Source organism: Opisthocomus hoazin, chromosome Z (assembly GCF_030867145.1).
Source record: "Opisthocomus hoazin isolate bOpiHoa1 chromosome Z, bOpiHoa1.hap1, whole genome shotgun sequence".
Classification (NCBI taxonomy): Eukaryota; Metazoa; Chordata; class Aves; order Opisthocomiformes; family Opisthocomidae; genus Opisthocomus; species Opisthocomus hoazin.
In genome coordinates, this window is record NC_134454.1 from 10,972,283 (window position 1) to 11,116,461 (window position 144,179).

A 144,179-nucleotide genomic window follows, 5' to 3' on the forward strand; every position below is an offset into this window, starting at 1 on the left:
AGGATAAAAAAAAGCAATTTAGTGAAAATCACAAACAACACACATATATTAAACAACTTACAGACAATTTTGATTAAACTGTTGACAGACTTTGCACATTACCAGTACTCTGTCTTGTTTACTGACCTGGCTATTAGGTAGACACTGTTAAATTCTGGAAATCTCTTCTTTGGTTGACTCTTTCGGATATAAACAAGGAAAGTCTCAAAGATTCATTTACATGGCAGAAGTGGTCACAAACAGCTCTTCCTTTGAAAGCTGTGACTGAGTTCTGATCTGGCTGAAAGATGGGTGTCCCATTTTATTCTCCCAGTTACAGGTCTGTAATACCTTTATTACATCTCTGTCAGTCTAATGCATCTTTAATAGTTGACACATCACCTCCTCCTTTAGCCTAGGACTTAGTACTTTGATCCCTTAAAGTACTTCTGTAGAACATGGGACCCAATGCAGTGCTGTAGAAGGTACAATTCATATTGGAAAGCAGGGCTTTGGCCCTTAGGTTACAACAATTCCTTTAGTTTAATGGGGATCAATAGAAGAGTGCATAAAAGACTACATGTAGTTCTTAATCTGTAATACCCTTCTTGCCTTGTATTTCTTGTCACTTTATGATGCAGAAGAGATGAGGAGGAACAAATCAAATATTACAACTTTGTTTTCCATCTTGTTCTCCCTTTCCAGCACACCTTTTAACATCATACTCATTCACTAGTATCTATTCTATCTACTAAAAGAGGTTACTTTGGAGGAGAAATGCCAGCAGATGATCTTGAGCCACAAAGTGGGAGGAAGATAGAAGGAGATTATTCAACAACTTTTGCTGAGGAGCACTATCATTTTTTGTTGGAAAAGTCACAGAGAAAGTAAGTAATGGGAATAGAAATCAGAAAAAGGTAAGTGTATGAGGCAAACTGAAGCAGGAATATTCTGGAATATTCCAGAGTACTCATTTGTGGTTAACAAATCAAGCTTTGTATGCTTGTAAGCTATGTATAAGAAAACCCACAAGTATGTAAACAATTCTTTATTGTGGCTTTATTAATGTAGCCCAAACACCCACATTCTCAACCACTTGATAATGTCTGATTCCTTATGAAGGCTTTTGCCCTGTTTTAAAATCCCTGATTCATATTTTAGGGTAGATCATAACTTTACAGTCCTCTCTAAGGGCAGGACATTGTTTTAGGACTACTGTAGAATGAATGCATGGAACATCAAAAAACTTTCATTGTTGACCTTTTGCCATGGGAAATGCCATCTTTTTGAGTCCATGTGGAGCAGTTTAGGCTCCCTGGACATTTGGCCCACAATGGCCATACAGTAGGGAATAACGCACAGACTTTATCTTCTTTACTATGCCTACATGCTCTTCTTAAAACAGTCAAAGTTATAAAGAAGTTTCCAGGAGTTGAGTAGAGAAGCAATCTTTATTGGGACAATGTAATCCAGTTTAAAAATGGGACACAGATTTTTTTCTGATGGAAAACTGTCCAGAATATAGCTCTAGTTTTCTAAATATAAAGAAATTGTAAGAGGCAGTGGTATGTGCCAGGGGGCAGAGAAGAAAAATGCTTATGCGAATTTTTCTTTACTCATGGAATCATAGAATCATAGAATGATTAGGGTTGGAAGGGACCTTTAAAGGTCATCTAGTCCAACCCCTCATGCAATGAGCAGGGACATCTTCAACTAGACCAGGTTGCTCAGAGCCCTGTCCAACCTGGCCTTGAACACGTCCAGGGATGGGGCATCTACCACCTCTCTGGACAACCTGTGGCAGTGTTTCACCACCTTCCTTCATCCTGTTAAGATTTAAAATCTTTTAAACAATATTTTCAAGGGAGATGAAGTGTTGGGGTTTTTTTAAATTTTTTTTAATATTTTTTATTTTTCTATATTTTATATTTTATATACCCTGACTTTCCAAGCCCTTTTCAAATTAGTGGCCCACACTCATTCAAACAATATTGACCAAAGCAATCTTCATAGCAGCAGTGTTTTGTGACTATTCAGACAGCTCCTCTGGAAAACATGTTCTTCTGTGTGAAAGTCTGGGAGGCTAAAGGAAAAAAAAGTGTATTGAAATTCTGTAGAAGATAAAAATGTTGTGTGTAAGGCCTATGCAAATGTAAATTGTACGTATACTCTGGTTTTGTAATCTGTTAAAAAATAAGCTCAGGTTGTAGTTTGTAGCCTCCACTTCAGTGAGTTGTTTCCACTGAAGATATTACCGTTGTATGTAGATGAAACATTGGTCCAACTGACGTTAAATGAGTTTTTCCGTTTTCAGCAAACATAGAATTCTGTTCTCTGTTTTAACACTTGGTACTCTTCAGCTTTGGATAGACCATGAGATCCTAGAATGACTGTATCACCCAGAATACTTAAAAATATGGTTTTCTTCCTCTTCTGATCTTTCTTTATCTTGATTTTTTAAAATAATGCAATTGCAAATTGCTACACTTACAGTACTATAATTGTTATTACATATTACTAATAGTTGTAAATCATGAAAACAATATTGCAACCCATTGATTTTGTTTTATTTAGTCTTTCTTTTGACATAAATCTTTGACTTTACAGCATCACTACATTCAATAAAAATAGCTTGCTTTTTTTTTTTTTGGAAGTGGATTTCCCAATCTGTGCAGAAGCTGCAGCTTATGCTATCTGATATATTGCTAGACAGGAGCAGTACTAATATGTTTTAAAATGTATTGCGGGGCAAATATGTTCTTTCACTGTTCTCTTTATTTTTCCTGACATTTTGCTCCTCTGCAATGAATGAGACATAGTCCGTATTCCAATAGGAGACAGAGTGTGGGAAAAATTATTTTTCCTCTATTCAGAAACTGAAAATTCATCTGGATAAATGGCACCTGAGGATTACCATAAGGATTTAAAAAGTAAGATGGATTTGTAGAAACCAAAAGTATTTCCAGAAAACCTCAAATGTTCTGTAAGCAAGACAATAGCAAGACTACAGCAATTGTGCAAGAGGACATCAAAGCCCATGTTCAGTAGAATTACATTCAGTAGGAGGAGCTGACATTTATCCAGTAAAATGGATCTGAACTTTCCGGGTAAACTTGAAATGTTGAAATAAACCTGATTTACTGTGGTTCTAGTTTCAATTCTTTTCACCTCCAAAAGATGTATATTCACTGAGACAATGATTTTGTTGCTTTTATTATGTACAGCTTATTGGACTATTGAAAGGTAATCTCTCTTCTTCATTGAAACGTGAAACAATCTTGGTGGCAGACAACTTTTTTCTTAAATTATTTTTAAACAAATCATATTTGCAATGCAATACATCATTTAAATGTAGTTGTAGTAAGGGCCGCTCAGGGTATGTTTTCAACCAAGCATATTGTGCAAGTGCTTCTATTTGCTGCTACTCTCAGGTTTTTAAACTTAATGACATTTCCATTCAGTAGTTTCTTTGACCTTTAGAAGGATACTTTCAGTACTTTCCTTCGCATCTTCAATTTTTCACAGCTTTTCTTTCTCTTTGCTGATGCTGAGAATCTCTAACTTTCAGTCAATTGCTTCTCTTGTAACGGCTTTCTTTCCTATTGTTCCTTCATAGATAATGCTTTCCTAACATAGACATGTTAAACTAACTGAAACCAGTTTTGGTTTTGCCACGGATTCAGTATGTACCATTTTGAATCAACCAATTTTTGTGGCTTTTTTTCCAGAAGTGTTTGGGCCTAATTCTCCCAAACAATTTTTCTCTCTAGCAAGGATGAACCAAGGATTTAGAAGTTATTCTCCAAAGCTTTTTTAATTTGGAGGACATTCAGATGGGTATGCAGACTTTGTTTTTCTATAAGCTTATGTTTATTTATATATAGAACTACCACACTGCTGGAAGTGCAGCTCTTACTGCCGCTTTTCTTTGGCTGCCAAAGTGTTAGTCAGTCAATGTCCCCTCATTATGGAAACTTTATAACTTGCTTGTCATTTTTCAGTTGTTTACCTTAGCTCAAAGCAATTAACTAGACTAGATGATAAGCACATGTCTGTCTCTCTCTTTCTGAATAGGCAGTCATGATGGGTCTCATTTCTGCTCTCCCTTATACAAGATAGTTTCCATCATCAGATATATGTTATAAAGTCTGTACTCCAGATGTATATAACTGAGCAAGATTTAGCCCACTTGTACCTTTTTACACATAGGATGTATACAGCAATTGCAGTGTTCCTTTTTTTCTTTTTCAATACATGACAAAGGTTTTGTTGGTGCTCATTTTTCTACTTGGAGACAAACTGTCCAAATCAAAAACTTTCATAAAGTTATTTCTTATAGTTTTCTTTTAGTCTTTTCTTCAGGTGTTACTATCTTGATTCCATCTTCTCTCAACCATATATTTCACAGCTTTTCATATGGGAGTAAGTAAAATTGTTTGCTTTATTATTTCACTTATGATTGCATCAAATAGTGAAGTTTGTGAAGTCTACTGTGAACTTTGCTGTGAAGTCTACTGATAATAAGTGCACTTGTCTCAGTTGCTTCTCATGGATCCAAGTGTAATGCTTTATATTTGGTGATTATTACCTTCTGACAGCAGTAGACCTAAAAGAAAGTTCAGACATGACTGTGCTATTAAATTATTTGCAGTGTGGCAGTAAATCATGGGGTTTCTACAGCTGAGCATCGGAGAGTTATGCTCAGGGATTTATCCGCTCTGGTCCTAACTACACAATCTCCAACAGAATTGCACAGAATCACAAACCAGTTGAGGTTTGAAGGGACCTCTAGAGATTGCCTAGTCCAACGCCCACCCCAGCTCAAAACAGGGGCAGGTAGAGCAGGTTGCTCAGGGACACATCCAGTAGGGTTTTGAGTATCTCCAGGAAATGAGAGTCCACAGCCTCTCTGTGCAAGTTGATTCAGTACTTGATTGTCCTCATAGTAAAAAACTTTTTACTCGTCTTCAGACAGAATTTCTTGTGTTTCTGTTTGTGCCCATTGCCCCTTCATCTGTCACTGGGCACCACTGAGAAGAGTCTTGCTCCATCTTTAAACCCTGCCATCAGATATTTACAAAGATTGATAAGATTTCCCCAAGCCTTCTACTTTCTAGGCTAAACAACCCCCCCTCTCTTAGGCTATTCTCATATGAGTGATGCTTCAGTTCCTTAATCGTTTTTGTGGCTTTTCAGTGGACTCTGGTAAATCCATGTCTTGTACTGGAGGAAGATCCCCAGTACAAGAAGCGGCAACCAAAAATGGAGACTGCACAGCCTCTCTGGGCAACCTGTTCAATTTCACTGTCCTCATAGTGATTTTTTCACCCTTCTATCCAGTCTGAACCTCTCTCATTTTAGCATTTGCTGTGCCTCATCTTGCCAGCATGCACCACTATAACTGGTCTGGCATCTTGTAGGTGTCGCAAGCATGCTATTAGCTCTTTCTGAAGCCTTCTCTTGTCCATGCTGAACAAGCCCAGTTTCCTCAGCCTCTCCTTAGGGGGCAAGTGACCATCTTGGTGGCTTTCCGCTGAACTTGCTCCAGCTAACTCAAGTCTTTCACGTACTGGGGTGCCCAACAGTGGGCCCTATTTTCTACATGCAGTCCAGCAAGCACTGAGTAGAGGGATATTCACCTCCCTTGATTTACCGGCGGTGCTCTTGGGGATACAACCCAGGATGCTGTTGAGCATCTTTGCTGCCCTTTCTGCAGAGCTACTCCCTAGTCAGTCAGACCCCTGCCTCTACTCTATGATTACAAGAGGTTCCCCCTTCCCAAGTGGAGGAATTTGCATTTGTCCTTGGTGAAATTCATGATTCATGCAGTTCCTCTTGCACATTCCTCCAGTCTGTGTAGGTCTCAAGGACTTTGTTCCTCAGGAACTTGCCCTTCAGCCTATTCACTGGTTTGCCCCAAGACTCATTACTTCCCCTCTGATGTGGGACTAGGCAGAACTGAGACTGCCAATGCTGTCCAGTCTTTTGCCTCCTATTTTATCAGTTCATTTATTGGGGGCTGGATTAATATTTAGATGTAGCTTTTTTAATGGATAGTAGAACAATGGATGTGCAGTTTCTGTTCTGCTTCTTGCTTTCTGACCCTTTTCCACTCTTTCCTATCACAATTATACTATTCCTAGTCACACTGTAGACCTTAGGTTTTAAACACTGCATGAAGAAACTTCTGCTTTTATTTGCCTGCGAGGTGTTTAGCAGATACTGGGTTAGACTGTGAACTCCGTATTCACATTATTGAACTCTTACTCACACAGCATTACTGGCTTCAAAAGCTGGAAGAATTTACATATCAGGGATTTGATCCTGTCAGTCTCTATTCATGCAGACAGTCCCATATTTCAAATCTGAAGTCAAAGGACGTGTCTCAAATAAGACAGGTTGGATACAGTCCTTAACAAAAGCAACCAGAAAAATTCAAGACACACTCCAGAGGGCAGAGGCTTTTTCAGGCACAAAAGGAACTGCTCAAAGTCAATTTCAGTAACAGTGAAAGAAGAAGTGAGGGAGGGTTACTGGCAGCTGGGAAATTTAGACGTCTAAGCAGTGAGACGCACTTTATCCAGCATTAACTGAACAATGAATAACTTGGACCATACGTAATCATTATCATCATTGAGGTCTATCAACATGGACCTTAAACATGGGAATTTCTTCTGGGTTTTGCTAAATAATAACTTGCTGCTTTAAAAAAATCCCTAAACCCTAAACCTTTACTTATGGAGATTCTCCTACATAGCTGTGTTATCAACCATAACCCGGAGAAACTTGCCCTTAGGCCTACTAGCATAGTAATACCTTTTCTAAGCCAACAGCATAAGCCTGAATTTATTACACAATGGAGGTTTTCTGCTCTCTGTTTCAGCTATAATATCCCATAGTGGGAAGACTGCAGTGGCCAGTAAAAGATCTAGCTCTGCTAAGCATATTTTAATCACACATATGTTCTTATTAGAGGCAGTAAAATTAAACTAGCTTTAAAATATTTGGTCCTGGTAACAGTGTAGCCACCACAGCAAGTAAAACAGCCATGAAGCAAGGTAAATAAACATGTGCTGTAACTTCTCTACGGATCTACAGAATGAGACTCCCTACAATGGCATTTAACACAACTCTATCATCTATATTCACTGTGACATGTAATTTTAAGAGAGCTTATGGCGTCAAAGAGTAAGGTACAGCCCTCTAGTAGGTAGACAACAAGATGCAGAATCTAGGAGCACTGAACAGCTGTCAGTGGATAATATGAATTCTTCATTGCTCTGTCAGATTGTGAGACCTAAGTCCATGCAGTAGTCTGTCAAAATGTGCTCTTTTGATAATTTCATTCTGCACAGGATAGACTGGTGGTGTAGTAGAATAAGGAAGAAGAAAGATGGAAAATATTTTCTTCTCATCTCAATAATTAGAAGGAAAATTCCTCATTCTTTTTGGCAGAAGGAAGAGGAAGATCTTTCAGTGGCTTCTCCACAGCTATTCATGGTAGAGTTACCACTAGTGTTGAGTTTCTCCTCATGGGTTCATGATTTCTTTAAACAAATTTTCTATCTTGAGTATTACACAACATAACTTCTAGAGGCTTCTGCCTACTTACGACACCAAAATCTGTCCCTTTTCCAGAATTAACATTAGAGAGATTAAGGGCATAAATTGTCAAAAAACATCAACTAATTTTAAGTACTGGATTTGTGAAGTCTGTCTTATTCCCTTTTAACCCACTTGCTTAGATATAATTTTATGTATTAAAGGCACTGCTGCTTGCCATCAGCTGCAGCTCTGAATGCTCCAGCTCTGCTGATGAAAGCTCAGAGATACTTGCCAACCACCCAGAAAAGCACCACTCATGTAACAACTGGTAAATTACGGAAAGTTGTATCCAAGTGATCTGTGGACCATTGCACTAGCAATCTGTAGCAGGGCACCACCGCTTGGCAGACATGGGAATGCTGTGTTTGCTATGACCTGTCTTGTTTATTGGCGTACTTATTTCTGCTACCAGTGCAGCAAGGTTCCTGCAGATCTTTTCGTCACCATAACACTTTGCACATCGCCAGTGTGAGATGGAGAGCACATGACTGCAGCCAGGAGCCCTGTGGGAAGGTAACCATGTGAACCTATCCTCAGAGCCTGCAGTAATGCCTACCACAATAGGACAAACAAGTAAGGCAGCTCAAGCAACCTGAGTGTACTTTTATTTGCAAATGTGTTCGTCTGTGTACAAGTAGACAGGAGTGAAGAGAACTGACTGGGGATTGTATCTCTCAGGATTAACAGTTCCTGAATCAAACGTTTAAAATCAAGTTACTTTCTGGTTATTTCTCGCTGGAAGAGCCTTCCCTTTCTAATTAAAGCTTTTTGTGTATTGCTTTTCATTCCAAATGTCTACATAGTTTGATTACCAAGAATGAAACAGTAGGCCAGCAGGTCTTCTAATATGTGTGGATGAGTGTAGTATGCATTCCCTGAAGACATTACTAAATCCTGTTTATTTGTGTCAATTTTAGCATTTGAATTTAAAACAGTGTCTCGTCGTGGTGACTTCTAACATGGCATTTCCTTCTGTTGAATTCACAGGTGGGCAGTGTACTCTCAGGCCAACAGACGATGGCAGCTGCTGATGTGCCTTGCTGAGTTTTGACCACTTGGTGAGACTCTAGAGCTCATGTTTTATTTTTAGCTAGTCCAATAAGTTAACTGAAAGCATCCACCACACTCCAATCCCCAAAAATATTCCATTACATATTTTAAAAATATCACGAGGGTTACTATGCAAAGGTTTTCATGCTGGGTCATTAGACTAATGATGTTCTCTGCCATTGATATGGATGTCACACCCAAGCAAATGAGTAAAGGAAACTTATCTGGTTCTCAAAAGTGATGTTTCCAGAAGATTTGTTAACTGTTTGCTGTGAAAAGCAAATCATGACTCATTGGTACCTTCCAGCTGGGAACATTCAGTTCTAGGGAGAAGAAGGAAAAAAAATTAAAACCTCTGTAGCTGGAAAGCAAGAAAACCTTAACACAGAATGGGCAAATACTATACATAAGGAAGTATTCAAACAAGAGACAGAAGGTTTTCATTGCACAGTAAAACAGTCTGAGTGTTTGTACAGACTCTTTTCACTAGCAGATTTTTTTAATGATGCTTTAATCAAACCGTGAGCTGGTAGTTTGCACTACTAGCAAACCCAAAGGATAAACGTTCATAGTTCTGTGCTGGGAGGTATGAGGAAATTTGCACTGTATCTTTCATGCTTCACTCCCTTCTATTCTTCCCCTTCAAACAACTTGCCACGAGGGGGCACAAACTCTATTAGAAAACAAAATTCAGTTATGAAATAGTGTTTTGCTGTTCTCCTATCATAAATGAAATGTATTCCCAGTGAAAAAGAGTACAGAAGGACATTTGCGTATTTATCTAAGTTGGTTAAAATACAAAAATAGGCAGCTCACAACTCTCTGTGGTCACAAGCACACACTGAACAACGCTTCGCTACAACAAGGGTGCGATGGGCTTCTCTGAGCTTCCTCACGCAGTGTGCTGCTTGCAGTCTCTCAGGTTTCCTGGTGGGTTTTTTCAGTTTCCACTGATCGTTTTTCACATCATTAGGTTGAAACCCCTCTATTTTACTTCAATGAACCTCCTGCATGCAGAGAAGCCCCATTTATGTGCACTGAAGAGGCACTAATGCCTGTTTTTTAATACGGTAGATCAAAATTATCAGGAAGCCTGAATAATCAGAATTACGCAGTACGTTAAATGTTTCCTGGTTTTCTCATTCCCCTGGCACTGTAGCATTTTCTTTCCCTCCAATGTAGCAATAACAAGTACACAGGACTTGTGTTGCTTCAGAGCTTCCTCAGGAAACAGCTCTGCTGTACTGTGCGCAAATAAGGAACAGATCAGTTGAAGTAAAAAAAAAAAAAAAAGAGGGACTGGTTTTCTTTTGCACTTAAAGCAGAAAGGAATCTTGCAGAGAGCTCCCTTACTCTCTGATTTTATCCCTGATGCTATTTTTCTTGGTTTTTTTTGCACGTACTCTCTCTATATATACATATACTGCATGCATGCACATACACAACGTATTTAACTATGTAACAAAACATGCATCCTAGCAGAAGATGTCACTTCAGTCAATAATCACAGTAAAGAAACAAAGGTGCATACAGAGGAGGGGTTGGCTTAAAGAGCCTGGGTCTCTGTTAAGGATTAGCATCAGAACAATCTACGCTGCCATGTCATTATCATGACATGAACCTCCAGTGCCCAAGACACACACCACCCAAACAGATCACTGTCTTTAAACTACTATTCCAGGGAAAAAATACTGGATAACAACAGTGCTCATTACTGGAGGAAAAAAATTAAAGCAAAGTAAGGCCACTGTTCACAATTACTGTTACTCACATTTACATGTGGAGTTTTTTCTGCTGCAACTAGTTTGGTGGGATTTCCAAGCATTTTTTTTTTAAACAAGACAAATGTATTTCACTAAGCCTACTTTCCTTCATCCCTTGACTGCACTAGACAGATGACTATAAAGGCTAGCTGTCCTGAAACGACAGCACAGCTTGAGGATTACAGCAGCTACAGAGAGATGGCCTTCTCAGCTCATGTTTGTTTGCCAATGCCAACACCAAGCTTGTTCATCTCCGAGTGCTCCGTGGAGCTGGCGTACAGCAGTCGTCTGTTATGCCAGCAACACAACTGCCTCCCAGTACTCTTTCTAGAACAGTCTCAGTGGAGAAAAAGTGCATATGTAGGACTGGATTTTCAGAAGACACAAAATACTGTAAGTATTTTCTCATTTGCATTTTAAGATATGATGCTGTCATAGTGCTCAGCTCTTTTCATACACAGCTGTGGCCTGTGGCAAAGACATACTGTACATTAGGTACAAATTCCTGTATGCCTCAAGGACCACATCTTGTTACCTAAGATTAATTGAAAACTCTTAATAAACAGTATTCTCCTCCACCCATGTTATAAGTAACATGACATTCAGCAGCAGAGGCAAGTTCAGAGAGCGAGATAAGCAAGCCTTCCACAGTATCAGATAGAAGCTGCTGAATTTCTAAATTCAGTTTTCCGCTAGTTTTCTTCCTCTTCATGTCAGTCCTCTATAGAAAAAACTGACTTGCACTCATCAGTTTTCCCCATGAAGTAATTCCTGTTCCGCTGACTTTGAAATACAGTCTTCTCAGCAGGAAGCCTAGACCTGTAACAACATACTCAACGAATTCACAAAGTAACGCCAGTGCTTCACCTCTCCTAGACCACTGTCAGTGGAAAACTCCAAACTTGTACTGGCTCTGGGAAGATGTAACCACAGAGGAAACCAGACGTTTCTGAAGAAAGCACAAATGAGCGCTGAATGCTCTTAAGATTCAGCATGCCTGAGAAATAAAAATTGCTCACCCTCACAGAGTTTTGGTAAGTGGGGAGTAGCTGAAGGCCTCATCTTCATGTGCAGAACGTTACATGTCCCTGATTTTGGCAGCTTTACTGTTTTGTGAGATCTCAGAGCTCTGGGTTAAACTAGAAATGAAAAGCTGTAAAAGTCAGAGTTTGGAGCTTCTCAGAAATAACAGGACACTGTTTTATAACAGGAAAAGGAGGACATGAGCTTCTCTACAGTGGAGGCAAAATTTACATCAAGTTGCTTAGATTATATTCATACCACAGCATCTCTGCACATCAGGAATGAGTCATTACAGTCAAATGATGCATTGTGTTCTGAAGGGATAACAGTAAGGTATGGCCACACTGCCCTTCCACCAACAAAATCTGAAATTCAAGTGCATGATGTGAGAACATGTGCTTTTATTAGGTTGTGCCTATACTTTTGGTCACTGAGCAAGTGCTTCTCAACATCCACATAAATTAACCACTGGACACCTACAATGTTCTTAAAGTCATACAGTAGTAGAACATGTGCTTTTACTAGGATGTGCCTATGGTTTTGGTAACAAAACAATTGCTTCTTAATGCCATACAAATTAACCAGTGGACATCTGCAGTACTCATATTCTTACAGTAGTAAAGTGGATTTGGTGAAGGAATTTGGAGTTATTAAATTTTTTTCAGTCTGCCACAGAAGTTCCAAACTGCTTGGCAATGAAATGCGACACATGACTATGCTTAAGTATCCTCTATCTTGGTCTGCAGTGTCCAACAAGGTGAAGGCCATCGCTTGGGCTTCGCAGTGTTTGATCCAATGCAACGATCCTCTGTCAGCTCAGACTCATGTTTGCCATCTGTTGATTCTTGGTCTTTGCAGGCTGCAGGTGGCATTTGCACAGCAGACATGGCATCTCTTGTGCAGGCATTTATTTCCTCTTCAGCAACAGAGTCTTGTTGGCTTGGATTATAGGATTTTTCAGATAAGCCAATATAGTCATGGTCAACAACTACAGCACCTTGTAAAAAGTAATGGTTGTCTGTAAAAGAAAAGTAGCCATTAAATCAGATCCTTCTAGTTTACTGAAAGCCATACTTAAAATGTTAGTGAGGTGCTAACTTACTTTTCAAAACGATTTCCATAAGACGACAAGAATGTTTCACAGTAGTCTGATAATGTGAATTTCCTAAATTCCCTGAGTACAAAATGTTTGGCTGCATCTCACTACATCCACAAAATAATGCTTATAATGCTCCACATTAAGAGTCTTTCTTAGGTCAATGACTAGCTTGACATCTGTCATAGTCACTTACTGAACTAATACCTTCAATGAATGGACACACAGATTCTTCCATTTTGTGCACATACACAGAGAAATGTGGCTACTCCAAGCTCTCAAGGGAAACCTTAATGCAACATCACAGGCTTTCTTAAAAAATAAAAATAGAAATATAATAGTTTTATAGAATTTAAAGATGACAATGGTGAGTGCTACTGTATAGTACTACTGAGATTTTCTTCCCTCCAATATATGGTTACAGTGTTTGACTTTTCCGAATGAGTTCAAATAAAATCAAAACAGTCTGACCAGACAAATTAGAAGCGTAACTGTCAACATAACAATAATACTTCTGTTTTGAAAGATGAGGTTAGGGCCTATCTTCATGCTCACATGAGGACCTTAGTGTGAAGTTAAGTATTCTGTTAAATCATAAGAGCTGTTCAACGGGTAAGTATCTCTATACAGGGGGGCTACAAATCCTCTGTCAGATGCAGGTCCAAAGAGGAACCTTTGTGTGAGCATGCTGTGGAGGTGAAACAGCACTTTTCTGGCCATGTTGCTCAACAGATGTGTCCCAAATCTGCCTATTTGCATTCCTGAATCATTTGAGCATTGGACCTAGAGGCATTATCTTGAGTTTAATATTTAAACCGAACTACACTCAAACAAGAAAAACAAAATGTTGCTTCAGACACATAAATGCATGTTTGCATAATGTGTCCCAGAACCTCTGCCTGGCTGTAAAGACACCTAGGCAGCAAACAACCCACGTGCACCCAGACTGCAAATCTGTGATGCCTGTACCAAGGACTATATCAATGCACTGACTCAGGTTTTACCTTTAGACGAAGAGTGTTACAAAAGGTTATGAAGAAATATTTTGCTTCTGTTTGCCCATTCTTACCTGTGAAAGATTTTTTCATCACATGAAAAATGAGCACTCCATCTTCAGACTTTGCCTTTCCTCTTTAAAAACTCCCATTCTCACACATCTAAAGTGTGATACACAACATACACCACAGATTTTTGGAGCAAGGTAAGCAAAACACTTAACACTTACCAAGTTGGTAGCTCAGGCCACAAATATCCTCACCTAAGATGTACTTTTTCCACATTTATTTCACAGAGAACACTACAAATGCTTTGTTCCCATCCAACGTTATGCCACCAGTCTGGTAGGACAGCCACCAGACAGACACCACAGCAGTAGTAACAGTAAATAAGCTGCAGATAAAAAGAGCCCACCCCTGCTAATAAAGTTAAGTCCTTTGTTACAAAGATACACACGTTTCTTTATGGATTAAATAAGATGTCATTCACTATGTAATTCACTGCCCAGTTTCACTGCTCTTATCCAACTGAAATAATACTCTTTCTTGATTGTTGTTGGGCTCTTTGATAAAGGCTGGCAATTATTTTGGCATAACCTGTTTTACCTCTCTACACAATGTAAATATGTATGAATAACGGTCTATATTTCTACCATTTGTAAGTATTCATCATCCATTTAATTTTCTGTTTCTGTCACACAACCAATCTTTAGTCAGTTCCTGGGAAAGGGAAGAAACTCTGTGTTTACCTACTGCTTCTGCAGTATTTTGTGGTAAAGATACTAGGCTCTGATCCTATGAAGACAGCTACATTTAACTTGTACTGTGACACAATTTACCAAAGTCATTGTAATATCTGGAGATTATCTGCATGCTTGACATGCATGTGACTTCTGCCTTATGGATCAGCCATTTAATGAGGAGCTGGAAGCCACAGAGGAATTGTCCATCAGTAAAAGCGGTGTCCTGGAGATGTGACACGAAATTGGTACACTGGTTATGAAAGCTGTAAGAGTCAACTGGCATAAACATCAGCTTCTCACAGGAAATTCCAGAATTAGTTTCAGCTTTGCAAATCCCTCAGTTTTAAGAGGCGATGGAAGAAATTACTATCTCAACGCAGTTTATGCATTTTCAAGAACCAAAGCTTAACCACACATGCCAACAGACATGGTCTTCTAAATGCTGAGTATTCATTTTCCTTAAAGTGCCTGCAGTGACTCAAAGACGGCATCAACAGAAAAGAAACAGCTGCCACTGATTAACATGACAGAACTGTAAAACGACACACTGAACATGTAAGAGCAAGAGTGTTGGTTGATTACCCAAGTCATTGCGAATTTCTAGCAGTCCTATTAAAGGACTACAAAATAACTAACTAATATAAAATATTACAATTTTATTTGCTCTGGTAAGAGACACATATTTACTTCTTCAGTAGCAGAATTTTAAAAAAATATCTCCAAAAATCAGTTCTCTGAGTCAGTTTATTTCAAGGCTTTAGAGGACAGTCTTTTGTTGTTAAAGAAGTCTGAACATGTACCATCCGCACTAATGAGACTAAGCACAAAAAAGAAAAATTCGGTTTCCATTGCACAAGCAAAATAAATGTGAATCCTCTCTACATCAAACCAGAAACACGGTCAGAAAACACTCTTTGAATACAGTTCAGCCTACTTGTAGCACATTTTCACCAGCCAGCACGAACAAGGCCAAACCACAGATTACAAGCAACTTTAATGGAAGCTGTTTTTAAACAGACTTTAAACGTGATTCATTAGCTCTGTTCCATGCTCTGTGTGGGTTTGAAGCCACTCACACTCACTGTTCTTCTCCTTACTGAAAACTGCACTTATTACATTATTACGCAGTGTTAGTTCAATTCATGCTGGTGAGTAAATGATACTTGTTCACTCTGATAACATAACCTAACACCAAGACATAACAGAAAGGTCAAAAAACAAACATCTCCTCCCACCAGTTATACATATACAAAAAATACACACACACGTACATACCTTTTTCACTGGACCCTCTTATGTATGGTTTGAGGTGAGACATCTTAATCGGTCTTTTCAACCTGGATCCTGTGGCATCTCTTAATATTGCACAGCCATTATCTGTGATATAATCTATAATACAAGGACCAACCCATTCCGACTGGAAACGACCATCTTTCCACCAGTTTTTCCTTTGCCTGAGGACTTCATGACCAACTTTAAGTCGAAGGGTATTTAATTGCTTTGGCTTCCTTTTGACAGGGACTTTGTTTCTGATTTTTTGTTCATCTGAAGTGTTTTTCTCCACCTGTAGAAAGATACATATGGATTACATTTTGTTTTTCCAAAAGCAATCATGTATTTTCATAACATTGGTTAATAACGCAGAAGCATAACATTAATTGGTTTTGGATGTGTGTAATCCATAATACATGAGTCTGGAGAGTTCTGAAGAGATCGATTTTATCTTCATAAGTCAGTAGCCCATAGGCAATGGTTTTCAGCTTCTGTAGATAAGCAGCCCCCTAAGACAGATTTGAATCTCTTTTAAGGTTACTCCCTCCAAATACATATGAGAATTGGTACACTGGAATCTAGGGCTCACAGGTGAAAGGGGTGAAAAAACAAACAAAGCACCAAAAAAACCACACTGATTTAAAAGGTTAGTTATACCTTACACTTCAAGCCTTTCCATCTTTATCTTCAGTCTTCTTACTAGTAAAATTTGAATATATAACATTTACCTGGCAATCGGATGTTTTCTCTTCTTCCAGAGCTTGACTGGCTTTTTTAGTTGCTTCAAATATTTTGGCAAACATATTGTATTCTCCTTCCACACGTATATTCATTGTCTCAACAACATGTGGGTTGCGATTAAACATTTGGAAAAATGGGGTGTTTTGATCTGGCTCCTATTTAAATGGGGAGTAAAAAGCAAGAACATTTAGCACAGCTGTGCAGGTATTTTGGGGGACTTCAGTTAATACAGGAAGAACCTTCACATACCAAATTTGTCAAATTGAACGCATAGGCAATAGCAGACAAGTGTTCATCCCAATCATTTGGATGGTCAGTGCAGTATCTGTTAAGGAAAGCTTTGATTGTCTTGCATGTTCTTTCATTTACATCATCTGTCTGAGGATAAGACAATACAATTTGTTTCATTCCAAACAGTGCAAACAGTTCTTCATTTATCTTCAAAAGAAAAAGAACACAATTACTGAAGGTTTCCCTCTTCTGTACCACAGTTCAAATAAACAAATTCAGTTTTTTATCCCTTTTGTTGACATGATGGTGACTGAGCTAGTGTCTTACACACATATTCCCACCAAACAATACAGTGTTGAGAGTGAGAACTAAAGGAATCAGTATGGCTTAGAAGCCAGTAATCGATGGTTTCTGAACACATTTCTGCCACTAATTGAATTTATTATTTGCTCCATATCATAGTCTCATGACTTCATCGTTACTGAGAAGGTCAGTGTGAAAAGTTCTTCATAATCACTATAGGCCAATGCCAAAAATACCCTTCGCTCTGCTATACTGGACAATATGGATGAATGAAATACAGCATGTTGGAGTGTGAAAGCCTGTGCTAGTTCATCAAAGTGACAAAATCTGCACTGTGACCAGCAGGAAATCATTTTCCTATGTTCTTTATCCAAAGAATAAAACCCTGGGAAATGTTGCATAAAGTTACAATTGCAAATAATTGGTTTGTCTTTTTTTTTTTCAATTAGCAAAAAAAATTTTACAGTCTTTCTCAAGAATGGTTTAATATAGGGGGAAAAAAAAAAGAAACCAGCCGTGTAAAAACTTACCTGATAAACAAGCTCATTTCCTTGATCAATAGGCATTTTTTGAGGTGGCCCATATAAGAAAAACACATTTATGATTGCCTTAGCAATTTCAGCAGCTGAAGTGTCCTGCAGCGGCAAGATAACAGCCCATCTTGTAAACAAATCTGTCATAATTATGACATACTTGTGGCTTCTGTTGGTAACATTAAAAGGTCCCAGTAGGTCTATAGCGACTGCTGTCCATGGATCCTCTGCTCTGATCGGGTGTGTTTTGGGTGCTGTGGTGGTTGTATTCTTTGCCACTTGGCAATGCTGGCAAGCATACACCTAGCGCAAAAATCAAGGAAGACGCCATCAGTAAAAAGTGATGGTGAAGGTTTAAGACCATCAGCAAGATCATAAATCTCCATTGTCCCTCTGTAAGTTAGGTCAGACTAGGCAATGCAAAATTATTTACCCTTAGATTTTCAGCCCTAGCATAAAACCAAAACAAAACCAAACAGCGAATGCCGGGAGAAGGACACGTACCGGAATTCACAACTCAACTCTCCTCATTCTGAAAGCACCGTGCTCTTTAGAGTCCACAGTATAAATTTTAATATCCCTTACCATCTTTAAATACTAAAGAATGTATGAAGCAGCTGGGATCCAAAGAAAGTCCCAACCATTCCCTTTTTGGTTCTACTGTGTGTGTGGTGGCTGAAAGATACTGGCAGCATACACAATCTTCCAAGCAAAACATGGATCAGCTTTACCTACAGCACAGAGCCCCTTTGTCCAAGTCTGAACTGAAAGCAAAGACTCATTTGCAGTTCATGTTACAGCTGTGCATGAACCCAGAGTATTCAGGTGATGCAGCAAGCTGATAGCAACAGTAATTCGGCCATGAAGGATATTTACATACAGTTTCCTCAAGGATCACATTCTGCCTAGGGATCATGTCCATGTATCTCTGGGTGAAGGAGGAGCAGGAACTTTCCCAAGCAGTGATTTGTTTAACTGTTTCCTGAACATGCCTAATTGTAGAGCAGAGGCACCATTTTCATATTCTTATCTGCCAGCAGCCACTCTGGCCTCATCTCCTTGGGATGGTACACTGCATCCTAACAAAGGCATATTAAGAGACCTTGCAAGAGAAATCCCTCTCAAAGACCAGATGTGCCCTGCATACTTAAAGGCTCCCCACCACCGGGTAACATATGGCAACAGGCCAGCCACATGGTCAGTAGTAAAAGAAAAAACAAAAAAAGGAAACACCATGCTTTGCCAAGAAGACTATTTGAAGCTTGATTTGATTCTAAGTTTACGTTTCCCCATCATGAAGCAGTATGGGTGCTTGCTGTATCAAAGTCAAAACATTTGTAACAAGACTACATTAAAAAAAATCCTGTAGCTATGAGACCATACCCACTGCTTGACATCATTTGTTACAGAGGTCCAGTAGTAATTAGATTCCACTAAAGTCAGTGTCCTTGATATGCCATGATGAGTGCCAGCAGCATTTTCGTGGCATTTCTCAAGCACCTTTTTCTTTTCTTCATCTGAAACAATTACCAGGCGCATCTGTTTTCTGTCTTTTCCAACATAGAACAATTTATTTTCTGGAAGAAGAAAAGTACCAGCAAATTACATTGAAGTGCTTTGCCTTTTGTTTAGTTTACTAAGCTACCTGGCATGATTCGGTACAGAATTTCTTAAATTGACTTCAATTCACTTCTGTTTAAATATAGCTTTTTGTTTACAAATACTTTATTTCCTCTAAAGAGACAATTATTCACCTGCATTTATTAATCTGTACAGGAGGCAAGTCAGAATGGAAACAATGTTCCCACAGGAAGTCTGACTGAAACACAAGCTAATGTAGGTTGTGGGAAGGGTAGGTCGGACATGTTATGACACTTATTGTCTGCCTGCCAGCAACCTGACGCTGCGATTCGCAGCTTTAACTCCTCCCTGCCTTCTCTTTACATAGGCTTCGTGGGATACAGAGAGCACAGCAGACTACAAAGGCTCATATACCTCCTTGCAGGGATGCAATAAAGCCGGGAAGGGCCAGGAGGCTCCAAGGTGACAAAGGGCAAAGCCATCCTTGCACTTCTGCCCAGCCACGCAGCACAGAGCTTACTCCAGACCTGACTGAGCACTCCTTGTCTACAGCTGCAGATGGGGATTTCCCCTTCTGCAGTTCTTTCTCTGAATTATGGATTGTAATGGTCTATGTATTTCCCTGGTTTCTAGAACAAGGTTTGGCTTTTAGATAGCTACATAAATCCCTCCTGGAAAGGACTAAAGCAGACTGAGTTTCTGCTTCTGTAAACATCCTCTTATATATTAACAAGAGTTAAGCAGAGTGTTTCATAGAGAATGCATATTAAAACCACAGTATGTTGCAAAGCAAGACCCCACTTTCTTTTTTTCCTATCAGCAAATCTTCACCTAAAAATTTATTTCCAGAGTAGTTTGAGAGAATGTTTTTACCTTTGAAAACAAATTTTTTAGCTGCTCTCCTGATTCCACTTCTTTCACTTGATAATGTTGTGGGATGATACTCCCCTGTTCGCTTGTAGTATGCAATCTGCTTCAGGTGGAGCCCACCATTTTTTCCACTACGGACCATCACTAACCTGAACAAAACGCACAGTATTTGTTATATATGGCAACTGTCAGAGGTGCACATCTTCAGTTTTTACTGGTTTCTTTGTAGTTCAGCGGTACAATGTAGCATCTCAGAGGATGCTACACAATCCACTGCACTGGTCTCAACTTAGGCAACAAGGAATACTGCTAGACGCACCACATTTGTTCTGTGCAAAGCTGGTTTTGTCAACCTATGTTTTAAACTTCCAGACAATGGGGACTTTCACTATATTCATTGGGCAGGGTGGGGGAAGTGCGACCAGAGAGAAAGAAATTGCTGTTCTTATTCGTAAACATTTGGATAGCTCTCAAACGCAGGTGTGCTGGAGATTGGGTGTGTCCAAAGAGCCACACCAGTTGGAAAAAAACCAGATACACAAATAGGAAAACACAACTCCCTAGATAATAAACAAAACAATTTTCTGTCAGTTTCTAAGTCATCTGACAATTAGATTTTGAAGTCCCAAACCAGACTCTGCATGTAAGACAACAATTCAATCCCTGACATTATTGGCTGACCTCCGTGATCACATTAATAAACTAAAATGCATCACTGGTACAGGAAAAAATTAGGGTCTAGCAAGAGTAGCATCAATACTATTAGCAATTAATAACAAGCAGCAATATTCACAGGCAGAAATATTCATGCAGGCTCTATGGGATTTCAGTGATTTTTTTTTTCCCCCTCAAATCTGCTCCAGCAGCAATGAAGATGTAGATGGAACCACAGTTCGATCCTGCTCTAATTAATGAAAGCATCCAGTCTTTCTGGAATCCATGTTATCTCATTATACGTTGATACTATTTGAAAGCCAAATGTGTAACTCAGGATATTTATTTTTCAATTTTTAGATTCTCATCTGTTTACTATACCGAGGGTGAGAAGGAGGTAAAGAGCTCTAAAGAGTGATTATGCCCACTTATTTACTCCATTCTTCTCAGAAAATACAATGGTGTGTGTTATTTATAGAATAACATACTCATACAGCTGGGCTAAACATTGCTGTGTTATCAGTGTCACATGCATACCAGGAACTTCACATTCAAACAGTGACAAGACCTTTGTCCCACTGAATACTTCATTTTGCACAACCTAGAGCTGGCTTTCAAAATCAGCCAAGTCTAGAACACTAATGTTGTGTGGCAAAAGTAAAATTCTCATACCTGAAAGAAGTAGTACAGATAAACTTTTCACCACTACAGTTCTGTCTGAGGAAAGAGGGTGTTTCAGAACAGGGAAGGAGTGGAGGCAAAACACGGCAGTGTTGCCAGTGATTTTGGCTGGCACAGCAGTTCCTTGTAAAATTATATCTGATAGCACGAGTCAACGCAACCCACGGAGTTGGTGCACTGGATAACTAACAGCAGAACGGAATAAAATGATAAAATTTGTGTTTCTGTTGTTTTAAAGGAGTCGATTAACTAGCATTTCTGACAGCAAAAAGAGTACTGGTGAGGAACAACTAAAATAACCTATCTGCCAGAGGTATGCCTTCAAGTGTCATTCATGGGTCTCCTGAAGGTTAGTCCTGCAGTTACCCAAGCATGGCTGGAAGTCAAAACCAGCCAGGTATGATTTATCACTTAACCATTGGGATGATGGACCATTTTGGCTTGACACAGACTTTCACACATGGCAAGAAAAGATGCTCCGGAACAATCTTTATTCTTCCGGTACTTTTTGCTTGTGAAACTTTTGCTTGAAACAGTGAATGTTCTCCATGTAGTACATGATTACTGATTCTAACAAAATGAAGTTGCACAGCAGTAAGATACATCTGAGCGGGACCACAGCTTACACTTCAGATAAATAGAAATTCTATCTTCATTCCTACAATGGCAAACTCTAATATAAAACTTTGGAAGAGTGTACATAAGCCAATGAAGAAAGAATGCATTATGTGGTATCCATATTTAATGTATTTAGTAGGATCCTGATCCAGCATAAGTGCGCCGATAGTCTGCTGGATTGCTGCCTAAGAGGACAACATTAAATGAGCTTCCTCCCTGGATATTTAGTTCCCTAAACTCATCTTTCCCCCATACTTAATTTACTTTGTTCGGCCTAATCTTGAAAAAAATTAACTGAAAATAACAAATTATAAAACCTTCTGGTTTTGTTATTTAGAATAAACCATATTACTTCAGATAGTTCATATGCTATCTCTAGCAATACTCTCAGTGTATCTGGTAGTCTGTAAATATCAAAGACATTTACATCAGTAATCAAGTCTTAATACCTTTGAAGCTGGAAGAGAATACACTGCTTTAATTAGAGTCTTTTTGACAAAGAGAATGAAACTTCCACATAACCAGCACTCTCTTTGTGTTAGTGTCACAGCCAACACAATCATACCTGCTAACACTTCACTGTTTTACTTTTTAATGCCCGTCCCCCCCAACCCATAAGCACAATCCTAACTGCAAAGATAGTTATTTTTTAGTCCAGCATTCGAGTGCTTCCCCCGCCTCTACCCGCAATTCCTACCAGGACCAGGAATTCCCCACGGAGCCCTGAACCAACCTTTTCTAACCAAACCGCTCCCAGCAACCCGTGAATAAAGACGGGACACGTTCGCCTACATCCCTCCCTGGCTTCTGCAAGCCCGAGCCGCCCACGCCACGGAGGCCTCCCACCTCACACCCCCCTCACTCCTCAGGCTTCTCCACCCTGAAGCCTGACGCACCACCCCGCAGACCGCCTGCACCGCCAGAGCGCACGCAGGCCCCGGTCAGGACGGAAGCCGCGCTGCAGGAGGTGACAACAGGGGAACAGGAGACGCGAGCAGGCGCGGCCCCCCGACGGCGCGCAGAGGGCCGCGGCGGCGGCTAGCGGAGCCGAGAGGGTGGGTGCGGTCAACTGAAGGCTGGCGGCCCACGGCAGCCCTGCCTCCCAGAGGCATCTCCTCACGGCAAGGGGCCCCGCCCGCCTGCCCGGCGCAGCCCCAAGGCCGCGCCCAAGCCCTCCTCCCGAGCGCCGCCGAGACTACGGCCCCCAGCATGCAACGCGCCGCCCGGGAGCGGCCCACCAGCCGGCAGCGGGAGTCCCTCGCCTCACGCATGCGCAACGCGGCACAAGCGCGATCTTTTTCCTTCCCCGTTTCTCCGCCGCCGGTCGCCACCCCCTCCTCCTCCTCTCGGCTCCGCGGCGAGGTCGCCGGCACGTCGGGCGCCGCGGAGAGCCGCCGGGCCCCCGGCGCGCACCTGCTCCAGCAGAGGTATCGGCACCACCTGTCCGGGGGAGGGCGGGGGGAGCGGCCGCACACTGACCTCGCCTCTTCCCGGCTGGCTGACCGCCACGGCGGCCCTTGCGCCCCGAGACTTATGTGGCGCCCCCGGAAGTGGCGGGAGGGAGGGAGGGGGGCGGGCCGCCGAGGCGAGGGGGGCGGGGCGAGGCATCCCGCGCGGCGGCGCCGGGCGGCGGCGCCTCCTCCTCCTCGTCCTTCTCCACCTCCACCTCCACCTCCTCCTCCTCCTCCTCCTCCTCCTCCTCCTCCTCCTCCTCCTCCTCCTCCTCAATGGGACGCAGGGGCGCCGGCGGCGCCGCGCGCAGGTGAGGTGACGGTTTCTCCCCGGTGCCGCTCGGGGCCCCCCCTCCTTCCCTTCCCTTCTCTTCCGCCACCTCTCAGCCGGCCGGGATCGACCCCGCCGGCCGCGCCCCGCCGTTAGACCGGAGGGCGGTGGCGGGTTGGCGGCGGCGGGCCGGTCGCCCCCTCTGGCTGCGGCCTGGGGACCGGCGGCCGTTGCTGCTGCCCCCCCCCGCGCCCGTTCCCGCCCTGCTGAGGCGGCGGCCCTGGCGGCGGGGTGGCGCCCGGGGCCCGCCGCGACACCGGCCGTGGCCCGGCCTCGGCGGGGCGGGATGGGGAGGTCGGTCCCGTGGGAAGCGGGGTCGCTGGGCCCGGTCCGGCCCCGGTACCTGAGGGCGGGACCCGAAACGCGCCGCCGGGAGCCGAGGAGCGCGTCCGGCCTTTTGGTGGGTGCCGTGGTTTACCGAGGTGGCGGCGGCGGGAGCAGGCGGCGCGGAGGAGTGCGCGGGGTGACAGGTCGCCTTGGCGGGGCCGGGGCCGCGGAACGGGGGCTCCTCAGCCGCCGGGTCCGGGGCGCTCGGCATCCGGACCGCCGGTGGTGGGATCGGTGTGGGATCGGTTGGGGCGGGGGAGACTGCCGTCTGCGTTGTGATCGAGCCAGGGAAGAAAAGCAGCCGCCGTCCCAGAGCTGAGAACCAGTTACGCGTAGTAACCGGAAAATAACCCGTCGGGAGCCGAGAGGGGAGAGACGCTTTGACAGAGCGGCCTGCGTTAACGGTTCTTTGTTCTGGTCGTGTTTTCCTGAACCTGGGGACTTTACTCAGTATTGATAAGCTTTGAGTACACTGGGATTTTTTTGACTTATCGTTGCTGTGTGATAGTTGATTTTGTAGTTAGCCACTCTCCTCGCACAAGCACGAAGACTGTAGCAGATCAGTATCGCAACCACAGTGAAATAAGTGGTTTCCTTTCCCATCCAAACCACTGCTATCTAATGCCCGAAGCTGAAGAGCTGCTCTTTACAGTTGTTACAGTGTTTCTGCGTTATGTTGCGTCTTTCTAAGTGCTGTTTCCCTTCATCTATTTAAGCTGCACCATTCCCACCTTTTCTGCATTCCTTCTGCATCATTTTTGTATTCTAGTAGCAAGCCACCAAACTCTTTTTTTTTTGCTTGAGGTATCAAAATTCCCATAGAGTGTTCCTTTGTTCTGGTGAAAACAGGCATGGTTGTAAATGATGAGAGGCAGCTAAACCTTTCACTTTCAACAAGTTTTTATTCAGCTGTAACAAAACTATTCTTGCTGTGTAGAACTGTGTTTGGCATAAGGGTTTGAGTGATGTAATACACCTCTTTCATGGCTCAGTATGTGAGAAATATGAATTTTTGTACTGGTTGGCTTGTCTTGGCTGGCTGATTCTTTCTGTGGAAAAGAGTTTCATCCTTCTGGCAGCTGTGGTTAAAACAAATCAGGCTTCCAGAGGCTGAGCCTAATGAACTTTGATGCAGAATTTTTTGCAAAAGCTTTCTCACCGCTACAAAGTTGAAGTAACAAGTTGTTTGTGAGAACACAGAGAAGCCGTGTTGCCATCTTTGATTGGGATCTCTAAAAGTTCAGCAGCCAGCCTTTCTTGAGACATTCAAGCTATCCACAAATACAAATGTCTTTATGTGATGTGTTTGACAGGGTTTGATTTAGAAAGCAGCTTGGAGGTTAATGAATGTGAAGGTTATCTGTTCTGCGGCTGTGCAGGAAACACTTGTAACGCATGCCAGATGTCAGTTTGTAGTAGTGTTTGCCAGTTTAAAAAAAAATACTGACTTTCTGTCTTGAAGGGAAGATAGTGATATTTACCAGACAGATTTTTCTAGACTTTTAAGGCTGTTCTGACACTTCTGTTGAAGGATAATAGTGGTTCATTTTGCAGTTCATGACTGCTAAGGAGTTGAAAGGTGCCCTGTGATAGTGCAGTGTTTGGGGCTAAAACTTAGAGTTTTAGCAGATGTCATTACATGTGCTGAAAAGTCACCTTTCTGCTAGTAAGATATTGTGGAAAAACAAATTCTGTGAGCAAATAATTTGGTAAGGGAAAGATTAAGATACTTGCACTGAAAAGTTATTTCACTGTAAATTTGGTAATTCTAAATGACTGGAAGTATTTTGCTTAACTAACTGTATAATTACTAGGAAAGAAAGCAAACATGGGGAAATCAGCCAAGTTATTACTGCTTGAAAACTAACAGTTGTGCTTTAAGACTAGAATTCACATTCATCAACAACCTACAAGGCGTGTCTTTCCTCACTGCAGTGCTGGTTCACATGGCATGGTACAGCTCTAAAGTTTTTACTCCACTGGGCTAAGCTACTGGAATATGGAGGGTCAGGGTGAAATCCTGGTTTAGACACAAACACTTAGGTGGCACAGTTATTGGAAAATAATGCAGGTCTCTGGGAGAAGGTTGAGGCAACTACAGTTAGTTGTCTAGCCTAGCTATACAGCACTTCAACAAATAGATGGAAGTGCCCCTGTAAGTAACACTGATAAGAATTGTTTCCACTAGCAAATGCCAGTAAGGTGGGTATTTCTGGATTCCTGTTGCTTGAGAGTGTAGATGTCTCGCTGGTAAGATTTTGCACATGGTGTACCTGTGTCCAGCTTGGAATCCAGAGCAGTGAGCCCTTTCCTGTAAAAAGAAATCCAGTGGCCACCTTTAAAGAAAACTAGTGTATGGGGAAAGTAAAATGGGATTATGGTAGCCTAATGGTTAGAATAGTTGAATGGAACACGACAAATATTGTTTCTGTTCCCCCCTCTCTCAGTGGTTTCAAGTCCCTATTTTCTATTTATCAGCAAAGCGTCCTAACCACCAAGCTGAAAAAAGCGTGGGTGAAAGGACCTGTACGTATACGTTAATGCTGAAGGTGGGGTGCAGGTAACAGTGCAATGTTTTTTTTTGTCCAGGAAACACATTTGGAGCACTGTGATGGGCAGACCTTGGCTGGCCACCTGGTGCCTACAACATTCCTCTTCCATCAGTGGAGCAGGGGGAGAAAATACGACAGAAAGGTCATAAGTTGACATAAGGAAAATGAGATCACTCACCAGCTACCGTGACAGGCAAAACAGACTCGATTTGAGGAAATTAATTTAATTTGTTGTCAATTGAACAGAGTAGGACAGTGAGAAATAAGAAAAAGTCTACAAAGACCTTTTCCCCAGCCCTCCTTTCTTCCCAGGCTCGACTTCACTCACAACTCTTCTTACCTCATCCCTGCAAGCAGCACAGGGGACTGGGGACTGGGGTCTGTGGTCAGTTCATAATGCTTTGTCTATGCTGCTCCTTCCTCCTCATGCTCTTCCCCTGCTCCAGCATGGGGGCCCTCCAGTGGGAGATGGTCCTTTATGAACTCCTGCAGTGTGAGTCCTTCCCATGGGCTGCAGTCCTTTAGAATAGAAAAGAATAGTTCCACTTGCAAGAGACCTACAACGACCATCTTGTCCAACTGCCTGACCACTGCAGGGCTGACCAGAAGTTAAAGTGTGTTGTTAAGGGCATTGTCCAAATGTCTCTTCAACACTGACAGGTTTGGGGCATCGACCACCTCTCCAGGAAGCCTGTTCCGGGGTTTGACCATCCTCTGGGTAAAGAAATGCTTCCTCATGTCCAGTCTGAACTTGCCCTGGTGCAGCTTTGAGCTGTTCCCAGGCATCCTGTCGCTGGATCCCATGGAGAAGAGCTCAGCACCTCCCTATCTGCTACCTGGGTCACAAGAATGGGAATCTTGCATGATACCAGTAGCAGCAATACTTCACAAACTTTTCCGGCGTGGGTCCTTTCCACAGGGTGCAGCCCTTCAGGAACATACTGCTCCAATGTCGGTCCCCTATGGGGTCGCAAGTCGTGTCAGCAAACCTGCTCCTGCATAGCGTCCTCACTATGGGCTGCCGCTCCTGCCAGAACATCCAGTGCAAGCTCTCTGCGGGCTGCAGCTTCCTTCAGGGCACATCCACCTGCTCCAGCATGGGGTCCTCCCTGGGCTGCAGGTGGATATCTGCTCCACCATGGAACTCTTTGGGCTTCAAGGGGACAGCCTGCCTGACTGTGTCTTCTTCACAGGCTACAGGGGAATCTCTGCTCCGGTGCCTGGAGCACCTCCTTCCCCTCCTTCTTCACTGATCTTGGTGTCTGCAGGGTGGTTTCTCTCACATATTCTCACTCCTCTCCTGGCTGCTATGCAGTGTTTTTAACCCTTTCTTAAATATGTTGTCGCAAAGGCATGACCAGGGTCACTGATGGGCTCAGCTTTGGGCAGTAGCAGGTCCATCCTGGAGCCCACTGGCACTGGCTCTGTCTCACATGGGGGCAGCTTCTGGTGTCTTCTCACAGAAGCCACCCCTGCAGCTGGCCTGGCTACCAAAACCTTGCCACATAAACCCAATACAAACACTTACCTGGCAAGGAAGACTCAGAGCTCCTCTTCATCCTTCAGAACGTTTCTTCAAGTCTCGGTAGAGCGAAACTGAAAAGTGAGTGGTCTGTTTTGGAATGGGAGCTGCTGTAATTTTTCTGGTGGAGTAATGCATAATACACTACATAGTAATGCTTTTGGAACGCCGTACAAAATATCTGCAGTGTTCCTGCAAACAGAAAGACTTAGCATGTTCACAGTTGTCGTTTAGTATAGATTATGGCTCTTCATCTGACAGTCTGAGAGCTGTGCTTGGCTTGTAGGCACAGCCAAGTGGCTGGCTAAAAGCAACAAATAAAGGCTAGTTTTCATCTCCTCTTTTGGGAGGTTCTTCTCATGTCATCACTTCCTGACAGATTTTGGAGACTGCCCTATCACACTGCCTGTAGTGAAGGAGACTGGGACTAGCAGGTAGAGCTAGTAGTGGTGACACACTGGCCTGGGGAGTCTAGATGGGACAAAAAGGTGCAGGGTTCTTGGTGTGGAGAGAGGAAGGTAATGGACATGTGGCTGTCCCTGTGCCCTGGAGCAAGTTGTGGTGGAGTCCTGGGGGAGTCTGGGAGGAACGTGAGAGGGTTGCAGCCTCCTGGTTGGAGCAGATAAAAATCAGCTGCTTTTGGATGGCGTAGAGGGAGAGAGAGAAAGGTTGTTTTTGTTTTGTTGAATCCCTGTGTGGGTGCCTACCACTTTTTGCCTATGCCACACTGCCTGCCAGTGGAGAGGTGAACGTGCAGTGGTCTGCCCTGCCTTCTGATACTTTGCAGATTACCTGTCTTGATGGGGTGGGGGGGAGAGGAGCAGAATAAATCTTGCATCTGGTTTCTGGTGAAAATACCTACAGAATGAGAAAGAAACTTTGGAAAAGCTTGTATTAATGTGTAGGTTACTTATGATGGGGGAAGGTGGCAGCGTATTGTGAAATCTGGAGAGTGGTGTTAGTATAATGCAAGATTGTAGCAGGTGTTCCTGTAATGCTGTGTAGTGTAGCCTTTATAATTGCATCTTTTTCCTTTGCTACCTTTTTTAGCCCACTTCTTATCTGTTCTGTTGTACATCAGCACAATTCATTGCCTCATGTTATTGAGCAGAGCTGAGTTACAGAAGATGGTGATAACCTTCTTAAGGTTGTTGTTGAAGTCTGTATTTGATGAGGAGAGCTAAAGGGTTTTCTCAGTTTGATATTTCTTCATCAGCCTGTTATACCACTGCACCTTATAAATTCCAGTAATGATTTGAAACCTTTATATCCCATTGTGATGGTTGTTTCATTTGGATGTTTTGGGTTATTTTTGTTGTTGTTGTGCACAAAGTATTATCAGACCAAAACTCACTCTAATGTTCTTTGTGGTTGAGGGATATTGGGATAGAGCTGTTCTACATCTTTTTTTTTTAGATTTAGTCCATTTCAGTAATGGTCTGACAGCTGCTACTTACCATGTCACAGGAGGTGTGGTAGAACAGAACAATATGTGTAAATATTAATGTTTTGTGTTACTGACTGCATGGCACAGTAGACATTGAATATTTAAGTAAATGGGAGAGGGTGTGTGTCTTTTGCTGTATAAGGTACAGCAATAAACAAGTCATGTGTGGTTTGCTCACAGTGTTGTTGTCTTCAGCAGCTTCTCTGTCTTGACATACTTTCCTCTTCTTCTGCCTTCTGCCTGTCCTGTCTCCTTTCTCTCCTGGCCATCTGTTAGACCTTGAGGAAATACTGTTCTTCAGCACTGGCCTTGCTAGTAGTTCTAGAGTCTCACATTTAAATCTAAAGTACTACCAGGTTTCTTGGAATCATCTGTAGAAAGGTGTTACACATCCATGCAGAGCACTTGGGATCGCAGTCACTGCTGTCAGCTCTCAGAGTTCAGACTCCGCTGGTTCTTTCTTCTTCCCATCTCCCCTTGCTTCCCCCTTGCCCCCTCCCCATACTTTTTGCTCCAACAGCAACCCAACAGACTGGCTGTCTTTGGTGATTTGTTATACTGTAAATCATGTTGCAGAATTGGAATTTCAAAACAAGTTAAATGGCCCAGTAGGAGTAAGGCAAACATTTTTGCTGTTAAATGTACTGTTAATGAAAATGTTAGGGATAGTAGTTCTAGTGTGAAGATGTTGAAAGTTTTTTGTCATCTCACTGAGACTACCTTAAGAACTACTTAATTCGAATTGGAGGAAACTAATAATGGACACAGTTTGAATATGCCTACAGTGGTAAGAACTGAAACTTTAAAAGGAGCAATATGGGGAGAGGGTGTAGGGGAGTGGGCTGTTTTGTTATTGTTATGTGCAGAATCATGTGACAGATGAGCACCACTTATGCCTCTTGTACAGTTACCTGTTTGTTAAATTCCACAATGTAAATGTCACAAAGTGTTTTGTAATTGTTTTGTTGTAATGGCTTTCCAAAAGCTCTTTTCCTGAGTGGCTTGTGATTTAGAAATGATTTATAGCTCTTTAATGTGTGATGTGTTTTTTTTTTCCTCTTGAGATAACAGATGAGAAGCATTTTTACTCAACTTTTGTTCCATTAGTTTCCATTAGAGTGTAGTAGAGGCAGTGTGTATTTGTTCTTCTGATAGCTGTAGCAACACAAAAGAAAACCTGGTTACATGCTTCTGTTTATACAGGAGTCGTGTATATTTTTATTAGTATGTGGAAAATGGCTGTTAGAACTTTGAGCCCTTTTTAAATGACTATTCACACTACTATGTTGAGCTGATTTGCTGCTGACCGTTACTGAAATGCTAATATTTATGATCTAAGTAAATATGGGAAACACCAGGGCAGGATTCCTGAACTGCTGAAACATGTTCAATGGGGACAGGAAAACTGTTTATGGGAATATCTGTTAATACTTAGTGAGGACTACATTTTGGCATACTCTTTTAGAATACAGTTGTGGAATTTGTTTAGAATATACTTGTGGAAGTGGAAATATGTTCTGTTAGATAAAAAGTGTGTAGTGCATTGCTGGAGTGAACACTGGACTTGGAGTGCTTAGCAGGCCACCAAAATCTGTGATTCGAATACAGGCCTGTTTGTATGTTAATGTTAAGTTTGTCCGTGTGTCCTTTTGTATATTTAGAATGTTATTTTGTATACCTTCCAGTAGTAAGTGATAACAATATCAGTTAAACTTAAGGATTTTTACTTCTTCTTTGCAGTGCACTATTTCAGTGCTGTCTACCTTATTAAGGAAGAACTGAGATGAGTTTATTCTAAGATGAGGATGTAAAATGAGCAGATTTATTGTTTTCTTTAAACATTTTCAATTTTTTTTCCTTTTTTTTTTTTTTTTTTTTGGCCAAGATGTATCGTGGTGGTCATGAGTGGGAACATATAGGATAGGTGGAATGAACAGACCATATATTTGGTTGGAAGTCCTTTTAAGAAGCAACACAGTTAAATAGAGTTTTTCAAAATGAGATATTTTTTTTTATCTGTAAGCTGTAAAACAGAAAGCCTTGTGTAACAGCTGAGGTTTGAAGGGAACATAGTCTAACAAATTTTACCTGGAAAGGTCATTGCACGGTAGGAGATTGTTGCCTGGATATGCTTGATGCTGTCTCTTTGGAAGTGGGTCCGTGTATGTTCCAACGTGAAACTTTGGGTTTTGTCTTGCTTACACTGCAGTCTTCCATGGTTGGGGCATGCATGTAATCCAGTCTTCAGTGTCTGATGAGGCTTATGCTCACGCACCAAGTACGAGAGGATCTAACATAGAGTGTCTCTGCCCCTGTGTTGCTGCTACTGCTTAATTCGTAATAAAGAGGAATGGTACTTGGAAGACTCTTCCCTGCTACAGGGGCAGCAAAAAGGAATTCTGCGTAGGGCACCGTGTGTTAGAAGTTTCTGCCATCAGCATTGACAGTACTTCTGGGGCGGGAAGACAGCTCCATCTTCTTGCTCTGCCATTGATTATTTCTCCTTGATGTACAACTTGATAACTGTGTTTTTATCCAAGCACAGTCTTAGTGCATTTTTGATGTCAGGTAACTGTAGATGTTTTTAGGAGACTTATGTAAGTTATTCACTGTATTTGCAGTCACTTATTCTCATATTTCTCTTTCCATGTCTCTTTTCTGGGATTCTTTTTATTTCACACACCACAAGAAAGAAGGGGATTCCTCAATTTTTATAGTAGTTAAAGAATTTGGAGGGAAAGAATTCTAATTCTCATCTCTGAAAGCATTTATTCTAAAATAACACGCAAAATTTATTCATTATATCCAGCTCAAATTTATGCTAATGACAGTAGCTTACAGCATCTGCTGTCTGGGAGATAAGGTGGTAACCATCAGCAGTCAGAATGCAAATTTGTGTGCAATTCAATGAGTCCATGCAGTAGTTTACAAGCCTGAAAAGTGTCAGTATCTTTTCTTGATCCTGTGTCTTTGGACTTATTTTTACAAACTGTCTGAAAACTCTGGGGCCCAGTGAAAGTAGCATGGAGTGGCAATCTAGTAATTCATCCACCTTCAGATGGGTGAGCAATGTAACAAAGCTTGCAGAAAATAATCTGTTAACTCCAAGTAGACTACCTGACTGTTGAAAGTCTGTTTTCCATGGGTGAAGCTCCACTTGACAGGTCTACTTGCCACCAATAGCACCAACACTCTCCAGATTCTTGAGATAGGAAGGTAGAAACCTACTAATTTTCAGATAGGTTTGTTAGGGAATTAAGCTCGTCAGGTTGTATCTTTGTGTCATTTGTAGACAAATATATTATGCTTTCCCTTCAATCTTTCTTTGTATGGATTCTGCTTGCTTTGAGAATTAGTCACTTCGGGTTAGAGAGACTCAGGTAGTGCGGAGATCCTCATGAAATAATTAGTCGTTAATTGCAAACTTCACAGCTTCTGCTGCTCTCAGAAAATGCACTGCAGGAATAGGTAGGGGAAAGAAAGCTTCAAAAACCTCTTTTCGTGACCTCCTGCTTATCTGCTTCAAGTGATTGCTTTTCCTTCTTTGTGAGAAGACCTTAGGTTTTAAAATGCTGTTAAAAGACGTGTTTCCAATTTACAGAATTTGGATGGTGGGAGGGGAAGCTGATGCAAGAGGAACTGTTAAACTTCATTTTCAGGCTTTATCAGATTTTTGGGGGTGTTTTTTGTTTTTAATACCATTTCAAAATTTTGTATTAGTTGCCAATACGTGTTGGCAATAGCCTCTGCCTTTCTGAAGCTTGCTAGAAAGAAGATTTGGAAAACTTGCTTTCTTCACCCTTTCATAAACAGAATTGATTTATCTCAATACCTAATTTCTAACTGTTGTAGGAGCGAGAGGAAGTAGGTGTTTGAAGTTTCATTTTGTTCTTGTTGCTTGAAGGACAAATGGCTGCAGTTTCACATTATAAGGGAAAGTAATTTTTCATTAGTGGAATTGAAGGAGAGCAGATACATAACAAATACATTTAAGAAAAGAATGTTTTTAGTGCACTGCTGTCATTCTGGGATCCTTATGTGTCTGTTGTTTGGACCTCAGCTTCAGCTTCTTGATCTGAAACAACTGTATTGTTTACCCAGGCTTAACCTATTGCTCTCTGACTTAGGACAGATTCTTTCTGGGCAACTTTTGCTCTGTTTACCACCCTCTTTCACAGGAAGCTGAATGGCTGGTCACCACTGGGAATTTACTATTGCTTCACTTTGTTCAGAGAACAGCCAAAGTTGTTTTGACAGATATTTAAAGACAAATTCAGTTCTGCTGAGACATCACTGCTGAATGGCAATAATGATGTAATGATCTGACTAATAAATAACGTAAGCTAAAGCATTTGATCAGATGAGCTTCTAAACAAGTAACTGCTTATTAGTTTTCTAAGTAGTAATAAATGAATTATAGTTAATGGTATAAAGCCATACACAACTTACAGCAAGAACAGTTACCTAGTTAAAACAACAGGAGACTGAGCTCTGAGTCGCTGTTTCTGTATACAAGTTATTTGGCCAAGATAACAATTTCACATGACTGGTTAAAAGGGTATAGTATGCATTCACTTCTCTGGTACATTGGTCCTTAGAAGTACTTTTGGCAGAAGGCAATTCTGGTGTACATCTCTATAAATACTAATTTTTCGGTGTGAAAAATAAAGCAATGCTTTGTTGGAAATAAATAAGCAAACATCAAGCTGGCACATACATTCTGCTTTCACACTGCAGATTCACCCAGTTTTTGAAAGAATAGGTTTCTATTTAAGAATAGACCTAATGGAGGCTTTGTAGTTTTCATTAGCATTTTCGTCTGTTTGCCATTTCCATTTGATCAGGAAACTTTTGGGGAAAAAACAGCTGACGATGGGATGGTAAATTAAATATCGCAAATATTGGAGAAGATTTTTGTTATTTCATTTTTTTGTATAAGAGATATACTCTGCACTTTACCCTTCTTAACTTAGGAAAAAAATGCATTTAGCAGTTTTTACTTTTGTGAGTGATGTTGTCTATTTGTAAAATGTCTGCATCAGTGGTTTGAAAATTGAAATTTTTGCCCTTGCTCTAAACATACATGTAGAAGTGCAGACTGTGTATAGTGTGCATGGTTTTATTTCTGATGCTTTGTTCAGAGGTACATAAATGTTCAAATGCTTTTTCTAAATGAGAAGGGTTTATTTTAGTGTGCCTTTATCAAGTGTGTCTTTTTGTTGTTTGGGCATTTCTTTTAGGTTAAAAAGTTGTATCATCTCAGGGAAGCAGTAGCCTATGGTGAATTTCCTGGAGCAGCAACTCAAACCAACCATGAGCAGATGATACCAGTTAAACAGTGTCTGGCAGACAACATCATTGCAGTGGCAACACCACACAAGTACCATCAGAGCAGGGAACTTTCGTGTTCCTGAGTCAGTTGGAAACATGCTCAGTATCTCAGCTGCCAAAGTGACTGCAATTTCTACATAGATCTGTAGAGATCTTGTAACCATGTCTGTTAGTGCAACAGAGAATGATCCTCCTAGATTCTTCGTGGGTGGAGAAGACGGAGAAGAATTACTGGATTCAGCCAGATCTACAGATTATGAACACTTCTATGACCATGGGGAAGAAGAGGAGGAAGAGTATGACTCTGTATGTACCGTAGAGGCATGTGTGTACTATTCTGTATGTTCTCTAGCATTATTTTACTTTGAAATGGCATTAGATCACAAAAGTCTAATACTAAAGTGGTGTTCTGAATTGGAAAATGGTTCATATTCAGCTAATGAACTATCAGTTATGTTTGGAAATGCAGCACACTTGAGAAGTAAGTATACCTTGAACTTTGAAGTAGTTGTGCTCGACCTTAATACAAAGTATCAGGGCAGCTGAGGTTGATGGACCAGCCTTGCAGACTTGATTTGCATTCATTTTATTTATTTGGATAATTAGTAGCAGAAGATGATGAAGTTTTTCTTCTATGTGTGTTGCCAGCTGCTGCAGAGTTAACTTTTGATTTTTCAGTTTGAACAGACTCAACATTTCTTTTCTTATCTTACTGTTATTTTCATTAAGATCTCACATGTTTTCATTCTTGTTCTTTTGTTGATGTATAGAAAGTGCATGCTAAATTTTCTTAAATTATATCATAGTTTATTATCCTTGCAGAGTGTTCTGAATTGAGTTTTGGCACCGTGCTTACCAATTTTTAGTTTTTTTTATTACAAACTCTTAGTTTTATTATGCATGAGTTGTCATGTCTTTTTTCTAGCTGTATTTTGCTGTTCTTTTAGTCTGTAACATTTCACTTGAGGGGATAGTAAGATTAAGTTTTCACTGATTACAAGCATGTCTGAAAAAAATTGAATGCAAGGAAGAGTTAATAAAACGCTTCACTATGATTAAAAGTAACGGAAATGTAGAGAAGTAGTGCAAAATTAGCAGCTCAGCTCAATTCAGTCAGTGTATTTTAGCAAGGGAAGGTAATTAGCTGTGTTTTAAAAGAACGGTAAGTTGAAATAAGGATTGTTCTGAGTGGTGGGGTTTTTTTTTGTTTGTTTGTTTCTTTTTAAACAGAAGAGTGGGTTGGCTATTTCACTTAGGAATACCACTGGGGAAAGAAATTTTTAAAGGCTTGTAACATGAAAGAAAATATAGAGTATACAGAAGAAAAGTGAAGCTGTCTATGCACAAAATAGCTCAGAAATCTAGAATAGTGTTTTCTGGTTTACTAGTTTTCATAATTCACGTATAGTATTAGGTAATAAGATGAGAAGCCTTGTGACTACTAAGTAGATTTAGAAAAATCAGATAGTTTAAAAATGAATTGCTAGTTAATTTCAGAGTAAATCATAAGTATGGCTTCATTCAGGTTTGACATTTTGGACCTAGATTTTGATCCTCGGTATTTGTTCCTGATACGGTACTCCCAAAAAGTAGTGTAGAGCTATTGAACAGTTTCACTTTTTGAGGCATTTTTCATAAGGATGAAGTGCAATGTGCTGCCATGCTGCTAGCAATTTACCTGATTAAAAACTGAATTAAAGGTAGCATGTGAATTTTAACAGAAAATATCTGCTCTGGTATTGTACTGCTAAAACCCTGTTAAAAATTGCTTTCTTTCCCACCCCCTCACCTTCAGCCACCAGAAAGACAAATCGCAGTTGGAATCTGTTCAATGGCTAAGAAATCTAAGTCAAAACCAATGAAAGAAATTCTTGAACGCCTCTCCATGTTCAAGTACATAACTGTGGTAATATTTGAAGAGGATGTTATTTTGAATGAGCCGGTAGAAAACTGGCCTTTATGTGACTGTCTCATTTCTTTTCATTCTAAAGGTAAATATTCTGATAATACCATTAATATTTTTGGCATCTAAATACTTTAACCAGTTTGAGAGTCTTTTTATGTTTTTTTGTCTTGTAGTTTTATTGTATTTTCCTAGGAAGCGATTAATTTGTCTTGTTTAATACAGTACAACTGACTTATATAATACAAGCTTTCTAAATGATGCTGTTTTTGTTGCTTGAGAAAGTCCTGTCTGACATGATATTTAAAATAGTTATTCCATTGGTAAATATTTGTACAGCCAGTGGAAATGGTGATCTAATACTTCATCCAGTAACTGAAGACATGCTACTTTCTCAGTGAGAGTGTTATATCTCTGGCCACTTGTTCATGTATTTCTGCTATCATCTAGGTTTTTTTGTGGGGCTGAGCAGTGAACCAAAGATAGTAGACTGAAGTTAAAAATCCCATTTTCAGGCAGAGGGAACAAAAGCCCTAGTTCTCTCCCTATGGAAGTGGAGGTCACGTGGAGTGAGGAGGAGGGAATTGGAGACAGGACCGCTACTTTTGGTAGCCTATACTCAAATTAGACTGTAGCTTCATGATTGTCTTAGGCTGATGTTATGTGTGTCTATAGTTGAAGGAGCATCCTCCCACTTAAAGCATGTCTCTGGTTGTACTCTAAAGCTTGAACATGAAGGTTCCAAATATTTACTGATGTTGTGTCTTGTAGTTTTAATTTATTTGTCTTAATAAATATTTTAGGATTTCCACTGGACAAAGCAGTTGCCTATGCAAAACTCAGGAATCCATTCATAATCAATGACTTGAATATGCAGTATCATATACAAGACAGGTAAGTAGCACTAATTACCTGTAAACAGCAAAATACTTTTAAATCAGAGACTGTGAAAATATGTTGATATTGCATAGCAACAGTTCCAGTGTATTGTAAAATAGTCTAAATAAAATTACAGTGAACGTTATGTTTTATTAATGTATGTATAGTTTTCTGGGATATGTCTTTAGGTGTGTTTTTTTTTTCTACTGCTTTTATATTGATACATCTGAAGATTTACCAAGGTAGAAGTTTGATACATTTGTCTAAAGCTTAGCAAATAAAAAAGTTTAAACTCTGAAAATATGTATAGCATAGGTATGTGTAGCAACTGTACAACCTCCTATAATTGTAGAATTCATGTGACTTACTAAAGGTCTTATTTTCTGTTAAGTGGATACTTTACAGAAGTTTTCGGTATTCAAAGATTGTATGGTTATTCAAAGTGAATTTTCTTTTGGGGGTGCAATCATGCATAGCAAATATTAAGAAAACAATACTGAGCAAAATACATAAACAATGGAGCCTTCTGAAGAGTGAGCAGACTTTTTTGTTTTGAATCCCTTCAGCTGCTGTCGTGTACAAACTTTTTCAACCCTTTGTGTTGATAATCTCCTTTAACAAGAGAATTGTTCTAAGTAAGTTGCTGTTGCACTGCCAGAGTGGAGAGGACAGGACTGACATAGCAAATTACATTTTTATTGATATTGATGAGATCACTGCAAAGGTACAGCTGTGTCAGAGACATTTAAAGCATTATATTAAGAAGCAGAGTATTATATATGTAATCTTATCCTGTGTGATTTAAAAAAAATAATTTGTATGTATTTTTCTTCTCCCTTACTCATGAACTGCAAAATACCAATACTGACAGGATTTGGTGTCTCACTGTGCAACTTTTGTTCTTTTCTTCTAGGAGAGAAGTATACGGTATTCTTAAAGCTGAAGGCATTTTACTTCCTCGCTATGCAGTTCTGAACCGTGATCCAAACAATCCCCAAGGTGAAAACTGGTGACTAAAATATCAACCATTGGCATATCTTTGTTTCCGCTGGCGAACAGTACATACATAGCTAATTAATTCCTTGGTGCAGAGGTTGATTTCTGCTCAAGTAGAAAAGTACTTTAAAAAGTATTGTTGTGGATTAACGCCTACTGACTGTGGGGGCAGTGTGTGAAACAGAAAATGCACTGAGGCTGTGCAAGTACTGTTCAGCAGTAACTAAAATATCAAGACTGTTTTGGTCACAAATTCAAAACACAGCACGATACCAGCTGCTGTGAAGAAAACTAACTCCGTCCAAGCCAAAGGCAGTAAAGGATGCATGATTCTGAAGCCTGGGGTCACAATCCTCTCACAGCCATTGTAGAACAACTACGATATAAGGGTCTCCAAACTCAAACTGAGATTGCAATGTATCACCAGAGAGAGCAGCATTCATGATGTTACATTACCCACAATAATTAGTAATTTTACTTAGGAAAGTAGTACTGACAGAAATAAGTGAGACTATTGAATACTTTCCTTTCTAAGTACAAGCAACCACACAAGGAAATACAGTCCAGACAGATCTGCAGATGATGTACTCTGGATATAAATTGGAATTATTTTTTTCTGTTTCTGAAAACAAACATAACAGCTTTTTCTACTAAAATAAAAACTTACAGCAACAATAGGAGATTGCAATGACAAGACACAAGAGTCAGAAATAAGAAAAAATAAAGAATATTGAAGTATTACTGTAGGGTAGCTCTTAAGCAGTAGGGAATTTTAGTTTAAAATGTCTGTGTAATCTAGGGGGAAGATGACTCATTTATGCTACAAAAGTCAAATAAAAACTGCTGCAGGCAGCCAACCAGTAGTGAAGAGATTCGTGATCCTTGATTCCAGAGGACCTAATCTTCTATGCAAGGTGCATCAGTCATACAGAATGAAACAGTTCTCAGCCTATTCAAAGTACTGTTTCATCTGGCACCACCACATGTTCACTGTCCATCTGCCATCCCCCTGATATTTCAGAGAAAGGCACTGAAGAAAGAGACAAACAGCCCTACCCCCGTCTTCAAAACATTTCCAAAAAAATACCACCCATGCAAGCTTATGCATGTGTAGGAGATTATTTCCTGTCTGACACTGAGGGAATCAATGGAAATCCGGGAATGTAGTATTAAAAGTAACATCATATAGACGTGGTGCAGCGGATGTGTTCAGCATGTGATCAAGTCTTTGTACAGTTAGTAACAAATAAGTGAACCAAAAATACAATATAATCTTTTTATTATAAAATTACCCCAAAATTTCTAATAATTTCATTCCATGAGTATATTATTACATCTCTGTTGTTCGCACTGTTTCTTCAGAATGCAACTTGATTGAAGGAGAAGATCATGTGGAAGTGAATGGAGAAATTTTCCAAAAGCCTTTTGTAGAAAAGCCAGTTAGTGCTGAGGACCACAATGTTTACATTTATTATCCAACATCTGCTGGGGGTGGAAGCCAGAGGCTCTTTCGAAAGGTGAGGTTATTGTACTAAAGCCATTGAAAAGTTGTAGATGTCTAAAAGAATTGCAGAATTGCAGAGTCCTATCTGTATGTTAGCTGGGACCTGTTTTGTCATGTCCTGCTTGTGTAGGAGTAGTGGCAGATCAGATACATTAATTTCAGCAGAACATGTAGATGGAATGAAGACTCTTGTTCCTTGATTGTTAGCTGCTGTAGATTCTTAGAGGTAAAAGAAACATACACTGTCAGTACACTTTTAGAATATTGCTAAAATCTTTCGGGAATCATCAAAACCTACTTGCTTCATTTTGTACAGGAAGTGTCTTCTCAGTAGAGATGTGTTATTTTAAGGAGTTTTAAAGTTTCTTAGGCAGTAGGCTATGAATTTAATAGTAGAAATCTATTCATTTCAGATTGGCAGCAGAAGCAGTGTTTATTCTCCTGAAAGCAGTGTGAGAAAAACAGGCTCCTATATTTATGAGGAATTCATGCCTACAGATGGCACTGATGTGAAGGTATGACAAGTGCGCATTCTTGTTTATCTTTAAAACAATCAAGTGCTCCAAGACCTTTTCAGTTTAAAGATGAAAGTATATCTTTGTGTCAAGGATTAATTTTAATGAAGTTTTGATACAGTTCATAAGTAAAGAATGTAGTTCTTATTCTAGATAAGTGTGGTACTTATAATGTAAAGCAGCTCTGCTTATTTTGTTGGAATCACGTGCTGGAGGGTTACTACCCAACACATTGTCTTTCTTTTTTGTATTATATTAGTGGCAGAACAGCATATACTTTCCTGTGTAAGCAGACAGATGCTGCCTACCTGTTTTTTCTGAAGGTTACAAAGAAATACATAGTTGAACTGAATTTTACGAAGTATTTTAGTATTCTAATTAGTAAACAAAAGATACTAAAATTGTATGAAGTTGCAGAAAATAATGCGTTGACCTTATTTGTAATTATTTTTGCTTTTGTTCATTTATTTTCATAAGAGATGTGAAGATTAGGTATAAAAGAGTGCTAAAATAGGGCAAGAACAGAACAGATGTTAAGCCAGCCATGTATGGAGATTGCTTTCTTTCCCTTTTTGTTAGTTCTGGCTATTTTAAGCTCATCACAAAAAATGTGAAGCAAATGTTTTATGATATTCATGAGAGATCACCGTATTTTGACAAAAAGTGGAGGTTTAGAGTGTGAGATCTAATCCAATCTTAGGCCAAAAAGCCCTTTTATCAATTGCAGTCAACTTCTTCCACTTGGTGATACATGAGGTGAATCCTTGTTTTCTGTTCTCAGACAAATTCCCTGTTCTTTAAGTTGCTATGTTTTCATGAGCTATGCTCTTCAGATGGTATACTGTGCAGCACTTTGCAGAAGGTTAATCTGAGTTTGCAGACATCTGTGTGAGAACTTTACAAACTGTTTCCAAAAAGAAATGTTTCTTGCAACCTGAAGAGATACTAATGACTTGAGATGGGGATTATTTTGATGGCTTCTTGTACTGTAGTCATCAAGCAGCAACTGTGGACTTTAACACCCCAAATAAATAATGGATTTTCTTCAAAGAACAAGACTGTCAGCTTTATATAAGACAGCTTCACCCAACTCACCTTCTTGCCTGAATTGACTAAATTGGTAGTATTTGAAGTCGTCTGGTTGAATTGAATACTTTTTTTATCAAAGCTTAGAGTTTTGTTTTTAACTGAAGTGGCAGTAGCCCATTTTTGAGAGCTGCTGGCAAGTCTCTTCTAGCATATACCCCAGTCCTTTCAGTGAGATCCTTTCAGTGAGCATCGAAACTGCAGCAGAGTAGGTAGCACGATCATTCTTTCAAGACCCTGTCTTGTCATGCTAAAACTGGACAGATCTTTGCTTTGTTTAGTCCTGCCTAAAATATGAAAATACTTTTTAATGAAGAGAATCAGTTAGTCCTGTAGCTGGATTTCCCTAATCAAGTAAACTGAAATAATTCTCAAATTAATCTTCTCTCCAAGTTCTGCAGATGTTTTGGAGAGGAAAATGTTGTTCTTTACCTCTGTGCCACTGTAATTAAGAAATTAATTTTTATTCATGAAGTTTTGTAATTATTATTTTTCTTTACCTGTGCTCCAGCTGTTTTCTCCTATTGCTTTATCCTAGGTTGTAAGTAAATGGTGGATGTTCTCTGAAGGTAGAGAATGCCATTGGTGAGGGTACTTCAGGGTGGCATTTTCAGTGGTGAAAGCAGCTAGTATCTTTTCACATTTCAGATAAATTTATCAAGATGCATTGCATACATGAAATGTCATTTAATTACGCTGTATTAAATGTTCCTGTTTTTTGATAAAGGTGTACACAGTAGGTCCAGACTATGCTCATGCTGAAGCCCGGAAGTCTCCAGCTCTGGATGGCAAGGTAGAACGAGACAGTGAAGGAAAAGAAGTGAGGTATCCAGTCATCCTCAATGCAAGAGAGAAGTTAATTGCTTGGAAAGTATGCCTTGCCTTTAAAGTAAGCTGATTACTTTCCTATCTGATCAAACATTTAGTGTTAATTAATTGTTCGTTACATGAAAGGGTTTTAGTGCACAGAGCCAGTAGTAATAATTGCTGCAGAACTCCTAGGAAGGTGAAAAGCTGAACACCCACATCCACATCTTTTTTTTTTTTTTTAATCTAGAAGATTTCTTCCTTTAATGCATTGAAAAGTTCTGGATGGGTTGCTAATGTTGCGTTAAGTTTCCTGAAGTCAGGTGTTGCTATTTTGCTTTGCTAGTCCACAGTGTATCTGTTCTGTGCATAATATTTTCAGGTATTTGTAAGTGGCTTCTAAGTTAGCGAACACAATTTCAGTAGTCAAGTTTTTGCAACTTTTGTTGCCTAGTGTTTACATGGGCGGAATGAAATGTAAATTTGGTACTGACTTGACTAGGTCCTTATTTGAAGTGTTTGACAGTTTCCATTTTTTGTATAGTTTTAAGATTGTCATGTTCAAAACTTCATTCAATCTCTTACCTTTCTTTCACCTCTCTATTAAAAGTCTGTGTCTCAGTCTGTCTCATTACTTGTGTGTAACTATGATGGTATTCTGGAGCCTGTAGGATGTGAACCTCTATTACCTGGCAAAATGGGCTTTGACATCTAAAACCGTAATCTGTTGAAATAGCATCTAGTATCCTGTATTAATAATGTCAATATTATGTCAAAGTCAAAACTACCTGTCAAATTTAAATTTGGACAAAAATATTTTTATCGATATTTTGTCATTTCTTGCCTGCCACCCTTAAAAACTATGTGTAGGGGGAAACCACTGTCAGGATGGGGAATTCATAGGCCCATTATTGTTTATGCTGTAAATCTTGAAGGTTAAGTTGGTGCACATGTGAACTTGACCTTCAATACTGATACTGCTAGGGATATGTAGGAAGGATAAAATGAAACTGGGGATATAAAGTTAAAAATAGGAAGATGTTTGTGTGACATGAGTGAATCTAACATGGAACTGGCAAAAGGTACTAAGTATAAAAACCGCCTTACTTTTGTTATGTTTTCAGACTATGTTAAAATCTAAAGCTTATTTAGAATAAACAATCCTGAGGAAGGTGATCAATGACTTTAATTTTTGTTCTTAAAAACAGCAAACAGTTTGTGGCTTTGATTTACTGCGTGCTAATGGACAGTCCTATGTCTGTGATGTGAATGGCTTCAGTTTTGTGAAAAACTCTATGAAATACTATGATGATTGTGCTAAGATACTGGGGTAAGAGTTTACTGATTTGTTTCAGGAGTTTTGCCTGTTCGCTCTGTTGCATGTGACTATAGTTTATGCACTACTTATTCCTTATTCCTAAATTAATTATTTAAAATGAAATATCACATAAAATAAGTAACTAAATTGAATAATAAAATAAAATACTAGGAAGCACCCCAAATCAATCAATAAATCCTAAACAAATTCCTTATTCCTAAAATCATCCAAAATGTCTGAGTGATTTGTGAACACTTAAAGCTAACTGAGTAAGTATTTTGAAAGCCAGGCTAAGTTCTTAAACATAGTTGGGATTTTTTTCAAGCAGAGAAGCACCACTGGATGGTTATGCTTGCTGCTGTTTAATATGTGCCCAAATTAATGTACATTGTCCCTGATCTGAAGATGGTGTGTACTTGTATATTTGTGGATTTCATACTGGTAAATCCAAACTGATGTAGTATCGAGATGTCTTCTGTCATACCATCTTATCTCTGCCACTGGGAGCGCAAAAAGGTATAACGAGGGATGATACAGAACTGGGAAGTGATATCTATGCCAATGAAATGTTGCCCTCAAAGTAGGCTGATCCCATTCTGGCCAGTTAAACTGGCTTTACAGTAAGATTGCACTGATGAGAAATAGTATGACTTTCTGCATTATCAAATGGTCTGGGATCTTATTAAATGGAGGAAGAGCTAAGCTGAAATCCTAAATAACAACTGTAGTCCTGTTGTTTTAGGCCACTTTTTGAGTTAGAGTTACAATTCTCAGATGCATTTTGATTTCTGCTTGTTGAGATTGTTGTGGCTGTTGAATTATCTGAAAAAAGGTTATCTCATCATTTTTTCCTTATGCTTTATTCCTTAAGATAATACACTGCAGTGTTAAGTGACAGCAGATTTTTTTTTTTAACTTGTTAGAAATTGTATTATGGGTTATGCTACTTTAAGATGCACTTTTTTTTTCCTCAGTGTTACTGGTTCTTACGTAGATATTAATCTGAAGTTCAGTATATTTAGATGAAGTACTTGGGAAATGGAACTTTGGCAACATTTCATAACTTCCCGCAGGTGGAGGCAGTGTTATCATTTTGTAGTTATGACTAGAGACTTCACCTATTTTTCCAGTTCTGTTGAGGAAACTTTTGAGAAATTACCACTAAAGGTACCAGTTACTCTTTGATGAGAATGGCTTACTGATGATCAGGGACCTTCAGTTAGGCAGCGGAGTCAGGTGTCTGAATATTTAAACGAACGAGACTAAATCATATCCAAGGAACTCTTTTAGGAGCTGGAGTTCAAAAACTGAGGTTTCTTACAAATCCAGGGCTATTAGGCTAATGCTGTCTCTGTAGCAGTTGTAATAGCTTTAAATTGTTGTTTAAGTAGGTTTTTATTATACAATCAAAAGAAGAGTAAGCATCTAGAGACTCATGACTCTAAAAACACATTGATAAAGATGCATGTATGTATTATCTGTTTGCTTTGGAGTTTGTATGTGTTGTATAAGCTGCGCTTTAAACTTAGTGTTTTTTTTTCTTTTTAACCCCTTTTTTTAGAAATATCATAATGAGAGAACTTGCTCCCCAGTTTCAGATACCGTGGTCAATTCCTTTGGAAGCTGAAGACATCCCTATTGTGCCAACCACCTCTGGAACAATGTAAGAAAATAGTAGCTACACTTGAGTTGTGCAAACTCCTCATGTAACTTTTGTGTGAAATTTTTTTTCTCTTCACAAGGTGTGCCCACTTTGGCCTATGAACGCTTGTTTTGTGTGATGAAAACAAGGAAGGAATCACAATTGCTATGCCAGCAATCAGAGTTTCTGACCCTTAGTCAAGCTGAGTATAGAACAGCAGGTTTTCAAGTGTAGCATCTTTTATGCATAGCTTCCTTCACTGCTAAATCATTGTTCCAGCACCAACTTAATATACGCTTCTAATAAACATGCTCTCTCATTTAATGAACCTCAAAATCGTTGTTTTAAAAACTACTTAAAGTAGAAACGCTGTAGTTACCCAAGTCTTAAAATCAATATTTATATTTTATACCTTACATCATTTTCAGTTAACCTTATATTCTTGCATATCCTTCCATCACTTCTGTAGTTATGTCACATAACTACAACTTTGTCAATTGTCCTGATTCATGGTGGTTTTAATATTAAATAAAAGACCCTCATATATAGAAATGTCAAATACAACTCTCTTGAAATTTCAGGATGGAGCTTAGATGTGTTATAGCTGTAATACGCCACGGGGACCGAACACCAAAACAAAAAATGAAAATGGAAGTAAAACATCAGAAGTAAGTAGAATCTTGGTAAGAAGTAGTTTGTATGCTTTAGAGCAGAGCTCACTTCTTGGGGATGTGCAAGTAATGAATTGAACAGGATGTGCAAGTAATGAATTGAACAGGAACTGCATCATACAAGTGTTTCTTGGTTTTTTTTGTTCTCTTTTAAATCTAACTGATGTTGCAGCTAATTAACAAGCATGCACCTCACTTTCTAACAGGACTGTCGAATTACTTGTGCAGACTTCCTTCATCACATGCTGTGCCTTGTGAACAGTCCTGCTTGATGTTCATGAAAATGCATTTGTCTCTATAGATGTCTTTATTCAAAGTAATGCAGCAGATAGTATTTCTGGTTCACCATTTGACCATGACTTCTGCCTTTCTCTTTTTATCATAACTGTTCTTGTGTGAGCTGTCATCTTGCTGCACCACCTTTTTGTCTTTTATTTTTGTCATAGTTTGATGACTGTGAATTTCTGGTAGATACCATCTTTATGTTAGCATTCATAAAGTGCCTTACATAATTGGCCTGGAATTAGGTGCAGTTTCAGTAAAAAGTAGTTATTTGTTTAGAGACTAGATTCTTGCATTCAGAGATGCATGCTGTAAATATGTAGACTGCTAATTTGGTATTTTTGGTCCCTACTTATGTTCAGCATCATTCCCGAAGATTAAGAATTGACAAAGCTGTATATTTGAATATTATGTCATTTGATATATAGAACGTTTTTCCTTTTTTTTTATTTTTTTAAGCACTTAGCAAGTTAGTAAGGGATCATCTTTAGGGCTCTTACTTCTCTGATGTGTTGAAGTCTTTCTTGGGAAGTGGGATTTCAATAAAGATTAGTTTGACCTCTGTAGTGCAGGTCTTAACGTGCTTTTCAAATAGTGTAAAGGTGCTAATTTCAGACCGCTATAAGTTGAAGAGCCACCTACTCAAGTAATATTTTAACTGTGTTTTTTAATCAGTATTCTTTCTCTTACAGGTTTTTTGATCTCTTTGAAAAATGTGATGGATATAAATCTGGAAAACTGAAACTGAAAAAACCAAAACAGTTGCAGGCAAGTTTGTCTTTATTTGTGTGGTATTGTATAACTAGATAATTATTTATTTAAGTAAATCCTATGTTTCCTTTCTTTAGGAAGTGCTTGATATAGCAAGGCAACTCCTTGTAGAGCTTGGGCAAAACAATGATTCTGAAATTGAAGAAAGTAAAGCAAAACTTGAACAGCTAAAGACTGTGTTAGAAATGTAAGTGTCTAGTTTTCACGCTTTATAGCAACAAAGTTGCTATTTTGACCTGTTTGACAAGTTACTGCTTGAATTGCAATGTTTATCAAATATGTAATGATACATTAATTTAAGCGCAAGGGTTCTCAAGGGAAAGGATGTCTTGTTTGATGTTATGAGGGAGAACTGGGCCATATCTATTCTTTCTCATTATCTTTTAAATTGAACTTACTGCTTGATCTAGTGTCTCAGCATACTTTCTACATGAAAAATTTACTTTCTTTGATCTCAAATTTTATCTTCTTGCATGTTTTTAAAAGTATTTGGGTGCAGAGTCTGCTTCTTGCAGTGTGTGACATAATGAAGTCTGATGGAGCCAGTAAGAACTTTCACCATGTGTACTGTCTATTTACAGCAAACTTGGAGGATTCCAAATAAATAAGGCTTTGTATATTAAATATTTAATATACAACTTATTAATTTATGAAATATTTAATAATTAAAAAATCTAAGTCTTCAAGGTTTGTTAAAGATCTGGGGTCTCAGAACTCTAAATGGTAATAGATAACTTAAATATTTAAAAAATCAAGGCAAAGACAGTTATTATTCAAATTTATGGCAATTGTTTGAAATACTGAGTTCTGCTTGACAGCTTAATTGGCTAGCAAAATAGCTGCCAGTTACGCTGCCCGATCAGATTCTGGATACTGATAGCCACTGTAGTTGTGGATCTGAATAGATAAATTACTCATGCAATCTGTAAATGTTTTCCCACTTCCTCTCCCTGCCCCCGGTTTTTAATGTTTCATTATGGAAGGGTTGATATTTCTGTAGTCATTCTGTGCATGTTGAGTTAGGTTTGTTCTAAGCACTGTTTCAGTAAATGGTGGTCAAACGGACAAATCAATGACCAGCAAAGATTTATTATTTACTGTTACAGGAGCATAGCAGGTTTAGAGGAAAATATTTAAAATATTTCTCTCCCTCTTCCCCCTCACTTTCCCCTGTTCCTACTTCAGGTATGGGCATTTTTCAGGCATAAATCGCAAAGTTCAGTTAACATATCTTCCTCATGGTTGTCCAAAGACTTCCAGTGAAGAGGAAGGTAATGTACTACTTTTGCACCTAATCACTTAATATCATGTGTTTTTAAATAGTCATGGACTAGCAGTATAATATGGCTTGATGTTAAGAAGAAGGAATATCTTGTTTTGGATGAATGTTTGTACTGGCAGATATTCAGAATCACGTAATCTGCTGAATTGTACACCTAAAACTGTGTAGTAGATTTGTATTCTAAGACTGCCTTTTTGTAAGAGAAAAGTAGGGTGAAAAGAAGCTTAAGTGATTCACCAAAAACAGTGTTTTGGGGCTGGAATGGGAAAATCCCCCTCAACATTTACTGGTATCTTTAAAACTTTTATAAGTTTTTCTGGTCCTTGACCTATGGCTGTTGACTGAAATAACTGTAGGGTGTTTCGCATCCGATTTGTGTTGATTTTTCTGTCTCCATTTACTTTTTGCTTCAGATTTCATGCTAAATATTTTCACTTAACGTTTTCTCTGTAATTTAACTACTGCTGATTTCTATGTATAAGTTAAAAAAAAAAAGATTTAGAATATACTTCACTTCTAAGCTTCTGTCTCTGTTTACAATTAGATAATAGAAGAAATGAGCCATCCCTGCTTCTGGTTCTAAAATGGGGAGGAGAATTGACCCCTGCAGGCAGGGTTCAAGCAGAGGAGCTTGGAAGGGCTTTCAGGTGTATGTATCCAGGTGGACAAGGTAAAAAAATATAACAATAATAATAAAAAATGTGTTGAATGGCATAAATCCTTTTTGAAGATAATCAAGTGCAAAATGAGAGTTTGAGAAAAATGTTTGTTTGGTAGGAGATTATGCTGGATTTCCTGGATGTGGTTTACTTAGATTACATAGCACTTACCGACATGACCTCAAAATCTACGCTTCTGATGAGGGACGAGTTCAGATGACTGCAGCAGCTTTTGCAAAGGTACAATGTGAAATTGTATTTTCAATGTTAAAGATTCTGATGTTCTCATGTTTGTTTTTTCTTTTGAAGACTGGGGGAGATTTGTGGTTGATTAGAGTCCACAGTGTATAATGAGGCTGTGTTTTAAAAGGAATGTATTTCCAAAGAGTGTTCGGTTCAGTGAGAAAAAGTGTCCAATTAATGTGCCAAGCATCTGAAGTTCTTTGAGCAGATGCAGACAGGTTTTAATTATACAGCCCTAGCCATATACCTTAGTCCTTTCCAGTAATAACCACCAAAATAATAGAATTAGTTTGGTTCGAAGGGACATTATAGATCACCTAGTTCCAGCCCCCCTGCCATGGGCTGGGACACCTTCCACTAAACCAGGGTGCTCAAAGCCCCATCCAGCCTGGCCTTGAACACTTCCAGTCCTGGGGCATCCACAACTTGTCTGGGCAACCTGGGCCAGGGCCTCACTATAGTCGTAGTAAATAATTTCTTCCTTATATCTAATCTATACCCCTCTTTCATTTTAAAGCCATTACCCCTTGTCCTATCACCACATGCCCTTGTAAAAAGCTCCTCTCCAGCTTTCTTGCAGGCCTCTTCAGGTACTGGAAGGACGCAATAAGGTCTCCCTGGAGCCTTCTCTTCTCCAGGCTGAACAGCCCCAACTCTCTCAGCCTTTCCTCACAGGAGAGGTGTTCCAGCCCTCTGATCGTTTTTGTGACCCTCCTTTGGACCTGCTCCAACAGCTCCATGTTTTTCCTGTGCTGAGGGCTCCAGAGCTGGATGCAGGACTCTAGGTGGGGTTTCACCAGAGTGGAGTAGAGGAGCAGGATCACCTCCCTCAACCTGCTGGCCATGATTCATGTGATGCAGCCCAGGATACAATTGCCAGCATTTTTAGTTTGCACCTTGCTTGTTTGTTGAGAGCTTACTTTCTTCAAATTTTGTCAGATTTCTGTGACAGATTGTGTGTATGTGTTGGTTAAAGGACAGACATAAGAACTGATCTGAGATATGTTTTCATTTTACATGGGCAAAAATTGCAATTTTCGGACACTTCAGTGATTTGGACCAGAAGATGTGGAGTTCAAAAGGCAACTGTTTTCATTGAAACCATCTTTCATTTATTGATTTGTAACTTTATAGAGGAAATTAGAGGTTTTGAAGCTATTGGAAATGTGGAATTAATAAACTACTTTGCATATTATTTAGTGGGAAATTGTACAGACTATACATTCTTTTTTTTTTTTAATTAATAGAAGTCGTTTCTTAAAGGTGTGACATGAGACTTTTTACTTTGGGCCTGTCAAAATGGATACCTAAGAAGTAACACATAGTAGCAGTACTACATCTTGGCACTTCATAGAAAAATTTTTTTACATTTATTTTTTGATGCAAAATTATAAAACTTTGTGGTAATGTTGAGAAAGCATGAACTGTTTTATTCTTTCAGTGCAAACATGAATTATAGGAACTATTAATATAAAACACAGAGTTCAGAACTTCCTACATCTATACTGCTTGCCAAAGTATTCTTTTACCCCTGCTCATGCAAGGCAAATTCGCATTTTGCTCCTCCTGCCTCCATGCCCTTTGTGTGCATAATACTTCTACTCGTCAGTAATATATTCACTGATTTCCTCATTATTGTGATACAGATCTTGTAATTGACTGAGAGGACACAGACAGTGCAAGTGTTACATAAATACTTAGGTGAATGAGTTTCAGTAACAATACAGAGTGATAAAGAGGTTTTGGTTTCAAGGGGCCTCTGTAGGTCACCTTGTCCAGCTTCACACAGCACAGAGCCAGTCTGGATGAGGTTGCTCAGAATCATACTTAGAACTTGACTGGATATCTCCAGGGATGGAGATTCCACAGCCTCTCCAGATTTTCAGTTCCACCCCTCATTTTCCGGTTGTGTCTTTATTCCTCCCAAGTAGCCCATCCCTGCTTCCACCTACTTTTTCCTTTTCGTCTTCTTCCTTTTTCGTTCCTCTTTCATCTGTGCTGACCTTCTACATGACTTTCCATGAGTCAGAGTGCTCTGTGCTTTGAGGAGGTTTTCTTTGGAGATCATTTAGCTGCCCCGGGCACCTTTGTCCTTCAGGTCACTCCTCCATAAGATTCCATGAACCAGCTAAAGTCTGCTCATTTGAAGTCCAGGGCTCTAATGCAATTATTTGTCTTTTTCTCTTCTCCAAGGATCTGTCATAATATCAGGTTTCAGTTACCAAGGCTGGCATTGACCTCCACAGTCTTGACACTTCCGAGTAACAGGTCCAGGGGAATGCCTGTGCTTGACAGTTCATCAGTGACCTGTGTCAATGAATTGTCTTGGATGTTTTCCAGAAATCTGGATTGCTTATCCCCTGCAATATTGCCCATGCATGAGGTACCAAGGCCTAAGGGCCCCCACGGAAGACAGGACCTGCAGTCAGGAGGCTTCCTCCAGTTGTGTTAAGAAAGCTTCATCTATTTTCCCTTTTAAATTGGGTGGTCTGTAGCAGAGGCCCACCATAGTGTTGCCCCTTGTTTATTTGTCCTCTGATCCTTACAAACAAGATCTCAACTTGCTTGCCAATGATTTGAAAGCAAAGGTCCCTGTGTTCAAGCTACTCCTTCTTACAGAGCCCTACTCTGCCGCCTTGCCTCCCTGGCTTCCAAAAGGCCCTGTATTTAGCTGTAGCAAAACTCCATTTGTGTGAACTATTCCACCACAACTCTGTAATCTGAATAAACTTAAAGCTCTGCGAATGTTCAGAATTACTGTTTCTCCTGTTTGTTTCCATGCTGCATGTGTTGGTGCAGAAGTATTTCAGCCATCTGTCCTGTTTTCTCCTTGGTCAGCAGGCTTGTGGGGGCACCCCCTCATTTCCCTCCTTATTCCAGAGCCCTTCTGTTGCCAGAAAAGTCACAAAAGTTGCCAGCCTTCACTATTTTGGAACTCTCCATTCACTTGTAGTTCAAATGTAGCCTTTGATTGTCCTTCTGTGCCACACAGGATTTGGGCTTTTGCCTCTGTAGGGTCTATGCAAAGACCCTGTCTATCTCCTGTTTGTCCTCCCAGATGCTATTTGGTTTGTGAGCTCTTCCTGTAGCTACTATCTGGTGACTCAGTGCCTGGAGCAGAGCAGGCACCCCACAGGTCAGGCTGCTGTTGCTCCCAGCTTCAGGGAGAAGGCACTGTGCATGCCCTGCAACCCAAGACCTGAACAGCTGTGGCCTCCCAGGAGCAAGGTTGGCACCACTGAGATGCTAGGTCACTTCAGCTGGTGCTGGTGAGCATGCTCTATGACATGTCACCATCACTGTTGTACCAACTGTAGCAATCTTGCACGCTAAGGCAGTGTTTTGGGGGCGATTTCTGTGCAAACATTTGCATTGTCTGCCAAGTTTCTGTTTATCTAATCCATAGGCAAGTGACATAATCTTTAATTTAAATTAGTGTTTTGAGTGGTTTTTTTTTAAAGATACTCTTATACTCTTATGTTTAGAAGTTTGCCTGATTAATTGTATTGTTTGCTTTAGGGATTACTGGCCTTAGAGGGTGAGCTGACTCCTATTCTTGTCCAGATGGTAAAAAGTGCTAATATGAATGGTCTGTTGGACAGTGACAGTGATTCTTTAAGCAGCTGTCAGCATCGTGTTAAAGCAAGACTCCATGAAATTCTCCAGAGAGACAGAGAATTTACTGCCGATGACTATGATAAGGTTAGCATATGATTAGTTTCCTATGAAATGAAATAAATAGCATTGAAAATTCTTGTGTAAAAGTAATGAGCAATGATTTTATGTATCTATTTTGAAAAATTATTTGTGTGCTTGCAAATAGTTTGAACTACAAAGGAAGCTGTACCAATTGCAATATTAGACACTTTGAGCTGTCTTTCAATTTGTGTAATCAGAATAGCTACAAACTTTGAAATAGGAGTAGACAGGGACCTCATTCGTAAATCTTCACTGCTCCATTAAAATATTTTAATTATTCAAGAAATAAAACTATATTGTTTACACTTTCTATAATCTTTACTTTGACAGTGTGTGGCATTACAAAATGTATTGCCTCCCTACGACAGTTGTTTCAATATTTAATCTGCTACAAGGCTTTTTTGTTTTTTTAACTCTAAGAATACTGAGATATTGAAAACTAGTAGAATATTTTCTAATGCATGAAAGGAAATGTCTCATTAACATGCTAAATTAGTGGATATTAATCTAGTTTATGCTGATTTAGTACAGAAGACACATGATTGCTCTTGGTTTTAAATGTAAGTAATGTTTGTTGTTGTTAAGAAATTTCTTCCTCTCTCAGTTGCCCTTACTCTGTCTGGTGTAACAATTACATAAAAGTCCTCAAATGAGGTTTAAGCTTGAGCTTCTATTTTCTAAAAGGTGTTGAGAGCGAAGTATTGAAAAAATGTTACCATCCTGCATGTATACTCTATGTGGATTCATTGAACACATAGATTAAAAGTATCATCCAAAGCACTGCCAGCAGTGTATTCAGCAGTACTTGGAAAAAGTGAGAGGGTACAAGGTCTCAAAGAGGTATTTATTTTCCCCCTTCTCTTTACTATGTAGATATAATGGGATTTGAAAGGTGGCTGGAACTAATAGAACACACTCTAAGACTGTCACTGAAAGTAGCTAACCTTTGGGATTGTAAAGCAATAATAACTTTTTTTAAACTTGTGATTTGGGAAAACAATATGTGTTTTTTTTCTGTGCCAGAGCACCTTTCCTGTTGATTTACTTGTTTATAACAGGGAGGTAGGAAATACTTACTATTAGGTAGAGGGCAGAAGTTTTCCATATCCAAATTACAGAATCACAGAATCACAGAATAGTAGGGGTTGGAAGGGACCTCTGTGGGTCATCTAGTCCAACCCCCCTGCCAAAGCAGGGTCACCTACAGCAGGCTGCACAGGACCTTGTCCAGGCGGGTCTTGAATATCTCCAGAGAAGGAGACTCCACAACCTCCCTGGGCAGCCTGGGCCAGTGCTCCGTCACCCTCAGAGGGAAGAAGTTCTTCCTCATGTTCAGACGGAACTTCCTGTGCTGCAGTTTGTGCCCATTGCCCCTTGTCCTGTCACTGGGCACCATTGAAAAGAGCTTGGCCCCATCCTCCTGACACCCACCCTTCAGATATTTGTAGGCATTTATAAGGTCCCCTCGCAGCCTTCTCTTCTTCAGGCTGAACAAGCCCAGCTCCCTCAGCCTCTCCTCATAGGGGAGATGTTCCAGTCCCCTCACCATCCTTGTAGCCCTCCGCTGGACTCTCTCCAGTAGCTCTTCATCTTTCTTGAACTGGGGAGCCCAGCACTGGACAGAGTACTCCAGATGAGGCCTCACCAGGGCAGTGTAGAGGGGAAGGAGAACCTCCCTCGTCCTGCTGGCCACACTCTTCTTGATGCACCCCAGGATCCCATTGGCTTTCTTGGCAGCCAGGGCACACTGCTGGCTCATGGTTAACCTGTCGTCCACCAGGACACCCAGGTCCCTCTCCGCAGAGCTGCTCTCCAGCAGGTCCACCCCAAGCCTGTACTGGTGCATGGGGTTGTTCCTCCCCAGGTGCAGGACCCTGCACTTGCCCTTGTTGAACCTCATCAGGTTCCTCTCTGCCCAGCTTTCCAGCCTATCCAGGTCACACTGAATGGCAGCACAGCCTTCTGGTGTATCTACCACACCTCCCAGTTTGGTGTCATCAGCAAACTTGCTGAGGGTACATTCTAACTCTTCATCCAGGTCGTTGATGAAGAAGTTAAACAAGACTGGGCCCAGTACTGACCCCTGAGGGACACCACTTGTCACCAGCCTCCAACTAGACTCAGCGCCGCTGATGACAGCCCTCAGAGTTCTGCCATTCAGCCAGTTCTCTATCCACTTCACCGACCACTCATCCAGCCCACACTTCCTCAGCTTCCCAAGGAGGATATCATGGGAGACTGTGTCGAAAGCCTTGCTGAAGTCAAGGTAGACAACATCCACGGCTCTCCCTTCGTCTACCCAGCCAGTCATGTCATCGTAGAAAGCTATCAGATTGGTCAGGCATGATTTCCCCTTGGTGAATCCATGCTGACTACTCCCGATAACCTTCTTTTCTTCCACTTGCTTCATGATGGCCTCCAGGATAAGCTGCTCCATCACCTTTCCCGGGATGGAGGTGAGGCTGACCGGCCTGTAGTTGCCAGGGTCCTCCTTCTTGCCCTTTTTGAAGACTGGAGTGACATTGGCCTTTCTCCAGTCCTCGGGCACCTCTCCTGTCCTCCAGGACCTCTCAAAGATGATGGAGAGTGGCTCAGCATTTTGTTTTGTCCTGTGCATTTGAGGAAACTGGAGAAAGTGCAAATATGTGTGTTAAGTTTATAATTTATTGTTTAATATATGTGTTTGCTTACTTTGGATTATGTAGACTTTTTTGAAAAAGTGAGTCTAAGCCTCACTCACGTGGATATTGACTGTATTGTTTAGTGACACTCGATGGTAATAATTTGTAGCTTCTACAATTTCTGTAATTGTCATCTCTGAAGGACATCTTGTATGTTCGTGATGTATGTGGAGTTAAAGGCTTTCTTTTTGTTTGTGTGCTACAGTCCTATGGAAACAAAAACCTTAAATACAGCGAAATAAATTTTTTTTCAGATGTCAGTTACTATTGCAAATCTGGTTCTTCCTTCCAGTTATGCTAAGGCGGCTACTTTATAGAACAAAAAGTATTTTGTGAGACAGATAGCCTACCAATAACATTTCTTACAGATTTTTTGTAAGCTTCTAAATACTATAGTTACTTCAAAGGAAGCTATGGAAAGTTGCTAAGTATGTACAAAGTTTCAAACATCTTTCTAATTTTTCTGTCTTGCAACAGAAAAAGAGTTTTAGGAACTCCCCAAACTGTTCACGTTTACTGCATAGAATTAGTTGCCCTGTGAATTTCTTGTCACTTTTGAATCTCTAGTAAATCTTACTACATTTTGATATATTTCCTTTTCTTAAGGCCTCAAAAGGAGCAGATAATTAAGAAATGGTTTCAAAAATTAATAGCAACCTACTTGAATGCTTTTTTCCCAACACTTGGAATCTTTCATATGTTCGATCTTCCCAGTTCTTTTAAATGTAGTCAGTTTTAGATAATTTTGTATTTCTCTCAAATTGCAGCTTACTCCATCTGGAAGCATCTCATTGATAAAATCAATGCAGTTTATTAAAAATCCTGTAAAGACATGTGATAAGGTCTATTCCTTGATCCAGAGCTTGACTTCTCAGATCAGACAAAGAATGGAAGATCCAAAGTCTGCAGGTACTTAAATGTTTTTGTAGTTGTATTTAGTTTCTCTTGTTTACATCTGAGAGAGAATGGTAATATAAATTTTCCTCATTAAATTCACTTTTAGCAGAACTTTAATCAACAATAGGTTAGGGTTTTTCGCATTCTGATTCCTTGTGCATGATTTTAGAGTAAAAAGCAAGAGGAACACGTGGTCATATTGCAGGTAAGGGCTCTTTATGGTGTTCAGAAGTTCAGGCTAGTCCTCAAATGTTTGCAGAAATTCTTGTCTTCATTATTTGAAACTCACCAGTCCACAAAAGTAATGGGAAAAGCAGATGGTACTAAAGCTAAGTTACATAGGTGCATTTTTACATTTAAATATCTTTGCTGAAGATCTATTGCTTGCTGTATGATGTGTAGTAGTATTGCATAGAATGATGCTCAATATTAATGGTGGTGAACAAGCGACAAAGGAAAACCAGAGGTGGAAGTGACCACAGTGGTCACTTTTATGGTATTAGCTAAATATTGGAATATTTGCTATCAGTGTTCTCTGCAGTGTATGGTATGCAAACAGCTTTTGTTCTGAGAGTGAGCAGTACAAGTGTCACCTGTACATAGTATCAGTGTATTTTGTCTATTTGGCCTAATCTCCTGTCCTGGGATGGGGATAATCCATCCTTTCTACCAGTCTCTTGGCTCTTGCTGTTGACACATGCAAGAGAGAGGGACAAATGGGATGTGTGGTTTGTTCTAAAATGGAGATATTGTCTTGCTCCTCTTCCCCCCCTCATAGAATTTTCTTACAGCTTTTTTTTGTTGCCTTTTTTTTGTATATGATCTGTGCTGTAGGACAGTTTATTCTTGGCCCTGTAGCTTTGATTTAAGGACCAGTGATGCGTTTCTGCAGCAAAGCTATCTACTAGCTTGATGTAGCTATATAGCTGTGATGCTTTCAGCGGTAAAATTAACCGTATGCACATCTGTTCCCTCATTACATTCTTAGAAGTAATGCAGTTAACTTATTAGATCTCTTTTATCCCTTTATATTCAACTGTTACTACCGTGTCATTAATATTTCCCTTTTGTTACTCAGATGGTTTTGGTTACTCATATGAGATATTTGTCTATCCAGATATTCAGCTGTATCACAGTGAAACACTAGAACTGATGCTGCGCAGGTGGGCCAAGCTGGAAAAAGACTTTAAAACAAAAAATGGAAGATATGATATTAGCAAAATTCCTGATATTTATGACTGTATAAAATACGACGTGCAGCACAATGGCTCCTTAAAATTAGAAAACACAATGGAATTATATAGGCTTTCAAAGGCTTTAGCTGACATTGTGATCCCTCAGGTGAGCATTTTCAGTTATTAAATAGAATAAACTGTAGGGTAAATGCTTTTTGAAGTTTTGTGAAAATGTCTACTCTGTCTTTTCTATTGAAAGTTCCTGTATTTTGCAGTAATAGAAGCTTTTAACGTTACCTTTTATTTTCCAGTAGCAACCTGATTATTTCTTGTAGAAAATTCTGATTTATAATTCATTAAGCTGTATTCAGAGTTAATTTTTGTAGCAAATTAAGCTGTGGACATGTCTGCTTCCTTTACTGCAGTGTATTAAAATAAAGTGGTTCCTCTCAGCCATTCTTCATAGATTTAAGTGAAGCCCTGTGAACAACTGTGTATTCTGAAGTTGCATTTAATTTCATTCTTCCTGCTTTTAGGCTCTTTGCAAATGACACTGTTAATCCTAATCTATTTAATTTGACTTGTCTTTAGCAATTTTTAAGTTTGAAAAGACCTTTCAGCTGCTTCAAAATGCTAAGACTCCCCAATAAAAATGTACACACTAAGTTTCATAGAATTTCAGGCCAGAAGCAGACTAGTTAAACTTCCATATACTACAGGCTGTTAAACACAGGTTAGCTCTAAAATGCTGTAGACTGCAGGACCTGAAATTGTTCTGTGATAACAGGATAGAAAGACTAGAGCTTTCCTCAAGTATCCCTGCCGTTACAGAGCAGTGTTGTAGTTTTGAGTCTCCTCATCCCTCAAACTCCCTGACAGCAAGGAGGACAAAAGAGCAAGTTTACTAAGTATGTGTTGTGTTATGTGGGCCTGTTCAGCTTAAATTTTGAACAGAGTGTTACAGAAGAGTAGGTAAAAATGAGGATGCATACTGAAGGAAGCAAAACAAAGAAAACTTGATAAGCCTACATAATGCAAAGGAAAAGTGCTTATCTTGCTTTCTGTGGTAACCAAAATATCCGTCCTAATGATGAGAGCACTCTCATATCATGTGCAGCGCAGAACATGAAGCTTCTGGGAGAGGAGACTTTTAAATATTGTGGATACTGTAACAGATACAGTATTTACCAATTTTATTTAAGTACCATTTTCAGTACTATCTCAGGTGAATGGGAGATTGTGGAGTGGTTTACCCTGAACTAAGGTAGACATACTAAGTAGGTAATGTGCCTATGTCTCTTTATTGATTTAAAAAAAAAAAGTTACTTGAAATCAGGTGTGATGAAATGCATCACAGATGTCTAAATCCGGGGCAGGGTGGGGAGGAGGAATAATTCCTAGATGTTTAGATTCAGAATAAGAGCTTCATCGTACCAGAAGGTGAATCCACTTTCATGGTTTAACTAGTGAATGAAAAACGGTTTCTCTGTGTCAAATCAAAACAGTTTGCAGCCAGAGCAAACTAGTAGATGACTAATTGGCTTTAATATGCAAGCTTTGAATTAGAAGGCTTTTTAATCTTTAACTGAATTTTAAAAGTTAGTTTCTTTCTACACAGGAATATGGCATTTCTAAGGCTGAGAAACTAGAGATTGCCAAAGGTTACTGCACTCCTCTAGTTAGAAAAATCCGTTCTGACCTTCAGAGAACTCAAGATGATGATACTGTAAATAAGCTTCACCCTCTGTAAGTCTTTTACTTTTTTACATGGTTACATTAATTTCTGTATGACTTAATGGAGCTATTCCATAGCTTTCATATCTGAAATGTCCTACTACCTCATAGTAATTTAAAAAGTATGATTTATTTATTTGTTGACAGCTATTTCTAAAATAGAGACACATGTCACTATGGACTAATAATTTTTTTTTTCTTTCAAGTTACTCCAGGGGTGTTATGTCCCCTGAACGCCATGTTCGTACACGGCTGTATTTCACCAGCGAGAGTCATGTCCACTCCCTGTTATCCACCCTTCGTTATGGTGCCTTATGTGATGTAAGTTGAACACTTTTTCTGTTAAAGCTCTGATATTTTGAGAGGAACCAAAAGGACTCAAACTTACTCAAATTGTATCAATTGAAAGCTTAATTTTCTTAAGTGGCTTTGAAATTTATTACACTTTTTCAGACTTTTGATTTCTTATTATATGTACACAAACATATTTCAAATTGCTGGTATGCACATTGGTGGAAATCAGCATGCCCTTTAAAGTAATGCTGAGTTCCACCGGTATGTTCAGCTGTATATGTTACAGTCTCAAAGAGATTTGAAAACATCAGATAATCCATTTTTTTGCCTTATGTTGTCACCTATAATTCTTCCAACTCTTTTTTTTTCCTTCAAGTTATCATTCAGGGTTCCCTTGAACTCACTTTTGGACTGGCTTATTATTTTTGACCATTGGCATGTTGTCAAGACCTCCCAAGACTTCAGCAATGCTCATGTAGTGTGGGGTCCTGTTCAGTGGATTGTCTTTCCTATACTGTCATATAATACCTTGGAGGTAGTGCATTATTCTCCATCTGATTGGCTTTGAAACGAAGGACTGCAAAAGACAAGGTGTCCAGATTCAGAAATGACCTAACTGACCTCTTGGAGGGCATAAATGCATTACCACAGAGCCTACATGGCCGCTTCTAAGACAGAGCTTGATTAATATACTAACTGTTGAGATGGTTGTATTGACATACTTGTTTCTGGTAGTGGTTGACTAAACTCACTGATGGCAAAAGCATTTTTCATCCTAGACCCCTGTGACATATGCTACAGCAAATACACTCCTAGTTTTAGGCTGGTAAACTTCAAAGTTTCCTTTTAAGGTGGATTGCTACATCTATTTTTCTAGAGCATGAAAAAAGGTGAATATTCACTTTAAATAGTTTGGGATGTGATGGTTATTTTTACTCTACATAGTAGAAGCCTTCATTGACTCTGTCTGTTTGACTGGTAGAGTGATCTAGAAATGTTTTCCACAATATACTAGTTGAAATGAGTTTATTCCAGAATTAAAAATTCCCATCGGGAGAGTTTAAAACGGTGCCTCCGTCTACAAGACATATCATCATCAGTGAAAGAACATGAAAGATACAATGAATAAAATACAGAAAGTTCTGATCTCTGCTTTTCATTCATTTGAGGAGTAATTTTTAGTCCCTGTTTTTTTCTGATTGTATCTCTGTTTTTTCCTTAGCCGTGAAAAGCTTTGTCCTTCTGCTGTGAAAGTAAAACCGTATAAATGGGGAAAAAGGGAAATCATCAGTCTTTTTTTTAAAGAAAATAGTGTTGATATTTGTTGATATTTTTTTCCCCTCCATAAGGAATCAAAAGATGAACAATGGAAACGAGCTATGGATTATTTAAATGTTGTCAATGAACTCAATTACATGACACAGATTGTTATCATGCTTTATGAGGATCCAAACAAGGTATTTAAAATGGATAAATATCCTATAAATTTCTGATAAATCAGAAGCGAATAGTGCTAAGTTACATATTAAAGTGTTAACCTATTTAATAATTTTTCTTCAGGAACTTTCTTCAGAAGAACGTTTTCATGTAGAGCTGCACTTTAGTCCAGGAGCCAAAGGCTGTGAGGAAGATAAAAATTTACCAGCTGGATATGGATACAGACCTGCCTCCAGAGAGGTAATAATTATGCCTTTCCTTAAGGCAAAAATTAGGGTTTCTGGATGTGGACATACCCGAAAAAAACACCAGGAAATTGTTAGGTAAAAAATACAAAAGTGATTTTTATTTTGGTAGAAAAATAGATAGTAAAATGTAGGCAGTCTCAATGCGTTATTGCATTTTGAATGGACACTGAGGTAACGGACACAGATAATTTGGACCTTCTGCAGCTTTGCCAGAATTTTTGCCAGAAATATGAATTACTTATTGTTAAGAAAAGTGATATCAGCATCAGTGTCACATCAATGATATTCTGGCAGCTGAGAGAAATCTTTAAGAAAGTATGGTATTTCAGCATGTTTATGCATACAGACTGCTGTGGAAGGATTGATATTTTCAAAGAGACGTGTGGGCAGGTCTGTGGAGTTAACCACCTGCTATATGACAGATGAATGAAAGCAAAAGCTTGGCTGGAATTCTGTTGACTTGTGGGGCCAGGATTTTATTGCTATGTCAACAGAAAATTGGAGTAAGGTATGTTGGCTGAACAGTGTAGTTAATTAGGACCATACTATCATATGCAGTGGCTGGTTAGGAGCAAATACACATAGATTATTAAGTCTAGAGCAATTTGTTTGATATATGTGATTTGCATCTTGTATTTTTAAAATCAGCTTGCTTTATGTTTACACAGAATATTTAACAGCCACTTCTGTCTACAAGTTGCAAGGTGTGCAGCTAAATTGAAAATGAGTTATGTATTGTTTATAGAATGAAGGCTCGAAGAAAACCTCTCATAGAAATGATAGTGATGAGGAGGCACATGCTTCTAAAAGAGACGAAACAGATCGGTCAGTAGTGATGTTCAAGCCAATGGTATCAGACCCGATTCACATACACAGAAAGTCACCCCTTCCAAGATCCAGGAAGATCGGTTCTGTTGAAGTAAGTGTTTATGTTCCAGCTAATGTCTTTCACAAAAATTAACCTTTGGTTACTTTTAACAAAAACCAGCAAATGTAATTCTGCCTTTGGTTACACAGAACCAGTATGATGTTAAGTCTCACGAAAGGGTTGCTCCTGTTCCATGGGAAATCCTCCATGGCAGTAGTTTGTCTGAAGGATTTTTTTTTTTAAATTCATTACTATTTTGCAATAAGACTTACTTCCTTTTTTCTTTCTAAGCTACTTTAGAAAAGCCAATATTTGAAAGTGAAGACTTTTTTTCAGTCTAAACCTAAATCTTCAAACTAACATACATTGCTTTTGTATTCGTCCTTACAAGACAGCTGCTATCGGGAATTAAGCAAAACTTCAGGGTGATCATGGTGAGAGGGAGCGGAGGGGTGGGGGTGGTAGGGGAGGTACAGGAGGTGAGAGACATCTTCTGCTGTATTTGCTTTCACATGGGGTGAAAGTGACTCCATTTGTCAAGCAGTTGAAGGTAAGAGAATAAACTGGAAGGTTTTTTTTTTTAAGTAGGTGGGGTTTGTGTTTAATGAATTCTTTAGATAACATCTTGAACAGTCTAGTCTCCTGTCTTGAAGGCCATGACATCTAGGTGTGCTTCACAGCTATGGCTTTAATGTCACAGAGGTGGGGGGATAGATGGCAGTATCACTGATACCATTTGTATGGTTGAGTGACAAAGCTTCAGAGGGTACAGAGTGGCACTTCTGTGATATTAATGCTAGAAGCAGACTAACAGCTTCTTATTGCCTCGTTTTCAGTTGCTTAAAACCATCAGAAATGAAGATTCACACCAAAAGCTTTTCCTTTCATGTCTGTGTTGGGAATGGGCTGTTTGTATGCAATGAAAGTATTACAGATTTGCAAGTAACTTAGTTTTTGGTAGTGTGAAGAAAAAGACATGCATGGTTCCCTTCTACAAGGATATCTGTATAACTTCACAATTTCCATAAATTAACAGAGATAATAAGTGTGAATGTCTTATATTTTCTTTTTCCAAGTTTTATCATAAACAAATGCTCACAACGTAAATATTTTTGATTTTTAAGAGCTGTTTTCACTATGATCATGCAAACTCCCCTCCTGTTCACATACACACAAGTTAATAGTTTATTACTTCAAACTTTTAACCATTTTCATTTTCATAAATTATGTAGAAGTTACTTTCCAAAGATATCAGTAACATAAATTGCTAAATTTTGACTGTGCAGATAATATATTTTCAGATGGAATGTGTTTCAGCATTCAGTGCTTGTTTATTTGCTGGAAGAAAATATCTGATATAAAGAAAACATATACTATGAAACATTTTTTAAAAAGTAAAATTGGAAGTTTCATCTGGCCCACTGAAATCTGCAAAACCAGTATTTGGAATATTTATGGAATAATATGGAAGTTTTAATCTGGACTATAGTCAGCAATATTTACAGAAGGATTGCAACTGTGATTGAGTCATGAAGATAAAATAAGTAGAATTCTAACAGTAAAACGAGAAAGTAAGGCTCATTGGCATTAGAAATCAAATTCTGTATTGCTAAAAATGTTGATTGCTAATGATACATAATGATGTAAGGCATGGGGGACTCTTAGCATGACACTGTTCTCCCTTGAAGTCTTAATAGATGTCCAGCATCAGATTATTTTTAGGGCTTTTTTTAAGATTGGAAAAGTACTCCCAGCCAGGCTGGTGCTACTACCAGTGAGTCAGCTGTAAAGTCTCAAAGGCGATTTTGAAAATGAGAATCTTTTAGATAAGGTTATAGGCTAGAAATGAAAACTATTAAATAATAAATAGGAAAGTTTAATGTTCTTAAAGGAGAAAAACTATTAAACAGTATGTCAAGAATAACAGATGTTTTGTTTCCAACATGTGCAAATTTCTTAAAATTATGAATCAATTATTGATAACAATTATTTTTCTCTCATATCTAATAATTAGTCTACCAGAAATTTGATTAAACTATTCTGTTTAAAGCTATAATTGGATTAAAAGATGTAAGTGGAACTGATACCTTCCTAATACTGTAATATTACTCTTCCGTATCTGCTGTTTAATAGTTTTCAAAGCAGTGTGTAAAAGGGTGCAAGCAGATTAGTTTTTTTTCTTTTCTGTTCATTTGGCTCTGTTGAATCTAACTTTGCATGCTTTGCTGTTTTTTGCCCCCTTTCTCACTTCCAGGAAGAGAGCCCCCTGAGTGTGTCTAGCCCAGAGTGTATTGGTACCTGGCTGCATTACACCAGTGGTGTGGGTACTGGGCGTCGAAGACGCAGATCAGGGGAACAAATCACTTCTTCCCCTGTCTCCCCTAAATCATTGGCTTTCACATCCAGTATTTTTGGCTCATGGCAACAGGTTTTTAAACTTTACTTCATTAAACATTATTATGCATTCCAAGCAACAACCAACTGTCTTTAAGGACATCTAATCCCTTGTTATGGATTATGTTTGAAGCAAATTCTTCCACTTAAAATTACTTCCCGAGAATGTTTGGGGGAAAAAGAGCAAGTGCATGTTTTTCCACTGAATGTGTTACATGTTTTCCTAAGAATTTGGTTTCTTTATAGGAATTGCAAATGTTACCACAGTGAAAAAGACATAGTCTACTGCCTAATGAAACAGATTTCTGCTTTGGTTTAGTTGTCCTTTAAGACTTTAAAAACAGCATTGCTTAATTTGGTGGTAGGTAAATTGGAAGCTTTTTTTTTTTAATAATTGCAACCAATACCACTTAAAATAATTTATTTGGCACTTCATATTGCTATTCAAAACTTGTTTTGCATATATCATATTTTCAGTGGCCTGGTATTAACTATTGCAGGGAACAAACTCTAGCACTAATAATTCTCGCCTTCTGTATCCGGAGGTATCTGAAACTCCCAACACAGTACATCATCCATTGACTTATACAATATTTTGAAGATTTTTCTAAATATTGGGGGGGAAAGGCAGGAAAAAAAGAAACGGTAAATTTTTTGAAGTACCAGGGAAGATCTAAAGATTGTTTACTATGTTGAGATATTATTTACTTATATGACAATGGATGGTGTTCTGGTAACCATATCCTTTTTCTTTGAAAATTTTTGTAATTTCTTTTTATTGTGGAAAATTCTAAAACTATTTACATAGGAAAAGTTTATATCAGTAAAGGCTGTGAGCATCTGAAGATTACACTGATTGAGCCCGTGCATGGATCAGTGATTGTATGGTGTCCTCAATAGCTTGTCTGTCTTTCCTTCCCTCCCCTCCTTTTTTCAATACAGGCGCAGTTTAGGAGAGTGCATTTGGTAAAATGAAATAAAATGTCTCAAATGTTTGTTCTCATATCTGTCTTGGTCTGTGTCCTTTCTCATTCTGAATGCTTGCTTTGCACCACTTCATTGCAAGGAACTCATATGTGAAATTGACTCCCTTCAGAAGGGGATATTGCATGATCTTTCATGTTTCCTTTACACATTTTTACTAACACCATACAGCTTATTAACACTTGTCTGTCTGAAACAGGCTGCTGTATCAAGTTAAATGGACGTTTCATGCTGCTGTTCTATTTTCCCTTATTTTTCTGTATTTTACATCCAGGTCCTATCAGAAAGCAATAGTAACTTACGAACACCAAGGACTATTCTGGAACAAAAGCAGAGTGGTCTAGGTATGTGCCTACAATTGAAACTTTGTTTTATGTTAGCAGCTTTTCATCTGCCCGTTGTTCTGCACAGTTGTACATTCTTTGAGAAGTTTTTATGTTAACAGGACCCAATAATACTTGTTACCAATAATACATGCTGAATGTCTGTCTATGAACTGGACAATTTTTTTGCAGCAAAAGATTTAAATAAAGTATAACTGAAAAAAGCAAATTATTTGAGACTGTTCACGCTACTGACTCTGTACTGCTTGCAACAGGTACACAGGATTATTTTTAACATAAAATAGATTTTTAAGAAAATGTAGTTCTTGACTGAGTTTTGGATTTTGCAAGAATATTTTGGATTGAAATGGCTTGCACTGGAAACGGTTAAAACACTTTTCTTGAAAATCAACGTTTCCTACTGCGAGCAAATGATGGAATTGAAGGTGTTTGACCGAGGGGAGGGGGATGGGGAACAAACCTCAAATTTCTTGATAATATCATGGATTTTGCATACATTCCCTCTCCTAAAATCAATTTCTTCCTTTCAGCATTAGAATGAATCATGCTGTAGTTCAATGATTGTTTCAAATTCTTTTAATTCAAGTGGCGCTTTTCTGTTGCTTCTTTGAAACAGGCATACATACGACTGATGTGCAAAAATATGAAATCTTGCACTACTGTATATCAATATTGCAGTTTTTTCTGTGTGTCTTTTCATGGGAAAAATGAAGTGTAGAAAATGCATAAGCTATATGCATAAACTTAGAAGTAGCTTTTCCTTTCTTTTTAAAGATCTGTATTTTTTGTATGCCTAATCTTTCTGTGATACTTTTCCCTCTATTATATTTTTCCCTTAGTAAAATGCATACATCAGGTGCTCTTGTTTATTGAAGTCATGTTTTTTTTTTATTGTGTGCTTGCTAAAGTTAAACAACTTTTCTTTTGCCGATGTCTGACGCAATATGGCTTGTGGAAGTTAATGTATTTCTGTGCATAGATTAAGGTATTTCATTTGCTGTGAAAGGCTTTTGCCACAGACCAGGCATCAATTTATTTTGGCTGTGATTGGTCACATGTGCTAGTAATGTTTCCCTTCACTGGGTCATTAAACGTAATGAAAGGAAGTATCATTTGATATATAGTTGGTTTTCAAAAAAATCTGCTGCTACTTATCTAAAATGTAAAAGATAAGTTCTGAGTGAGAAACCACTTCTCCTTTCAAATAGTTTTAAAAACTAAAGGAAAAAAATGGTAACATTTTTTTCCATTTTGTTCACTGTTGTATGTAAATTTCGTTTATGGTTGATTATAACAGTTATTTTTATATTTCTGTCTGTGGCTTTCAGTGATTAGTTGAAACACCCATACTAGTGGCAGGAATGTATGAATTGTAACAAAAGTACTCTCACTTGCATGGAGATGTACAAAAGTCTTCTTAGGAAAGGAAGTCAAGCTAAACTTGATGGAACTTTTTCAGTTTATAACATTGTCAATGGGTCAGTGTCAAGCTGAAAATGGAATAGAGTATTTCCAATTTGGTTAACATTTAGTTGGGGTTAGAAATGAAATATTTCCATATTAAGTCTGTGGAAATGCACAAGTACTTCATTGCAGCCTGTCATCTCAAAATTTGATTGGGATGGAAGCAATGAGAAGTATTCTTCCAGTTTATGTTTGTTTCAGAACTGCAGATTTTAAAACACACAACTTTCACATCATCATCGTCTTGGTTTTTTTTTGTTTCGTTGTTTTGGTTATGTTTACATTGATGCTAACTGGTAACTTTTCTTTACCAAGAGTGAAAACAGGACAAGAACTCACTTTGTTAAAGCCAGTCCTCTCTTTGCACATATAGCAGAGGGTGCTGTGTCATGAGTAGAAGCACAATAAATTATGATAGTTTCAGCCTACAAGTACCACTCTGACATTACAAGCATATTGTGAACCTGTCCAAGGCACTGCCAAAAGCTGCCTTTTGTGTGGTAAGAGCCATGTGCTTGCATGCTGCATGCATCCCCAATGTGAATGGACGAACACCTGGTTGTTGTATGTATTTTCTCTAACTCCCATCAGGGTCTCACTGTGCGGGCCTGTTTAGCACCTCAGTGCTCGGGGGTTCTTCAAGTGCACCTAACCTACAGGATTATGCTCGTACTCATCGTAAAAAGCTGACTTCTTCTGGCTTCATAGATGGTATGTGCACACTCTCGCACATGCACGCACAAACCCATGTGCCACATTAAACTTCTAAAGATAAATCCTAGGTTACTGATTTTAATGGAATCCTAGAATCCTTTGCCTTAGTATTAATTGTATGAGTTTCTATTGCTTCTTTATTGCCCGTAGCTTGCTTATGTTTAATGTAGTAGCGTAGTTAATTCTTGTTTCTGTCTTGAATTGAACAGTAGCTCACAGACTTGTAATACATGCCAGGAGAGTTCAGCAAGTGCATTTTTTATGTAAACAAAAATTTTGATTTTGAAATTCTTTTCTCATTTTAAACTTGAGGTTTTATCATTAGTTTTTGATCTTAAAGTGAAATAAATTACTTGGAGCACGTACAAAGAATGAAAGAAATTATAAAATAATAACTTCAATACTGATGGTGAAAATTTTAGGATTCCTGACCTTTTATTGGTGGGGTTTGAATTACAAAGGAGCAGGAGATTTAGATTTTCAGAATGTAAATACACCGAAGCACACCTTTATAACTCTGAGGTGAAACAGTATTCATGCTGTTTTCCCCCCAGTTCACTACTCAGTGTTCGACTCTAACCTGATATAACTTTGTATGCCAGAATCACCAGCTCATTCTGCTTGTTTTCATACACTTCATTACACATCTTGTAGTTACCAACAATCCAAATTTTCTTCTTTTTAACCTCTATTTAGATTTTAGCACTTTTCCTTGGTCCCTTCTGCATGCCACTCAGTTCTAATACCTTCTCATCTTTTCTTTTTTCTTTCTTCTTCCTTTCCTTTTTTAAAATGTCCCTCTTTTGGTAGCTGTTACAAATTTCAGGTACCTGTTTTTCTCTTTCTCAGACACCACACGCGGTTCTGCTGTTAAAAGGTTTTCTATCTCATTTGCTCGACACCCAACCAATGGTACGTTTTGCTTTTATTTTAAAAACAAAAACAAAAGGTTCCTTGCTTCATCCCTTTTATTTTTATTTCAAATACGGGGTGTACAGTATCATCCAGCCGTCTGTCATTCCTAACTTCAAGCACAACTCCAAATATATTTGTAATCATTAGATACCCCTTCTTTACCATTCATTAGTATAAATACAACATCAAAATTTATTCCTTAGAAAAATCCTTGAAAAAAATGAAGTGCTACTGTTAATCATGATCTCTGTAATAAATTATTCTCCCCAATTTCTTGTGTGATCAGACTGTATGGTACAAGATAAAAACATAATTAAATCAGATCTTCACTGGGCATACACTTCTTGATACCTGCTGCTTCTTCTTTGTCTTTCTCCTGCTGAGCTGTTTCCCTGAGCCTTCTTATTCTAAAATGAATCATTGAATTGACAACTGGAGTTTATGATGATCTTCTTCGAGTGATGTTAAATTAAAAAACTAAAGCAGAAGCTTTGGTTCAATTCCTGCTAAATTGCTATGTTTATCATCAGACAAAAATTTATTTTGCCTTATCATACTTCTCTGTTCATTAGATGTGCAAATTACTTAAATATTGCACTAAAAATCACAGCAAGAGAGCTGCCTGTTGCTTGCATTGACCTCTTGAGCTTCAAGAGTGAGAGTTAACTTGTCTTCATTCTACCATAGTTACAAAAATAGTCTGGTTTAACACACAGGACAGAGGTATGTCTTTCTCTTCCTCAGCAAAATATTTTGTGCCTACCTTTCTACCTGATTAAATAGGCCCAAAATGTATCCTGTTCATGAAAGCCAAACTCAGTCTTTAGCATCCACCAGATCTTCATGTAGCTTTTCCAATTTTCTTAATTGTAGTTTTAAAATGTACATGACTGCTGGCTGAGTACAGTGATGGTGATGTTATTGAAACTGCAGTGGAAATCATCAGCATTTTCCTGTTAGATTCAAAATGTATTTGCTTAGGAACAAGGTTAAAAAAAAAGACTCAGTTTTTGTTTGGCTTTGCTGAGAAGCAAAGTAGTCCTTTATTATACTGATTTGGAATCCATGGTGACTTTCTGCACTGCATTGCTTCCTGAAGGGAAACTGCTATAGTAAGGCTGAATTAATACCATTAAGACTGTGTTTGATCTAAAAGGCCAATTCTAGCATCCTGTTTCAAATAGGAAAGTTAGGAGTCCATTTTTTAATCTTTAGACTCACGGCAAATAATACTTTGAAAACATACAAGGTCAGAAAGTAAGAACTGCATTTGAGTATCAGTGTCTAGTAGTACGATTGCTTTCTGTTCAATTTAACAATCTTTTTATGACTGTATTCTTTAAAAAAGGATCTAAATTGCTTTTAATTAATGCATTGATTGTTCTGATTCACTTAATACAGCAGTTTTACTACACGTCTTTTACAAGATTAATGCATGCAGTATGCGCTGCTATGAAACCTAAGTACATTGCAGGTTTTTGAGGGTTCTCTACTAACATAAGAACATATTGATGTTGTTTTGTCTGTCCTCTGGACTATCATTTTGATTCTCCTTGTCCCTTTCACTCTGTTTTTTCTTATTTTTATGTTATTATCACACCCTCTTAACTCATTTCAGACTACCCCCCATCTTTAGTTCAAGGAACATGGTGAAACAAGTATCTCCTGACAGTGCTTTACCTTATTTTCTGGGCCTCTGTGCAGAACACCCACACCTCTTTAGGTGCTGGTCCATTTCCTCTGTGGAATTTCTAGGCTCCCGTGGTATGTCTCTATAGCTTTTAAATGTAAGACAGCAGGGTGGCTTTTTGAGATGCTGCGTTAACCCTTTCATTGTCTTGCCTTTTGGTGGGGACAGTGCTTTAAGAATAAATACAGCCAAAACTCAAAGGCTGTTAGTTTACAGGAAATTACTTTTTTAAAGGGATACTGTCAGGCTTCTTCATCATTAAATTTCAAATTTGTTTCTCATAACATCATGAAATATTTATCTTAAAAAAATCAAATAAGACACTGCAGATAGATTGCCAGGGTAGCTTTTAAGTCATATCCCTTATACACAAAGATATTACAACAACATGCCGGGATATGGCTATCTGATAGCAGAATTGTCAAAACTGAACAAAAACCTATGGAAGGGAAATTCCTAAAAGAAGAAATTTTTTTTCCTTTTTTTAAAGGGCATGGGTGTATTTTGAAATTTCTTTCTGGCTTTCTGTAACACTGCACTATAATAGTAACAGTTATTAAAAACCTGACATTGTCCCACTATGTTCTTTGCAAAATTACAAAACTAAATTCACATTCAAGTGGTAGTAACTTCTCTGTCAGGGTAAAGAGAGAAATCTTATATTCTACTGTAATGCAAAGAAAGGGTTTGCGCTTTGCATGCATGCATAGTTACTTAGGATATTAATCTGTATGCCAAATGTCTTAGTGTTTACACTGAAGCTTAGCTACTGCCTTTATAGGAAAATAGGAATTAAGTATGTGGTGGTGTTTCTTTTGTACATGAAAACCAATGTTCCATGAAATGCAACATTTTATTTGCAATAGAAGTGAAGCTGACATAAGTACACTTCAGTTGATTGTGTCTTTGAAGCGACCGTTCCTCAGATTTGAGTATGGGCAAGGTGGATCCAAATATAAATACAGACGTTTGGGGGCTGAAATTTTGCTGAGCTTTGCTGAGTGCAAAACACTAGGGGAACACTGGATATCACAGGAATACTGATGCTTACTATTTTAGGGGAGGGAACATTTCACAGCCATAATGCCATCTCTAATAAATGTACCTTGAACTGAAATTTTAAACGTTATTTCATTCACTATTGTTTCTTCATTTAAATATCTTAGAAGAAATGTAGCAACTGTAAGTTTACAGTATTGATTTGCAAAGTTGTAATGTTACACTGTATATTGAAAACACTAATGGACATATTTTCCTCTTCTGAAATGCAGTTGGATGAAGAGCTGTTCATTGAGTTATTAAACTTGCATCACCTTAGAGAACTGCAATTTTTTTTCCAAGATGTTTAAATGTGTTTTAGTATGTTAGTAGTATGGATATGCATGGTTGGTGTATGATTAATACTAATGTAGAAAAGCAAGGTGCAATAAATTTTTAGATACTGGGTTGCTTTACTTACCTGTTCTAATATATGAAGTCTTTTAAGTACTGTTTTTATATGCATAAAGGTAGGTGTAAATCTGTTTTACAAAGATAAAACACGTAACCTCAAAGTACAAAAGTGCTGACAGTGGTTTTCCTTTTATATTTAAGGCAACAGTTTTTCACAGAATACTGAAGATGATAGAATGTGAATCCTGCAAATTTATTTATTGGAAATTGTAGCATTTTTAGCTCTTGTCTGCTAACAGTTGACAACATAGCTATCCTGTTTTACTTGCAGGAATGAGTTACCTGTTTAGTGTTGTGCCAGTTATGAGAATAAGTAGGAGAAATACTACAATTTCCCAATTTTTTTTTTTTTTTTTTTTTTTTGTCTTTTAGTGATTTACTAAATTTGTCTTAGAGGAACCTAATCTTTCATGAACTGATTTGTGAGTAGAGCACAGCTGTAGTGTTTGAAGACCACTTTATGTGTACATGGGATTTGTATCCCATGGTATGTTACATGGTACCTTTAGTTTAGTACACCCTGCAAACTGGCAGGTCTTGTTCCAACTCCCATAGTATTTAATGTCCATGATTTCAAGAGTAATACGTCTGCATGTGCTGATTTAAAATAAGTGCTTTTTATCATGTATTAATACTTGCCCATGCAATAACTTAAATCCTGTCTTACGTTTGGAAATATCTTTTTATTATTTTTCTTTCAGGTTTTGAACTATATTCCATGGTGCCTTCTATCTGCCCTTTGGAAACTCTACACAACTCCTTGTCTCTGAAGCAGGTGGATGAATTTCTTGCCTCTGTTGCTGCTCCATCAAGGGAAAATCTACAGGAGCCATGTACTGATTTTAGTTTGTGATTATGTTAATTTTAACTTGTTAAATGTTGTCTGGTTAATCTTTCTGGTATTTTACAGCTAATAAGTAAACTAAGACTACTGCTTTAAAAAAAATGAAATATGTACATAAACCACAATACTAATTTTTACAGTATCCTTTTTGCAGTATGGACACTTTCATAATTCATTGAAGTAATGTCTCTATTGACTGGGGTAGTAAATTAGGATTTAATAAAATCATAGTTAAGTTTATTTCCTCACATTAAGAACTTCTCTGTACTGTCCATACTGTTAGCTGTACTGTCCATGCTGCTAGCTGAGTTACAAGGAATTCTTTGTAGTAAGTATGGAGTATTTCCAGCTTTATACTGTGCTGTTGTAAGGTCAGTAACCTCAGCAGAGTAGTGTTGCCTTTTACAAGCCTTTTACATCTTAAAACTGTTATTTCCTGTTTCTTTCAGTATTTGCTTGGATTATCACCTGTGGAGTGCCTTGCAGTTACTTAGTTTTTTAGTAGTTCGTGCTGCATGTTTAATATTTAAGTGATCCTGAAATTAAATGCAAGCTGAGTTCTATACATGTGTCTCTGGGAAGATGACTTCCCTTTGTGATTCTACTGTGTGTCTTTGGAAATAGTTTCAGTTAGGTGAAACTTCTTGAGGAAATGTCTAAAGACTCATGCTTTGATCAGAAAATTTGTACTTGCTAGTACTGATACCTAGATGTTAGGATTTATCCTATTTTTCTGTTACAGGATTTTTCCTTTTTCCTGTAATTTTAGTTTTATACAGTTTAGATTTTTGATAGGGTAGCCATCCTAGATCTGAGAAGGAAGATAGGCAATTTAAGAAAACTGATGTTACTGAAAAGGAACTCAGGGAGGCTTACAGGTATTTTTGAAGTTCTCAGCTATTTAAAATGCTTAAAAAGTTGTATAACTTTGGCATGTATACTGCTGGACAGATACACAGTTCTGTGGCTGCTATTTTGACATTCTGCTCAGGTGAAATTATTTTTATCATTAATGAAGTGTATCTTTCCTCCCCCCCCTCAGCTTTTCCAACTTACATGATTCCACTGTCAGGAAGAAAAATTTCCTTAAATACATATACCCCTGCAAAAATTCAACCAACACCACTTGAAACTTTGCCTGAAAGGACAGCAATAGAGAAACCAACCTTATGTAAGTAACTTCTGTCAGAGGCAGAATGGCTAACTTCATTACATGATTTCCAGCAGTAGGATTCATTCTTATATGTTACCTAATTTCTCAGGGCTGCTATTTCTTAGCATTCCCTGTATGTGTATGTGGGATCATTTTATGGGTCAGTGAGAATTCAGTACCATTGCAAAAAATGGTTTTAGCAGTAAAACTGTGCTAATAGTCACTTTCTTTTATACTCTAAAGTGTGTTAAAGAATTTCTGTGGCCTGGAAATTCATGGGGTTTTGTTTTGTTTTTAATTATGACGGTATTTCCACCTGTCTCCAAGTAAGACGAGCAAATAATTTATTTACTTCAATATTGGCAGAGTTTCTGAGGTGTTTTCTAAACTTTTACCTTAGCGCTCTGTGACCAGGTTCTGACTAAAGCTGCCAATAACACGGTGATGCATTCAATCATTAGTATATTCAGTCTGAACTAGTGGCCAGCCACGCTGTCTGCTTTTGGATAGTTGTCCTGTTTTGAGGGCCTCTAGAAAAAAAATCCCATTGCCTTTCTGATCTCGTTAGATACAGTGTAGTTTTGTTTGTGTTTCTGTGCTAGGTAACTTGCATTTTTCTTGCCTGTGATGCTTTTTAGCATGGATATTCTTAAGTGTAAAACCTACTATTTTTTTTTCCTTTATTTGTATAGCTGCCCCTGGATCTTCTATTTGTGTATCTAATGTTAAGCCATCTCCTGAAGAGGCCTCGCTTGACCTAGAACTTAGTGGTGAAACTCTTTCTGAGAAGAAATGAAGTTGATCAGACGAAACTGGAAGCGACTTCTTAAACAATTCTTTAGTCTGTATTCAACTAAATTACTGAGCATTTAAAAACCATTCATGTCTGCAGTTCACGGTGCACTTGAGAATCTTTAGTTTGTACATGGTTAACTGGTGTGCACACTACGTATTTAGGTCAAATGTCTTCTCATATTGTAAGGATTTCAGGTAATTTATTTATCAGTTTGATGAACTGCACACCTTTACTGGAAAAGCTGCACATGAACCTTACCAGTGTCTTCAAATATTTACTGTAACCTTGTACAAAAAGAAAATACCAACGCAGTGGTGTGTGTTACAGTGGCTCTGTTGATGTCACTGTAGTGAAGGCATTGTCTGTTGTCATTATAAACTTCTATTTTTCAGGAGTTTGTAATCTCCCTGTGAATTTCTCTTGTGAGCTGAAATGTAACACACATCTTGGCTAGAAGCTTTTTTTTTTTTAACTACATTTCCAAAGAGATCTCTTTTGCCTGGTTTTGAAGATAAGCAGATGTTTTCTGCATTTGAATTATTTTATATCATATATGCTGCAATAATTAGGCACGATGGAGTGAGTTAATGTATTTTCTCTTTTGACTCTCCTTATTTTTATTCTGTGTTTACATCAGACCTGTAACATTGCAAGACACCTTCTCTTTTGTTTAGTATACATGCTTGTATACGGGTACCTGTATATCATCCAGCAGATGAAACTGTCTTTTATGTGTTTTAATCAAAAATTCTTTTGTTTACTAAAAAGACAGTTTTATTTGCTTTGCCATATGTTTCTACAAAAGGTGACATTAAAAAGCAGGTTTTATAAAAAGAGAAACGGTTACAGCTGGTCTGCTAGTAAGTTTATCCTAAAAATTGTAAATATTCCATCTATGCTTCATTATCATCCCTTCAGAGTAGAGAGACTGTGGTCAACCAGAACTCAGTGCTTAGTGTTGCGAAATACTCAGGGTTCATCATGGCCTGGGAATTTTCATACCTGTCTCCTTTCAACCTAGGTGGCTGACAACAACTATCATACAACAAAAAAAAAAAAAAAGAAAGATTTTATAAGAGCTATGAGAAGCACTAGTAAGTCAGTGGGACTTTGAGTTACTGGGTTATGTAGAGTAATCATCCAGTCTCAGCAGTTCTTGTGATTTTATCTGTGGCATGAAAAATTATTGAATTATTACAATTATCCCAAATGTATGAAAATATTGGCCACTTTTGTAAGTTCAAGTGGCTGATTATTAATAACAGACTTCATAAACTACAAGTTAGATAATTCCTTTCACATTTAAATTGCAGAAGATGTAGCTTCTGAGTAATATTTTTAAGCAGGACTCTTACTCGTCTCCAGAGCCAGTGCAACTGTAATTACATTCACTTGGCCACAGGGTCTGTTCTCAGTGTTTACCAGACATGAAATGGCTTCAGCAGACCACTTCTAAAAATGCTGGTTAAATACCAAAAATATGAAGGGTTTCACAGCTATATAGTTACAGCATTTCATTTTCTGTAGTGTAATTGTGTTATTGACAGTGTTGGTCTTGCACACAACTGAATGTACACTTGTTTACCATTTAAAAAGAAATACTGTTAAAATTTTAAGTATGCGTATCATTCCAGTCAACCAAAGCTGTGGCATAACTTTTTTTTATGTGCTCCTAAATAAAAACAAGGTCGCTGGCAACCTCTTTCCATTTTGTTTTCTTTTAAGAGTATATGTGAGGTACAGTGGTGAGTTAACTCAATAGTCTCAGTGGAAACAAATTTACAAATATGCCATTAATGTGCAAATAAGCCAAAATTTCTCTTGGTGGTAGACATGACTTGTAAGAAATGAGTGTTTATCATTTTATACTGAAATCATTCCTCAAAAAGATAAATGGTAATCACACATTCTGCAGTGCTTTGTTGTGTTCCAGAACGGTAATGTTAGATACAGAACCACCGTGAATGCACTTCTGTTTCCTATTACTACCCTGACAGTAAGGCAGAACATGGACTGATCTGATCTGAACCTCTTTTTAGTCCAGTTTCTGTATGCAATTGGACTCTTTTTCACATTAAACTTTTTGACCTGCACATCCTATTCCAGCCAGATTTGACAGAGGTCAGAGAGTAAGTTCACAGGAAATTGGTGTAGTGTAGTGATAGGACAAGGGGGAATGGCTGTAAACTAAAAGAGGGCAGATTTAGATTAGATATTAGGAAGAAATTCTTCGCCATGAGGGTGGTGAAACACCAGAACAGGTTGCTCAGAGAAGTTGTGGATGCCCCCTCCCAGAAAGTGTTCAAGGCCAGGCTGGATGGAGCTCTGAGCAACCTGGTCTAGTGGAAGATGTCCCTGCTCATGGCAGGGGGGCTGGAACCAGATGATCTTTAAGGTCCCTTCCAACCCTTACCATTCTGTGATTCTATGACTGTAACTCCCAAAATACTACCACCCTGAAATATAGTTTAAGTAAACATTTAGCATTTCCTTAAAAACTGAAGCATCATTACCACACAGACCAAAACACAAAAATTATTGTGAAAACTCCTAAAATAATTTTTAAGTTGTTGTTTTCTGTTTTATATTTCTTTATTACAATAAAGACATAAATCAGTTCTGTGTATAATTTTACACGCAAGTAAAAATTGTTAAGAGAAAGCAGATGTGCTTTTGTAGTTCAATTTTGTAAGAATCCACCTAAACAAGCTAGGGAGGTGTCCATACAAAAAATAATGCTCATACACTGATTAGCAGCATCAAATCCAGCAGAGTGATTCAAAGGAATATGGCAGAAGAAATGTAACAAAGACTTCTAATAGCCATTTCAATGCAATCGACTGTTCCAAGTGGCAGGATGTAGGGTTCAACACTGTTTTCTATTATCTGACACGGAAGCATAATATTTCTTTATTTTTTTCTGTCTTTTTCCTTCATCAGTTGACTGCAATTACATTGTTGATAGACCCACAAGTAACTTGCTAAAGAAAAAACTGCAAACAATTTCCAAAAAGTCGGTTCTGGAAGAACTGGTGGAAGAAAAGAAGGCTAGAGAGTATATTGCTGTGGAAAACGATGCCGAATAAAACAAAAAACCAAATATCTATAAATAAAGCAATAAAAGCTGGCATACTTTAGATCACATACTTTATTATCTCCATCAGCTTTCTAACCATTTTTAAACGTAACAATCCTGCAGTCTAATGGAATACAATTCGTTTAAGAATAGGAAAGACTTCGTATTCCAGCTCTGAAGTGCTGAAAAATAGCTAGCTGGAGGTCTGGCTCAGTCTTCAAAGGATGTGCAGTTCTGTCTCTGATCCCTCTTTCTTCTTCCAATGAACAAGCTGAAGTACAATACAATATGGGAGCCTTGCAAATCATCTGTACTTTGGAGACAAATGCTGTTTGCAGTTCACACTGCAGGAAAATCTTCAAGAGATCCGAGTGTGTATGTGGCAGGTGACACCAAGCTGGGCGGGAGTGTCGGTCTGCTCGAGGGTAGGAAGGCTCTGCAGAGGGATCTGGACAGACCAGATCAATGGGCTGAGGTCAACTGGATGAGGTTCAACAAGGCCAAGTGCTGGGTCCTGCACTTGGGTCACAACAACTCCATGCAACGCTACAGGCTTGTGGAGGAGCGGCTGGAAAGCTGCCTGAGGAAAAGGACCTGGGGGTGCTGGCTGACAGCTGGCTGAATATGAGCCAGCAGTGTGCCCCGGTGGCCAAGAAGGCCAACGGCATCCTGGCTTGGATCAGGAATGGTGTGGCCAGCGGGAGTAGGGAGGGGATCATGCCTCTGTACTGGGCACTGGTGAGGCTGCACCTTGAACACTGTCTTCAGTGTTGGGCCCCTCACTACAAGAAAGACATTGAGTTGCTGGAGCGTGTCCAAAGGAGAGCAATAAAGCTGGTGCAGGGTCTAGAGAACAAGTCTTATGAGGTGCGGCTGAAGGAACTGGGGTTGTTCAGTCTGGAGAAGAGGAGGCTGAGGGGAGAGCTTATTGCTCTCTACAACTACCTGAAAGGAGGCTGTAGCGAGGCAGGTGTTGGTCTCTCCTCCCAAGTAACCAGCGATAGGACAAGAGGCAATGGCCTCGAGCTGCATCAGGGGAGGTTTAGATTGGATATTAGGAAAAATTGTGCTTAAAATCCTAACTGTTATCTGCTTCACTTCTTTCTCAGCTGTCTTTCTCTTAAGAATTTTTACATCATAGTGTTCACCAAGTAAAAGGTGACTATTTCTTGCAGCTCGTGATGAAGAGCATGGTGAGGCAGGCTGTCCCCCGGTAGTCTATGGAGGTCCATGGTGGAGCAGAGATCCACCTGTAGCCCATGCAGGGACCCCACGCTGGAGCAGGTGGGTGCCTGAAGGAAGCTGTGACCTCGCGGAGAGCCCCACACTGGAGCAGGCTCCTGCCAGGACCTGTGGACCCCTGGAGAGAGGAGCCCACGCTGGAGCAGGTTTGCTGGCAGGGCTTGTGACCCCGTGGGTGACCCACACTGGAGCAGCCTGTTCCTGAAGGACTGCACCCGTGGAAGGGACCCACGCTGGGGCAGTTCGTGAAGAGCTGCAGCCTGTGGGAAGGACTCACACTGGAGAAGTCTGTGGAGAACTGTCTCCCGTGAGAGGGACTTCACGCTGGAGCAGGGGCAGAGTGTGAGGAGTCCTCCCCCTGAGGAGGAAGGAGCAGCAGAAACGACGTGTGATGGGCTGACCGTAACCCCCATTCCCCATCGTCCTGCGCCGCTCAGGGGGAGGAGGGAGAGAAACGGGAGTGAAGCTGAGCCCAGGGAAGAAGACAGAGGTGGGGAGAAGGTGTTCTAAGATCTGGATTTATTTCTCACTATCCTACTCTGATTTGATTGGTGATGAATTAAACTCCCTTTTCTCCTCAAGTTCAGTCTGTTTTGTCCATGACAGTAATTGGTGAGTGATCTCTCGCCGTCCTCGTCTTGACCCCCGAGCCCTTCATCATATTTCCTCTCCCCTATCCAGCTGAGGAGGGGAGTGAAGGAGCGGTTTGGATGGGCACCTGGCATTTATCCAGGCCAAACCAAAACACTTGTCCAGTTTAGTAGAGATAGCATTAAAGAAGAAATAAAAGCTCATTTCTGCTGTGACTCACCCATAAATCCTTACCACGGAAGAAGGCTCAGAGGAGGTGGGCAGGCCTGATGTGCCCAAGAAGCTCGGGGAATAAAGCACGGTGTGACTGTCCACAGCTGTTGCAGAGAAGCTGACTTTAGCTCACCACAAAACGGACCTGAGGGCGGCCTTTGTCTCAGGTAACCAGCTATGTCCCATCTGCTTACATATACATTGGGTTATGCACTGTATCTTTTGCATCACTCTGCTAAAGCAGAAGTCCCATGTAACATCAACTGTCGTTAAATAAGGATATTAAACCTTACACCCTCCACAGTTAGAACTATCTAAAAAAACCTTGTCAGAGAGTATTGGACGCCGATCATAACATAGTTCCTACATCTGGAATCCCATCCCACCACCGCTTTGGGAGGGGGTTGTTTATCTGAGTTTGTTCTTCCTTTAGTTTTGTCCTGTTTGTGTCTCAGTTTTGTGGGGAAGCGCAAGTTCACACCAGCCAACACCTGAGTGATGGCAGAATTCAACCTGAATGGCTCTTTGGGGCTTTGACCACTTTTCCTCAGTGTCCTGGGTTTGGCCAGGACAGGGTTAATTTTCACCGGACTCCAGGAAGGGGCACAGCCGGGGGGTGGGGGCTGACCCCACCTGGCCAAACAGAGCCCGGTGTTCCATACCATGTGACGTCACGCTGGGTTCCGGGGTGGGGGGGGGCGCGGCGCCGGTCCTGTTTGGGAGAGCGGCTGTCTGGGCCATACAGTTCGTTGTTGTGTTTTCTCCTTATCTGTACCGTTGCTGTTCCTGTTTTCCCTCTGTTTGCTGTTCTGTTAAACTGCCCTTATCCCGACCCACCGGTTTCTGCCTCTTTCTTTTCATTCTCCTCCGCACCGTGGTGGGGGGAGGGGCGGCCGCGTGGCGCTTTTGTTGCCGGCGGCAGCCAAAACCAAAACACTCAGTCAGACCAAAGCAGTCCCATAAACACAGATTTTTTTGGCTGCAGAAACCTCTTTGGAAAGCAAAACATGATGAGGAAATAGTCACCACCACCCTTAAACCCCGCTCCAGAGTTTATAGCATTCTCTGGAAAGCTTCAGAAGAGACTGAACCAGAAAGTGTTTCTCTGACATTGCAGCTTCTGGAAGCTGTTGCACCTTTGGGAACCTTTGCTACGTTTCCCACCGGCAGTGCTTTCTCTTCCGGGGCTTCACAGGGCATCCCCCGTCACAGGCTTGTGACCAGCGTGCTTTGGGTTGTGCCCATTCCGGTCTTGAAAAGCTCCAGGCTCAGGGGATGCCATGACCTCTCTGGGCAGCCCACTCCAGATCCTCACAGTGGTTTTGCTTTTAATTCCTTACCTCCAGAGTGAACTTCTCTGAGCTGCAGGAGATGCCACTGCCTCTCACCCTCCCATCAGGCACTTCTGGGAAGACCCTGTGCCCATCCCTTTGGTCCCTTCCCCGTAGGCACTGGTGTGTGCTGTGAGGTACCCCCTCGCCTTCTCTACTCCATGCTGAACCAGCCCTGGCCCCACAGACCCTCCTCACAGTGTGAGTGCTCCAAGCCCACCATGTCCGTGTCCCCCCTGGAGCCCCTCAGATGTGTCTGACCTCTCTCCTGTCTGGGGCCCCAAACGCACATAGTTCCCTGATGATGCCTGGTGGGTGCTGAATGGGGGGCATCACCCTTGCACACTGTGGCTAGGGGAGAAATTCCCCACCGAGAAAGCCAAGCGCTGCCTTTGATCCCCTGTGGGAGGATCCAGGGGAGCCCAGAGGGCTGGCCAGCATCGCTGCAGTGTGGGGAGAGCCTGTGGTTCTTCAGCCTCCCAGGGCGGCATGGGATGTCATCAAACGAACCCTCTTGCTGTGTGTGCCTGGAGATGTGTACCACAGCCACAGAAACCTGATGGGGCCCTGGGAAGATGCAGCCAAGACCTCCGTGGCTGGCATGAGACACCGATGCCGAGCAGATGCTGAGAGATGGGCGATGGAGTGGCCAGTGGCATTGGGGTAACCTCGGGCACATGAGCTGAGGCCGCAGCGCTGCTGGGGTGAGCGCCGCAGGCAAACATGGCCCATCGTGACGTCCCCCAGGAGTGGACTGTGACGTCACTGAGCAATGGGTTCTGATGTCATCGTGGGATACACTGTGACCACACATTCCGCTGGACCACCTCCCGTAGCTGGAGGACGAGTCTCAGCCAGCCAGCTCGTGCCCTCACTCCAGCTGAGCAGGTGTGTGAGGTCTGGAGCATTGAGTGAGGCTTTCAGTTCGTGCTGGTGTTGTGCCCGGAGAGTTGCTGGCTGCAGGTCCCAGTGCCCGTCCCCAGAGCCACCACAGATTTTCCCCCACCCTGCCAGGTTCGGGCAGCCGGGGCACCCAGGAGACGTGCTGGCAGCAGCAGAGGTGAGCTGTATGGGGAACCTTCGCCCTGGGGAGGTGGGAGGGTTTCCTGCGTGGGGGACCTGGACGCTTCCTCCACTCCTGCCCGGGCCAGCCAGTTACCGCGGCCTCTCATCTCTTTCTAGCACGATCCTGCTGCCGTGGCGCCAGTGAGAGCGAGGGGCTCGACGTCGCCAGCTGTCCCCAGCCCACCGCAGCGCATGGAGAGTATGGCCATGGAGCTGGACAACCGCTGTCCAATCTGCCTGGACAGCTGGGAGGAGGCCAGCTATGTGATACCATGCTGCCACCGCTTCTGTTTTCCCTGCATCCAGCGGTGGGCTGAAAGCAAGCCCGAGTGCCCCCTCTGCAAGAGGAGACTGAACTCCATCGTGCACTCGGTGCGGGCGGATGATGACTTTGAAGAGGATGTCGTCAGACCACCTATGGCATCACCAGTCGCTGTCCACCAGGCTGCCTGCAGCCCTGCAGCATCCTCACCTCCGGCTGCTGGACGGGTGCCCAGGGCTCCAGTGGGCAGCCTCCACATCGACACCTGGGCAATCCTGCTCTGGGACTACCCAGCTCTCCTCGAGCCCCTGCTGCCCTGGCTGCACCAGGCGCTGGGGATGATGTTTGAGGATGACCATCTGCGGGCAGCCATCGTGGAGTACATCATCGTGTCCTGCCTGGTCCTCTCCGGACCGGATGAAGACTTCCTGGTCCAGCTGCTGGGGCGCTTCCTGCATGACCGCACGGCAGCATTTGTGAATGACCTCATCGATGCTGTTGTGCGACTGTGCAGTGTGGAGGCCCGACATCTGCTGGGCCTGGAGGACGCCCGTGCTGACAGAGGGCAGGAAGGCAGCCCTCCGCCTGCCCTCAGCCCCACTGCCTCCCGGGGAGGGTCTCCGGCACCCAGCCCAGCCCCCTCCGGCAGCCCTGCCAGGTACAGCACGGATGAGCCCCCCTGCACCTCCACAGCCGCCCTGGCTGGGGATCCCAGCAGCACCCGCTCTGCCTCAGTTCCCATCCCAGGGGGGCAAGAACAGCCCCAGCAGGAGCCCGAGGAGGCTGCGCCAGGGCCCTCCACCTCCAGTCAGGGTGGGGAACCTCGGAGACTCCGAAAGAGGAGGGCCGGCAGCCCTGAGGCCTCTTCACCGCCCAGCAAGATGCCACCCCACCAGCAACACCAGCACAACATCCCAGGAGCTGCTGAAACCTGGGCTGGGCCATCAGCTGGGACATGCGCCGTCCCCCGAAAGAGATCAGAAGGTTCTCCTCAGCAGTCGAGACCAAACGATCAGACAAAATAAACTCATGAAATCTACAGAAAAAGTCTGTGTTCCTAAATATGCAGGTGGCCTTGCTGTCCTCGCTGGTGCTGCCTTCTCCAGCTGTTCCTGGTGCTGTACCCACCGTTTCCTCTCTTTGCTCTTAGAAGAGCACCATGGGGCTTCTCCCTCTGGTCTGCCACAACCTCTTTGCCCTGCTTTGACTATCACGGCACCTGGCCCTGTGCTCTCTGGGCGTGTCTCTGCCCAGAGAGACAGAGTGCATCTTTTCTTGTTGGTTGTTTCTACTTCTTGCTTTGAGATGGACTGCATCAGAGTTAGTACCGATGCCATGAAAAGCCGGAGTTGAAGACTCAGTAGTCAGAGGGCCATTAATTAGGTATTCTTTATTGTAGCGCCGGGCACACAGGGGATCTCTCCTTCAAACGTGCATGCCAAACACCCTGTCATTTCAGGTTAAATATAATCACAATATACATATTCATTATATTTCTGAGAAATGCTTAGCATATTCATGACTTTTCCAAGAACGAATTAGCATGCGTTAATATCTTTCACGTATGTCTGTTAGCGTACTTGGGTGGTCTTTGGGGGTCTCAAGATGAAGGCTTATACTCCTCATCACAGTGTCCGCTGGTTGACCTTTATTTCTGCGCAGACTCAGTTCTAAGATCAGTATACCGTGTCCTTCCAGGCTGTTTGGCTCTGGTCTTGTTACCCTCTTGGTGCCTCTTTATCTCTGTAGCTTGGTGCATCTGCCTTCCCAAGGCTGAGCTGTCTGGGGTGGAATTATTTAGGAGCCTCTCTATCTTAGAGCTTTCCTGTCTTCTCAGAACAGCAAGTCAAGTTTGTCTAAGTAGTGTTATTGAGGAGCCTCTTTATCTTAAAGCTTTCCTGTCTTCTCAAAACAGCAAGGATCTAGTTTAGTTTAATTACAATCACTCTGCTAAGTGGAAATTTTACATTTACGGGTATGAACCCCTTCTTACAGCCGTGTGAAAGTGGCAAGCTAGGTGAGGCCAAAGCTGGTGGAGCCAGAGATGACAGGAACAGGTGGGACGGGTGGAAGGCCAGGCTCGCGCCAGCACACCGCCCGGCACCCCACAGAGTCGCCTCCCCGGGGCGATCCGGCAGACATTTGAACTCCTACGGCCCGGCGGGCCTGGTGCCTGCGTCCGGCCAGCAGGCCCGGCCCGGCCCGGGGGCCGTGAGCCAGCCTCGGGCCGCCCTCACCTCGGGGCCCGGCGCAGCCTGTCGGACCCCAGCCCTCCCGGACGCCCACACGCCAGCCATGGTTCTCCAGAGAGAAGGGCGCGGGGAGCGCGGGAAGGAAGGGGACGAGGCGCGAGGTGGGGGCGCCGCGCCACCGCCGCTGCCGTCGGGTCTCGCCTCCCCGCCAGCGGGACCAGGCCCCAGCGCGCGGCCGCCCCCGCCCCCAGCTGGCGCCCCGCCCCCCGCCCCGCCCTCAGCCCCGGCGCGCGGGTGGGCCAGGCCGGGCGGAGGGAAGCGGAGCGCGGCGCGCCGGGCGCCCTGGCTTCTCCTGCCGCGCCGGGCCCCGCCGTCCCGGACCGCAGGTGGGACGCGGGGATGGCGCCGCGGCCTCGGGCCCTGCCCGCGCCTCGCAGAGCGGGTACCGGAGCGGCGGTGGCGGCGGGTGGGCCCAGGGCGGGGCCGCAGGGCTGGGGGAGCCGGGCCGACCCGGGCGCTCCGGCCGCCGCGGGGCCCGCCGGGGAGCCACAGCGGTGCCGCCGGTGCCCCCCGAGGCGGGGCGGGAGCCGTTGGGCGCGGCGCGGCCCTCCCGCAGGCGGTGGTGCCTCTGCGCCCTTTCGGCAGCGGGGCCGCTCCCGCCTTCGGAGCCGCGTGGCGGTAGGGCCCCGGGCCCGCGGGCGGGGACGCGTGAGGCGGCCCCCCACCCCGCCCCGCAGCGCGTATCGCCGCCCGCCTCCTCCGCGGGCCGAGCGACGGCCCCCGCGCTGCCCGCAGGCTCCCGCGCTGCCCGCAGGCCCCGCGCTGCCGGGCCCCGGCTGCTCCGGTTTGCCCGGCGGCAGACAGCGAGGAGCCTTGGCGGAGCCGTCCGGGCGGGCCTGGGCGGGCGCCGGCGGTGCCGGTCCCGGTACCCAGGTGCGGAAGGGAGCCTGGGAATGGTCGTGCAGGGCCTGAAGCCCGCAGAGGGGTTGCTCGAGTGCGCTTTCGGTGCCGGCTGGTGGTAACGGTGTGAACGGCGGGAAAGGCAAGAGTTCGCCTGTTAGCACCTGCGTCTGCTCGTAACCGTTGATAGCCCTCTGTATCACCACCGGCATTCCTTGTGGCGTGCTTAATGCTCCTAGGCGAGTGACAAACGTGAACGTGACCTGGCAATGCAGTCACAGAGCGCACTGGTGCCCAGCTTTCTGTGGGTAACGTTGTATTTCTCTGTAATGAATGTTACTTAGTGAAGGGTAAATGGAGGCTCAAAGCTCTGTTTGGTGGTACTCGCTGACTGTACACTCTTAACGTGCATTAAAGTGTTACTTTATAGAGTATGAAGCTTGCTAAGCTGCTCTGGTTTATTGGTAGGCAGGCTTTGCCATTTCTGTGGCTGCATGTTGAGATATTGGGTGAGTGTCTCTAGACAGCTGAGGTGCTGTTCTGGGTGGTCTGCAGATATGTAGAAAAATAGTCTCAGGTCTTAATTTCTTCGTATATGAGTTATTTATGTGCTATTTTACGTAAGGGTTTTAGCTGGCCTAAGTGTGAGAGTGTATGTGCGTATTATAAAGAAAACAGCCAATGATGTGCCTTAGTAGATGCTTTCTGTGGACACATCTTTGCTTGTTAGTGTGCTTCCTGGAGCCATGCAGTGGGTCACTGTACATATCGATACAGATGCTTGCATAGCTGCATGTGGAGATGAATCCATGGCAGAGGCCTGCAGTTACACAGATCTCAGTGGAAGTGATGGAGAGCATCTGTGATAGGGGGGAAGGACTTGCTGCTTGTGTCAGTAGTTGGCTGACTTCTGACACAGCTCGTCCTGAATACAGTAAGAGTCCTTGGAGTGTTTCTAGAAGGGGTGTAGTGAGGACTACGGAACTGATGCTTTGTTTTGCCGTGACGAGTAGAACTGTGCAGCAGCGAATCCTCCTTCCTACTTTTTCCCAGTCGTCTCCCTTACTGAAGGCTTCTTCTGCCACCACCCTCGTGCTGTTGGTGTGTTTTCAGCCACGTTCTGTCTTACATGGTGTACTTGCTTTATTTTATTTTTTGTTCCCTTGAGGAAGAGCACTTATGAGAATGAAGATGGAGGAGAGTGGTTCTCACAGTGACCTTGAAAAGGAGGGAAGTGAGGCAATGGTAGTGCGATCACTGAAATTAAGTTCTTGCGTAACAGTACCAACACTGTAGCGGGTTTGCTTTATAATCTCTTCTTTGACCAGCCTCATGCTGCTGGGTTGGCCACCAGGCTTGCATAATCATATGCAAATGCAGTAAGTTATGGTGAAGTCAGATGAACAGAGTATTCCAGGTCAAAGTTTTGTGTTCACACTAGTTTTAAGTCTAATGCAAATTTACTGTATCTGCATGTGCTGTTAGGCTTTTATTAATTCTTATTGCATACTTGCATTATACTTGAACACTTGATTTTAAATAGCATTTGAGTATCGGAAGGAGCATTTGAGAAGGAGGCAGAGAACAAAACTTTAAAGCCATTATATGTGTAACTCTCGTAAACATGAGGAAGTGACCATTAGCAATGTGACTGGTATAAGTGTATGAGACACCTTGCCAGCAAACACCTAAATATCTGCTGCAGATTGCATCAAGTTAAGACAAAGAACTAGTCGTTTAAAGTGCTTCAGTTAAAAAACAAAACCAAAAAACTAAAATTAATCTTTCATTGAAAAACTGTTCCTGCTCAAAGGCTGAATGTAAATTGGTTTTGTTTAGGTTGATAGTTTCTAAATAATATCTGCAGAGCTGTATTTTCAGATGTGGCAAGACAGGATGCTACCAAACAGTCATTTCTTGTTTCACACAGAAGTCATGGAAACCCGTATTCCCATTAGCATTTTGTTTTTTAAAGACAAAAATCAGTATTTATTCAGTGAAATCCGATCCGTAATACTTTAAAAACTCTGCTTCCCCCCCCCCATTACTTTAAAGACAGCAATTTAATTTTTGTTGGCAAGTCAGGTTGTGGCATGGGTTTTTTTGTTGTTTTTTTTTGCAAGTGGACTAACCTGAAACTGAAGAAAAGAGAAGTTTGAAAATGAAACTTAAATTTTGGTTGGTGAGATGACAATCAAAAATACAGAGAAATGAAATGCAATTATAAAGAAAACTTTTTTTTTTTACTTACTAACCAACTAAAGAATAAAAATGATTTGTTTTACAATATCCATCAGCTTTTTTACATGTATCTCACTGTTTCGTCTTTTAATGAGTAACGATAGTAAACAGCTATCTTTAAGCTGGCCAGGAGCATCAGCTTTATGATGGAGTGAGGGAGAAGCATTCAGTTGTGATTCCATCCAGCAAGGAAGTCACGTTGTTTATTTAAAGGACTCTAAATATTTCAGAGAAGTTACCCTGTTACGCACTTCCATCTAATACTGCTTGGCAAAGAGATGTTAGAAGTTAAATGGCCTTCTTTCCCACCATTTTCTTTTGCTTTCCCTGCTTGCTAAGTCTGCTCATACAAAATTCATTAGCCTGGACCTACTCTTGAAATTCCATCTGTCTCTCTTCTGTGTAAATTGTATGCTCTGTTGTGCTGATCTGGTCTGCTGGCTGTCTCGTTTGCAGGACGAGCTAGTTGCTGGAGTTGGCAGTTGTAGTTCCTCAGTATCTAATTTGTCATCCTCTTAATTTTTAACAGGTAGTTTCCTGGATCATAATTACTTTCTGTTTAAAGCTGCAGTAATAACAAGATTAACGAAGTGGTTAAATAGTTCTTGCTTCTTGCAGTAGGAACATAGTATTAGAAATTGATTTAATCTTTTGCAAAACATTTCATAATTCCTTTTTCTGTATAAACCACATGGTATTTGTTGTCCAGTATACTGGATTGCTGAAGGGCTTAATGCTTCACTTGTTCACAAGCCATTGTATTTGCAAAATGTGGAGGTTTTGATATTTTTACCCTTGAAGAACTATCCCAAGCATATTAATTTATTCTTTGAGGTAATACAATGATTTATAGTAGTTATCCTAGTATTTCTACTCATTGTTCCTTTTCTCTGTGTTTTAGACAGTTTTCTGTGTTTTAGACAGTTTTCTCAACATTTAGCTGGATTGAGTCAGATTAACTTATGTGCAGAGCCTGCCTTATAAAGAGAATCAATAAAATCTTTAAAATCTCAAAGAAGTGAATAGTGATCTGGAAGCACTTCTGGCGTGTATCAGTCAGGAGAATCCTCTTGGTAACAGTTACTTTCTGTACTTTTTAAATGTGTGAAGCAGCAGCAAAGAAAAACATATGCAATCTTGTTCCTCTTCTGCTTGTTTTGATTCTATAGTAAATCTTAAATTACAAATTGTCTTGAATTGGCATCACTCAGTTGTCATTCTCTTTGAGAAGCAAGAAGACAAGGCAGCTGTCATCTGAAGAAACAGTCTTTCTGAACCGAAGGACTGTTTTCCTCAGTATTTTAACTGATGCTGAGAATTGCTGATGAGCTTACACCACTACACGGCAGTGAAAGTAAGAGTGGTCCTCTAATGCCCTTATAACCACAGAAATGACCTAAAATGCAGTCTAAAAGTTTCAAATATGTATTTGTAGTTAGTGGTATATACACTCATAGATACTGTGAACCTCTCAAATGATTTTTCTTTTATAAAAGTTGTCTGAAAATGTTTCTCAATCTTTTTTTACCAGATAAGGAGACAAAGTGTGTTGAAGCCATATGGCAGCTTGAGTAGCTCGCATTGAAAGTCTTGGGGAAGAACAGCTGAACACATACATGCTAAGTTTTGGACCTCTGCCTGTGGAGCTGGCCAGCCATTCCTCTTGCCAGCTAGCAGTGCTGTTACCTTAAGCTTCTGCTATTTATGGCACCAGCTTCTGATGCTTCTGTTGCTTTTGAGTGTCTGTCGAATTTCTTAGGTTTAGAGCTGTTCTTTGCACTGAAGCAGAGAAATGGAAGTTCTGCACTTCCAGGCTGTAGTACTAGACTGGAGCTTGCAGACTTGAAGGCTTTTCTGCTCTCATTTTTCTCTGTGCTGTTTTGGGCCAGTGAGGGGTAATTGTTAGGCAGTGGGCTTCTGCCTCCCTGCATGCTGCTTGTAGTTGTCCTGCAAAGTTGATTGCTTTTTTTGTTACCAGGGCACACACCTGTGTTTCATACAGACATCACTGTAAAAGCTGTTCCAAGAAGAGCCTTTATATTACTTTCCAGTTCTCAAGACTTTTTTAACTTAAAAAGTGCATAAAGACATATCTTCCGCCATCCCTTTCCTTAGGGCTTGTATTGCTATGGCAAGTGATTGTCAGGTTTTTTTGGTGGTGTGTGGTGGTTTTTTTCTTTTTTGGTTTTTGCTGTTTATATGTGACTAGATAATATGATCCATCTGTAACGTCAGTGTATGACTATTTTATTGATACTTTTTCTAGCATTTCAGCTTTTTAACAGAATGGGTTGAGTCCTTCTGGAAGATTACTAGAAAGATTTCTGAACTGCAGGGTAAAAATCAGGAATTAAAAGAACAGTTAAGTATTGAGGTTTCTCGGCTAAAAGCACAGGGTAGCCTGAAGTTTTAATACAAAATTCTTCTGTGCTGTGCCTCCAGTAATCATGTTCCTGATGGCACTGAAACTATAATTTCTACTTAAGGCGTTGTCGTGAATATCTTTAACTCAGTAGGTGAAACCTCACCATATTATTTTCTCACTGCTAGATATGGTGCTGAAGTAAGAAACAACAGCTGCTTCTGCTATTCTGAAAGTTTTAATTGACTCCATAAACATATTTCAAAGTCAATTAAAAATAATGGGCAACATTCTTGAGTTTTATGTGAATGTTTTCCTCTGTGAAAAATTTTGGTGTTTGGTTTGTTTTAGTACTTTAATTCTTTATTTAGCTTTTGCTGTGTTGCCTGTATTGTTAAATTCAAAATACTTGAAAGATGACTGGATGAAGTGTATTTGTGTATCTGTAAAAGCGATACTACACAAAACTGGTAATGAAGAATCCTAAGTACACAGCGATTGTGAGAACTTAAAAAGGACATTTAAGACTAAAGGAACATTAGTAATAGCCTCTCCATAATAGAAGTTTGTCAATGGCAAATAAAATCCTCTTCAGCAAAACTATGGGGATTTTGTTTACTCCTAGTTTGTTAGAATGGCATGGGAGCAGCAGGTTGATTGGAGACTAAGCAGGGAAACAGAGGTGGGGACGTTACTTAAACTGCTCCTTCCCAGTCCCTGAACAGAAGCAATGTGGACTTAAGTTTTGCATCAGGCTAGATTATTTCCTTTTGCAAGTGAGATTTGCACTCAGCTTCCTCTCTTGTTTTAAGACAAATGCATAGAGATTGATCTTGAGAGGATTTTTTGGGGTGTCTAATTTCAGAAGTTTGAGTAAAGTGTTCCCTTGCTTATTGCATCTCTGCTACTCAGCCTGTGACCTCGCAAGCCTCAGAATCACAGCAAGCAGCAGCTTTAAAAGTTTGCAAGCTGGTAATGGCATGTTTTAAGTCAGTCTCATTTGTGAAACATAACTGAGCTTTTGAATGTGGTTTGCAGTCAAATGTAGTGAAATTCAGAATTGTGTTTCTGCTTGACACCTGCATACCAACTTTCCTTTCTTTGAGTATCGTTGCCTTTAAACATTACAAAGCTATGCTGAATTATTTGTGAACAATACTGACTAGAGAGTCACTAGCTACTGTTTAGAGCAAAGGTGAGGCTGACAATGAAGGAAGCATGTATTTGGAAACAAATGTTACCTTTCTATTTTGTGAAGTAGCTTTGTCACCAAAATGGTGTAGATGATGCTGAAAACAAAGAAATGAAGATAATTGAGTCTTCTTTGTGTTCTTGCATCCACTGGTGTATGCTTGCTGTGATACTGACCTTACCTTTCCATGTTAGAGATGGTAGTGTCTTCTGGCAGACAGTTCTGCCTGTAAAGGCATCAAACTGTGTATTTGGAATATTGTTGAGGAAAGAAAGGTCATGGAAAAATAGTCTGTTTCCAAAAGAAATAGAAAAACAAATAAATACCATAGAATTCAAAATTTTGGTTATTCTCAAGATGCTTATGAGAATCTTATGCTATATTCATTAAACGCTAGTGTGTGGTTTCCTTTGTTAGAAATGTATTAGAATAAAATAGTATGAGTTTGGTTGATTGTGAGTAAGAAGATTGGGGGGGGGGGAGGGAGCAAGTATTGCTGATGACCTATAAAGACAGGTGCTGAACAGCCAGGATGCCATTCTTAGAATCTAAAGCAAGCTGCCTTCACATCTGGAAGAGGGAAGCTTTGCAGTGCCCTCAGTAGGTGAGGTCTGGTCCATGGTCGTGTCTGAATGAGATAGTAGCTGTTAGGCATATTTTTTAAAAGCCTTGTTTACTGAGGTTACAGTCAATAGAAGAAATAGACAGCTGAATATGGGGGAAGATGTGGTTGTGCTGATGGATGTAGATGGCTTCGAGAGATGAGGGGCTGTAAGGAATCAAATGGACTAAAAGAATGAAAATACAGAGTGGGTAGATGCTTCTTTGTGTACAATGCAACTCAAGATTGTTTTTAACATTTAAGAATATCAGGAGTATATTTATGTTATCTTTTATTAAAAAACCATCAAAGATAATTTTAAAAGGCAGATGTCAACGATAGTGTTGTTACACAACATGCTGCAGAGCATAAGACAAGGCTGAATAGAGAAATACTGGTCATGGCTTCTGGGTGATACAAAGTGCCATCTCTGCGCTCCTCTCTCAGCTTCTTCTTTTGCATAGAGGCTCTATTTCTGATCAAGCTCTGTTTTATTTTTAGGAGGATAGCACTGTGTTTAAAATGGAAGTTGACATAAATGGAGAGTCCAGAACTACCCTATCCACCCTCCCGGTGCCTCTTGCAGAGGTGGGCGCTGTGAGCAGGATGGAAGCAGAGAAGCCCCGCTGTTCCAGTACGCCCTGCTCACCAATGCGACGGACGGTTGCGGGATATCAGATCCTTCACATGGATTCTAACTACCTGGTTGGCTTCACGACCGGAGAGGAGCTGCTAAAATTAGCCCAGAAGTGTACAGGAAGTGAAGAGAATAAAGGGGAATCTGGGCCAAACTTGCGCTCCAAACAGCTTGATTCAGGACTTACACGTTCGTCCCGTGTGTACAAAACCAGAAGTAGGTACTATCAGCCATATGAGATCCCAGCAGTAAATGGAAGGAGAAGGAGACGGATGCCCAGCTCAGGGGATAAATGCACTAAGGCTTTACCATGTGAACCTTACAAGGCACTTCATGGTCCCCTGCCTCTTTGCCTTTTAAGAGGTAAAAGGGCTCATTCAAAATCCCTGGACTACCTCAATTTAGATAAAATGAGCATTAAGGAACCTGCTGACACAGAAGTGCTACAATACCAGCTCCAACATCTTACTCTTAGAGGGGACCGTATGTTTGCAAGAAATAACACATGAGATGTTGAATTTAGAACCAATTTCTGATTATTTCTCTGCTGCTGCAAAAATCCACTGTTGTACTGTGTACATGACTGTCCACATTGTAGGTGGTTGTATCAGCTAAATGTTATCAGAAAGTAATTTATTTGAATAGAATCTTGGCAATGCAGCATGTTACAAATACTCAGAGGGAGAAATCTTTCCTGAGCAAGCAGCTTCTGATGCAACTTTGACTGCAACTGGTGGATATTTCTTTGGACACCTTTTAGCAAAAAAAAAAAAAAGTTTTGATTTTTGGGTTTTGGATTTTTTTTTTTTGTGTATAGTTAGATCTAGTATTTACAGTAATTTAACACTGAAAAATTGGTAATGTCTGCTTGGTTGTTGCTAATTTTGGCTTGATGTTAGAAACTGCTCTTGGATAAGTACACAAGTTTAGAAGGTTTTTTGGTTTTACTTTTCGTTCCTGTATTCTACAGTAAAATGTATGTATTATTTTTTTACATTATGGAGAGTAGAGTGACCTTGGCTAAATTGGATCACTTGATATTTACACAATCCAATTTAAACATTTTCAAACTGCACTTGCACTGATGATGAGAGATTCACTCATAAAACAAACCTTTGCTACTTGAATCCTATTAAATTATTTCTTAGGATCTGCATGGAAACAATTGCTCTGCCTCCTCTGTTCTATAAAACTTGTTCAGGATACATATTTGGGTTATTAAAACCAAACCATTTTGGGGGTGAGGATTTTTTGGTTTTTGTTAGTGGGATTTATTTTTTACGTTGTCTTGACACATAAACAAGGGTTGACTTCAGATTCCAGTAAATACACTGGAATTTCTGCATTGATATGTCAATACTTTTTTTTTTTATTTAGATTCGTGATTTCTGTATTGTGTATGGTAATGGAAGGTGTCAAACAACTAGAGCATCGCTTTGGAGATTCAGTTGATTTGAGCTGATTTGGAGCACTGATCAGTTGAGATCTGGAAGACCTTTTTTTTTTTTTAACTGGGAGTGCAAGTGAGGTATTTCTGTATCAGCATTGAAGAGATGATCCTGGATTATTCAACAGAGTAGATTGAATACACTGGCTTACTTTGTTACTTAAGAATTTTTTGTCCAAGTCAAATGCAGTTTTGACAGCTGTATTTCTAGATGTATTTAAAACATTTTAGTAACTTATGTTTAAAAATGAAAAATAGTTTTCAGACTTTAGGTGCAATCTTTAAGTGAAGCAGGGTGCGACTTGGTTTTGGCTGATGATCTCTGCAGAAGAATCGCAGAATCACAGAATGGTAGGGTTTGGAAGGGACCTCTGTGGGTCATCTAGTCCAACCCTCAAAGAAGTTAAAAATAAGATCACATTGTTCTGAAACAAGTATTTGTTTTGGGTAGAATTAAGTTTTGGTTTGTTTTTTTATCATTCAAAATTAGTAGAAAGCACTAGTTAGTGCATGCACTGCGGAAAACAAAGAGTTCTCATTCTGTCACTCCACAGTTGTAAATGAGGTCAGCCCAGTAGTATGCATTTTGCTGGTTTGGTTGTCTTTTTTTTAGGTTTATTAGAATCTTTGCAACAAACCGATGTGTATTTTTAAAAGTTAACTACATCTGTGTAAATTTAGCGTATTGAACAATGATCTTGAAAGTAAAATCTTCCTATATAGTCTTTAGTTTGAAAAACAGAATACGGTCAGATGCCAAAGAGATGGGGATTTTGTTTAAGGAATAACCACCACTGTGTATTGAAATACCCTATGAAACTGTATTTCTGGCTGAAAAATAAAAAAGGGTGGTATAAACACCTATTGTTGTGGAGTCTTTTGCTGTTTAGGAGAAAGAGGACATTTAAAAATACACCAGGGATCACTGAAAAACTTCAAAGCAGGGATCTTGGACTTCTGTGAAATAGATGCCTGTGTTTGTTACTTTGTTTCAGTCAATGGGCCATGCAATTATTGATGTTTTGTGCATGTTTCTAGTGTCATCCTGTGCCGTAATGTACAGCTACACTAATAGAGAGGTTGATTGCTATCTAGCTAAGTTCAAACTAAAAATGTGTCAGTACTTTATCTGTTCGGTGGTTTATATGTGGAAGTGCTTATATGTGGTAATATTGTTTGCTTAACTCATACACACTTGCAGCTTTCCTAGCATATCCTCATTCAAGAGTCCAATGTTTTGCAAGTTTAGTTTGTAAGGTTCTTTATCAGAACACTTACATCCACAAGGAGTTCCTGGTTTTACCTCTAAATTAAGTAAAATCTCAGCCAATGAAAAGTTTTTTATCTTGTCTTATTTTTGCTGCTTATAATGTCTGCATTAAACTAATCTATCAAAATCGAAGATGAGATGGTTCTTCAGACTGCTAATATGAAATTGAATATGAACGATACTGATCTTTCAAAGTGAGTTCAGACTGTTTTTATAATAAATTAAGAGGAAAAAAAAAAAAAGCAGCCTCAAAAAAGTAATGTTACCTTGTAGCCTTTAGGTATCTCCCAGAGGATTAAAAGAGGGAAGGTAGACATGATACAGCATAGTAATACAAATCTTCCATTTAACAGACCGTTAACACCAAAGCAGAACTGGAGTCGAAGTACATATGTATAAGCTGGGATATTGAGGCAGATCTTTAATTTGGGCACACTGCTGGCATTTTTAAAAAAAATATACTGAAAAAGAATTGGTATGAAATCCATGCTTTTTTTTGGTGTTTCCTCTCTTCATTTCAGGTATAAACTTGTAATTGCTCCCGTCCTGCTGTGCTATGGTTTGTATTCACAGCTGTACACGGTACCTGACTGACCTTGTGGTTTTCTTTACCTTCCTGTTGTCTCTTGGGTGATGATCTCTCTTGCTGAGCATATTTACTGTGATGGGGATTGTTAATTGCAGGCTAGGGCTACTAGGCAGTATTATTAAATAAGTAACAGACAAGCTTTTAGAATTTTCTAAAACTGCGCTCCTGGATGTGTTTGTTTCTGCTAGGAACAACAGAGGAATGGAGAAAAGTTATTTTTAAACTGCGGAAAATGCAGATGTTGCTTTTTGAACATATAGAAAGGTTCTCAGTAGTTCAGGGCTTGGAGCGCAAATAATTTCATTATTTTGTGGGCAAGTAAGAGGACAAGTGTAATTTTTAAGAAGAATTACAAGAGAAGAGCAGAAAGGCTATAAGCTGCATTGAAAACTTCCAAAATCTACAATATCTGCAGAAATGTCAGATTATTAGTTTCAGTAAAGCTAGGTGATGTCAGGCTGTATAATTTGCTTTTGAAGAAATGAAAAAGCTATCCAGAACACAAAACTATGGTCTTAAAAAAATCTAAGTGGGCTTCAAAGCATGTTTTCATTTGGTAAAACATGGGAGTCGGGGGTGGGGAGGAAGTCTCAAGGTCAATACTAAGCTAATGTCAAGGTTTATGGATCAAATGAATGTAGTAGTAGGAAGGGAAATACTATCTGTAATATAGACTAAGCAAAGAACTGTAATGGGTAGCAAAGCTGTTGTTTCTAACTCTTTCAATGGTACCAAGGAATCCAAAACAGAAATTACCCAACATAATCAAATCTTGATGTTCTGGATGTTTGGGAGGGTGGTCTGGCTGAAGTCAGTTACTAATGGCCAATGCTATCCTGGGCTGCATCAAGAGAAGTGTGGCCAGCAGGTCGAAGGAGGTGATTCTGTGCCTTTACTCTGCTCTTGTGAGACCCCACCTGGAGTCCTGCGTCCAGCTCTGGAGCCACCAACGTAAGAAGGACATGGATGTGTTGGAGCGGGTCCAGAGGAAGGTCACAGAGATGATCAGAGGGCTGGAGGACCTCTCCTACGAGGACAGGCTGAGGGAGTTGGGGCTGTTCAGTTTGGAGAAGAGAAGGCTCCGGGGTGACCTTATAGCAGCATTCCAGTACCTGGAGGGGGCCTACAGGAGGGATGGAGAGGCGCTTTTCACAAGGGTGTGTAGTGATAGGACAAGGAGGAATGGCTGTAAACTAAAAGAGAGCAGACTTAGATTAGCTGTTAGGAAGAAATTCTTCCCCATGAGGGTGGTGAGGCACTGGCACAGGTTGCCCAGAGAAGCTGTGGCTGCCCCCTCCCTGGCAGTGTTCAAGGCCAGGTTGGATGGAGCTCTGAGCAACGTGGTCTAGTGGAAGATGTCCCTGCTCATGGCAGGGGGGTTGGAACCAGATGATCTTTAAGGTCCCTTCCAACCCAGACCATTCTATGATTCTATGTTAAACTTTGTCTTAAAGAGGAATATGTGGTAAAAAGAAACAATGGAAAAAATGATCTTCAGTGAGAAGATAAGCAGAAAAAACTAGAAACAATTCTTTAAGAGGAAGACTAATCTTATAGTGGAGCTGCGTTACAGAAATTAAGTTGTTAAACTGTTGCAGGAAAAATGCAGATTTAAAATTGAAAAATGTAGTTTTATTACAATACTAGTAAGTTTAAAGACAATGTAAAGATTTGCATCCAACAGTAAAAGTACATATTTATTTTCATGTTGTCTTAGCATTTGGCAAATACAGTTTTACTGATGATTCTTTCTGGGGACCGACTGTTTGCGTGAGTAGTTTGTAGATTTGATCTTTTAAGTGGGACATCAGTTTCCGTGATGGGTGATTACACTGAACACTGTAAGAGTGACAAACACGTGTCTGGTAGATGGATCCTCCAAAGAACACAATAATGCTTGAATTATTGATTATTTGGTTTTTGTCTGTATTACAGCACATTTTTTAGCCAGAGGTTAATTCAAACTTTCCAAGTCCTTGAGAAGCTTCAGGCAGCTTATGGGGGTTTGCCCCAGTGATTTTGTCAGGAAATATTTTTTTCGTCTTTGCTCTTTATTCCGTCATGAAAGCACTTGGGGAAGATTGAGCTGTATCTTCAGGTCTAGAGAATACAGAAAACTTCCTTTTCTGGAAGGAGCAAGGGGGATCGCTAGTCATCTGCAGTACTTGCTTCTGATCTAGTAAAGCTAGGTATCGTTGTTAGTTATATGATACTAAGGCACAGACATCTTTCTGTGAGCTACATCTGTAGGTGTTTTCTTCTGACTCTCAACTGTGGGTGCAGCTTGGGAGAGTGTAGGCTGTTATAAGATGCTGCTAACTGATCTACAAAGCATCACAGAGTCATTTAAAAACAGAAAGTCTCTCTGGTGTCTCGGGAACCATTATCAAGCAAGTCTTTGGTCTTTTTTCCTTACATCAGAATGATGACTTCCATCAATCAATAACCACTTTACTTTCCTCCTCTGTAATGCAAAAATCATTCCTGATGATGGGACTCATCAACCGTGTCCTGGGCTGCATCAGGAGAAGCGTGGCCAGCAGGTCGAGAGAGGTGATTCTGCCCCTCTACTCTGCTCTGGTGAGACCTCACCTGGAGTCCTGAGTTCAGCTCTGGAGCCCTCAGCACAAGAAGGACATGGAACTGTTGGAGCGGGTCCAAAGGAGGGCTACAAAAATGATCCGAGGGCTGGAGCACCTCTCCTATGAGGACAGGCTGAGAGAGTTGGGCTTGTTCAGCCTGGAGAAAAGGAGGCTGCGGGGAGACCTGATTGCAGCCTTTCAGTACTTAAAGGGAGCCTATAGGAAAGATGGGGACAATCTTTTTAGTAGAGACAGCAGTGACAGGATGAGGGGTAATGGTTTTAAACTAAAACAGGGTAGGTTTAGGCTGGATATAAGGAAGAAATTCTTTACAATGAGGGTGGTAAAACACTGGAACGGGTTGCCCAGAGAGGTAGTGGAGGCCCCATGCCTGGAAACATTCAAGACCAGGTTGGACAGGGCTCTGAGCAGCCTGATCTAGTTAGTGGTGTCCCTGCTCGCTGCGGGGGGGTTGGACTAGATGACCTCTAGGGGTCCCTTCCAACCCAAAACTTTCTATGATTCTATGACTCCCTCAGAAGATGCCTTTGACTGCTTCTGGATGGCAGTAGTTAAAATTCGGTGCTTCTGCTCCAGTGGTGTAAGTGCTAAACCTAGTCTTGTGCTTTTTTGTGGGGTGTCTCAAGGGAGGGAACGCAACTCTGGTGTTTCAATACCCAGTCAGTCTTACCTCCTCCTTAACTTACCCTTAGCTTTGGTAGTTTGGTGGTAGAGAATAGCATCAAGGCAAACCTACAGGGGAACTATCTAGGCCACGTTAGAAGAGCTGAGGAAAGAAGACTGTCAGTCCATGGGGGAAAAATCCAGAATCAGCTGACTTGCACTGAAAACAAAAGGGAAGGTAAGGATATTAACTGACCCTATTCCATCCATTTTGTCTAAATCTGCATATGCCTGATCTTACCTATCAAAGCGTTGGTCTGGATTGAAAAGAGGGGGAGGACAAAGGAGGACTTTGCACAGTGTTTTTGTTTCAGTGAAGAGTGGGAGGCCAGAAAGAATTCAGCAGAACGTATCAGGGGAAAGGCTGGAGAAGTGAATGGAAGACCTGGGAGGAGCAGTGTAGATAGAGAAGGAAGAGTGAAATAGTGTCTCATTTCAGTGTCAAAACAAGCAAAGACATGGAGGCAGATGGAGACCTGGTCTCAGATCTCTCTAGAAAGCAATTGACTGTATTTCTGGATGAAGGAGGGTGATGGGACGTTTTAGCAAAATGCTGTGATCAAAGCTGGGCTGCAGTGAAGGCAGAAAGGAGGAGCTTGAGGCTGTGTGTGCCTGCACTTTCATACTCCTAAGCTTAGACAAAATTTAGAGGAGAGTTCTGAGGCAATAAAATAATAATCTTTATACCATTCAAATATGGTCTGAATTAAAATCCTGTGGTGTTTCTGTGGTATTCTGCAGCTGTACACAGTGACAATAGGTAGAAGGTGTGATTTCATAGTTCTTTGACAAAGTGAAGAGTAAGAAACGCTTCGCCGAGCAAGAAGAAAACTTATGTCTGCTATGTTCCTTTGTTACTATTTTAGGTTTAAAAAAAAAAAAAAAAGAAAAACCTTCAAGCTGCTTTATGTATTCTGGTATAAATACCAACTATGATGTGTGGTAGGATCACTGCCCTGTTTCATTTTGCTAGACTCTTTTCTGCTGAAGCTCCTGATGACCTGTTCTTTCCGTGAAGGTGAAAGATACACAAGTGCTAAAGTATGCAAGAACTTTGAGAACAGCATGAACATCTTGAACCCTATGAAAATGGAGCAAGAATGATTCACTGTAGTGCTTTACATTAACCTATTTTTCAGAAACTCAAAAAAATGTTGAAGTGTTAGGTACAGAGATGCTTTTAGAAGTCTATTTCAGGACAGAAATACTGCAGCGTAGAGCTTCACGGTGTGAACTATAGTCTGCAAATGGGTAAAAGTACAGAGAGAGAGAGAGAGAGAGGGAGAGAGAGATAATGTCATAGTGCCCTGGAGTAGCAGGTGGCAGAGCACCAACATTTTAAGCTAGATGAGACAGAGTGGGGAGAAGAAAGCAGTGAATGTAAGATTCATTTTTTTTCTGCCTTAGCTCAATGATTTAAGGTTTTTTATTTTAATTGAGGCAAACATCTTCCAATTTTTATGAAGGAAAATTGAAAGATATCCAGAATAGCTACAGCTCCAAGCAATTGACTGTATGCAAGATTTCTACCTATCTGTCTATATTAATGTTTTCTATAGAATTTAATTATCTTTAATATTTATCAGTGTTTCAATGTTCAGCCAATATTATTTCAGAATTAGTTTTGGTAAAGAGATGATCAGAAAAGAAACAGTATTGGAGTAAGAAATGCTGACAGGGTATCAGTTAAAATGATAGATAAACTTTCATGTAAATAGTGGCAGTCCTATTGATTGAATAATTTTGAAGTAGAACTGCAAACACAGCAAAAAAGTCATTCCTCACTCCAGGCAGCAGAGGTGAGACAAGATAATCTGTAAAGGCTATTCCAGTCTCTAAATTCTGTGAGAAGCAATTATGTTTAGAGGTGATCAGGTTTTGCATTAAAATTAATCTTAACATTTCAGAAGGGTTTTTAGAAGGCTGGATTATCCAGTTCTCATAGAATCATAGAATCATTTAGGTTGGAAAAGATGTTTAAGATCATCGAGTCCAACTGTAAGCCTAACACTGCGGAGTGCACCTCTAAACCATGTCCTGAAGGGCCACATCTGCAGGTCTTTTAAACACCTCCAGGGATGGTGACTCAACCGCTTCCCTGGGCAGCCTGTTCCAATGCTTCACAACTCTTTTGGTAAAGAAGGTTTTCCTCATATCCAGTCAAAACCTCCCCTGGCACAACTTGAGGCTATTTCCTCTTGTCTTATCACTTCTTATGTGCGAGAAGAGACCAACACCCACCTCGCTGCAACCTCCTTTCAGGTAGTTGTAGAGAGCAATAAGGTCTCCCCTCAGCCTCCTCTTCTCCAGACTGAACAACCCCAGTTCCTTCAGCCGCACCTCATAAGACTTGTTCTCTAGACCCTGCACTAGCTTTATTGCTCTCCTTTGGACACGCTCCAGCAACTCAATGTCTTTCTTGTAGTGAGGGGCCCAAAACTAAAGACAGTGTTCGAGGTGCGGCCTCACCAGTGCTGAGTACAGGGTCACGATCACCTCCCTGCTCCTGCTGGCCACACTATTCCTGATCCAAGCCAGATGCCATTGGCCGCCTTGGCCACCTGGGCAAACTGCTGGCTCTTGTTCAGCCAGCTGTCAACCAGCACCCCCAGGTCCTTTTCCTTCGGGCAGCTCTCCAGCCACTCCTCCCCAGGTCAGTAGCATTGTGTGGTGGTGTGACCCAAGTGCAGGACCCAGCACTTGGCCTCGTTGAACCTCATACAATTGGCCTCAGCCCATGGATCCAGCATGTCCTGATCCCTCTGTAGAGCCCTTCTACCCTCAAGCAGCACAACACTCCCGCCCAACTTGGTGTCATGAGGGTGCACTCAATCCCCTCATCCAGTTCATTGATAAAGATATTAACCAGAACTGCCCCTGATACTGAGCCCTGGGGAACACCACTTGTGACTGGCCGCCAGCTGGATTTAACTCAATTCACCACAACTCTTTAGGTCTGGCCAGCCAGCCAGTTTTTTTACCCAGCAAAAAGCATGCCCGTCCAAACCATGAGCAGAGAATTTGTCCAGGAGGATGTTATGGGAATTGGTGTCAAAGGCTTTACTGAAGTCTAGGTAGACAACATCCACAGCCTTTCCTTCATCCATTAAGTGGGTCACCTTCTCACAGAAGGAGATCAGGTTGGTCAAACAGGACATGCCTTTCTAAACCCTTGCTGACTGGGCCTGATAACCTGATTGTCCTGTATGTGCCATGTGATGGCACTCAAGATGATCTGTTCCATAACCTTCCCTAGAATCAAGATCAGACTGACAGGCTTGTAGTTCCCTCGGTCCTTCTGGCTTTTCTTGTAAATGGACATCACATTTGCTAACTCTCAGTCCACTGGGACCTCCCTGGTTAGCCAGGACTGCTGATAAATGATTGAAAGTGGCCTGGTGAGCACCTCCACAAGCTTCCTTGGGTGGCTCCCACCTGGCCCCGTACACCTGTGTGCGTCTAAGAGGTGTAGCAGGTTGCTCACTATTGCCCCTTGGATTATGGGGCTTCATTCTGCTCCCGGTCCCTGTCTTCCAGCGGAGTGGGCTGGGTACCCTCAGAACAATGGGTCTTACTATTAAAGACTGAGGCAAAGATGGCATTAAGTACCTCAACCTTTTCCTCAGCCTTTGTCACTCTGTTTCCCCCTGTATCCAATAAAGGATGGAGATTCTCCTTAGCGCTCCTATTATTGTTAATGTATTTATGGAAACATTTTTTTTGTCTTATTGTGGTAGTAGCCAGATTAAGTTCTAGTTTGGCTTTGGCCCTTCTAATTTTCTCCCTGTATAACCTCATGACATCTTTGTAGTCCTCCTGAGTTACCTTCCTTTTCTTCTAATGGTAATAAACTCTCTTATTTGTGAGTTCCAGCCAAAGCTCTCTGTTCAGCCAGGACAGTCTTATTCCCCACTGGCTCGTCTTCTTTCAGCACACAGGGACAGCCTGTGCCTTCAAGATTTCCTTCTTGAAGAATGAAATCATCAACTAGATCAGTTTCCACACGATTGCATCTCAAGGTAGTGTGATGGTACCTTGGGTGTTTCAGCAGCCGGAAGTGTGTACTAAAAATAGCCTTCTTTAAAACATCTTCAAAGGCTAAATGGCTGGCTATGAAAGGAAAGGAGCGTAAAAAGTGAGGAATTCTCATAATGAATTATGGGATTTGTAACAACTGCTCAGAGGTATGATGCCTTATCTTGGATGGCAGAATGAGTATTCAAAATTGTAATAGCATGAAAAAAACAAAGCCAAAGACCTGAATTTATTCTTTCATAAACTGAGTTTACAAATTTAACCAAATCCTGCTTTTTCAGTCTGGGCTTCTAGAGAAGACCCAAGTCTTGTAGGAATTAGTGTTGATGGTGAACAAACAGCTGTTCCCATTGAGACTGGTTATGCCCTTGAATGGTGGTTTTGGTACCTAAACTGCCACTAGCAAATCAAAGGAAAAGTTCACTGAGGTTCACTGAGGTCTTCTTGCTGTATTTTTTAAGATGACACACGTTGTACTTGATTATGTAGGTAAGTTAGAAACTGTCTGAGAAAACCTGAATATTCAGTTCAAACTACTATTAAAATGTCAGTCTTATTTTTACGATATTTGAATGTTTTTATCTGCCTTACAGTTTTAGAAGATCAGTGATGCCCTTCATACAATTCTTCTTCTGTCTCCTTAGATCTAGATTTAAAAAAAAAGTAAAGAGAAAAACCCTTCTTTATTCTTACATACTCTTAAAATTTAATATATGCTTTATATCACCAACTGCAGAGTAATCCAAGGTGTTAATCTGTATTGAAATTGCTGTTGCAGTCATTGGTAACTTTTCTGTCAGACCTTGAAAATAGAATTTTTTAAAAAATGCCTGTAAATTATGGCATATTCCCCACCTGTATGATTTAGCCTCTAAGTCAATGAGAAAAGGGCCATTGGTTTTAAATATAGAGGATCTGGACTTCAGAAAAACAGAGCTGTAACACTCTATTTTGGTGTAAAACCTTCAATCAGCTGCCTGCTTCCTCATCTCCTGTTTCATGGAGGTTTCACTGGTTAGTTCAGGAGAACTTCAACCAGAAGAGAAGACGTTTTTGGAATGAAGAGATTGTGTCAAGTGGGCAATTTTCAAGAGGAAAAATCTTGCTTGCTTTATATGTTTGAAAAATGTTCTCAGCTGAGACAGGCAAGTCTCAGGGGAAATCATTTTGGTGGGACTGGTGGCTTTTTATTTTTATTTGACAGTGAGCCATGGGAAGAAGGCCGAAACCTTAGTTTGACAACAGTTAATGCTTAATACTAATTTATAAAGATCCTGCCAGAAAAAAAAAAAGCAGTAATTGTACACGTGATTAACAAGAGGAGAAGTGGCAATGACTTCAGACAGTATTTGGAACTACAGGGCATATGCAAACTGTCTTTTAAAGACAACTTAGGAAAACAAACCAAAAAGAATAGATAACTACAGTATTCTGCTCACACAAATGACTAGTTTTCTTGTATCTTTGGTCTGGGAATCCATATTTAATCTTCATCAGGCGTGAAATTTTAGTAATCCTGACTGATCAATTGGCAGAAGCTTAAATTTCCTGTGGAGGGAAGGTCAACAGTGCTGTTCACCAGGGCAATTTCAACACAGGAAGTAATCATTCCGATTAAAGCTCCTGTTGAGACTGAATATTTTCTCTGATTGGAAGACTAAATCTGTCCTTAATCATCCAGATAAGATGACATCACCAGGATACTGTAAACTGTCTGAAAGATTAAATGCCCACTATCAAATGCAAACTTAATCCCGAAGCTGGAAAACCAAAAGGCTGCCTTTTTTCGTTCTGTGATCACCACTGGTTAACATGAATCATAACTAAATGCTGAAGAAAAAAATCTGTATTAGAATGTGTGCTAAATATATTGAGGTTTTTTTTTTTAGACTTAGTAGATAACTGCTTTCTGGACAAACTATTCTTGGACATTTATGGGAAGATGCTTTTCTGCACTTGATCCCAGGTGACACTGAAGAGTTGCCTCAAGACGTAGTACAAGGAGACATCTGTAGTAACACTAATAATACACTTAGGTTTATAATTGTAATGGGGAAGAGGTGGTCAGATAAACCACATGTGCAGAGTTTATCCACATGTGTTTTAATTGCGTAAAAATTAGGCAGTCCAAAAAGCAAGAAGCCTACAAAAAATGATCCAATAAAGACATGTCTGACTCATTAGGAGACTTTGGGTAGCTATTGAAGGGGAAAGATTGATGTAAATAAATGAAAAACCTGCTTAAATACAGATTACAAGGCAGCCAGTATATTATGGACAGGTCAATTGCAAAAAGCAGTGTAAGATGGTTTTGAAACCGTCAGGTCAGGAAACTAAAGGTGGCAGTGGTAAGTTCTCTAAATGCATCGAAAACAGAAAGTCATCTGGGAACCAACGAGACCACATGAGGAGAAGGTGTCGAAGGGGTCCTCGGGCAATGAGACCATGAGAGAGAAACTCAGTGAATTCCTTGTGTCAGTTTCTACTGCTGAAGATTTTGAGGAAAGTCTCATGCACACAATGAATTCTTTGTACCAGAGGGGTCAAAGAAACAGTTTATCAAAACAAAGAAGAACGATTTGTTTATAAATAATTTAAAATATAGGGTATTTAAAAGGTTTTTCAATTTAGAAAGGGAAGAAGAAACTGCATGAAAAATGAGCACAAGGAAGTTTGACTGAAAGTATTTTCTTCCCTGCCTTCTCCCTCCCAGTCATGAATCAATCAATTGTTTGCAAAACAAGATTACTAAGGGAGTTGTCCCATTTTCAGATGAGGTTAGAATCCTTTCTGAAAAAACATGTTCCAGACACTCACAAGTTACTTTTCTCAGAGCAGAGGTATATGGATGGCTGCCGACAGTAGCTGAGGTGGTGCCAGGCTATGTTGTCTTGTGGTGTCCCTTTGACCTCTTGATTAGGAATGTATTTAAGAAGCATGCAGATCAAGCAGCAGCTGTTAAAGCACAAGCAGATGGTGTAGAAATCTTTCTGCAGCCAGCACACTTGAAGGGTAAGTCTGTATTACACACTGGTTTCTGACTGTCACTTGTCTAAGTCATCTCCAGTCAAATTTTGGCTTCTTTGATCATGGGGAGGTGTACACAGCACCGGGCCTGCTGGCAACAGGTGGATCGCAGCTATCTCAAAGGGGAAAAAGGATTCTTGGCCACGAGCTGGCGGGGCTCATTGAGAGGGCTTTAAACTAGGTTCGAAGGGGGAAGGGGACATTGCCCAGCTCACTAGGGATGAGCCCAGGCTTGGCGTGCCAAGGCCAGGGGTGAGATTGACAGCCCAGCTCAAGTGTGTCTATACCAACGCACGTAGCATGGGCAATAAACAGGAGGAGCTGGAAGCCATTATACAGCAGGATGGCTACGACTTGGTCGCCATCACAGAAACATGGTGGGACAACTCGCATGACTGGAATGCTGTCATGGATGGCTACAGACTCTTTAGGAAAGACAGGCCAACAAGGAGATGTAGGGGAGTTGCTCTATGTGTGAGGGAGGAACTGGAATGCATTGAGCTTGGCCTGGGGGCAAATGAGGAACGAGAGCTTGTGTGTTAGAATTAAGGGACAGGCTCACAGGGGTGACATTATGGTGGGTGTGTACTACAGGCCACCTGACCAGGAGGAGGAAGTTGATGAGGCCTTCTACAGGCAGCTGCAAGCAGCCTCACAGTCCCAGGCCCTGGTTCTCATGGGGGACTTCAACCACCCTGACATCAGCTGGGAAGACCATACAGCTAGGCAGGCGCAATCAAGGAGGTTCCTACAGAGCATCGATGATAACTTTCTGATGCAAGTGGTGGAGGAACCAACAAGGAAAGGTGCTCTGCTGGACCTTGTACTAACAAACAAGGAGGGACTGGTGGAGGACGTGAAGGTTTGAGGTAGACTCGGCTGCAGTGACCATGAAATGGTCGAGTTCAGGATCCTGCGTGGAGGAAGCAGGGCGATAAGCAGGATCAAAACTTTGGACATCAGGAGGGCTAACTTTGGCCTCTTCAAGGAGCTACTGGCAGGAATCCCGTGGGCCAGGGCTCTCGAAGGCAGGGGGGGCCAAGAGTGCTGGTCGCTCTTTAAACAACACTTCCTCCATGCACAGGAGCGGTGCATCCCCCTGAGAAAGAAATCGAGCAAAGGAGGCAGGAGACCTGCATGGTTAAACAAGGAGCTTCTAGCAGAGATCAGGTGGAAGAGAACGGTCCATGGAATGTGGAAAGAGGGGCAGGCTACTTGGGAAGAGTACAGGAATGTGGTCAGAGCATGCAGGGATGCGACGAGGGAGGCCAAGACCCACCTGGAAATGAAGCTGGCAAGGGATGTCAAAAACAACAAGAAGGGCTTCTTCAACTGCATCAGCAGCAAAAGGAAGGCTAGGGACAATGTGGGGCCGCTGCTGAATGAGGCGGGTGTCCTGGTGATGGAGGATGCAGAGAAGGCAGAGCTACTGAATGCGTTGTTTGCTTCAGTCTTCAGTGCCAAGGCAGGCCCTCAGGAATCCCAGGCCCCGGAGGTAAGAGAGGAAGCCTACAAAGAGGATGACTTTCCCTTGGTCGAGGAGGACTGTGTGAGGAACCGCTTAAGCGATCTGGACACCCACAAATCCATGGGCCCCGATGGAATGCACCCACGAGTGCTGAGGGAGCTGGCGGATGTCATTACTGAGCCAGTCTCCATCATCTTTGAGAGGTCCTGGAGGACAGGAGAGGTGCCCAAGGACTGGAGAAAGGCCAGTGTTACTCCAATCTTCAAAAAGGGCAAGAAGGAGGACCCAGGGAACTACACCCCTGTCAGCCTCACCTCCATCCTGGGAAAGGTGATGGAGCAGCTTATCCTGGAGGTCATCAACAGGCAAGTGGAAGAAAAGAAGTTTATCAGGAGTAGTCAGCATGGATTCATCATGCCTGACCAATCTGATAGCTTTCTACGATGACATGACTGGCTGTGTAGATGAAGGGAGAGCCATGGATGTTGTCTTCCTCGACTTCAGCAAGGCTTTCGACATAGTGTCCCATAACATCCTCCTAGGGAAGCTCAGGAAGTATGCAGTGGTGAGGTGGATTGAGAACTGGCTGAATGGCAGAACTCAGAGGGTTGTCATCAGTAGTGCTGAGTCTAGTTGGAGGCTGGTAACTAATGGTGTCCCCCAGGGGACAGTACTGGGCCCAGCCTTGTTTAACTTCTTCATCAATGCCCTGGATGAAGAGTTAGAATGTAGCCTCAGCAAGTTTGCTGATGACACCAAACTGGGAGGTGTGGTAGATACACCAGAAGGCTGTGCTGCCATTCAGCGTGACCTGGACAGGCTGGAAAGTTGGGCAGAGAGGAACCTGATGAGGTTCAACAAAGGCAAAGGCAGGGTCCTGCACATGGGGAGGAACAACCCCATGCACCAGTACAGGCTTGGGGCGGACCTACTGGAGAGCTGCTCTGCGGAGAGGAACCTGGGAGTGCTGGTGGATGACAGGTTAACCATGAGCCAGCAGTGTGCCCTGGCTGCCAAGAAGGCCAGTGGCATCCTGGGGTGCATTATGAGGAGTGTGGCCATCAGGTCGAGGGAGGTTCTCCTTCCCCTCTACACTGCCCTGGTGAGGCCTCATCTGGAGTACTGTGTCCAGTTCTGGGCTCCCCACTTCAAGAAAGATGAAGAGCTACTGGAGAGAGTCCAGCGGAGGGCTACAAGGATGGTGAGGGGACTGGAACATCTCTCCTACGAGGAGAGGCTGAGGGAGCTGGGCTTGTTCAGCCTGAAGAAGAGAAAGCTGAGAGGGGACCTTATAAATGCTTACAAATATCTGAAGGGTGGGTGTCAGGAGGATGGGGCCAGACTCTTTTCAGTGGTGCCCAGTGACAGGACAAGGGGCAATGGGCACAAACTGAAGCAAAGGAAGTTCTGTCTGAATATGAGGAAGAACTTCTTCCCTCTGAGGGTGACGGAGCCGTGGAACAGGCTGCCCAGGGAGGTTGTGGAGTCTCCTTCTCTGGAGATATTCAAGACCCACCTGGACAAGGTCCTCTACAGCCTACTGTAGGTGACCCTGCTTCGGCAGGAGGGTTGGACTAGATGACCCACAGAGGTGCCTTCCAACCCCGAACATTCTGTGATTCTGTGTGATTCTGTGATCTTCTTGGTAACAGAGCAGACAGAGGACCCACCTTGATTTGAAGGAAACCCATGCAAATACAATACAATGGAAATACAATAGAAATACATGGAAATACACATGGAAATGCAGTAGAAATAAGCCACATGAACTGGGTGGCAATCACCCAAGGGACATGAGCATACATGTAAGTGTGGTCTGTCGTGACAGCGTCGCTTCTCTGGAGGGAAATCCTATCTTACTAAACTGCAGGTGTTCCCTAAGTGGGTCAGAAAGGATGAAGATAGACATGTCTAACGGGTTTTGAGAAAACCTTTGATGAGGCTGTGCGCCTGAGGTTATAAAAGCACGAGATTTATCTCAGGGTTGGAGGAGAGGTGGTCAACACATGGGAGGCAGACGTGGACTTTGGAAAGTGAGGAAGGTTTTGGAAGCTGTTTGGGTTTTGGTGGCTGCCCTTAGGACAAAATGCAGAACAGAAATCTTCCTTTGTGTTGGAACATAAAATGAAGCCCCATTTCTTCATATTCGGTTTTGAAAACTGAGAGTGAACCTGAGTATGAGACAACTTTTAAGTAATCAGTGGCCCAGAGGAGCTATATTTTGGCAGTTCTCAAATACTGAGAAATCTGTTTGTCACGGTCATGGATGTTTGTTGTAATATCATAACAATTTATGAGAAAGAGGTAATTATTAATGTTGGTTGTGATCTCCTTTGGAGGTTACGATGGAAAAAGACAAGTAAAACTTCTTACTCTGTACCTTCTGTCTCATGTCAGACTTAACAACTCGAATAATTTTCAACATCCTGAGGTTTTATTTGCACTTACTGCCTTGAACTCTGTGGTAAAGGATGAAGAGGCAGGAAATGTTCTTGAGTTAGCAATTAGTAATTGTTATTACACACATTGCATGAAATACCTTAATTCAGACAGCCCTGTTGAAAGTAGATCAATGATTCATAATGGTTTATAATGTTCTTGATTGTCTTTAAAGGTATGTCTGCAGGTTGAAATGTACATTGTATTGATTGGCTTGAACCTTGGGTTGTTGAAACTTTTTTAGTGAAGATTCAATTTCTATATTCTCTTTCTTGCTTTCCCAGTTAGATTGTTTCTCTCTTGTTCAGCAATTCATCTTGTTCTGTTACCAGTCCAAAAGTAATTATGATGGGAAACTTTGAGCTAAATTTGGCCACTCTCAGCTGTAGTTATTAGAAACAAATACTTTTTTTGGTAGCTATCCATGAAGGATGGATGTGACTTGGCTGCTAAGTGTAAGCACAGGCTTTTTTAGAATTCTGAGTGAAAGCAAAGTCTATGATTAGGTTTTGGAAAGTTAATACGGTGGGCTTTTTGTGATTTTCCCAATACGTAAGGAATAAGCAAAAGCCAGAAATCAGCTGGGTGATTCTAAGAAGGAGGAGAATTTTATGAAGATGTGAGAAATGACTGAAGTCTTGCATTACAGTGCCATTGCTCTGAGAAAGTGCCAAAAGTGCACTTTTAACAATACATTGGCCATTTTCCAGTTCTCGAGCTGAAAGATTTTAGGCTGTGAGAGGTCATGATAGAGTCCAGTCTGATCTTAATATATCATCCAGTAATATCTGTATCAGATCCATAACTTCTGACTGAACTGCATGTTCAGCTGAACTACATCTTTAGGCATTGTGCCCCTATGCCTGCTTATTTCACTTCGCTTTCGCTAGGCATATTAAAGCGTAGATTTCAAAGTGCTTTTTTTCAGTTGAAACCTCCATTATTGTTGATTAAAACAGGAACTTACTTTTTATAGTAAAATCTTTAAAACTCACAGTTGTCAAGACTTCCTTAGACAGCTGTGCAGAGTGTCAGGGCTTAGATTCTCCTGAGCAAGACATTGGACTGCATTGAAGGTTTCTTATCTTTTTCAAGTCCCAGGCTGCAGCTATAGACTGAAGAGGGGGCTGCACATGGTCTGGTTTACTTAAATAGTTTTCTTTGAATCATTGTGCTGGTGTTTATGTAGAGCAGGATGTAGCCAAGAGTTTGCTATGTGGTAGTGCAGTCTGCATACTAAATGGCTAGAAGCACGTGTCCCTATCACACATGTTAAAAAACTCCCTGTTCCTGTTATACGAACACTACCATTGCAGCATGGAGTTAAGGATGAAGTTTGGGATACAAGATAGTCTCTTCTGGCTAATTCTCATGTGATAGTTACTTCCAGGCTCACATTCTGCTTACTGTAGGGAGGCAGCTTTCTTTTAAAGAATATCTCTTGTGTGAAGTATTTTTTCTGAGGGTATTGTGTGCTAATTTAAATTTGGAGTGAAGACCTATAAATGAAAACCTGCACCTGATTTGCTGGCTATAATAATCCAAAAAGGGGTTTTTCTTAGCACACATCTGCTTAAAAAAGATAGAGCAAATTTGTGGTGTTCTATGCTACCAAAACCATGAAAATTGGGAGTTTTGCTATTTGTTTTGGGTTAGTATGTCTCATGAATTAAAATTTTAACTCACTGCCCCTTCCATTGTGTTCCCACTACTCTCTTTGTGTTAGCTGGCATACTCCTTGATCACCTATGAGATGCTTTACCTTGCTAGAATGACACAAAAGAGATCCAGGGATAAAAATAGGACATTTTGTGCTATTTCTGTGGCTTAAATCAGCTAACTCTAGGGTCCTATTGGAGCCAGAGTTAGTGCAAAAAGATAAAGATTACTGGGAGCTGTGAAGGAGAAGTGAGAGCTTTCAGCAACATCAAGCTGTCAGGCTGGCCCAGCTGTCCGCATCACTGCAACAGTAATCATTGTCAGAAACCTCAAATTCTGAAAAGCATGATCAGACGCTAGATCTGGCTGCTGCATTGCCAAGCTGCAGTCCTGAGCTTTGTTTAGCATTTGATTCTTAGCTTTGGTGTCCTTAAAAGCTTTGTCTTTAGTATGTCATGTTTTTATTACTTAATCCTTGCTGTGTGGGACTATCAGGGAGAAAGAGGGATGAAATCCAGCTGTCCTGGTGTCAAAAATTGTTTTATTTTGACATGTGATGCTATACTGCTTACTCCACGAGTGCCTCTTGGCATCATCCAGACACCTCTTGGTGCGTCAGCCAGCACACTGCAGGCTGCTACAACAGCCAGCCGCGGGAGCAAGGGTCTGCCTTCTGGCTCACACCACCACAAGCGCTGCGGTGGCTCCGCTGCCTGCTTCGCACATTCAGATATTTTGCTCCAAAGTTGAAACACTAGAATTATCTGTTTATCTGTTATGTGAAAAAGGAAACAATTGTGTTAAGAGAGAGCTTTCTTTGGAGGCAGGTGTGTGCACAGGCATGTATTTTTGGAGTGAGAGATCATGATAGAACACAGTAGTATATTTTGCCAGGTGGTCTTTCTTCTGGTTTAGTGCAATCTTTGCTTTGATATCTAATCTCAGAAGAAAGAATTTGGAAACAGTTTATGAGACAAGGTCAGATCGCGTGAACTTCTATGAATAAGGTCAGGTCAATGCATTAATACTGAAGCGTGCGATTACCCTGAAAAAAAAGCCAAATGAAGTTGGGATATATTTTGTATTTATTCAGATCTATATTTAGATTAAGTATTCATTGATTTGTGAGTTTATTATAGGGGATTTCAACTGAGCTTGTCACCTTTTCTTTGAATTTCAGTGTAGATTCTGGACATACAGCGTACCACATTGAACTATTAGTGGTTTTTAGAAGTCTTTCAAGTTTAGTGCTAACAGTAAATTAATTTTACAGGTTCTCCAACTGCTCTGCTTTTGGTTTCTTTAGCTTTTTGAATTAGGTTATATCTAGGTGAAGGGAGAGACTGATACTTCATACTCTCTGATCAGCTATATACACACTACAAAAAGTTGTTGAATGGATCTATGGAACATGAGCTAATATAAGTTAACAATTTCAAAGTACTTCCAATACATCTGTACCAAATGAAAACTAAGACAAATGCAGAAATGGATGAAAGGAGATCAGTAAAAGCATTTTTTTCAAGTTGTCTTTCTTAATGTGAAGTATCTTAAAAGTTTTGCTTTATTGGGCAGGAGTGGAGGAGATAGATGTAAAGTTATATCTGTATAGTCTTAGCTGTTGCTGTATAAGTGAAGAATCCTGTACAGCAAGTTTAATAACAGCAAAATTGTAAATAAAAGGGAGTGTTTTTTAAAAGTTAATAGAAAAACTATTATTGATTTTATACCATAAAATCTTTATTACTCACGGTAATTAAATGGAACTGTCTGGGGAAAAATGGATTTATGGATGAATTATTTTGGACTAAGTGGCACACTCATATACTTGTGCTCTGGAATAGCCCTGTACGTATTATTCCCGTAGTTTATTTGCAATTCTTGCTTTCCCATTAGTGCAGTAGTCTCAATTAGTGCTTTTTTTCTCTGCATCAACACAGCGCTAACAATCTCAAATTCAGAGTTAACAGATTATGCAATCCACTCTTAAACAAGGTTTCAGAACTAAGTAGTAGAATTAGAAAGTACACAACGCATTACTTAGAAATATAAATGCACTCCTTGCATGGGTATTAGTCTTCCAGTGTGTATGTGTGTCTGTGTTGCGTGAATGTAAACTATTTCTCAAGATCAAAAGCCAGTAAGTTTCTGTAACATGCTGTGGAGCCTGGAGGCAAACCGAGTCCCACGTGATGTGGCAGTTGCTAGGGTGACTAGCTTTATTTGTGAAAGCTGAGTACAAGAATTTCTCTTTGTCAAGTCAGAGGGATTTTTTTCTTCCTTTCTTCTCTTTTTTTTTTTTTCTTGCTGAACAAAGGAATGATAAGCAGCACTCCTTTCCCACCCCATTTTTTGTGGCGACGCGTGACGGGTGTTTGACCCCTACTTTAACAAATACAAAGAGAGAGGCCTTCACAGATGTGACCTCATTTTTATGCAAGTTATGTCGAACTTTAGAAGAGCATATTTGACTTCTCCATGCTTTTTTTGTGACAGTAAATTTTACTCCTGCTGACAACAGAATTGCTTTAAGCAGAATAAAATTAGCTGGAAAATGTTGAGCTCTGTCATCTTGCTGCTTATTATAATTCACAATGTGATTTCATAGGAATCCAAAGCAAAAAGGAACAGAATTTGCAAAAAGAGAATAAAACATAATCAGTTTATAGATCTTTTTACACTAGCAGCTATGGAAAGAAAACAACATTTTACCTATTCATAGCAGAAAAATAAGAGAGGACTACAATCAATGCAATGAGTTTGCTTTTAATGTCTTTCTTCTATTTGACATTGGTTACTATTAATTTTAAAGCACATTTACAAGAGTCTTCTGCTGAAAAGTGGTACATCTATTTCTGGTCCTTGTCATAAAAATTGTGTTCACTGAGGACAATTTTTTGCAAAACCCAATAAAATATTTTTTACTGTGAAACTGGTAGAAATGTGCTATTTGATATCATTTTATTGCCAAAGCCTACTATTTTCAGTGCAGCCTTAGCAACCAACCTACTTGGTTTGAGAGTATATTGCAATTTGTTCTACTTATGTGAAAATTAAATGTCACCAAAGTTTCTTTAAAGAATTAGTGAAATAATTGCTTTGCTTTCAGTAATTTTTCCCATGTCTAATGAAAAAGAAAGCTCTTTGAAACTAAGCACCATCATTTTAAATGTGAATATGTGAATTTAGCCATTACTCCTGAAAGTGAATGTTTCTGAAGAGAAATTAAAGACAGGAAAGCATTATTTGAGAGATCTGAACCAAAGTGGTAATTGCCTTTAGCCATTCTCCAAACTATTTGGGAGCTTAGTCTGAATTTACCAAGCAGTTTTGAATGAAAATATTGCTGAAACTGATCTGTTACAAAAATGAAGGAAGAAGTGCTCTATTTTCACCCACTAACAAGTTTCTTAAGAGCGACAGGATTTGCATGCACAGGTCGTCTTGCAGGATCAGAACTTGAATTTTAAAATCTTCATGATGGAACTTGATACTCAGTGCTATATTTAAGTGACGTTGGTAATTCTATAAAGAAAATAAATAAATTGAAGAACTAGTGTTGTACTTGATGTAGCATCCAGCAGAACTGAAGCTTATTTAACATAAAAAAGCACCTTAGGTTTTTTGTATATTAGAGTTTATAAGAAGACACAGAGTTATGATAACATTTCCTACTTTAGATTGTGTGTTCAGTTGTTCCAGTAAATTTGTAAAGTAATTTGATATTAAGGGTGAGTAATGCCTAGAGATAGCTACAAAAATGTAGGAAAAGCAGGCATGATTTCTGTTAAAAATGAATTTTGAAGGATAATTTCCCTGCTTTGATGGTATGAAACTGGTCTCTCTGTTAGATGCTATCTTCCCTCCCTGTTGTTTGCAAAAATGCAGGCCAAAATACACCTTGTTGTGAAAGTTCCTTTTGCTTTGTCAAGCTACTGAACAGCTTCATTATGTTTATTAAGGCATAAAAACCCAACCTGTTGCTCTTAAGTGATGTTTCTGTGTGTGTCCTAAATCAATGAGAGAAGCAGCTGAGATGATTTTTAAAATGATACTTAGAGAGGTTAGGGGTCAGCACAACAGGTGAAGAGGCTCACAATGAAGAAAGGTAATCATAAGTTCTCTCACATTCACACTCAGACCAAAAACGTTGTCTGAGTGTGAATGGGACTGTTTGATTTTCTAGAGCTAACTAGCAATGATTTGGGAGGCATCCTGCAGAGCTGCATTCTTTTTCTACCTATGACCCTGTCTCCTCTATAGTGTTGTAGAAATCATATCACTTCTTTACAGGAGAGGTGTGAAACAGAAGCGTGGTAGAGAGGTTGCTACGGTATCTACACCAAGTGTGGGGTCAACTTAACCATGTTGTTCTAGCTCTGTGCTTGAAATAACAAGTCCTGCTAAGACATCTGGTTAACATAGCTAGACTGTTTTTCTGGGCTGGGGTGATATCACATGTAGCTAATTATTTATTGGAAATGTAGTCCGCGCAAGTATGGGCAGAACCAATTCATTTTTCCTGTCACCTGCCAGCGTGCTCCTTTACTGCTCCTTTACTTTGTTCTTTTTCACTTAAGTTATAACCTCTGTTTTGGCTTGAGGGCTAATCTCTTTTGACATGTTTGTACAGTACCTCTTCTGTTTCAGGCTTCTATCAGACCAGTTAATTTCATTCGTGCTTTTTCTTTTGTCTGCAGCTTTCCTCTTAGCTGGTGTAATTAGTTAAGCCACTTTTAAAGTTAGGCCTGGGCTGAGATTATGTATTTGTTTTTCAGTTTAAGGTGTTACAAACCTGGCTTTAGACTAGGTAATAAATGCCCTGACCTGTTATTTGCATGAAAACTTTTGACATTCTTTCTATGTCAAAACTATAGCATTCCCATTTCTGATGGTGAGGGTGCTTCTAAGGGCAGAACGAAATCTCTCTAGCATAGAAAAAGCAAATCATGTCTCACAGATTGAGGAAAATTTTTTCTTGCTTAGAATATCTAGCAGAACTGAACTGAAAATAAAACATTGAAGAATTTATTCCTATTCTTTCTTGGATGGAAATAAGCTATCTGTCTGGAGGTCAGACAACTGGAAGCAGCTCAAAAAAAGGGTGTAATAGTTGTTTTATTTTGTAACTATTTAGTGTTATTTAAACCAAGTATTTTCTGAATACCTGATGATATTTCTATGGGTGGTAAGTTGATTCAAAGGGAGATAGCTCTTTTGCTATCTTATCTAGTTTGCTTTGTACAAGATTCAGTTTTCCTTATAAAACGTTTGCTTTTTGTTGATGGAAAAAATGAATACATCCTCTGTAAGAGACATTAGTCAGAACTTGTTTGTTTTAGCAAGGCCATTTTCTCAAAAGCTGATCTGTGTTACTTGTTTTACTCCTATGGCTGAAATCATAGGGTCCATTCTTATGTAGTGCTCATTCTAGGTTTTTCCGGATGCATCCTGTCTTCCACCTTGATGACATTCTTTCATGAATTATTAATACTAATATGGAAAGATTATTTTTTGTTCTTGAACTCCACTATAGTTTTTTTTTCTGAAAATAAAGCACAAAATAACTACAAACAGCAGGTGTGGGGTGGTGAAATCAGCTTGAAAGCAATGGTACCAGTTAGGGGGAGGGGGGGAAAAAGAACTCTGAAATTTTATTGGTTTAATACTAGTAGCAACTTTATAAGAAATCTCCTTTCCCCTAGAAAGTGAACTTTGAAAAAATAAAGTAAACTCACGTTGTGTTTTCTGTACTAAGAAATTCTAATTGGACAAATGTTAACAGATTTAGGCAGGACAGTGCTTTATGAAAGCAATGAAGTGGCATTAAATATCGTAAGGTATACTATTCCACATCTGCAGTCATTGAATAGAAGGGATTTTGGTTTCTGTGATTGTGTTCGAAAAAGGTGATGTCTAAATGGCAGAATAAAATGCAATGGTGGGAATCTATTTTTAGAAAAAATTCAGTCAGAAATATCTCTTGTAGTGATATTTAGCTTTATTCACAGTCCATGTCAGCTCTCTTTGTGGACTGACCGTCTTAGGATTCATGTTTCAGAAGAAAAAGGAGCTATACATCAAAATCATATATTCAAATGTATGACTATTAACAGAAAAACACAGCTATTTCTCAACTGAATCAAGTTCAGTTAAAACAATGTGGTATAATCATGAAACTAAAACAATCTCTGCCTTGGATGTAGCATGCATCCAAGTTTCATATCTAGAGCAATGAAGAATTATGAGAATTTTAGGCAAAAAAGATTGATGAATTGTTATCTGTTAACTTCCGAAGAAAGATTATAGAGGCAAGGTATGTTTAGCTTAGTTTAAGAATGACTGTAGAGGAAGAGTATATTCCTGATGCATTACTACTGCTCCAAAGTGCTATGGTAATACAGACAATACTGTACAACAAATAGCTGGTACCAAGTTACTGCAAATGTTAAAGAACAACATGTAGTGGTACAAGAAACTGTGACTTCAGAGATCAGAGGATTATAATGTCATTTAAAAAGAAAGTAATTGCAACGAATGTTAAGTTCTTCTTTTGACACTTCAATATAATGAAATAAACTGATACAAGCTGTCATTTGTCTCATCAAAATAAGCACCATGATTTTATAAGAAAGTTGATTGGAAATGAGTCTGCAAGGTAGGTAAGTTATTTAATGTGGTCTGTGCGTTAGCATGAATTATATGCTAAGTATTATTGTGGGTTGATTAGTAAGAGCAGAAAACTGAAATAAAGCAAGGGGGAAGGAAGTGGTGCAGTGGTACTTATTAATTTTTAATAACCAAATATGAGTTTTCTGTGGCTTGCCTGTGTTTTCACATGTATAGATAATTAATTTCAAGATTGCTAAGAAGGATTTTTTAAAATAACTGGAATAAACAGAGGTGGTAAAAGATCAATGTTCCTGTCCATAGATGTTTATTTTCGCCTGTGTTTGGGATCAGGAACTGAAATGTATTTTTACAGAGCAGAAGTTTCCAGGCCCTCTCAGATGAAATGAGTTCAAACACCCCAGTCTTCCACTTTCTGTCTTCACTTCCAAAGTCTAGACATGCTCTCTGGAGGTGTTGCACAGTGTGAAGCCGTGCTGATGTTGATTTAGTTGCGTGATTTCTATGCATGGGCACACAGCTGAACAGCCTGGTGCCCCATAGCGTTTGTAGCTGCAAGGTAATGCAGCTGAAGGCAGTTTAAGTTGATTATATGTTACAGTAGGGTTTTGTGCTTGTGTTACCGCAGTACGAAACTCATGACAGAAGGCAGTTATTCCTCTCTCTACTTTAAATGTTTCTATCAGTTAAGTATGAGGCAGTTTAAAATTGTGTTCCTCGTGACTTGAGAATATCTAAGATAGACTGAAAATTCAGTTAGGACTTGGGAACATGAAAATGTAGAGGGATTGTTGGATGGACTACTGGTCACCAGCTGAAATGCTTTTCCTGGGAACTGAGGGTGGAATACAGCATATTTAGTGAAGGCTGGAGAATTCCCGACACAAATATTTTTCTGTTCTGAAAACTGTGAAGGGCTGGGGAACCAGAACGCTGTGGCCTGGCTGGGCAGTAGGAAGTTGACTATCCAGTTCAGGTATCAGAGATGGATGCTCAACTTTCTGTCCCACCTTTTCAATGAGGAGCATTAAGGAAACCTACAGCTAAGATCAAGCTTATTTTGATTTATCAGATGTGAAGAAAAGTTGTTTCCCTAGAAGGGCCTGAAGTGTTTCGGCCTGGATATCAGAAATAAGAAATTTTGTTTTCAATATCTTCCTTAGTAATAGTATCTCATCTCAGTTGTGGCAGTTCTTTCTTAGTCTCTTTTTTAATGAACAGAAGATACATGCATGCAGAATTAAAATCCTCGGTATGGTAAAAATAATGAGTTAAAATAAAAATAGCCAAAAGTAATTATTTCATCTTGTAATAGATGCCACTCTTTCTCCCACAGCACACTGAGTTTTTAGATTATTTCCCGGATCAATTATTACTTAAGACTGCTGTGTAATTATTCATTCACAGTATTACAGTGCCTTTACAAGTACATTGCATAAAATGATATACTCAAATTTACTCCTTTTCTCATAACTAATAATCTGTAAGACCACAACTAATTTAACTGCTTCAATTTAGCATTTCTTCCAGCTAAAATATCACCATTATTTTTAGGCCAATTATGTGTCCAAAGATGTAATTACTAGACTTCTCTGTATAATTATAACTTGAGTTTCCTGTTAAATTGTTAATAAATGCATCTTCTCTGGATAATAAACACCTCAGGACTGAGCCTGAAAGCTGGGACTTTTTTTTGTCAGGACATAGTTGTTCCTGATAACCAGAAAAAAGGTCACATTGAAAAATTTCTTTACTCCAGGCCACTGTCATAAAATGAAAGCATCTTATTGTTGTTCAGCTACGATCTTTGAATTAGTTCCCCTACTGGCTGGTAGTATCTGCTAATGCATAAAGATACCAGTTGCTGTGTTCTGCTTTGAGGTCAAGGACTGAGGACCTACAATGCAGTCAGTCTACTGTCTCTTGGCTGTTTATGGGTGTGTCATGTGACAGCAGGCTGGATGACAGGAATTTTGGCAGGAATCGGAAAACAGAACTGGGGTGAGGCACTGTGTCTGATCTGCCCACCTGCTCCCCATCTTGGTTGTCCTCTTTGGCCCAGAAGAGCATTGACATTGTGCTGAAATGTTGGCACCATGAGGGGTTTTGTTGATTTTGCCTGAGTAGAAAGATAAGGTATAAAATAGGAAGTTGGAAATCTGTCTCAGGGAAGGAAGCATGTTGTTCCATGCCCAGGGAGCCCTCAGGCAGGACCCAAACTGGTGGCAACAGTGAGAGGGGAGGTGTGGAAGAAAATGCGATATTTGGCATGGGACCAAATAGTAACGCAAGCTCATAGAGAATAAAATACAGAACAGTTAGAAAGAGGGAGACAAATGCAGTCCTGGCAACAGGAGAAAAAGTGAGTAGAGCAGGAGTAAGTAATGCTTAAAAGAAAAAGGAAGCATATAAAGCCCATGGCATGGGAGTGAGTGTCAAGCAGGGGACAATTATTTTTGAAAGTGGGACAACAGGGCACTTTGAGGCCCAACTTTGAACACTGGCAGGGATCTCAGCATATGGGAATTGCAGGGGATTTTCAAAACCAGAAGGAACTGTCTGGAGAATTCGTAGGGAATCTGGGAGAGAGGAGGAAAGTGGAAAAGCAAAGGGCTCCTGGAGATGTGCAGTGAACCTGAGCTTTAAGTGAGTACAGAATACTCAGGTCCCTTCACATCGCGGCTGGAGAAGTGGGACATGCAAACGTGAGTCTGCAGGCAGAACCAAGGCAAGAAGGATAGGATGCCATCCAGAGGAACCTGGACAAGCTTGAGAAGTGGCCCCATGTGAACAACATGAGGTTCAACAACACCAAGTGCAAGGTCCTGCACCTGGCAGCCCCCGGTATCCATTGAGGCTGGGCAATGAAAGGACTGAGAGCAGCCCTGGCGAGAAGGACTTGTGAGTACTGGTGGATGAGAAGCTCAACAGAAGAGGGTGACAAAAATGATCCGAGGGCTGGAGCACCTCTCCTGTGAGGAAAGGCTGAGAGAGTTGGGACTGTTCAGCCTGGAGAAGAGAAGGCTGTGGGGAGACAACAGCCTTCCTGTACTTAAAGGGGGCCCATAGGAAGGAAGGGGACAATCTTTTTAGCAAGGCCTATTGTGATTGATAGGTCGAGGAGTAAGGAGTAATGGTTTTAAACTAAGGGAGGGTAGATTTAGACTAGATAGAAGGAAGAAATTTTTACCATGAAGGTGGTGGAACACTGGAACAGGTTGCCCAGAGAGGTAGTGACCTCCGTCACCAGGACACCCACCTCATTCAGCAGCGGCCCCACATTTTCCCTGGTCTTCCATTTGCTAAGATGTACTTGAAGAGGCCCTTCTTGCTGTCTTTTACATCCCTTGCCAGATGGGCCTTAGCCTTCCTTGTTGCTTCTCTGCATGCTCTGACAACATTCCTGTATTCCTTCCAAGTGCCCTGTCCCTTTTTCCATTTTCCATAGACCTTTCTCTTCCATTTGAGTTTTGCTAGAAGTTCCTTGGTCGTCCATGCAGGTCTCCTGCCTCTTTTGCTAGATATCTTAATGATGAATGTCATATGTACAGCTAGTGTGGGACATGCAATGGCTTTAGGTGCAAAGGTGGGAGCTGCTTAAAATTGTATCTTCAGAAAGTTTACATGTTTGTTTCTAAAAAACTTGAACATTTGTTATTATTTGGGGTAAGGTGTTCAAATAATGTGAAGCCTTTTGCTAGGCACTCTCTTATGCCTGTAGATCATTAGGTAAGGATTGCCTGCTTCCATTAGGATCCCCAGAACAGAGGTTTTCCTGTCTGATTGTCCTGGGTTTGGCTATAACAGAACTGATTATCTTTTAGTGAATTTTCTTTACAGCTAACTTCTTCTAAGTAACTGGATTTTCCTGAAGCTGGCTGCATATTTTTCAGAGTGTCCACTCCAAAGCAGATAACATCTAATGTTTATATTTATACTCAGGTAACAGCAGGAATGGAAAGCAGGTAAGGCCCATGTTTATAATTGTTACTATAGCTGCCAAGGTCACTGATAGACCTTGGGCAGGGAGGGGCAGACAGGACAGGTGATCCGATACTGACCCCAGTGGTATTGCATGCCACGCATGTGATACCGAGTTTAAAGCCAGGCAATCACGAGGGTCTCACTCGCTTCATCCATGGCCGGCCAGCTTCTGAAGAGGACCCTGCTCCTTGTCCTGCCTGCGATTCTGATCCAGATTCCGATCCGTGCATTCCTGAGTCCAGTTCCTGTTTACTGCTGAGTCCAGCCCAGGACTTCCCATGGCACCCAACTGTGGGAAACTCGGTATAGGTTTTGTGTATTCTGTTTTATTTTTATTATTATTATTATTGTTATTATTTTTATTAGTGTTATCAGTAGAGCCATTTTAATATTAAATTTCTAAGTCTCTCTCTCTTTTTCTCCTTTTTCCCTTCCGATGGTGGGAGTGCGGTGGTTAATAGAGAACATCTACCACTCTATTGCCGCCTGCTCTAAACAGTGACACTGATTTAAACCAAACTTCAGTGGAGCGGTTAATGGGATGGAGGGTTGAAACATAATTGTAAGGGCATATTCTCAGATCTTAATAAACAGAAAGCTGAGTGTGAGATTCATAGATTACTGAATACTCTGGATATACATCACTTCCTGTAATGGCCAAATAGAGGGCTGTTCTTTATTTTTCTTTACCATTCACAGAATAGACCAAAATTCTTGATTGAATTAAATGTTAACCTCAGATAACTTTACTTAAAATTTTTAAATAACATTTAATTAAGTATTTTATAGATTAAATATTGAGCTTTCAAACTGAAAAATGAAAAAGTAAAGAATTTTTTTCCTCTTTTTTTTAGTGTCAATTTTGAATCAAAACAGCTGAAATACAAATTAATTTTCAAAGTATTTTTTACAACTACATCCATGTCTTTTGGAAATTAGAAGTTTGGTTGAAAAATGTTTTTCCAAGTCAACTGAAAAACATCCTTTACAGCAGGACTCTTTTCACTATTCTGTTAATAAACAGTTATGTGATAGTGTTGTATATCCTTCTGTGTTCAGATCGTCACAGTTTCCTGTGTTCTTTCTGTTACACATCTTAAAAATAAATTAAGAAAAAAACAAGGAAAGCAAAAAAGTCGACTAAATATACATGTTTGCTTTGGACTGAAATAAGTTTATGTTGATACAGGTATGTTCTCAAATTCCTTCAATCAGGTTGAAATGACTGGGATATGTCTGTAGGAGGAGAAGCCTAGAAGACCATGGAACCCACAGAAAGTAGTATCCAACCTTTTACTACTCTTGTGCACTCACAGTATGATTGAGGGCTAGGACTGTTATCTTGTGCCCGGCATTTCATTTGTTTCATCCTGAATGAATGTGAAATTCATTGTTGCGCTGTTGCCAAATGGAGTTGTGGCGCCTGCATGCCTTAACAACCTGGATCATCGCTGAGGTGATTTATCATCACACGTGTAATCACCTACTCTAGGACCTGAGGTCTGGAGCACACCAGCATTAACACCAGCTGATGGAGATTCAGCATACAAACAGCCCTGTCCTGACCATTGAGAGGCAAGAAGTCGAGCACATAAATAGGAGTGTAGGTACTTATGATCTGAATTTTGTTCCCAGTGAGCAGGTAATCTTACCAGGAAAAATATCTGAACAATTAATATAAAATGTGTCACGGAAAGACTCCAGATAGATATGGAGTCTTAAGTGGGGCTGGGAGAATAAAGATCTTTTGAACATGATTAAGACAACTCTTAAACTTATCTATTTAATGAATATGGAGACCTGCACTAGTGGGGGTTGTATATGTTTTGAGAAAATATAGAGAAATGTCTGGCTAGTGTCTACATTTCGTGTAAACATAATCCTCATAAAAATAGTACATTTCAGATTAAGAGAGTAACTGTAAAGGAATAAAGCTCTCAAAAGGAGAAAATATTTTAAAGCATCGCACCTGGGAAGGACTAGCATGAAGATATAAACTTGGGGCATAATTACCATGTTTTCCTGTAACTTACATCAATACAGAAGCATCTTCTAAAACTGAACAAATGCTATGTTAAGAAATAAAGCTACTGTTAATATCTTACAAGAATGAAGGCTTTTGCAGTTGGATATGTAACAGAAAAAAACTGACTGTAAAGCATGCTGAGAAATTATTGGTTATAGAATGATTAAAGTGTATTTCCTTCACTATATTGAAATACACATTTCTGGTTTGGCATTAAATTGGTTTAGATTAGGTTTTTAGTTAGCACTGAAATGAGAACATACATAAGAAATGTCATACTGCTCATAGGCTTCTCTGTCAGACTGACAAAATGCATTACATATTGCATATGTTAACATGAATATTCATGGAAGTATCACCTTGGTGTAGATGATTAACAATATTGACATTGAAAAATGGAATGAGATACATGTAATTTTGAAATGGCATCTCTATATTTGTGGGGTATGTCTTGAAGTGGTTTAAAAATTATTTTTCAAATGGTATTTGCCTTTATTTGACTTTACATTGAATTGTGATTTAATGAGCCATTGCCTCACGGCTGATTTTTGCTTTTTATCCGAGATGTGCTACCTGGTTATCAGCAGTCTGGTAGCTGGTGCTGCTAATTAAATAGATTTTATCAGATAAAAGAGAGCAAAAGGTAAGGTTAGTAGATAGATCAGAATCACAGAATGGTAGGGGTTGGAAGGCACCTCTGTGGGTCATCTAGTCCAACCCTACTGCCGAAGCAGGGTCACCTACAGTAGGCTGTAGAGGATCTCGTCCAGGCGGGTCTTGAAAATCTCCAGAGAAAGAGACTCCACAACCTCCCTGGGCAGCCTGTTCCAGTGCTCCGTCACCCTCAGAGGCAAGAAATTCTTCCTCATGTTCAGACGGAACTTCCTCTGCTTCAGTTTGTGCCCATTGCCCCTTGTCCTGTCGCTGGCCAGATAAGCATTAGTCCTGCTATATCATATTTGTGTATATAGCAAAATGAAATACTGTTATAAAATTTTATTGGTGGATCTGGGATGATAATCATACAATCATAGAACAGAATGCTAAGGGTTGGAAAGGACCTTAGAGATCATCTAGTTCCAACCCCCCTGCCATGAGCAGGGACATCTTCCACTAGACCAGGTTGCTCAGAGCTCCATCCAGCCTGGCCTTGAACACTGCCAGGGAGGGGGCAGCTACAGCTTCTCTGGGCAACCTGTTCTGGTGTTTCACCTCCCTCATGGTAAAGAATTTCTTCCTAATATCTAATCTAAATCTGCCCTCTTTCAGTTTACAGCCATTGCCCCTTGTCCTATCGCTACACACCCTTGTGAAAAGTCCCTCTTCATCCTTCCTGTAGGCCCCCTTCAGGTACTGGAAGGTTGCTATAAGGTCACCCCGGAGCCTTCTCTTCTCCAAACTGAACAGCCCCAACTCCTTCAGCCTGCCCTTATAGGAGAGGTCCTCCAGCCCTCTGATCATCTCCGTGGCACTCCTGTGGACCCGCTCCAACACATCCATGCCCTTCTTATGTTGGGGGCTCCAGAGCTGGACGCAGTCCTGCAGGTGGGGTCACACAAGAGTGGAGTAAAGGGGCAGAATCACCTCCCTCGACCTGCTGGCCACGCTTCTCTTGAGGCAGCCCAGGATACAATTGGCTTTCTGGGTTGCAAGCGCACACTGCTGGCTCATGTTGAGCTTCTCCTACACCAGTATCCCCTAGTCCTTCTCCTCAGGGCTGCTCTTGAGCCACTCTCCGCCCAGCCTGTACCTGTGTTTGGGATTGCCCCGACCCACGTGCAGGAGCTTGCGCCTGGCCTTGTTGAAATTCATGCGGTTCATGCAGGCCCACCCCTCCAGCCTGTCAAGGTCCCTCTGAATGGCATCCCTTCCCTCCAGCGTGTCAAACACACCACACCACACAGCTTGGTGTTGTCAGCCAACTTGCTGAGGGTGCACTCAGTCCCACTGTCCATGTCGCCGACAAAGATATTAAACAGCACCAGCCCTAGTACCGACCCCTGAGGCACACCACTCATCTCTGGTCTCCACCTGGACACTGAGCCATTGATGCAACTCTATGAGTGCGTCCATCAAGCCAGTTCCTTATCCAACAAGTGTTCCATCTGTCAAATCCATGTCCTTCCAATTTAGAGACAAGGACGTCATGCGGGACAGTGTCGAATGCCTTGCACAAGTCCAGGTAGATGATGTCTGTTGCCTGCCCTTTGTCCACCAACGCTGTAACCCTATCATAGAAGAATATCAAGTTGGTCAGGCATGATTTGCCCTTGGTGAAGCCATGTTGGCTGTCCCCAGTCACCTCCTTGTTATCCATGTGTCTTAGCATAGTTTCGAGGATGGCTCCATCATCTTTCCAGGCACAGAGGTGAGACTGACTGGCCTGTAGTTTGCTGGGTCTTCCTTTTTTCCCTTTTTAAAACTGGGGGTTATGTTGCCCTTCTGCAGTTGGTGGGGACCTCTCAAATCTGATGGAGAGTGGTCTGGCAACTTCGTCTAACTTCCCTCAGGACCTGTGGGTGCATGTCATCAGGCTCCATGGACTTGTGCACCTTCAGGTTCCTTAGGCAGTCTTGAACCTGGTCTTCTCCTACAGTGGGCAGTTCTTCATTCTCCCAGTCCCTGCCTTTGCCTTCTGCAACTTGGGTGGTGTGGCTAGAGCACTTGTTGTTGAAGACTGAGGCAAAAAAGTTGTTCAACACCTCAGCTTTCTCCACATCCCAGGTAACCAGGTCCCCAGCTTGCTTCCGGAGAGGGCCCACATTTTCCCTAGTCTTCCTTCTGTCACTGACATACCTATAGAAGGCTTTCTTGTTCCCTTTGACATTCCTGACCAGATTTAATTCTGTCAGGGCTTTAACTTTCTTAGCTTGCTCCCTGGCTACTCAGACGATTTCTCTGCATTCTTGCCAAGCTACCAGTCCTTGTTTCCATCCTCTGTAGGCCTCCTTTTACTGCTTGAGTTTGGCCAGGAGCTCCTTGTTCATCCATGTAGGCCTTCTGGCGTTTCTGCCTGACTTCCCCTTGGTTGGGATGCATCCCTCCTGAGCCTGGAGGAGGTGATCCTTGAATAATGACCAGCTTTCTTGTGCCCCTCTTCCCTCTAGGGCTTTATCCCATGGTATTCTACCAGGCAGATCCTTGAGGAGGCCAAAGTCTGCTCTCCTGAAGTCCAGGGTAGCAAGCTTGCTACGCACCCTCCTTGCTGCCCTACGGATCTTAAACTCCACCATTTTGTGGTCACTGCAGACAAGGCTTCGCTTGACTTTCACATTCCCCACCAGCCCCTGCTTGTTGGTGAGAACAAGATCCAGCATCGCACCGCTTCTCGTGAGCTCCTGTATCACTTGGAGCAGGAAGTTCCAGGAAACTCCTGGATTGCCTGTGCCCTGCTGTGTTGTCCCTCCAACAGATGTCAGGGTGATTGACCTGGGCTTTTGAATGTGAGGCTTCTTGTATCTGCCTATAGAGGGCTTAATCTTCCAGTGTTTATGAATAGCCATATATTCCTATTTTGTATGTCATTTTTGATATTAAAAAATAAATTTTGAATGGCCAGGTACCTCTGATAATTGTAATATGTGTATCTTTTAAATGCCAGGATTTGTGTTCTACCTTCAGTGGAGAATAAAATGTTAAATTTCATTTGGAGGCAGCAATCTTCTGTTCTCTTTTTCCATTGCTACACTATAAGGCGCAGGTTTCCACTGTTGCAAAGCCATAGAAAGCTGACTTCAAAGCTGTTGGATTTTTTTCATTCTTAGAAAATGTGTCACTGTTTCAGCTCATGCAGCAGAGTGATTTTTGGCAATTTCACACTTTGAAGAAAAAAATCTGATAGCAGATTGAGTTTTTATTACTGGTTATTATATGCCAGATTTGAGGGTATTAAACATTAGAATAAACCTTGCTGAGCAAAGCTTGTCAAAGGCCAGATGAGAAAGTCTTGCTGGGTTATATAAATGATCCATCTGGACTTGCACTCAGTTTCTGGAGATGGTGGGACATGTATTTTAGGGCGAGTGAGTGCAAGTCTGGTTACTATCTGCTGTCCATGCCCCTTGTACTCTCCCAACATCTGTATTCACCATTTTAAGGATATTAGAAGATACATTCCTTCCTCTTCCAACAGCATCTCTTTAATAGACCTGCAGTCCATAAATTTGCCTTGTCTCTTTTTGAACTGGCTGACCCGGTCCACATCCCTGACCATCTTTAAGTTCCAGATACTCATTACTCGCTCTGTATAAAAAAAAAAAAAAAAAAAAATCCCCTTTCTTTAAACTGATCTCTCAGTTTCACTGGGTGTCCCCTATTTGGGGTTTGTGAGATTTGGTAACAGTTGTGCATTCAACCTACCTGCTGCCTTTATGATTTTGTAAATCTTGACCATATCCGTCTACCACCTTGCCTGGCAAAGCAACTACTCCTGGGGTTGTAGTTGCTTGATTTCTTTGGTCTCTTTACTCACCATCTTCAACACCTTCCCTCTGACTCCTTTACCACCTTATTAAGTTCCAGAGTTAAATCTATGTTACAACTAGATTTAGGTTTAATTCTGCAGGGAAAAAATGTCTAGAACTGTTAGAGCTAAATGGACAGTAATTTATTATTCAATGGCAGGTCTCCTGACACTAACAGCAAGAGTAACAGGCAAATAAAGAACTCTAAAATGCCAGGGAACATAGTAGAAAAAGGAAGTGGCCAGAGAAAGAGAAGAAATCAACTCCCAGGGAAGTGATATCTTCTGTAGCTGAGAACTTATTTACAGGTATGGCCTCTCCTAGAGAACTGAGTACAGCAGTTGTGGTTTTTATTTTAAAATGTTCTCCATAATACTTTAAAATGTATTACTTAACACAGAGTGTTTACTACAATACTTACAGTACTCTCCCTCTATTTCAGAACATAGCATGAGGTGCGTGTTTGCCAATTTTAATGGGAAGTCCATAAGTCATCAGCGATAGATACGAGACACAAGAATTGAGACATGGCAAACATTTTGTGTTCTGAAAAGTGTGTTTCTAAAAGATAGATACTAAAATGACAAAAGATTTTGCTTAATTTGCCTATAACAGACTGTGTTCAGACCAGTGAGGTAAAGGACTTGGAAGATAACTGCTGTTCATCAGGAAAAAGTCGCATTCTCTGGGTGAGACTCTTGCACTGGTATGAAGTCTTTGTGCAAGTATGCTCCAGTACTTTATGTTGCTAAAGTAAAGGGGTAGACGAATTGTCTTCATTTCTCTTTGTGGATTGCCAGGCATACCGTGACCTCTACAGTGTGTGCTTTGGCAACATGAATACTCTGGACTCCATTCCTCACCTACTGATCAGTACAGCTGAGCAGAAACTAGTTTAGTATCCCCACTGTATTATGGAGAGGCTAGGTCTTTGGGGTCAGGATTGTTCAGCTTGTCTTTTCATGCATCATTCCACAAGCACCATCAACAGAATCCATGAAGGAAAAGAACAACGTTTGTGAAAAACACATTTCACTTCACTGTGATCTCAGAAGAGCTAGCAATAGTGAAGGATTTGGCAAAGATTGCTGTCTGTCTGGGTCTACACACAACAGTAGCCTGCATGGACACTTACAACCTGCCCAATCTCCCAAATTGAATATTTTCATGAGTATTTGAGAATTAAATGTGAACACATTGTGAATGATCTATTTCAAGTGCATTCCACAAATAATAGCTGCAAAGCCTGAAGATACATCTATACGAAACATTGATTTCCTCAGAACATAATCCCTTCACCCCTGGATTTAATTCCTATCTATTCTGCTAGAGCTCATCAACTCTGCCTACAGCTATTTAAACAATTAATTAGATAGATTTCACAAAAACACATGCTCTTGCACCTACCAGGATTTCCCCCCCTTTAATCAGAACAATAAACAGAAAAGAAGGACTAAATAGAGGTTCTGCAGGGAAGAATGGAAGGCTTTATCTGACCTACAACACACAACTCTGGTCTCAAAGTGCCTGACAGGTAGGTAAGTGTCAGGTGCTACTCAGTGTAGGATTGTGGTCTTCATAATTGAAGTCTTTTCTCTGTTGGTCAAAAACAGAATAAAGATTTATCATTGAATTTAACATCTTGTTCCACCTTCAGAGTCTTGGCTTCAGTTCTGCTGCTTATTGTCTGCACAGGCAGCTGCTGCCTGTCTAGTGCACTAAGGCTTGGCAACGTCTGTGAAAAACTTGCATTGCATTTTAATATATCTGGTCCCTCAGTCATGAGTGAGGCAGAATTTGAATGGATTTGTTAATGACATTTTTACTGATATCTCTACACACAGAGCAACATTTCACAGTTGCAAATGCTCTGATGGACAGGCTATACTGACTGACAGTAGTATATCTCAATCACTATTCAGAATTTTTACTTACAGGGACAAGCACTGTATTTTGAAAACTGCTAGTTTAGCTTTGGTCGGGATCTGTGTTTAGTTCATTTTCAGTTTCCTATATTCCCTGAGACTAAATAAAGCTTTGAGTATATGATAATTAAGATTTTCATGAGATGTATATATACTCCAGTAAGGGTTGCTAACATTTATGGTTCTTTTTCATGATTTTGTGTATATATTCAGTCAATATATATATAAACTATATGCATAGATGTTCTCTGTGTTAACTGCAGTAAATTCACCTTTTTTGGCAAGCAGGTAAGTTATGCCAAGATTGAAAATAACACATAATAATAAAAGGTCACTGGCAATGTAGGTATAAATGATGACCTACTTTATGTCGTTATAACAGCACAGTGAGAAAATCTACTGGAATTTATAGCTCTACTTTTTAGAGAGGCCAAGTGCCAGCAGGTCCTGTTGATTTCTGCTGGGGTGGATATTCAGCACTCCTGAAAACCCGGGCTCTAGGTGTCTGCCATAGATATCTTTAAAATAGCCATTTCTTGTTTGGTAAGAGCATGAATGTGAGAAAAGTATTGGCCATCAGCTCAGTAGATCCCAGAAAGAAACAATCTGTTATGCATCACCTCCTATGATTCTGCAGGAACTGTTAATGAACAAACACTACTCCTTCCAGAACTCTGTTGTTATTACTGATGATGCCGTTGCATAAATGTGTTTTGATGTGATAAGCAGCTGTGTAAATTGAAGATCTTTTTTTTGAAACAATAGGTATTTAATTTCTCCCAGTCTCAATTTTATTTCTTTCCACGCTGCTTGCCTTACCCATTTAAAAAAAAAAATCAACATGAAAATAATTAAGATAAACTTATTTAAATGATGTGTGCATTGGAAGGAAAGAAAAGTTGGAAAGGAGATACTGTCTGCAACTTTAAATCAGAATATATTAAAATTATGTCAATGTAAGTATATATTGTGTCTGATTTGAAGACCATTAAAATCTAGCACCTATTTCTGGGTCATGCATACATGGTGTGCTGCCATGAACTAGATTATGTTATCCCTTTTTTCAGTGGAAAGGAAATTTTAGATTTACTATTACAAGAATATTGACAGGGGAAAACCTCTAGACTGTCATCTCTCTACTAATGGCTATAAATCCAAATTTAAGGTAAGACACTTCAGCTAAGATAGGTATAACATTAAATTTGAAGGGAAGGAGGATGACCTTTGAAAAGGTCATGGAAAACAAGGCTCATTGCCCTGCATGTTTGGGCTCTGATTACAGAGATTTCTTCCAATGTTTCCCATCATTCTCTTCTGTGGCTGATAGACTGGTAAGTGAAATCTGCATTCAAGCTTTCTAATGGAAAGCATACAGGGACATCATAGCCCTCTTAGTATGAAGTCAGCTGTATGGGTCATGAAGCTCAAGAAACTTTTTCAGTGGCTAGGGAATGCTGTCTGCATTTTGAGTTGTACACGAATGATACATGAGTTTGGTCTAGTTTTACTTTCACCTTCTCCCGCCTCTGACGTTGCCCCTGCAGGACATCATCAAAGTATCTACGCTTTGACATTTGGGATTTTGGTGCTGATTTCTTTTGAAGAAGGTTGACTAAGGAGTGTTCCCTTACTGTAGTTTAGTTTTTCTTGTTGCAAGATGGAAAGTGAAATGTTGCCTATCTCTAGAGCACATAGCATTGCTTTCTTGTGGAATTTCACTAGCTTAGTTTTGATTCCAAGGTGAAGCTCAGATCTGCTGTTTTCTGCTGCCTTTAAGAATAGGTATCTGCATAGGTACAGCACCTCCATTGGTTCTTTGCTGAAATGCATTTAGTGTAAAATTCTGCAGAGCACAAGAAAAGCTTTCTGGTGACATGACAGATGTAGAAACCCTTTAACATTTCACATCCCTTTCTGTTTACTTGTTTAAAAGGGATTAATCTTGTGTTTCACCCTCAAGGAGACAGACACACAACACTAACACAAAACACAAACTCTTTGTTTTGAGAGAGACCTCAAGGGAATAAGGTAGCACTGGAGATAATCTGTAAATCTGAGGTATCACGGTTAAGCATTTCCTGATGATTGCTACTGGCAATGAAGGCAAAAAACCCCAAAGTCTAAGTGTACACAGAAATGATTGAAAGACATGAATGACTGGGAACAATGCTGCTCTGTAGAGCAGGTCATACGCTTTTACCAGGCTTGTTGACAACAGTTTGCTGCAACAAACAGTTCATTCTGCAGTGTGTAGCCTGCTGTCATCTTCGTATATTCACACTGACACTCCAAGGTCATCTAGAAGCTGAAATAATCCAAAGATTTATACCGTGAGACACTATTTAAGTGAGCTAACCTATTTAAGTTAAATAGGTTACAGATTTAACGGCTGTCTTTCCAGTGTTGCTGTACAGAGGAATGTTTGATGAGACTTCCTAGGTTATCAGTTCCTTCAGGTTTTAGGGATATTCACCATTACACAAAGATGACAGTGTATCTCCAGCAAGGAGAACCTGTCAAAATGGAATACTGTCCTTGCCCACCATGGCCTAAAACATTTAAAGATTCCTTCGCTGTACGTGAAATAATTACATTGTTTGCTCCCTTTGCATTTCTGTCAGCCTTGTTCCCTCAGTCCACACGAAGCAACAGCTTTGTTAATGGACTTGCATTCTGCAGCTTGGCGTATCCCATCACCTTCTTGGATGTCTTCACTGGCATCGTACTTCACTTGTGCAGTGTTTCCTTGTACTCCACAAATTCTCCATTTACTTTTGTTTTGCTTCTCTTCCTTGGTCTGCTTCTGCTGCTGATGCTTCTTCCATTTTTCTGCCCATCTTTGTGTTGCTGTAGTCTCTGGCTGGCATTTTGTCTTCTGCAGTCCATTTGCCCTGGATAGGCCACGTGTCCTAATCATCACTGAAACCCTTTAATTTCCTTCAAGGAGCTGTTCTGGTCTGTGTTTGTTTGGGTGTCTGTTCTCTCCCGTTTCTATTTGATCTTTTTTGTATGCTGAGGGCAACGTGTGGCACAAAAAACACATTAGTCTGGTCTGTGAATCATGTGTGTGTTGCTGAAGGCTGTGGCAGTGTCACGGTGCCTTTTCTGCCCTGATCCACTAAGGATACAAAGCTATTGTAGCTCCAGTCAATATCTCATGCTTTTAATTCTGGCAGTTCAGTCAGCTGGCCAGTGCAGCAGCTGCCACACACATATTTACAGCACCCCTTTCTTTGTCACTAGTGGCTATTTGATTGAAAAGAGATCAGGGATGAACGTATTGGTCTAAGTCTGACTCTCATAAACTTGTTACATAAAGTCCAGTAACGATTTCTTCCTCCTCACACTTTCTTGCTTTTTCAGCAGATGGGGCTAGAGCAGTTTGTTGCTCCTGTACTTGGGACACCAAGGGCAGAGGTGGTGGAGGTGCTGCTGGGGCCAGAAGGCTGAAAAATTGACGCTGGCTTGTTGGAAGATTTCTTACTGCATCTGTAAGATACTTTTGCTTCTTTGCATACACCTTAGCAAATCCTTTGTACTCTTTGAAGCTGACATACCATTGTTTGCCTTGAGGGTGATAAAGCCTACAGTTAGATTTTGCTCTCAAAGCTGTGTATGAGATTCTACTTACACAGTATGTATTCAGACAGCATATAATCCCTTTGAGATGTGCACCCTAGAACTGTTCAATTTGTGGAAACGATGATGCTTTTCATTTTTAGCATGTAGATGAGTTTACCTGCTTTTGCTGAATGAAGTTATTTGGTCCTGTCCTACAGTCTGAATGCATTTACTTTGCTAACTCATAAGCATTTGTGTTAACTGCTTGCTCTCTGGTATTCGTAGCCCCACATCTGACTTTAAAGCTTTTTCACCTATGAATTGCTTTCCTGCATGATTAAGAGAAAAATGTTTAATTGCTACTGGCTAGATCCTCTGGAAAAAAGGCCTTTGGAGACTCTCATGAGTGTTTTCATTTGTATAGGAATAAATGATTTGAAGGTGTGATGTTTCACTTAATGCTTTCTAATTTTCCCTTGCAGGAGAAAGAGTAAGTCATAAGAAAAGTCATGTTGAGGGGAAAGAACCAGCAAAAGTAGTGGGTTTCTTTGCATAGTTAAAACAAAAAACTATCCCAGATGCTAGTGCAGACAAAAAGTGTGATTGTGGTGAATATCGTGGAATCAGATACTGTATGACCAGTACTGTGAATAGTGACCCTGAGAAAACACCCCCTGGAGGCACGGGCTTTTAGTAAGATTGTTTCACAGCTGAGAAGTAAAATCACACTGTGTGCTCCCACTCTAAATTTGTTTAGCATGAAACATTTTTGAAAGCTTTCAAATCTTAAATAAATGCTGAAATTATTATAAATTCTATTCGTTGTGAATAGCAACAATAGATCAGTTTAGGAAAGAAATTACTCCTCTCATCAGCCTGTAAGTGCAGTTTGAGAGCCCGTTTAGTGTTTTAGGACACCCTTTATGATTTGGCGAGGTGAGCAGTACTATATATAAAAACTGCAGCATCTCCAGCAGGTCCTTCCTGATGTGAAATACTTTAAAATTTCCTTTTCTCTGATCTTCACTAATTACACTACATGACTTGTCACCACTGAATACTCCTTCAGTGACCAGACCCAATACCCTCCCTATTTTACATTGCAGTCTGACCTCCTAAAATGCGAGAACTTTATTATTCATTGCAGTGCTATTTATAAGATGTTAAGGACAAGCAGCTGCACACTGTGGATATGTATGGGTGTTTCTGCTGAGCCTTTGTTCTTCCACCGACACAGCAATTAGACTGAAGCTGCAAAGGACCATGAGAAGAAAAGCTCTCCCTGTGCAATTCCCTCTATCAAACTGCACATCTCTGAACCAGAATTTCTGGGTTCACTGCTTTTGTAAGAATACCAGTTCGGCACCCTAAGCAAACAAGTGAGGAAATAAACTGAAACCAACTAAATTCATGGTTTCAATTAGGAGAGGTCGGGTGTTCTATTATTATACATTTTTATCCTCCCAGCAGCTACTATGGAGGTCTTAAAGCTGTTCCCCTGGGGTTTCTTGGTAGAGAGTTTCCATTCTGTTGAAAGGCTCTTTCTGGGTAGCTATCTCCAAAGAAAATCATGTCTGAGCTACTAGACAGGAAAAAACAGCACAGTCCCACAGGGTCTAGGGTGACCTGAATAAGGTTCAAACTAAAGGTAGTGGCAGCAGTACAACCCTTCCAGAGCGTCTGTGCACATCTGCGTGTATAATGTTGACTACAAATATTTTAAACAGCCTTGGTCAAACCTCAAGCAAAATAACTTACAAGACACTGTGAAATAAAGGATGTTTTTGATAGCAGTTTACTTCTATTTGCACCAATAAATCAATTTGGTTACAAATGTGTCAGGGTACTTCCCTATCGGTCCATTCAAGATTTTATACCATTTACTCTTTTCAGCTGTTATCTCCTTGTATGCAAATGCTTCATAATGTTGTCATGATGAATGTGAAGGGATAGCTTTATACATTCATGAGTAAATTCTGATTTTACTTACACTTGCTTCCTGTTGTTCTTCATCTCTCCTTCCTCCTGTAAGCCGAATAATGGGTGTGTTTTGCCTGCATTAACATCTACAGCTCAGGCAACTCTCTCTCTTGCTTTTTCCCACTGGCCTTATGCTAAAGTGCTTCTATTGCTGAACAATTTGCTTTTACTAACAAGCTTTCTTTATACTGCCTGTCAGATGTCACTGCGATGCTCCATAACAGGTTTACTAACTGTGCTGTGTCCAATTTTATTTCTGAAAGAATCTCATTATTAAAATTTTTAGATGTAGCATGTCAAACTTGTTTTAAAGGAAATCATCTTTCCTTCTGTTAACAGGAAACATGTTCTGTGTCAGGTTTATAGTGGGCTATAATCCACTATACAGGGAAAATACATTTTAAAATCTTTCATTTTGTATCAACAAGTACTTGGAAGTCCCAGACCATTAAGGCTCAGCTCAGCCTTGGACCAGCAGACTTGGTGCAAAGCCTGCGTGTGCAACACACCGCTATTGAGATATACCCGCGTGAGCTGGTCATCTAGTAGCCCAACCACATGACTGCGCTAACCCAGCTACATTGCTCTGGGTGTCCGAGCTATCTTGTCTGGAGCCACCTTGGCAGGCAAGGTGCTGTGCAGTGCAGACCGTAGGCCCTTTTGCATGTTTAGATGGATTGTGCCACCTGAGCTGAGAAATCACTGCTTCTTCAAAGCTGTTACCTGGCTATTCTTCATGGATCACAGTCAGTTTAACTCTGTGGAGGCAACTCTGAGTAGCAAATATAGGCTATTATGCTGCTGGAGGATTAACATATTGTGGTTACTATTATGATACGCATAACAGTACATGCTCAAAAAAACCTTCAAAGCTCAAGACTCTGGCAGATAAAAATACAAAAATATATTACGTCATTGCTATGTGAACCTGAAAATAATGTTGTTCTGCATGAAAGTCCTTCTGCAAGAAAATATCTGCTTCATTCTACCAATTGAAAAATAAGAAATTAGCAGAGAGAAAGGTTAAAAAAAATGGAAACATGACATTTAAATTCTATTTTTTGTTCTTTACTTCTGATCTGAAGTCTGAAGCTGGAGCTGTGCTCCTGACGGGTCCCAGTAGCTGATAACAAGTGCCAAAATTTCATGTCCAAACTTAAAGTAAGTTTTCTGCAAATTTGCATAACATCCTGTAACAAAGGATATACAGCTGCTATTCAACAGTACAGTGCTGTCATCTGAATGTCAGAATATGTTTTTAAATGTCTTCAAGTGTAGACCTTTCTTCTCATTGTTTCTAGCAACCAATCATCACCTCAGCAAATCAGCACTTGGAGGTTTTCCCACCTTTATATTTCTTAAGGCGCAGGACATTTGGATTGTCGTATGTGTGGAGCCTTTCTTTTCCCCATATTTATCTCCAGAAGCAACTAATATTTACTAGTCATCATCTTCCAGGTCACTGGCAATAAGGCCTTTTTGATCCTTAGACAACATAGGTAGGAAGATATGTTAGTTAATTTGCAGGTTAATTTTAGTTTGATCTTAGAACTTTTTTTGCTAGGCAATATGAAGAGATACTATCTGTGACATAAACACATACTAATTTTTATTTTATCTCTTGTGATTGTCTTATGATGTTATTGCAATAGAAATCTATCTTTCATACTAGGTTGTCTGCGTGAAAATAATAAGTAGATTCTGTGCTCCAAAGAGCATAAATTATAAATGGATTACACAGACAACAGGCAGTATTATCTGTGCCTGAAAGACAGAAAAGTGAGAACATCTTTACTATTAACTATCCCTGAAATTTGGTTTGGGTGGAATGAAATGCTCTGTCCTCTGTTATTGCAGTCTTTCTAATACCCATCTCCATAATTCCCTTAACACTCTATGGATAAGTAGTCTCAGCTGCTCTTTCAGGTTTGGTTAGTAGATATACTCCCTTGCTTGTTGTGAGCAGGATTCAATACCCTGGTGTGAAGAACACACATCTTGAGAGGTCTGCTCTGAGTGTACCAGAAGAATGTCTTGTTCCACTTCACACAAAATATTGTGTTTACTAAGGTTCTTCATCTTTTCGTACTATGCAATAACTTTGAAGGATTTTTGTTTTTTCATTGTCAGGTGGCCAGCTGTGGATTACTTTCTACCTTGGCACCCTGGCTTGTTGGGTGGTTTGTTGGCTTGCCTGGAAGTTTGCATAGGAATGGGAAGCTTTTCTAATCTATAGCTGTGAAGCTCTTAATCTCATTTTGCACAATGGAAAATAAATGAGATTCACGTACTTGCTACCATCAGTGAATTTTCTCCCTAGTGATGTACATGCTTATGCATAATATTCTGTGGTTTTTTCAAGGTGTTTTTTAATGGCTTCATGTGCAGTTCATATTCAAGGATGAGCTAATGGTGTCCTTCAGTCCCAAGAACTCAGGCAGTATCTTCCTCTTGGGCTGAGCCTTTCCCTGTCAAAGGCTGTGTGCTCCTGGCCATGTCCTGCTTTTTGGATTTACCAGAACTGTGCCTCTAACAGCAGGTCTAAGTGCTTTAGGACAGAATCAACTTGCTTCATTTTTTTCAAGTACTTGCTGAAACCCTCTCTGTGTCTTTGAAAGATGAACTCTGTCAAGGTTTTCTGTAGCAATGAACAAAGTCTGGAAAAAGACTTGGCTATCCCTGTAAATTGTTGAGCTCCTTTCATAACCTGAGGTTTGACTATTTGCTTAACAGCTTTTGGGACATCACTGAGGTCCTGCAGGAACCAATGTGTGTTAAATATAAGGAAGTCAGCTCCCCTCAGCTTTGCATAAAGTCTACTCAGCAGTTGTCAAGGTTTGGTTTTATGGTTTTGATGTTTTTTTGCTTGCTACCTAGCACTTTTCCCAAAGGAGGGTTGCATCAGAGAGCCTTCAGGGGCTGAGCTGAGGTTCCAGCACATTGGTGGTTGCTAGCAGCCTTGTCAGCACCAGCTTATGTAGCTCCATAGAAATGAACCTTTCTTAGCAGAAACAATGAGTCACTTTCCTTCTGACAAAATAGGTGTACATCCTCAGTCATTTGCAATGGATAATAGCTCCTCTGATCCAGGATGCTGGGTCAGCACGCATTGGTGCTTCTCCAGATTCCCACCACGAGCAGGCTGCTCATGCACCCTAGCCAGAGGCCGTGACACCCTGTCCTTGTACAGCTCTGTAAGGTTCTTCACGCAATGACTCTTCTGATGCTCCTGCACGTTTTTTTTTTTGTGCTTCTGTGAGGAGGAGAAAAGTCTCTTGCTGACTCCACTTTGTCCATTTGGTGAGGATCTTTGATTCAAATCAAGGTCCTTCATCTGAACTATTTTTCTGCTTGACAGAGAGCTGACTGTTCTCACTCTTCTTTCACATTGAATGTATTCTGTGGGATTACTTTGCTTGCACTGCCCTGTTGTGGGTAGAGCTCTTACACATCCACCTATTGCCATCAGCTCAAAGTGACAGTGTTTCCCTTTACTTTCCTGTCATATTTACAGCCTGCATTTCTTCCCACAGATGGCCCCTAGAATGATATTTAAAATAATCTGGCCATATTTCTCCACTCTGTTATTAATGCTTATGGCTACTCTTGGGATGATGTTGTAGTTGTTTTGTAATCCAGACTGGCAGTGACCTAACAGAGTAACTGCAATTCAGCAGCCTTTGCAGCAGTGAATCTACTCTGAATGCATGGGAAAGAGTGACTGTTGCATAAATATGTAAACTTCTGTTTTGCTAGCACAGGTATTTACGATCACAAAGGCATAGCAGGCTGGAATTCAGCTCTGCAGGGATTATGGGTATTTGTTCTGAGATCCAGCCTCTGCAGAGACAGATGCCAGACTGTCTTGTGTCTGGTAATTTCTAAAGTCAAACTAGGGCAGATTTGCCTACCCCTGCTATAACCACACTGTAAGAATCCTTCTTTGTGTATGTTTGTGTATCCACAGTCGCTGTTTGTGTTGTGACTCTTTATTTAGCAGTGATGACTACCGAATTAAATTTTTTTTTCTTCTACCTTTGCACTGTAGTTGTCAGTCAGGATATTTTTCATTCCAGCTTCCATGCTGTCTCCTTGACAGTGGATTGTAATGAATGTAGTCTTGGCTGGGGCTGCTTCTTGGGTTCTTTCAGACTGAGTTTGGAAACTCGTTTTCTGGTGGCTCTTACTGCTTCCCTCACAGATTAGTTTGCTGTTTCCCTAGAGTGAGGTCTGTTTCGCTGGCAAAATCTAGGCTGTTTTTCAAACTCGTTTGTAGACCACAAATTGTGGTATCTCTATCCTACACAGAAAGACAAAGTACAAGCTGGTGTGCTAGCTCTTTCATGTGATACTGTACAGAGGCACACTGGACCTTGCTTCCAGTAGTCATACAGCCTTACACTGGCTGTCCTGTTACTTCCAGTAGTGAGTTATTACTAGCTCTGATACCTGCTCCCTTGTGGGATGTAGATATGCACTTAGATGCATGCCCTTTCAGATCCATGCTTTTCCCTTCATGAACATACTACCTCATCTCCAATTAGTGGTTCCATTTGTGGTTCAAAACTATCTTTGCAGCAGTAATGGCAATTGCTTATTTGGAGAAGAAATTTCAGGGCATTTACTTCATTAAGGTTTACCTGATTGTCCTGATTTTGGCTGGGATAGGGTTATTTTTCTTTCCAGTAGTGTCTGTGTTTTTGATTTAGTATGAGAAGAATGTTGATAATACACTGATGGTTTTAGCTGTTGCTAAGAAATCAAGGACTTTTTCCAGTCTCCCACATTCAGCTAATGGGCAGGTGTGCAGGAGCTGGGAGGGAGCACAGCCAGGCAGCCCGCCCAAGCTGGCCAGTGGAAATATTTCACACCACAGATGCCATGCTCAGTTTATGAATGGAGGTTAGCCAGGGGGCAGGAAGCTTCTTCTGTGAGTTCAAGCCTTTTCTGTGAGTTTGAATTTTTTTGTGAGTTTGGCAAAATCCGTGAGCTCCGTGAAATCCGTGAGTCCTGCGAAATCCACGGTCGCTGCTCAGGGACTGGCTGTGCAATCGGTCATGCAGTGGTGAGAAAAATTGTAATGTGTATCACTTGTTTTGAATATTCATTATTATTATTGTTCATTCCTTTCTTATCTTATTAAACTATCTTTATCTCAACCTGCGAGTTTTACTTTTTGCCCACGCTACTCCCCTTGAGGGGGCAGGAGTGAGTGAGCAGCTGCATGATCCTAGTTGCCAGCTGCTGGGTTCAACCATGACACTGCTTTAGTGGCATTTTTGCAGTACCCACTTCACTGGGCCACTAGCAAGTAGACTTTTTGCTCTGTATAATTTGAACAATACATGCATGATGCCAAATTTCCTTATAGGAAAGTCATTAGCTGTGCTTGCTGATGGCTGGCAAATAATAACACTTTCAATGTAAAATGCAGTTGTATGGAAGCATCAAAGACCTGGCCTCTGGCTTGGTATGTGTCCTAGACCAAATTGCCCACAGCCTCAGTGGTTATAATTTCTTCCCACCGAAAAGAATTTGTTTTATGTCAGTGGATGGTCCAGAACAGGCGCAGAATGCGGTTTTCCCTGTATGGTTTATTGACTCATCTGGCCTTCTAGTCTGGTAGGAGTCTGAGGAAGAGGATGCCAGCATGACACATCCACTGGTCTTTCTGCAAAAGGACTCCAGGTGTGCCGAAAGGGGAATCAAGCTTCAATGACAGGGAGGTGCAACCTGGGGGAAGTAGTTGCCTGTGGAGTCTTTAACGGCTGTCCTTGGAAATTGTCCTTCATCCCAACAGTTAATTTTCTTATTTCTCCCTGTGTGGTGAGCAACATCTTAACTGTAAGAAAGGTCCCATGGCAGCTGAGAAGTAGTAAAATAACTGGTTAGTGTTGGGTCTGGGTAAAATTGTCATCATATTGTTTTTGAATACCCATTGCTGGGGCAACTGGAGAGCAGTTAACAGTCGTTCTTGTCCTGTGTCGGGAAATCTTACTTTTTATTTGTGAAAATGAAGATCAAAGTACTGAACTGAATTTGCTGAATCTGCATAGTGCACCTGCTGAAGTCCTGAGGGCAGCTACAAGTTCAGCAGCTATTCTGCACTTGTGAAATTATAGTGGTTTAACAGGTTTTGCATTTTATCAGTTCAAGTTAGCTTTTAAAGAAAGAATATTTAGCTAAAGAAAAGACTTCACAGCGTTCCTAAAACAGCTGCACGTCTTCCTATTTAAGAATTTGGAGCAACAACACTATTTAGAGAAAAATCCCAGCCTAAATGCAATGGAAGATTAAAAACAGAGGAATAATTGATTGCATATCCCTTATTATTTACTTAAAATTAATAAATTTCTTTCTCAGTAATCACATTAGAAATTCTGTTATTTCATTCCTCGATGGGACAAGGGCAAGTACTTTCAAAATTTCTTGCAGAATATCCTTCTTCCAACTGTTTGTTTCAGATTATTTTCATTTAGGAATGTAGAAATTAATTTATACTTGATATATTTTTTTATTTTTTAAGTGTAAAAAGGCTTACCATTTATTTTTTATTAAAATACATCTTCTTGTAAATCATATTTCAAACATTTTTTCTAAATCACAGTGGCTGCAGTTTGTTGTAATGGAAATGACATTTCACCTGGTACTAGATAACAGCTGTTCTCAGCAATACAAAATTAGGAAAATAATAAGTTATAAATTACAAAAACAGGCATGATGTTATACATTGCTACAAGTGACATCCTATAATATTATATAATATAGTATGCAAATGAAAAAAAAATATATAATTTTCAAAACCTCTAGCTGTCCTAGAGTATTAAAAAATCACTTTGAGTCTTTTTTCCTCTGTGTGTTCATTATAAGGAGATGTTCTCCTAAATGATGAAATCTTTAGGTGAAAGCAACATTTCTTCACCAGAAAAATGAAAGTATTTCCTGGCTCTGTCAGCATGGGATTTTTTTGTTACAAGTATCTGGCCTGGCTGGCATAAATTGCCCTTGAGAAGATCATCTTGAATAAGAGGTGCCACATTCTACGTACTGCTGAAATCCTTCCCCTCTGCTCAGATAAAATTGGCATACCATCTTGTGAATGGGCACAATGCCAACAGAGGGAACGGGCATACGTGTTCTCATGTCAGCAAAGTCTGGGTGTTAGGCAGTCAGATTTCTGTCCTAGAGTGCTGCAATCTTTCAACTGTGGCTAATGCAAATCTCATCATTGCTTTGGTTGAAAGGTGGATTAACTCTGGAAAATCCGAAAATATTTTCTACTAAAATGACTTTCAGCTTCTGGTAAAGAAGATTCAGGGTCTGGGAGAAAGAAGGCGAAAAATTAACCCCAACACCTTTATCCTTCAGAAACATGCTACAAAAGGGAATTATGCACTTTATAAAAATGTTTGCATGGCCTCTGTGTCTTTCCTGCTAAATAACTGAGCCCTTTGTGGAAAATGGC

General features: G+C 40.6%; 3 protein-coding genes across 7 annotated transcripts; 2 read left to right on the forward strand and 1 right to left on the reverse strand.

Moving 5' to 3' along the window:
• Positions 1-11,801: 11,801 nt before the first annotated feature.
• On the reverse strand, positions 11,802-24,257 carry GIN1 (gypsy retrotransposon integrase 1). 5 transcript variants are annotated; one of them, XM_075447072.1, is made up of 8 exons: positions 23,864-24,257; positions 19,789-19,934; positions 18,718-18,911; positions 17,332-17,637; positions 16,517-16,705; positions 16,255-16,422; positions 15,530-15,818; positions 11,802-12,438 (listed from the first exon to the last, which is right to left on the reverse strand). In XM_075447072.1, exons 2-8 carry the CDS (start codon positions 19,925-19,927, stop codon positions 12,140-12,142), a joined length of 1,584 nt encoding a protein of 527 aa, XP_075303187.1. In that variant the 5' UTR covers positions 19,928-19,934; positions 23,864-24,257; the 3' UTR covers positions 11,802-12,139. The 5 variants fall into 5 exon arrangements, with proteins under 5 accessions (XP_075303187.1, XP_075303189.1, XP_075303186.1 ...); XM_075447074.1 differs by lacking the exon at positions 23,864-24,257 and adding an exon at positions 23,218-23,272 and having other exon boundaries at positions 16,517-16,645; XM_075447071.1 differs by lacking the exon at positions 23,864-24,257 and adding an exon at positions 23,218-23,272.
• On the forward strand, positions 23,355-76,738 carry PPIP5K2 (diphosphoinositol pentakisphosphate kinase 2). Its single transcript, XM_075447076.1, has 32 exons — positions 23,355-23,500; positions 34,609-35,005; positions 36,495-36,690; positions 37,406-37,496; positions 38,395-38,480; positions 39,840-39,994; positions 40,395-40,496; positions 42,310-42,471; positions 43,598-43,719; positions 45,269-45,370; positions 45,931-46,017; positions 46,995-47,070; positions 47,151-47,260; positions 48,259-48,344; positions 48,900-49,025; positions 49,133-49,254; positions 52,777-52,959; positions 56,405-56,546; positions 57,652-57,875; positions 59,328-59,455; positions 59,650-59,764; positions 61,087-61,194; positions 61,298-61,414; positions 62,168-62,341; positions 64,545-64,718; positions 65,943-66,012; positions 68,068-68,187; positions 69,040-69,102; positions 70,810-70,869; positions 72,949-73,080; positions 74,134-74,262; positions 74,937-76,738. Exons 2-32 carry the CDS (start codon positions 34,862-34,864, stop codon positions 75,038-75,040), a joined length of 3,810 nt encoding a protein of 1,269 aa, XP_075303191.1. The 5' UTR covers positions 23,355-23,500; positions 34,609-34,861; the 3' UTR covers positions 75,041-76,738.
• Positions 76,739-85,306: 8,568 nt separating this feature from the next.
• MACIR (macrophage immunometabolism regulator) lies at positions 85,307-95,606 on the forward strand. Its single transcript, XM_075411714.1, has 2 exons — positions 85,307-85,398; positions 92,810-95,606. The coding sequence occupies exon 2, from the start codon at positions 92,831-92,833 to the stop codon at positions 93,452-93,454; it is 624 nt and encodes a 207-aa protein (XP_075267829.1). The 5' UTR covers positions 85,307-85,398; positions 92,810-92,830; the 3' UTR covers positions 93,455-95,606.
• The last annotated feature ends 48,573 nt before the right edge of the window (positions 95,607-144,179 follow it).

Coding starts and splice junctions, on each gene's coding strand:
- PPIP5K2 (XM_075447076.1), top strand. CDS start 34,862: ATGTCTGTTAGTGCAACAGAGAATGATCCTCCTAGATTCTTCGTGGGT. Junction 59,456..59,649: donor GTAAATAAGCTTCACCCTCT/GTAAGTCTTTTA, acceptor TTTTCTTTCAAG/TTACTCCAGGGGTGTTATGT. Junction 68,188..69,039: donor TTCTTCTGGCTTCATAGATG/GTATGTGCACAC, acceptor TCTCTTTCTCAG/ACACCACACGCGGTTCTGCT.
- MACIR (XM_075411714.1), top strand. CDS start 92,831: ATGGAAGTTGACATAAATGGAGAGTCCAGAACTACCCTATCCACCCTC.
- GIN1 (XM_075447072.1), bottom strand. CDS start 19,927: ATGGTCCGTAGTGGAAAAAATGGTGGGCTCCACCTGAAGCAGATTGCA. Junction 17,638..18,717: donor CAAATGATGTCAAGCAGTGG/GTATGGTCTCAT, acceptor TTTTTGCGCTAG/GTGTATGCTTGCCAGCATTG. Junction 12,439..15,529: donor AAGAGGGTCCAGTGAAAAAG/GTATGTACGTGT, acceptor TTTCTTTTACAG/ACAACCATTACTTTTTACAA.